General features: G+C 33.6%; 11 protein-coding genes and 2 long non-coding RNA genes across 18 annotated transcripts; 3 read left to right on the top strand and 10 right to left on the bottom strand.

Annotated features, from left to right (window-relative positions):
• Positions 1–3615: 3615 nt before the first annotated feature.
• LOC128166510 (uncharacterized) lies at positions 3616–5625 on the bottom strand. Its single transcript, XM_052831717.1, has 4 exons — positions 5381–5625; positions 4991–5152; positions 4412–4583; positions 3616–4045 (listed from the first exon to the last, which is right to left on the bottom strand). The coding sequence occupies exons 1-4, from the start codon at positions 5508–5510 to the stop codon at positions 3757–3759; spliced, it is 753 nt and encodes a 250-aa protein (XP_052687677.1). The 5' UTR covers positions 5511–5625; the 3' UTR covers positions 3616–3756.
• Positions 5626–7308: 1683 nt separating this feature from the next.
• On the bottom strand, positions 7309–8860 carry LOC128168012 (uncharacterized). The gene is made up of 4 exons (XM_052834061.1): positions 8703–8860; positions 8252–8410; positions 7735–8044; positions 7309–7623 (listed from the first exon to the last, which is right to left on the bottom strand). The coding sequence occupies exons 1-4, from the start codon at positions 8773–8775 to the stop codon at positions 7425–7427; spliced, it is 741 nt and encodes a 246-aa protein (XP_052690021.1). The 5' UTR covers positions 8776–8860; the 3' UTR covers positions 7309–7424.
• An 11383-nt stretch (positions 8861–20243) lies between these two features.
• On the bottom strand, positions 20244–24191 carry LOC128167031 (uncharacterized). The gene is made up of 4 exons (XM_052832527.1): positions 24083–24191; positions 23663–23824; positions 23266–23545; positions 20244–23107 (listed from the first exon to the last, which is right to left on the bottom strand). The coding sequence occupies exons 1-4, from the start codon at positions 24144–24146 to the stop codon at positions 22870–22872; spliced, it is 744 nt and encodes a 247-aa protein (XP_052688487.1). The 5' UTR covers positions 24147–24191; the 3' UTR covers positions 20244–22869.
• A 2025-nt stretch (positions 24192–26216) lies between these two features.
• LOC128166868 (uncharacterized) lies at positions 26217–43659 on the bottom strand. Its single transcript, XM_052832304.1, has 31 exons — positions 43540–43659; positions 42500–42593; positions 42174–42371; positions 41292–41422; positions 41091–41199; positions 40844–41004; positions 40609–40737; positions 39932–40043; positions 39559–39749; positions 39105–39215; positions 38764–38847; positions 38343–38478; positions 38034–38198; positions 37667–37891; positions 37364–37473; positions 33454–33493; positions 33246–33343; positions 31675–31786; positions 31050–31228; positions 30832–30942; positions 30627–30707; positions 30378–30501; positions 30093–30272; positions 29540–29764; positions 28830–28948; positions 28538–28598; positions 28103–28339; positions 27522–27764; positions 27162–27398; positions 26830–26916; positions 26217–26701 (listed from the first exon to the last, which is right to left on the bottom strand). The coding sequence occupies exons 1-31, from the start codon at positions 43543–43545 to the stop codon at positions 26496–26498; spliced, it is 4302 nt and encodes a 1433-aa protein (XP_052688264.1). The 5' UTR covers positions 43546–43659; the 3' UTR covers positions 26217–26495.
• An 86-nt stretch (positions 43660–43745) lies between these two features.
• LOC128166866 (serine-rich adhesin for platelets-like) lies at positions 43746–56347 on the bottom strand. Of its 3 annotated transcripts, XM_052832303.1 has the most exons (22): positions 56079–56328; positions 54808–54968; positions 53595–53691; positions 53074–53228; positions 52470–52660; positions 50990–51191; positions 50305–50752; positions 48741–48981; positions 48448–48505; positions 47507–47763; positions 47129–47186; positions 46740–47008; positions 46541–46619; positions 46257–46462; positions 46096–46144; positions 45746–45990; positions 45574–45640; positions 45226–45461; positions 45078–45141; positions 44819–44993; positions 44520–44611; positions 43746–44411 (listed from the first exon to the last, which is right to left on the bottom strand). In XM_052832303.1, exons 1-22 carry the CDS (start codon positions 56145–56147, stop codon positions 44222–44224), a joined length of 3609 nt encoding a protein of 1202 aa, XP_052688263.1. In that variant the 5' UTR covers positions 56148–56328; the 3' UTR covers positions 43746–44221. The 3 variants fall into 3 exon arrangements, with proteins under 3 accessions (XP_052688263.1, XP_052688261.1, XP_052688262.1); XM_052832301.1 differs by having other exon boundaries at positions 48741–50752; positions 56079–56347; XM_052832302.1 differs by lacking the exons at positions 52470–52660; positions 53074–53228; positions 53595–53691; positions 54808–54968; positions 56079–56328 and adding an exon at positions 51630–51762 and having other exon boundaries at positions 48741–50752.
• On the top strand, positions 46855–54554 carry LOC128166875 (uncharacterized). 3 transcript variants are annotated; one of them, XR_008241182.1, is made up of 4 exons: positions 46855–46983; positions 47248–47300; positions 53641–53790; positions 53918–54554. It is a non-coding gene; the product is annotated as an uncharacterized LOC128166875 (long non-coding RNA). The 3 variants fall into 3 exon arrangements; XR_008241180.1 differs by lacking the exons at positions 46855–46983; positions 47248–47300 and adding an exon at positions 51757–51830; XR_008241181.1 differs by lacking the exons at positions 46855–46983; positions 47248–47300 and adding an exon at positions 52587–52727.
• A 1796-nt stretch (positions 56348–58143) lies between the features above and the next one.
• LOC128166870 (uncharacterized) lies at positions 58144–60653 on the bottom strand. Its single transcript, XM_052832307.1, has 3 exons — positions 60375–60653; positions 59997–60118; positions 58144–59667 (listed from the first exon to the last, which is right to left on the bottom strand). The coding sequence occupies exons 2-3, from the start codon at positions 60094–60096 to the stop codon at positions 58496–58498; spliced, it is 1272 nt and encodes a 423-aa protein (XP_052688267.1). The 5' UTR covers positions 60097–60118; positions 60375–60653; the 3' UTR covers positions 58144–58495.
• Positions 60654–65497: 4844 nt separating this feature from the next.
• Positions 65498–74146, bottom strand: LOC128166874 (uncharacterized). The gene is made up of 7 exons (XR_008241179.1): positions 73780–74146; positions 72591–72677; positions 72141–72260; positions 70856–70891; positions 70262–70457; positions 69281–69344; positions 65498–67452 (listed from the first exon to the last, which is right to left on the bottom strand). It is a non-coding gene; the product is annotated as an uncharacterized LOC128166874 (long non-coding RNA).
• A 2301-nt stretch (positions 74147–76447) lies between these two features.
• On the bottom strand, positions 76448–89726 carry LOC128166873 (mediator of RNA polymerase II transcription subunit 8-B-like). Its single transcript, XM_052832310.1, has 7 exons — positions 89590–89726; positions 89381–89499; positions 77945–78089; positions 77467–77607; positions 77267–77351; positions 76902–77072; positions 76448–76775 (listed from the first exon to the last, which is right to left on the bottom strand). The coding sequence occupies exons 1-7, from the start codon at positions 89593–89595 to the stop codon at positions 76693–76695; spliced, it is 750 nt and encodes a 249-aa protein (XP_052688270.1). The 5' UTR covers positions 89596–89726; the 3' UTR covers positions 76448–76692.
• On the top strand, positions 89713–97020 carry LOC128166871 (nuclear transcription factor Y subunit gamma-like). 2 transcript variants are annotated; one of them, XM_052832308.1, is made up of 10 exons: positions 89713–89852; positions 90176–90314; positions 90491–90562; positions 90852–90965; positions 91144–91239; positions 91358–91592; positions 91817–91878; positions 92007–92162; positions 95612–95761; positions 95936–97020. In XM_052832308.1, the coding sequence occupies exons 2-10, from the start codon at positions 90186–90188 to the stop codon at positions 96023–96025; spliced, it is 1104 nt and encodes a 367-aa protein (XP_052688268.1). In that variant the 5' UTR covers positions 89713–89852; positions 90176–90185; the 3' UTR covers positions 96026–97020. The 2 variants fall into 2 exon arrangements, with proteins under 2 accessions (XP_052688268.1, XP_052688269.1); XM_052832309.1 differs by having other exon boundaries at positions 89717–89856.
• A 138-nt stretch (positions 97021–97158) lies between these two features.
• LOC128166869 (elongator complex protein 3) lies at positions 97159–102959 on the bottom strand. The gene is made up of 17 exons (XM_052832306.1): positions 102823–102959; positions 102468–102576; positions 102257–102347; positions 101981–102028; positions 101786–101856; positions 101544–101607; positions 101335–101403; positions 101083–101237; positions 100863–100943; positions 100647–100727; positions 100319–100445; positions 99619–99691; positions 99398–99518; positions 98762–98918; positions 98203–98430; positions 97871–97952; positions 97159–97700 (listed from the first exon to the last, which is right to left on the bottom strand). Exons 1-17 carry the CDS (start codon positions 102842–102844, stop codon positions 97624–97626), a joined length of 1656 nt encoding a protein of 551 aa, XP_052688266.1. The 5' UTR covers positions 102845–102959; the 3' UTR covers positions 97159–97623.
• A 3082-nt stretch (positions 102960–106041) lies between these two features.
• On the bottom strand, positions 106042–108101 carry LOC128166795 (MRG/MORF4L-binding protein-like). Its single transcript, XM_052832178.1, has 4 exons — positions 107995–108101; positions 107342–107463; positions 106953–107100; positions 106042–106518 (listed from the first exon to the last, which is right to left on the bottom strand). The coding sequence occupies exons 1-4, from the start codon at positions 108074–108076 to the stop codon at positions 106340–106342; spliced, it is 531 nt and encodes a 176-aa protein (XP_052688138.1). The 5' UTR covers positions 108077–108101; the 3' UTR covers positions 106042–106339.
• A 154-nt stretch (positions 108102–108255) lies between these two features.
• LOC128167641 (probable ATP-dependent RNA helicase DDX43) lies at positions 108256–119341 on the top strand. Its single transcript, XM_052833463.1, has 20 exons — positions 108256–108772; positions 110218–110273; positions 110366–110498; positions 111432–111548; positions 111682–111763; positions 112099–112199; positions 112516–112571; positions 112785–112838; positions 113057–113121; positions 113231–113341; positions 114374–114515; positions 114962–115062; positions 115344–115431; positions 115940–115999; positions 116153–116223; positions 116487–116552; positions 117274–117381; positions 117860–117934; positions 118033–118120; positions 118417–119341. The coding sequence occupies exons 1-20, from the start codon at positions 108256–108258 to the stop codon at positions 118573–118575; spliced, it is 2250 nt and encodes a 749-aa protein (XP_052689423.1). The 3' UTR covers positions 118576–119341.
• The last annotated feature ends 1277 nt before the right edge of the window (positions 119342–120618 follow it).

Genomic DNA, 120618 nt, shown 5'->3' with positions numbered 1-120618 from the left:
TACTATGAAATGTCGAAATGAGTAAGCGAAGCGTCGACCAATGACGGCCATATTGCCTAATATTATTTCTCACAGAACAAATATAGAGATATATGAGGCAATCACGTGCTATGTTTAAACCAATGAAAATGTGACATTTCAGTCCAAGGGAAAACAAAATAATATATATTACATCATCATAAAATACAAATTCATGTGATATGATAATATATCATATAAACTAATATCATATTATACAATATCGTATCATACGATATTTTATAATATTAAATATCATATATACAATTTCATTTGATATAATTCTATATTACAGAAACCAATTTCATATTATACAATACTGTATGATACAATATATTAGAATATATAATATTATATCATAGGATGCAATATTATATATTGCAATATCATACGTAATAGTATCATGTGATCAAAAAATTAATTAATAAAACAATATAATATTTTATAATATTGTATCATAATATACAATACTATACAGAACAATATCATGATACAATATCATATCATATCATAAAATATAAAAAAAATGATACAATACTATATCGTATCATATAACTTTTTACAATATAACATATGGTATTATATTGTATCCTATTAAACAATAGTGTTTCATATCATACAATACTATATCATAGGAATCATTTTATATCATTTAACAACAACCACATCTATCTATCAAGCAGGTTTGAGTGAGGTAGGAGATTTCTTTAGCATCCTAGATTATGGAGATCAGGCTCTGCATCTGAAGCAACCTCTGCGTTTCATTTTTAATATAGTTAAATCAACTATGCAAGCTATCATCTATAAAACATGTGACCTGTTCCGAAAAACTAAACCTCATCAAGCAACATAAATCTATGGCTCAGATTCAGCATTCAAGCCTATCAGGTGCATCAGTATCATAAGTCGCACCATCCATGCAAGTTTGGTGAAGTTATATGTAGGACCAGTAATAACTAGGATATTATCATCAGAGGGCACCAGCAATTAAAACCTTTACCTCCTCAAGCATCCCCAACCTATAGCTCTGATTCAGCATTCATGCCTGTCAGGTGCATCTGTATCATAAGACTCACCATCCATTCAGGTTAGGTGAAGTTAGCAAGTTTGGTGAAGATAGGACAAGTAATAGCTTAGATACAGGACCTGCACCAAAAACTTTAACCAGCTCCGGACGCCAACGCCGGGAGTATAGCAAAAGCTCCCCTTGACTTCGTCTCGGTGAGCTAAAAGGCGAAAGCGCGAAGATTCGAAGGCGAGAGTGCGAAGTTGCAAAGGCGAAGAAACGATAGTAGTATCACTTCTTCGCCTTCGCAACTTAGCACTTTCGTCTTCGCATCTTCGCGCTTCGCCGTCGCATCTTTTATATTCTTCATATTGTTCATGAATTATACTTGCATTGAGGATTTCCACTATTACAAACTGCTGGGTATGCAAGTGCATCACGCGGAATTAATGATGAAACCAAAATTATGAAAAGTTTACTCCACTGTTAGGCATTATAACCAAGCTGAAGTTAGTAGGCACTGACAGCACCCATTATGCCAGTAGAGATTAACGGCAAATAAGGAAAATCGTCAAAGTACTGAGAGTACTCGTACAGAAAATATATTTTACTTTATCGTCGGCATACTTTAGTAAGTTTAGTTAATATCAAGATGATTAATACATCAATAGTTTGTATGAGCATTGGTAACTTTGGATACAATAAAGATCGTGTGATCAAAATCAAGGGGGATATAAACCCCTAACATGGGTCCTAACCTCTTATCAACGCTTTTAGAAACAATCTTTTTTCATTATAATCGATAAGTGTTTATTATGTATTTAGATTTACTATAGTCAGGTACTCTTCACACATTTGCTCTAAAAGAATAAAGTCTATTCATGATCACAAATACAACATTACAACAAATGTTTAGAATATTGATGTTCATGTATTACGTAGAAGAAAACAAAACTAACGCAAAATGATTTTTTAAAAATCACTTTCCTCAAGAAATGTAAATATGAAGAATTCATATTCCTACGTTACCTGTCCCCTTAGTCGTTTTCCATAAAGATATATACATGTATCATTCTAAGATTAACAATTCATTCACCAATGAATATTGCTTATATTATTACAACAATAATTCATTCATGATTATTGTTCGTTAATTATCACACAATATCCTCATTGTGTATGAATCTTTCTTTATTTGCGTCATTTCCCGCCGTATATCGATGAGAGAAGTGACGTAACTGTTAACAATCAATTTGTGGCAATGTAAGAGTGTTTTGTGTGTGCCTGCTACGGATATAAAAAAAACTATATACAGCGATTTATCTACAAATTCGGTGTTTATAACATCAAAATCAGTTGAACAGAGTGAAAAATTAAGTAATTTCAAAGTCATATCTTGGATACGGTGTAACCAATTTTTATTCATGTTTATGGGGGGTCATTTTTCTATGGGGGTCATTTTTCTTCATGTTTAACATGAAGAAAAATAACCCTAGGTCTTTTTTCTTCAGAAAAATCCAATTATTCTTCAGCTAGGGGGGTCATTATTCTACGTCGAAAAATGATCCCCGGTCATTATTCTACGGGGGTCATTATTCTTCACTACAACGGCAAATGATGTGATATCTATCATTTTTACCCTATATCCTCTCTTGATCCGCTCTTTATTAGATTTTGGATGTAACGAAGATTAATCAAATGTATATATTACTTCAAATAATTAATGCTATGACGTAGACAATGTCAGAAAAACGAGTGAAATATTCGTAAAATTAAACGTAAACAAAGTTCTAAAAATCCAATTCCACTGGACTTTTTATAATACATCACAAAACAATGTGTTTAAAAAAAACCCAAAACGAAAATAATCTCTTTGAAATCTAATACGTGTACTATATTTGCTTCAACGAATAATTTCGTTTCAGTTTATAAGCAAATCCCATTAGTACTTTCAGTACTTTGATATTTTATCTTTGCTTACATTCCACCTCTAAATCAGCTACATATTTTTTTTATATTTTGCTCTACCAGATATTGATTATTGAATTACCATTGTGTACATACTTCAAAGGATTGTTTACACAAATACCCCACGTGTGTTTTATTCATATGATATCATGTGTCAGTGACGTTTTCTAGATACATGTATGAATATAGAAATCATTATTTTGCAATTTAGTCTTTCTATTCTAATATTTCTGTAGTGAACAAAAATCAATAAGACAACAAGGCATGGCCTTTTCTAGGAATTCTAACAATGTATCTGAAGTTTACATTATTACATGTATGGTTTTCCAGAATATACGGTAACGAAGACGTTGCAAAGTATATTTTGATTGGTAATTTATATAAGTATACACATGCAAAATAATTATATAATACCATATGTCACAATACTCTAGCTTTGCAAAAATGGCAATATTGCAAAGCCTTGTGTGTAAAATATAATTATCCTTTACATGCTGGCTATACCTTCATATTCCATACGGAGAAAAGAACCATTTTATTGATTAAATATATAATCATTCCAGCAGTTATACAGTTTCAGATTAGCAAAATCTTTCATAACACATAGTAAGTCAAGATCAAAGTGTCTTTTCGCAATTATTTTACTCGGTGAACACCATTAAAACACGTTTTTATTATCGACAGATACATGTTTTCAAAAATAATTTCTCAACACAAAAGAAGTATAAGAGTGAAAAAGTGAAAAATATAGACGTGAAAAATAATCAATATCTAATTTTTTCGTCCTGATTTGCAGTTTGTTGGTATTTGGGTGGCGGATCTACGGTATAAGCGGGAGGAGCGGACGGTGCCATGAAGTAGGGAGGGGGTGGAGCAGTGTCCATCCAGGTGTGTGGGGTTTTCTCCTTTTTACAAGGTTTATCCTCGTCTGTTGACTTTGATTTGACGGTATAATCTGAAGCTCGACCTTTCATTCCCCCACTCACTGTATTTAGATCCGTTCGAGAATTTCCTATTTTACTGCGGGCACGTGTACAGAACTTTCGGATAAAACTGTAAAAAAGAATGATATACAATGTAAAAACGATTTAATTTTGTTTCTGACTTAATACAGACAGTTTCATAGAAGCCCATATTTGTTATTGGAAGATGCCTACGTCAACTTTCTCTATACAATTACATTTATTAACCAAACCACTTACAGGTCTGCCCTAAACTTTAAAAAATGACTTTCTTTTTTGGCAATAAACTGTCATATGGTAAAGAAAAATCCAAACATTTTATAACTTAAAATCTGAACATTTTCCCCATATCTTTATAGTTTATTCAAAACTCTCCGTTTGATGGAGGTAAAGATAGCCTATTAATGGCCACGACCATCAATCCCTCATATAAACTACATATAGTTAGAATACTCACGTCAACATAACAATTATAAACAACACAACTATAAGAAAGATGGCTGTTATAATCAGAGGATGGACGTAGGTATGTCGGTGGCACTTTGATTTTCTCTTCTTGTAGTCGGACCCTTTCTCTTCATCGTCACAATCATCATCATCATCGTCGTCATCTTTTTTCGTATATTTGTCTAGTCAAAAAATAACGAGAGGTTCTAAAGATATTTTATGTTTCTGTGTTTTATTAGAGCATATATATTTTAACGTTCATAGTTTAAAAGCACAGTATGATTTTTTTTAATACTTGAAATACATTTACATTCTCTTTTTCAAATAAAAAATTGATTTAATTTAAATTTAGTATTGTATTTAATCGTTAAAATTAGAAGAAGAAAAAAAGAATCACAATGCAACACCTGCATGCAATTAACAGAATCAAAGCATATGGTTTATTTTCTCAAAATATATACAACGATATCAAATATCTATGAATTTACCGGATTCTTAACAATATTAGTTTCTGTACATGATTCTTTGATTCTATATCAAGCTTTATATGACATAACTCAATTCATTCTACAGATATGATTATATGTACCTTGGTCCACAGTGTCGAGACACCGCAGGCCGCTGGGAGTTCCACAACACTTCTCCTCCTGTCCACACTCCCCGTCACTCTGACAAAAGGGGGCTTTGCTAAGTTCATCCGGGTCCATTAGCTGGACCTTGTCCGAGGACGGACATCTCTCTCTATGGCTCGCTGTAAATGTGAGGTAAAAGTAATTGTTATTTGTTCCTTGGACGATAACAAAGAAACGATTGAAAATATGAGTTCATAACATAATAACCAGAGAGAGAGAGAGAGAGAGAGAGAGAGAGAGAGAGAGAGAGAGGGGTGTCAGCTGACTGTAGAATAAAGTATAACCATAAATAAAATGAGGAAATGAACACAAATCTTTGTGTAATTTAAATAGAATATATAGCATACCTTGTACGTTTCCGAAAACGAAAGCCAAAACGCATGAAATCAAGAGGACCTTCATTTCAAAAACATACCCCTCTGAAGCTATTCCTTTCAGAATTATTGGCAGATCATCAACGAAAATAATTAGTTGCATATAAAAAATTAAAGGGAAAAGAGATCGATATTGGCTCAATATATTTTTATTATCCTTGAAATAACCCCGTTTTTATGTGTCAAATCTCGATATGCATGATGTTTCACAATACCTGCAAAAATAAATAAAGTGTCGATGGCATGTTTATATTCAGACAGAATCAATACACTTTAGATTTTTTTAAAGGTACATCATGTGTATTCGCCACTCGCCAAATCGGTAAAACCGAGTGCATTATCTAGAACATTTTCTTGAACATTTTCTTGGCAGTCATCCAAGAAACGTGACGGAGTTGATAAAAAAAATAAGTACTTAAAAACATTGCAATTGTATTGTGAAAGATGCTCTTAAATTATACAAAAGAGGGTTTTGCCCTGTCGTGTTTCAGGCTAGTGTTCTTCAACCATATAAATCGTAACAATATAAATTGCGCTTAAAAGATTTTCATCCTTTGAAAACAACAATCCAACATAATGATAATGACAATGACAATTTCTTAATTCTCTGAACTGTATCAGTTACAGTGTTGAGAAAAATCACAAAAAATTTGAACAATAATACATATAATACATACATTGCATGCATTGGAGTGACAATACAAAAGTGAAAAATAAAGGAAAAGGGAAAAAAAGTCTGTCAGTTATAACTTTAATGAATTTACACAGATTAATCAACAATTTTTTATTGTTGATTATTAAAGAGTTGTTGAAATTTGTAAATATTTGGTTGTGTGTAGAAGTATGAAGGTATGTATAAAACTCTCTTATCTTTAATTCTTATATCTGTACAATGAAATAAATAATAATGAAATTCATCTCCTATCTCAATACAGTTACATATGGTACATATACGGTTTTCACGAGGTATATCATACCATCTACCCCGTTCTATAGGCAATTTAGCATTACTTGTTCTAAAAGTACAAAAAGATTTCTGATATTTGGAAGGCAGATCTAATAAGTATTTTTCCAAGGATAATGTGGTTTTAAAAATTCTATAGTTAATACCTTTTGATGAATTATACATTTCACTATTCCATGACTGCTTGAATTGGTCTAGAAGTATATGAATAACAGTTTTCTTAAGCCACTGGATATTTACAATTTGTTTATACAAAATAAAAGATAGACCACAATCATTCAATATTTTAACAATCAATTTAAACCAGGGTCTGTTAAGGTCATAAATGAATTAATGATGAAAAATGAATTATTTATTGAAAATCTAAATGGGGCTGGGTGGTCGTGGCTAATTTTGGGCTATATAAATTTTAATTTTAGAAGAAGTTTGTATAAAAACATAAGAAATATTCAAATATTAAATATAAATCGATCAGGAATTTTTAATTACTTAATAGTTTATTGCTTAAGAAATCGTGTCTAAAACTAGACGATTAATCTGTTGATCATCAATTCTACTGAAAGTTTAAGGACTAAGTTATTTAGTGATACCCCGGCCAAGATTGATCTCGCATCCAGTATATTCGGATACTATAAATCACTAGAAAATCCTTTAACTCTTTTACTCCAATGTCAAGGTCTTATAAAAAGTGTTGATGTCATGTGTCCTTGACTTGAAAAGGTAACCCGCCTTTTAACACTTACACTTAAATAAAATGTAGACAAAACATATAAACTATGGCACACTTTATTTGTCATTCTGTACACTTGTTTCATTACAAGTACTAGTACTCAAACTACCCTGTCCTGCAGGGTTTAGAGTGCCTGTTCGTGAATGACCCCTAGGGTCTACAAATCCTCATGTTAATCTCAGCTTGAATAAAAAGTAAAAGTACAAGTTCAAGGTTCGATGGTCCAGTTGTAATTAAGACCTTCTTTAATTACTTTCATTAAGTATAAACATACAATTTAAAATCAGAACCGAGAACAGTCAAATCAATGTCAGGTTTTGACATTATATACGATCCTTTTCCTCCTCCAGTTTCTTATAGGGAGGGTCAGACTTTACGAATACTTCAGGGGAGAAGTCGAGCCCCAGAAACCCTTTCATGGTCGATTTGTCGGGAACGGGGGCGAAAGTTCCGGGGGTGTATGTGTTATTCTTGGCAGTTTCTGCTGCTTTTCTCATGCGCTGTCTTCGTCGGCGAATGCAGCTACAAGAAATAATACCAACAAAAAATTATTATTACGTTGTCTCTATTTTTTCATCGAAAATACATTCTTCATCCATAAAAAAAAATTGAATACTTCAGCACTATACATACCAGGCAACAATGGCGACGATTGTGATGAGAACAACCAATCCGACGATAGGAGCAGCGATCTTCATGATTTTGTGGATCCTTTTATGATGATGACACCTCATGCGATGTTTTTTATGATGATTTTTATGATGTTCCTGATCAGCCAAGCGGTCCGTCTCGAATACTTTGTCATCTTTCTCGTGATGGTCATCGTCATCATCATCATCATCGTCATCGTCTTCGCATTCGTAGTCTTCTCCCTCCTTTCCCATGAGCTTCATCTTCATCTCTTCCCAAAATGACTTCTCCTCCTCTGCCGAAAGTTCCTCACCTAAGCAATAACGATAAAAGAAAAAGTTGTTTTGAAATTTTAGATAATAATCAAATCTTTCAATGTTTTGAAATGGCCTTTAGGTCAATCTAGTGAATTTTGATCTTTAGATTTATTTGTTATATTTGTCTCGAGGATTTGGAGTGGGTGTCATTTCATCTCATTTTACGTGATGTAAGAAACACGCCTTTGTTCCAGTCTACTTACCGTCCATTCGTGGCCTGATGCAGAATTTTTTGCCGCTCTTTGGACAAGGACAGCACATCAGCCCCTCCGGACAGTACGGTTTCTCTGCTCTGCATGGCTTAGGTTTTAACATATACTCAAGCATCGAAAATTCTCGAGGACATTTCCCCTTTGAAGGATCTGGAATCAATTAAATAAAAAGAAATAAGAACACATACTGGGTAGATTTTATGTATCGACAACAGTGCCAAATGATATGTCGATAGTATATAAGGACGTCACTCAAATCTTAAATGATAAGACTATCATTCTATAGCGTGTTTTACTGGAAATCGATAAATAAATAAAATACGTAACTTTGTTTTTGTTTATAATTTATATTGTATAATAAAATAATATGAAAATAACACTATTATAAAAAAATATATAAATAATATAATATAAATAATAATAATATAACAAATTTCATTACCTGGAGTTGGATCCTGTGAATAACACAGCCCAACAATGACCACAGCGACGAGGAGCGAGAATGTGTGCTTCATGGCTGTAGAGAGTCGTCTGCTGGATTTAACGATCGGCTGCGGCTTATATTTATATGTAGGTAATGGAATTTACGTACCCGACCTATATCCAGAATGTGCAGCCAGATGGAACAGGAAGCATGTGACTGTGAATCAGCTTACTAGGGTACGGATTCGTGATCTTCACACAATGAGGAACTATTTTTAAAGGGATCCATTCCATAGCGCCGATAAAACGAGGACTGTTTGGGGTTTTGATAAGCTTGTATTTACATTTAACAAAAATGAAATAAGAAGTTAAGTACTAGGGACCCCCCCCCCCCCGGGACCCCCCCCCCCCCCGGTCCCAAGCACGACGAAGCTCATCATCCATGTTATAGATTGTCATACCGAAGTAAGGAAATAAATGTTACTAGATATTTTATTCATTACAAAATGCTTCGTTGGTAATTAGAATGTACGAAAGCCCATTGAGCTCATTTTCGTAGGTAAAAAAAATATTTTTTTTCACGAAATAACGCAAAACTTTCGCGAATAAACTCGTAACTATCGCGATATAACGCGTAACTTTCGCGAATAGACGCGAAAATTACGCGATATAACGCGTTATTTTCGCGAATAAACGCAAAATTTTTGCGAATAAACGCGAAACTTAAATATAAATATTGTTATTTCATAAAAGAACCCCTTTGAAGAATAATTACTGAAAACAAATATGTTAATTTAAATAAAACAAAATGATATTATATAAAGATGTAAATAAATTAGATTTAACCTTATACAAATTAACATAACTTCAAACGTAGGAAATCTTTAAAATCTTAGTACTGATTTTCAAAGGACATAATGCATCGCGCTTCTCACATTCTAATGGGCGCTGTATTATTGAAAATGAGGCAGCAACATATTTTAATCATATAACAATTTTAATTCGAATTAAACGTTTTATTAAGTATCATTCAAGAATTTAAAGGATATCATTGTTTAAAACGTTATAATGTATGTTATATCGCCGCGACATAAATTAACGTCTAGTTTAATATCAGAAAGATAAGTCAAGCTGTGAATTAAAATTTTTAAGCTTTTGTTCAATTCGTCCTCCAAATTTATCACATATGTCATTTAAAAATTAATACTAGGATTTTAAAGGTTTCCGACGGTTGAATTTATATCAATTTTTACATAAAAAAAAAAAAGATAATCAGTTCGAACACAGGGTCGGCAAACAAATGAAAATTGTAATATGATGCTCAAACTTATTATCTATCTTTGACATATAACATATAAAAATATTATAAAGTTTTATCAGATTTATTATTATCTATATGCAAAAAAGATAATTTTTTCTTCATAAATCAACGTAACACGGATATTATAATAATAATGAATAATAAGTATTTTATGATATAAAACTTAAAATGTGTTTGATTTCAATCGTTTTTCTTCATAAGGGTTTTGTATGAAATGGTGATATTTATATAATGGTTTCGCGTTAATTCGCGAAAGTTACGCTTTTATTTGCGAAACTAACGTGTTATATCGCGAAACTAACGCGTTATATCGCGAAAATTTTGCGTTTCTTCGCGCAAGTTTCGCGTTTATTCGCGACACTAACGCGTTATATCGCGAAAGTTTCGCGTTTATCGAAAAAAAAATTAACCTACGAAAATGAGCTCAATGGGCTTTCAATTTTTGATGAAAACCATTCATGTACACTTTATCTATTGTTCCTGGCTTTTAATACTTAAAGTTCCAAGCGTAATTTATTCGTTTGCAATTTGTATGGTGATCCGATAGGGCCATTTGCAAAAGTGTAACAACGCGCTAGCCCTTGATATGTTTGATATGGGAGAATCATATTTTAAAAACATATTTTAACTCAAGTATCGTATTATTAATTCACATTAGTTGATTTAAATTTTTTAGTGCCACTGACATTTTAACAGTCTTTGTGAAAACACTACGAATTGTCTTTGTACATGTAATTTACATTCCAATTAAAGTTTACATGACGTATTGTTGGGTTGCAAGCGGGGTTTGCATAATTAAAAGAAATGAAAATCATCATAAATATATCAATATTCCAATGATTAATTGTACAGTTGCTGAAAAATTATTTAAATATAATAAGGAATCATTCTTTAAAAACTAGTATTATGAGGTGATAATTTGAGTCGAGGCGTGATCAAATCTATCATAAAAACCTTCGAGATTGATTCGATTTGACCACGCCTCGACCAAAATTATCAACTCTTAGTACCCAAAGAATGATTCCTTATTCCTTAATTAATGTTATTTTTCAAAAATGCTAAATAAGCTCATATTGAATTACAAATCGTGATATTTTTCTACGCCAATTTTCTGCCAAAAAATATAGTCTTTGTTAAATTCTAAAATTTGATTTCTATATTTCTATGCCAAATTGTACAATAGTAAGAAAAAAAGGAAAATATGATATTTTTATTTCCTTGCATCTTAATTTAGTGAACATTTGATCAAAGGATGACTGCACGTAACGCCCTGTTTTGGGCCCTTTTCGGTCGCTTCTGGTGCGTGTATTTCTTAACCTAATATCACTTTTGTTAATTTATTTAAAGAGTCTAGTCAATTTGCAATATCTATTATTATATAAGATTTTAGACTGTGATACAAAAAGCTCATTCTACTTTTTTCTCCTTACAACTTTCGAAAAAGGAGAATTTTCGCGTATATGCCCTTGATCAAACATAAGATTGATATTGATATGCATGAGAGGTGGAGCTGACATTATCAGAATTGTACTAAAATTAGACTAGCATTAATGACAATGCCATGTATAAAACATTATGTGATCACTCTTTCACCATAACCCTATCTAGTCTATATGGTACAAGTATACTAATACTATCGCTTCAACAATTAGACCATGCCCATGTAAGTATATAGAAGACTTTAAATCAATGCTTGACAACTTATAGCTGCAGGTCTCACTGGTGTTAAGCCGATATGCGTACCATTTGGTACGCATATCATAAGATGGCGACGACCTCTGCAGGTTCGTAAGTTTACACAACTCTTTTTATTTATTCAGATCGTATTTCAGCGGGTAAAACATCAGTGTTTGAAGGGCTAGCGAGTCTCCACATGTAGCAACCAATAAAATAATCCAAAACTGCATATTAATTGATATTTTCTTCATTAATGAAAATCCCGATGATATGCGTACCTACAAAAACAGATATACGTACCATAAAACAAACAAGAATTATTGGATATGCGTACCATCGGTAAGATATACGTACCACTAATATACAAACTGATTTGTTTTTTTTTTTCTGAAGGGAATTGTATATTTATAACTTATTTAACTGTATTTCGTACAAAAAAATTAAAACGACTTGTTAAATGAAAACTATAAATGAAAAAAAAAAATTATCTAAGAAAGAAATACAGGTGATTTAGATGGCCTGATATATAATCATCATATTACCAAAATCTCACTTAATTTAAGTCCAAATTCAACATTCATGTCCGAATGATACAGATATTTAGAGTCTCTCAATTTCTTTATCAAAAAAAAAATATTCTAAGTATGAAAAATGATTTTGTCTATAAATACAGTCAAACTTCGTTATCTCCAACTAGATGGGACTTTTTATAACTTCGCGATATCCGAGTATTCGAGATTTTGAGGGTACGATACTTCAAAAAATGAATGGTTGTTAATTACAAATCACTTCGACATATCCATTGTATTCGAGATATGGGTGTTCAATATATCGAAGTTAAACTGTATAAAATTACGAACAAATGAAACAATAGACAAATAAAAGACTATTTTGTTCAAAAATTAACCATTTAATGTTGAATTCTGTTTAAATGATAAAGCATGGAACAATTACTACTCGGCATATTTATTATTTTAAAACAATTGACATTAAACAGATAGGATAATTTCTTGACAACTTTTTAAATATTATCTTCTTACATGGGATTCATCCATTATTGTTTCTGAATTCTCCAAAAAGAAAAGGTATTGCCAGAATTGATGTTCAGTATTAAGCGGATATCAAAACCGATTGAACCGACCGACCGAAAACAAGAGATCAACTAGATGCTGTCATTAGACAGTAATACCCGCACCATGTGTTTGCCCCTAAATAACACTGTTTTGTACCAGTTTAATTTAAAATGGGGGCTATATGCAAGCTCCGGTAATACAATTAAAATTTATAATTTTCATATGATAATACACATCGTGACATGAGCAGCACTTTATGTGCAATTTGGGTAGAACTGTTTGCATTGAATTTTCAGTTAATCAATAATCTTAACATTTTATGTCATAGAAAGTATAATGGTCTATATAATTATTACAAACAAAATTGAAAATTAAATTATGCCCCCTCCAAGTGGCGGTTGCCGGTTTTAGATTTGCTTCTATGTGCCTACATGAACATCATCGTGTGCACAGATTTAGAGAAGGGGTGGGAGTGAGGGGTCCAGACCCCCCCCCCCATGAAAATTCATTTATATCAATTGTAAAAGTACCAAAAATACACCTTTGACCCCAATGCTCTTACAGACATGTAAACTCTCAAACCCATTGCGCTTCAATGTTAGGTAACATTATTTGGGGGGTAAATATTTAATCAATATTTGATATACTTTATTGTTTATCTCAATAGAAAGTATACATGTACATCACAATATGCAGGTGTCCTGCACCACCTTAAAGCTGTTATTTACCTAATAAAATAGTGCAAGTGGATTTGAAGAATAGGTCATAAAAATACATGCATGTTACAAATGAATGATCTTTGTCTGAAGTTACGTACACAACACAGGTCTGCATGTCTCATTAGCGGGTACTAGTTTTACCCAGCTCTTCGATTAGATGGGTTCACGTGTATACATACATGGGTGTTGCTAAAACGCGGAACGGAAAACGGAACGGAAAGCGGAACGGAAGGGAAAACGGAAAATCTTATCTAATGTTATTTACCTCATAGATTTGTTAATCATGCTAAAACGATATACTTTATGTACCTTTTTATTATTTTTTTTGAAAGATTAGCAATATTAGATTATTTATTCAAGAATATTTATTACCTCAAAATTAACAGTACATGCATTGACCACTATATTCTGTCCCAAAATATCCTCGATTCACTTTTTGCTGTATATTTATATGTACCTCAGGGTTTAAGCGATTCTCTTTTAGAAGCATTACACATTCTCATTATTCTTTCTTTAAAACGTCCTCTCTAGCTTATCAGCTGGTATAAATACACGGCTAAAAACAAAGAAGTCTACGGGGTTTTGCATTTCAACAGACCCGGATTATAGTGTTGAAAAATTGTGCAAGGTCTTCTGAGTGACTTCCAAATGGAGAAAAGATGTCAATATTTTCCATTATAAATCGTCCAAATGTGCTGCATGAATATTTTGGGATCGACATACTATAGTCCCAATATATAATCTTAAAATCAAATTAGGCAACGTCTAGAGCTCTCTATTCGGATCATATGTATATAGCTGCTGGAATAAACAACTGCTTAGTAATGCAAACGTAAACAAAATTGCATTGCTAAAAATACTAGTTTCACAAATTACTAGTTTCACAAATTACCGGGTATATTTTAATGTTTTCTGTATTTTATTTTTAATGTCGTCAGTCCTACGGGGTTTTTTTTCTTCCATCTCAATTATACTGTATCGTCTGCATGATAAAAGATCGTCTAGAACACCGACAATTCAATTTTGATGTAAGTATATACATGTACATCATCATATTTGAAATATAAAAATACTCAAAACATGCATAAAACGCTTTCACTAACTGCGTACGTTACGCTGATATGCCAGCAATACCATATAAGAAAAATAAGTAAAAAGTTATAGCTAATTTACTCATGTAAATGTTTCACAATTCGTATACATTTGATTTTTCCGTTTCGTACTCAACTAAAGCCGAATGAATACAATGCTATAATTGATAGACATTCATATGAATATTAATAAGATAACAACATGTTGATAATCATTCATTAGATATAAATAAAAGATACAAAGTAAAACGTTTCTGGCCAGTCTATACCCTTTTTAAGCGATAAACGTGATGCTATTTTCCATTCCGTTCCGCTTTCCGTTCCGCTTTTCGTTCCGCGTTTTAGCAACACCCATATACATACATGTCTGTGTTTTCCGTATGCAGAAAAGGATTAGGCCCCTAGTTAAGATCAGCTAAAGGAATTCATTATTGTGTTTTAATTGGATTATCATTATGATGTTGACCAATTTCGGTAAGCATAATACATGTAGTAGCAGTAGCGCAATATAATGAGATGCCAGCATGCATATATAAGTTCTACTTTCACTTTCTAAACGTGATCTCCCTTTGACAGCATACTGTATCATCATCTTTTAATATTTAAATAAGCTTATCATCGTTACCTATCCTACCGCATTTGTAAAGTTTCTGTCATTTTAGTTGCAAAAGTTATTTTTTTCATTTGTCAGACTGCATGATCATGCACTATTGAGTTGACCCCATATTGACCCTGTATAAACAATTTCTTATTAAATTTGTGTATTACATGTAAGTAGGTGTAGACACTTATCATTTTTATATGAGTTATAATAGGAAGGAAGGAGTATTTCTTTCCTAATGTATTATAATGCATCAAATACAATGTAGGTCATGACTTTATGGGACTGTTCTGACCCCACGAAACAGGAAAATACAAAATATCTTCTAATGTCATTATGCATGCATGATGCATCAAATGGTGTAAAGTACATTAATGACCCCCAGGTGTTGTCTTTAACCCCCCAACCCCAATAATAATGTATTTTATCTTATTCATATGTTATACAGTAGTGTTTGATCCATGTGCCGGGTAATTCCTAGCCTAATGATGTCATTGCTTTGTTAAAGAGACTTTACAATTGCCCCAAATAGGCGATTAATACACATGGAAGTGATGCATATAACATTTTGTTTATAAATCTTAAAAATTGAATTAAGCAATTTCCAAAATGTTAATCACAAGAGAAAAAGCAATCAAGAAATGATTTAAAATGTGCTTCTGTACACATGTAAGAATGTATTAAGAGGACTGAATCTTTTTAACCAGATTAGATTGGGGGGGGGGGGGGTGAATGTGGATATAAACATTTATAATTTGAATCATTTATTGTTATTAATTTTAACTTGTCAATGAATACTACTTATTGATCCCAAGGTAGAAATATGACCTCTGATCATATCTCAATAGATCATTTGTCAATTATGCAAGGTGTAATATAATTTTTTTAAGAATAACATTTTTTACCAGTTTATGTAAGTTTTTAAACACCCAAATTATATTTTGATTTTGATAGATCATTCGACAAGGGAGGGGGGGGGGGGGGGGGAGAACAGTTTATATTTGAGTTTGTTTGGGAGTGGGGGTTCCAAGTCATATATTTGACAATTTTTTAATGTACATGTAATTTAAAATAAGACTAAGCCATACTACAGTCATGAACATGAATAGTATAGAACAAAACAAAAACTAATACATATACATGTATATATACATAGGAAGTATTATAAAAGTATATATAAGTTATAAAACAGATGATTGATCTATATCTGTGTTCTTAAATTGATCGATCATAAATCATGTACATATTATATTATTGTTTCTTTGTTCAAGGCATTTAATATGGTATGTAGGTCATGATCCCAAATGCTCTTCCTGAAATTATTAAATATCATAAAAACCATCCCCACCCCCTTAGAATCAGAAATTGTCAATTATCTTTAAATTATTGATGTTTGATGATCCTATCTCTATTTAATCTTTATTATTAAGTCTCCCGAATGAAATTTGAAGACTTATTGTTTTTGTACGGTTCTTAATACATGTATTATTATTCTTCATCTTCTTTTTCTTCTTTCCTGCTCTGAACTTGTTTCTTAGAGATGGCTGAACAGAATTGTACAAAACTCTAGGATATGATAGGCCTGCATATCTAGTTGTGCACCCTGGTTTGATTTTTCTCATTTTGGGTTAGACAACCACTTTTCGGGGAAGGGGGGTGTCAAAAGGGTGTGGGGTCTAACATTGAACCTTGTAGGAAGAATCGTAGACTCTATTGTAAATGGTAACTTGAAAACGGACAAAGATAATAATATAGGGTTTTCATAATCATATATTGGCTGTTACTGGCAATATATAGGGTTTATTAGATCTGACCCCTGGGGTCATCCCCACCCCCCAGGAATTTGAAATTACTATATATCTCAGAAACTGTTATAATCATGACCCCTAAACCATATATATTCATGTTTCTGATGTCAAGGGGCATCAAATGTTATGTAGGTCATGGGCCCTGTGGGTGGTCCTGACCCCCTCAAACAGCAAGTCCCTTAATATCTTCAAAACAGTTGAGATCCCCACCCTTAAACCATATATATTCTTGTTCCTTGTGTCAAGGGGCATCAAACGGTATGTAGGTCATGGGCCCTGGGGGTGGTCATGACCCCCCTTGATCAGGAAGTGCACGAATATCTCAAAAACGGTTGAGATCCCCACCCCTAAACCATATATATTCTTGATCCTTAAAGGGCATCAAAAGGTATGTACCGGTAGGTAATGGGCGTCAGGGTTAAATTTAATATTTCAAAACCGTAATGCACATCTATGGAACAGTTCCTATCATATCCCAAGATATGATGTGTCTATCCATTAAATCATAAAAGGATTTCTAGGATCTATGGTTTTTTTAAGTGATAAACGTCAATTTTCTGCTACTTTTTGACTCCCTGGATGAAATTTAAATTTTTAAAACCTTACTGCACATCTATATAACAGTCCCTATCATATCCCAAGATATGATTGTCTATCCATTAAATCATAAGAGGAGCTCTTGGATCAATGTTTTGTTTTTTAGTAATAAACGTCAATTTTCTGCTACTATTTGACTCCCTGGATGAAATTTAAATTTTTAAAACCTTATTGCACATCTATAGGACAGCCCCAATTATATCCCAAGAGATGACGTAGCTACTCCAAAAGTTGTAAGAGGAGTTCTGGGAACCATATTTTTTTGGCCAAAAAAACGTCTTTTTTTGTTGCCCACTGATCCCCTTAATAAAAAAAAAAATTCTGGAACCTGATCACGCCTCAATATGACAACCCCAATCATATTCTAGAAGATCATTTGGCTACTGCCAAAAAAAAGTGACGTTTTTGAAACCAGTTTTTTTGTAAAAAAAACCGTCATTTTTCAGCCATTAAATGACCCCCAGGACAAAATTGAAAATTCCGAAACCTTATTGCGCATCTATAGGATACCCTAAAACATATTCCAAAAGATGATTTGTCTACTGTTGAAAATGTAGGAGGAGTTCGAGGAAGAAGGTTTTTTGTGAAAAAACGTCATTTTTTACCAATTATTTGACCCCCAGGACTAACAGAGAATTTTTGAAACCTTTTTACAAAACAACATGATACCCCAAATCAAACTCCAAGAGTTCAGTTTGCTGGTTTATAAGATGTAAGAGCAGTTTGAGAAAGTAAAACGTGACAGACGGACGGACGGACGGACAGACGGACGGACGGACGGAACAGGGTAACAACAATATACCCGAACTTTCTTTAGAAAGTGCGGGTATAATTATAGTATGATATATTGAAAATTTGAATGTTTATTTCCCGCTACTTTAAAGAAATGATATGTGTCCATATGTCAAAGTTCTCAACATACTGACGCTGTGGGGATAACGATAATAAAACAATATAATACAAATGCATTCAACGTCTCTAAACCGCACAGTTCAGTGAAAATAAGAAAACACAAAATGTAATAGAAAAGTAGCTGGTACCCATATCATCAAAATATGGTATGTATATCCAAAAACATAAACATGCCGTAGGTACGCATATCATAGGGATTTTCATTAACGAAGAAAATATCAATTAATATGCAGTTTTGGATTATTTCATAGGTTGCTACATGTGAAGACTCGCCAGCCCTTCAAACACTGATGTTTTACCCGCTGAAATACGATCTGAATAAATAAAAAAGAGCTGTGTAAACTTACGAACCTGCAGAGGTCGTCGCCATCTTATGATATGCGTACCAAATGGTACGCATATCGGCTTAACACCAGAGCTCCCGGTCTGAAAAAATTCGGATGGACGACCTTGGAGCTACAGTGCCTCCCACAGTAAAAATCTGCAATTTACGACGCACAAAAATGTTTTAGACTAATTAACCTTATTTTTACACAAATTCTGTGGAAAACATTAGTACCATTAAATTCTTCAGTCAATTTACTACTGATATCGGTACTTTACTTGCCTCAAACTTTCTTTTAAATACGTTAACCGACCTCAGAAATTGAAGAAAGTTAAATTCAAGTCGAGATCGAGAGTCGCCATTTTTACATGTAAACAAACTGCACCACTTCACATTACGGGGTTGGTGAATGGTGATGGTGTTTTAAAGAATATCAAAGGCAAGTAAAGTGACGATATCTTTAGTAAAGTGTCCAAGGAATTTTTTTGGAGTCAAATATCTGTATAGAATGTGTTTGGAAATAAGGTTAATCAGTCCAAAACTAGCGCAAATATTTGTGCGCCGTTAATTGCAGATTTTTAGTATGGAAGGCACTGTAGCTCCCAGGTCGTCCATCCGAATTTTTTCAGACCGGGAGCTACAGACCTGCAGCTAAACGAAGTTAGCACATAACATTCTACCTTACACGTCACGTGATGGAATTTTGTATTCACAAAGTTTCCTGAGGTGAGAAATCACGTGGTGAATTATAATGGGCACGCTTGATTAAGCTTAACTTGGTGTACACCGGTATACACCGGTGTACAAATTTTGTATTGTATATCAAGTCCACTTCAATGGTGTAGTGTACATGGCATAGGGAAGTTAAGAATGAATATGACGGAAAAGGGTGCAGTTTTAACAAAGAATCTGCTATTCTGCGACAATTAATAGTTTTTTGTGATATAAATGCAATAAAATAAACACATTTCAAATGGCTTTCATACAAACCACAACTTTAATGCGACTTCTAATCCGTTACATTACTTTAAAAATCATTTTCCAAGTTTCCATCATAACATTCGTCCGCCATATTGGTTCAGTGAGCTACACCCAACAACACATGCCCCTGACTCGATGTAGAAAAGTGTACACCCGGTGTACACCTAAACGCTACACCTTTACACTTGATTTACAAAAGTGTACACGGTGTACACCTTTTGGTAAAATCAAGCGCGCCCAATGTTCAACATGCATCAGCCCTTGGTTACAAACTTTGATAATGCAAATATACAACTACTGTTAAACGGAGAACAAAAGACAAACATGCGCTGACTATGTATGAAGTCAGTATAAAAGTGGGTGTCCTCATTAATTATCGTATGGAGATAGAAGAAATCGTGATGACCCCCGCCTATGAAGACAAATTCGTTTAATAAAGCTTAAATTGACAAAGATACAAGAAACTTTATTTCATTATAATTCAATTATAATTCAATGGAGTCAAACAATTAATAATAATTATTATCAAATCTAAGATTCTCGCCAAATATTATAAGCCAAGATAAAAAAAAAAAAGGACGTGCATACAAGAACTACTTTAACACCCCTGCGAATGTGTTCGGAATGTTTTCTTTATTGTTGCTAAGTATGTAATAAATCCAGAGGTGCTCGAATGAAAGTTCACGAGACTTCACTGAGATTTGTTCAGTTCCTGTGAAATTTTGACCGAATGTATAAGTGTTCGGATAATATTCTCAAAATACATAAGTACTGATCGATTTTCATATCATATTCTACTTTGATTTATGTTAAAACATCAACATCTTTTAAGATGTATGTCTTATTTCACCATCTAGCGGTTTTTTAAATCAAACGATGATAATCAGAACAGAGTTATCGTTCGTGTTCAACCACGTGTAGAGTGGTTAATGATATAAAAATTAGGTTGCTTAATAAAATCATAGCCATGTTTGATGCTTGTGGTGTGCAATACCAATTTTTTAAAAAAATTAATGGGTGAATGTTTTGCATAAAAATTTATTGTATCGAGCCATTTTCAAGGAACATTCTGCATAAAATAGTACAGTCTGTTTCACTATTATTTCATTACTAGGTCAGGCGCGGATCGAAAATTAATTCTTAGAGGGGATCTCTACTACGCATGTTTATTGTCGCAACAGCAGAGAAAAAAAACTATTTTTTGTATTGTTGTGTTTATTTCTAGAACACATTTTATCCACCAATTAATGAAGATAAAGTTTAAAATCAATAAACCTCTAGAATTTATATTTGACTACAAGTATACCTAGATTCTCTAAAATAGACTATAAACACGAGGCACGATTTTTACTGCGAAACAGAAAGTGTCAAATAAAACCACGTGGTCTAAAATTTAAATGACAATAACATTCGCAGGGGTGTTTAAGGCATGTTATAAAAATCGTTAAGGTTTTCGTGCCGATTCTGACGTACAAAATTGACATTTCACACTTAAGAATTAATTTTAATGTGAAGGTGATAAAAGTTAATCATAAAATTAAACACTTGCACATATTTTTAGTTGATTGTCTAAATTCAATTGTAAAAAACTTTCACAGTGTAAAATTTAATTTTGATAAAATTAATAAATATGACATCGACACCATATCTGTTTATAACGCTACTAACGTACCATGTAATATCGTTAAACTGATAAACACATTGTAAATAGGGGTTTTTTTCTTATCATTAGGTGCAAAGTAAATAAATATTTTCACATGTAGACAAGTTTGAAATATTCCAATTCTAAAAACGGTATTCTTCAAATATTATTTTATCAATCAAAGTACTGAAGTGCTGACGAAAGTTGATTACTGATTATTATTTATGTTATTTTGCATGGAAATAGATTCTCAGCTTGTATTTAAATAATTACGCAATTTTTTCTATTAGAATTCTCGTGCTTTTCCCACAAGAATTCCTAGCTAAGGACGGAAAACTCATAAAAATTGAATCCAAGAAAGTTTGTAACAAACAAATAATAAGTGTTGTCCACGCCAGTACTGCTTTAGGTTGGATAGTCTACCCTTGATTCTAGGCACAACTGCTGTAGAAATAGCGCGTTAGTAATCAATGACAGCGAACCAGTCTTATTTAACTATGGGGTAAGAATATACAACTGTATATGACTACAAAGTACAAACTACAATCAAAGCACTGAAGTACTGTCGGGAGTTGATCTTATTGATAATTATCAATTTTAAAATCAACGATATGTTATTTTGCCTAGCAATTAGTTTCTAATCTGTATTTGAATTACGTTTTACATTTAATTTTTTTTTACATTTTTATAATATGAATTCTCGAACTTTTCCGACAAGAATTTTCAGAAAATCCCGTATGAATCATGTTGTGTAATATTTAAAGATATTAAAGATAAAATTAATTCCATTAAACTGTATCAGTAATTAATGAAATGTTTCTAAAAATTGTACACGTCTGGATCCAAGCAATATTGAGCTCTAGTCTTGTTCAACCAGACGCTCGGCTGTCTCCGTTAATCTCCGACTACCAAGAGAGACTCTCTGCTTGTCGGTGATTTACGGAGACAGCCGAGCGTCTGGTTTTGAACTCTGGCGTAGGAATACATGCAACTACAAAAAACAATTAAATTGTTCGTACTATATAAAATCTGACTATTTTCAAGGTATTTATAAATACGTTTCTTTTGAAAAACAATGGTACAACATACAGTACACCGAATTTATCTATTATTTTCAAGATCTACGTCTTGTCAGCGGTGATGATTTGTGCTTAGGTCCAAACACTGTTTCACTTTCGGTTTGCCAGAGTAACTGCATAGGAGAGTTGATTAAAATCAACTCCCAAAAACTATCCTAATTGTTTATACATGCCTTTTAAAATCCGAGATTGCAGTCATTGAAAGGACATATATTAAAATAAAATTATGATGAACCATATATTGATTACTAATTAGTTAATATGTAATAAATAACTCATTGACTCTCTCTCTCTCACTCTCAGTCTCTCATGATACAACATTATGTAACAAAAAATGGTTAAAACAACACAATATCTATACTAAATTGATGCAGTTCTCTCCCTTTCTTGATCATGCAGTTGCACATTTGTAACGTCACTTGGGCGGTTGCGTGGATTTGCTTGTTTTCCCGCGAGGTCTTCCATATTAAGGAATACTTTCATGCCTTTTCCGACCCTCATTACGTATACAGGATTTTGGTCGTGGACGGCAGTTGCCATATTTTGTTTCCTCAATTTTTTGTTGGGGTTTGATTTAGTATTGCCTTTTTTCTTCTGACTGTTTAAAAAAGAAAAAGAAAGCTTAAAAACGAAAATACACATAAAATTAACTGAAACGTTATTTCGATGCATATTTTTCTTGAAACGAAAAATAAAATCCGTTCAATTAAGAAAATTGCAATGTAAAATCAATCCCTTGGCTGTATAATGACTTACTAAATCATCAGCCCGGCTAAACCAACGACGACACACAATCCACCAGAACAGAATAGGAAAAGTATATGTCTCCACCGGAAACCATTGGAACAGCTCCTTATTTTTCTGCCAATTTTATCAAAACATTTATAACTTGTCCCGGATCGCAACGCCTTCTCCATACGCCCCTTATGCCAGTCCTCACTTTTATTTGTCTGAGAATTCTCCCACTCCGACAAGTTTAAGATTTTTGACAACTTGGATCGTAGGTCCATTGACCGGGGCTCATTTGTCTTTTTATCTGTTAAAAATACATTAAGTGTATTTTAAAAATAGTTTTAAAAACTGTTATAATGTTGGTTTGAGAAGCATAACACTGAATCTTTGACATGTTTGGCATTACCAACGATGTCCTTACCATGCAAATAAATGCACATGTTTCCTCCTAAAATCCCACAGCATTTACCGTTAGGGCAATCGGAATCCTTCTCGCAGAGAAAATCAGTCGTTTTGATTTTACGAGAAAGAGCATGCTTAACAGTACCCGGAAACCCAACTGGGCATGCCTGGTGTTCGGCGCCTGAAAAAACTTGCAACAATGATCAAAGTAGAAGGAACTTGATGGTCACACTCATAATTATCACGCCATTATTATCATCGGCATCAATTCACTCTATATGTAAGAATGTCAATACTATTCTATATTAGATTTTAAATTTATATATTATAGTAATCTTCTTCCTCAAAGACATGGAGTATGAAATTACATAATGAAAACTAATAATATTATGGGGGAAATGCACCTATTAACTTATTTGTGAGAATTATGATATTATACCTGATTCGACTAAAATGATGCAAGCGTTGAGAAAGACTCCAAAAATACAAAAGCTGAGAGACATATCTTCGACAGGCGTTTTCCTTTTCAGTAATACTGGCTTAAGTTTCTATGAAGTATATATCTTAAATACTAAAAATTAGAATCGATATAATTTTTTCTACTTTAACCACACCTCTGTATTAAAAAGTGTTTCACAGGTAAACCCTGCCTATCCTCAGTGGGTCCAAATTCATGTCGCTTACAGATAACAATGTTTTACTTTTCGTTGCCTAGCAATGTATGAAATTCAAAGGCACGCTGGAAATGTGTTAAGTAAGAAGAGACACGATGGTATGAAGTACGACCGATTTTAATTGTATTCTGATTTGATGGTGTGAAACTGTACTGTTTGTTGCGGAGAAAATGGCACAGTATGAAACACTGTTCTGCTTTCATTTAATTCTTTTCTGTCATTTAATTCTTGGAACAAAAATAGATGTTTAAAGGTAGGTTATTAGACCATTTGTGATCAAAATAAACACTTTCAAAAAAAAATGATACTTATTTCTTTAAATCATAATTTTAAGGGAATATGGGGCAAACAAACATATTTTTTTTTAAATCAGCAAATTGATTTATTAGATCTATGAGTGAACGGCAAAAAAAGTCAAGTTTCATGTTTACCACTTTAGTCATGGTTTATTGTATGATATTTCCTTAGAGCATTGTATAATTAAAAAAGATTATTAATTTATGTTAATTGTTATCGCAATTTTTCTGTCTAAATAAAAGAATCCTACAATTGGTGCAATTTATTCATGTACGAAACAAGTCATTGGATGAGAGAAAAGTTATGTATCATGTAACCTCTGTTGATTACGCAGTAATATTAGTTTTATTGAATAGAGTAATATGAAATATATATATTGTATTACTCATCCAAATATTCCAATTGTAATATGCTTAACATATCTGATGGCAAATATCATAAATCTCTGGTAATTCTTTTAGTTCACTGATACTCTTCTAAATCAAAAAATAATTCTATCCTATAAATCTTAAAACGAGGCTGGGGTGGCTGCCATATTAAAGCGTTTTTATCTCTACACAAAAAAGATTTTCACTTTAATGTTCTATAACTCTTACATCGTACTGAAATTGTTTTTGAAAAAAATGGATATGATGGTACTGAAGCATTATTTAAAGAGTCAATTGATGGTAACCAAGGGATACAAGATGCCAAAAAATCATTTTAGCTGTTTTACTATTCAAAGGGAGGTAACTTGTAAAACTCCAAATATTTTGTTCAAATATTTTCTTTCTTTTTATTTTATTTTTTAATTTCACCATCAAAAATCTTTTTTAATGCTCAATCTTTATTACATATGTAATGATTATTATCCTGTTAAAATTTGGAAATAATTTTGTGGCTACTTTTTTTTCTTTACATATTTGCATTTGTGTGTCAAATATATTTTTTGGTAAAATTGTAAAAAATTTCTTTATAACAAATAATGTTAAGTTTTTGTTATTGTGTTTATTTTTAGTGATGTTTTTGGTATCTTTTTTTGGCCTTAAATAATTTTTCATATATTTTTCATATTTTTTTTTTACATAATGTGCAATTGTTTCAGATGCAATAAATGATAAAATTAACGATGATTGTGATGTGGTCTTTCACATTAAAATGTAAATTAAGAGTATATGAGACATTTCTGCAAATTTGGTGAAATTTGGAGACAATTTTTTTGGACCCCCCAGCCTCCTTTAGTAAATTTACGGATACCTTTCGGAATTTTTAGAATCTCTTATGACATAAAAATATCGATCTGTCGAATCGTCAGTGATTCAAAACTTGATTATTATATGCTCATGACTTGTTCCTTTTATCTTACAAGAGGCCTACGGGCTAATTCGCTCAACAGATCGACACTCTACAACTCTTTTTCCATTTTACTTTTATATATTTAACGATTGCTTTTTATTCATAAGTTTTTTCTTATAGTACCACCATTTTATAGTAACACCGGCAATTTGTCGAAATATTCAGAAATTCTGCTCAAGCAAGGACGTCTTATAAAAATAAAAAAATTAAAAAGAACACATACGCAACATTAAAACAAAACAAAGCAAAATTTAAAAAACCAGAAACTCTACTTTATTCAATGAAAAATAACATCACGTTTTACTGTTTAATTTTATAAGTTTCAAAAATGCAAATGTTTATAAAATTGAAAATCGTAAATACAATTCAAGGGCAAAACACACAACTTCTCACACAAAAACACATACTCTCTCTCTCTCTCTCTCTCTCTCTCTCTCTCTCTCTCTCCCACTCTCTCTCTCTCTCTCTCTCTCTCTCTCTCTCTCTCTCTCTCTCTCTCAAATTAAATAACTCTCAAAATTAGCTTGATGCTAGAGTCGGGCTACATCAAGTATTCCTTTCACTGTCTTGCGTGTTTTCGTCATAATTCTCAGACTCTAAATTGTTATAATTCGGATTTTCACCAAATTGTTGAACTAGATCAATGTTATCAGTGGCTTGCCTTTCTTTTCTGTATCTATACAAGTATATGCCGCCCACACCAATCGCCAACCCAACGATAAATAGAGCTATAGATGCTCCGGCCAATGAGCCTAAAGCAAAGAAAATAAAAAAAAAATTAGACAAGGAAATCTTCGGATACTATGAATTTTTTAAGCAAAAAAATTTAAAGAATTATTCTCAAACAGTAAAATTTTGTTCAATAACTGCAGTCTAGTACCTCCGCTATAGCCATTACTAGGTTGGCTTGACCTCCTGCCTTGAATTTTACTTGGTTGAGAATACGATGACGGCTGGTAAAAATTTCCTACAAACAATTAATAAAAGGGGAAAATATTGTATGTTGAGAGCTTGATTCATGTAAAACACCATCCATATCATAAATATTTTTGTTGGAATTCAAAAATTACATGTATCACGTAGAATTAATTATGTGTATGCTCATTACACAGTAATTTACGTGAAGCACAATCATGGCTTTTTGATAACAACAATAAATCATTTTTAAAAATTGCAAAAATCTGAATACAAGTTTTATTTGCAAAACCTTACTTGAATATAAGTCACACATGTCGCTCTTAGAAACAGCGTTTCCAGACTGAAACGGATGAGATGATGTCAGTCTACACAATGACGTCATATTGCAATATGCAAAGCTCCTGCAGGCTGCTCCTTCCTGTTCCACACATAGTTTGGCGCACTGGGAACTGGTGATATTCGAAAATTCCAGAACGTTTGTAAACGATATTGTCATCCTTTTTAACAACTTGAAGTCATAGAAATAGTTCTCTAAAAAATAAAAGAAGAAACATATCGAAGAACTGTCAGACCAAGTTTGGCAATGTGTTTGGTATACATGAGAAGAACACTGAAAAGGCAAGTATAGTCATTTCCTTATCTACATATACTCACTGCTGTAAAAGGAGCATGTAAGACTCTTTGAAGCTGTGTTTCCCACCATATCAAGTTCATGCATCTTCAACAGGAGACAGTTTTTGGTACTTGTACAGTATTCAAAAGATTTGCACTGAAATGCAGTATATTGTGAGCAAAGCTTTGCACAAAGGTTTGCGGATGGCACATTGGGGAGTGTTGCGTCAGCCTTTACTGAATACGTCAAACCAGAGGATTCTGTGTACTGATCAAGAAAATAACCTGTGAAAAGTAAGAAGATCCATTTTATCACGAGCTTGGACTTGGGTAGTTATCAGACAGCAAAGTGACGTAGGTCTGTCTATTTCATTGTTGACTACTCAGCCATAGCTCTTTGAAATCAACAAGATTTGACTGGCTTTTGAGCTTTAACTACGCAATCGGTGCATATTTTGCTTAAACCAGGGTAATTTTATACGAAAATGCCTAAATATAAGATCGTTACGTCCTATCGAAAGTACAAGGCCCTGTTTAAATGGATCTTAATCAAAATCTTAGAAAGTCCAGAGACTTCAATTATTGAATTTTCCAGATGAGGGGATTTGAATAACGTGACTTACGTGAGTACAAATCACAGTATTCCTGACGTTGTACTATTCCAGAGGAGTTGTCCGCATGGACGTGGCTAAGGAAGCAATCACCAAGGTCAAAACAGTAACTAAACGATAGGCACTCGTACTCCATGTTGTTTATACAGCGGCGCGCGCAGTCCTCAACCGACAACCCAGCAATGGAAGTGTCGGTATTGGTAAAAATAAAGTATTGGCGATAGATGTAGAAATGTGTCAGAAGTAGATCTAAAACAGAGGGGAAATACATTTTAATGCTTTTTTTCTAAAGATTTAAACAATTTCACGACAATCTGATCCAGTACATTTTGATTTCACATATCAATTTATATTTTAAGTTTCAGAAATTATCTCCCAAAAGATCTTTTACAACCAATTTGAAAAAGTATGAACACTATCTATGCATCAGTTGTATCAATAAATTACTTGATTCACTTGGTCTTCCGTTTCTTAGAATACGTGTCCTAATATTCGTTGCGTTAAATGTCTGAAATTATAAACAAACAAATTATAACCACTTCTTACCAAAAAATCTGTAGCATGGCATGTTATGAAATGTTCTTCATCAGTTTATGTCATTCTAGGATTTCAGAATACGAAATACTTAGCCAACTTTCTGTTGCAGCTGTCCATATTTCTTGAAGAGAAATACTAATATATGTCCTAGTAGTTGTTTTTACATTTACATGCATTTACAATGTACATGTATATCACTTACGTAAATTGCACTTCCATAATTAACGGGCACTTGTATTAAGCCATCGTAGATTGAATTGGAAATCTTCGATACTATGACGTCAGTTGGTGGTTGCACAGTGGATGTCGAATTTACAGTTCCTGTTCGTAGAAAAGTGGCAATTTTTAAAAGAACAGATAAAGATTCCTAGTGCAACAGATTTTCACTTCATTCGCAATAAGATACAGATTAGGTTTATATTAAAACTGGGTTAAACAAAGCAAAACAAATGTTGTTTTCTTAAAAAAAGAAAAGTATGTATTATCATATAATATGCCTGATGAAATCCGTGCATTGTTTAAAGGGATTTTGCGGCTTTTTTGGATTGCTGGGACGGGGGTTACTGAAATTGCAATCTAGCGCCGACCAAGCTTCAAATACACATAAATGTTCAAGCTTACTCAATATTAATCTTGCGTGTCATGCGTGTCCGCAAATTATGACCCAAAAAGGAACGTATGATTTCAGATTTGTGTACAAACATTACTGAAAATTAAAAAAATATTACTGTGGTTCTAATTTCATTATGTTCACGGTTTTATGATCTTCCTCTGAATTCAAATTATAATTTCCTCAATTATGACAACGTACATCCACCCACGTAAATTAAGCATTCCGTTAAAACTTTAATGTGACTTTTACTTATCTTTATATAAAAACTGGGTTCGCTTTATATAATAAATGCACTGTACTTGAGTAGTGGTCACATAACAATGCACTGTTGGTAGAGGTACTGGAGTCGGCGTGGGTCGGTCTCAATACACAGGTTGACCCAGTGGAACAGTAATAAAAGCCCTGACATGGGAACTTTGAGTTCTGGCGACATTGGCTGGCACACGCTGCCGCTGAGGCAATGCTTGTAAGGGTCAGGGCGCCTTTAGGTGGGTTCATGCCCGTATTTGTTTGTGTAAAATCATCTGCATGGTAAAAAAATCAACTAGTGTTAATATTCCAAGGGCACAATTTAGTAACAGTTCCATGGTTTCTGGTTTTCTTTATAACCAAAGATGAGTACATTTGAAATAGAACTTTTTAACATTTTAACAGTCCACAAAATATACTGGAAAGTATTCATAGAGCAGAATATATTTTAAATGGTCGCTCATTCTGTAATCAAATTAAAAAATAGAAGTCATCACTAGGCTCTCTTGTGTTTCTCATCTATGTAGCAAATTGAATTAAACATACACTCTTAATGACATATAGTATACAATGTTAATACTTTAATTAGACATACATTCTTACCAATAAAAGGGGCGGGGTCGACCAGTGTTCCGATTAGGAATAAGTAGGGGGAGACACTGTCGTAAGTGACCTCTAGTTTCTGGAACCGTAACGGGGACGCCTTAGAGGATTCCGACATCATAACCCTAGCAGCCTTTTCAAAAAACTTCTCATTCGTATTTAAATATGGATGGTAGGAACCTATGACAACAAAATGCCATAACTTTTAATGGCAGTTATGTTATTCAAATATCAATGAAAAGAAGTTTCTATAATATAGAAAATCGTATTTCATACAAAACTGACCATTGAACACGATGACAAAATTCTCTTGTTGATCTGCCGTAAAACATGGCGTTATATCGAAATTCTTTAGATCGGGGTCCTCCTCGTTAAAGTTGTAAAAATTATATGTCAAGGATAGCCCAACCTGAGACATGCAGTAATAAAAATAGTCCATGAAAGCATATAACTACGTGTTATAAAGAAAACTACTTCCATTTGTTGGAGTCAAAAAACTGCTTTTTGCTAACTCGTACGATTTGAAGTACATACCTCTGCTGAGGATATGACCAGTTTGATTGGCTGGGCATTCACAGGGTTTGAGTCTGTATCTGGTGTTTCTGACCAACTGTCCTACAAACAACATAAGCTTCGTTTATTTGCAATCAGAAATAACTTGTAGAACTTACTTTGGATCCAAATCTTTAAAAATATCTAAACGCTGTGGAAGAAAACATTTTACCTTACTGTCACTTACCGACATGAAAAAGAATTGGAGAACGCTTGTGAAAGTCTGGGTTATGGATGGAACCTTGAAATCAGTTGTCGTAGCCTCAAAGACGTCGCAAAGCATTCCTCGCACAGTTCTCTACAAGAAAACACGGATCTTTAGAGAGAAATATTCTAAGCGTTAAACTTGCAGTGATCTTGATTTACATGCATTTGTTTTCGATTCAAACATTAAAGTATTCGAACTTGGCCAGCCCATCGATAGGACTCGTTCATTGAGAAAATGTCCAAAGGTCCTTTCATCTTTATAACATAAGCCCCGTTCTTCATGAGTGCCGTTTTGTCCTGTTGAGTTGCGAAGCTTCCGAGCTGTATGGGGTGTATGGTACAGTTGCCAAGGGAACGGTCAATGCTGTAAGATGTTCCTTGGTTGCAAAAGAGATAGAATTTGAAAAATAAATACATGGTGTGAAATGACTTTTCCAGTTGGCAAGCAAGTTGTGTGCCTTACTTCCCATTTCTTGGTTGCAAAGGGATAGTTTGAGATAGAATTTGAAAATATGAATACATCAAAATAAAGTATAGAGGAGAAAAAGCTTGCCGTGCAATGCAAGACTTTACACAAAAATTGGGGGGGGGGGGGGGGGGATTATGTACATCTCATTCTGGATGAACGGTTTAATCAATTGGCTTACATTCACTAGAATTAACTAGTTTGTTTTAAACCAACACCTTGTGAGTTTCGAATTTGTAAAAATTGCTTTCACTGTTATCAAACTCCTATTTTCACACTTATCAAACTTGTATTTTCACTCTTTTGTTATTTGACAGACGTTTTGATGATTAACTTAAGCATGCTTTTGACATTTACCAGTATTGAAGTCCTCTATCGTTGTGATCGGGTTAGTCGTGTAGAACGGCGGAGATGGACTAGTATTAGTCAGATCGAAGCGCACCAACCCATAAGTCATGTCATACCAAACCTAAGCAAAGAAATCTTATTGTACGTTCTCTTAGAAACTGGTTTCTATGGTGGCATATTTCTGCCCACTAGATGCAAGACAAATTATGTCAACATGCGACTTTTTTAAGTGAACATACAAGATAATTATGTATACATGCAAGATAATTATGTTGACATGTAAATTACAAATCTTTTTAAAAGAAATCTGATTTTTTATGTGGTTAAATCACTTAATTACGCCCGTATCTGACATCACAGATGCAAGATGCCACATAATTATGTTTTAATAAAACATAGTTTTAAACTTGCATGTTCACATAAATAAGTCGCATGTCGACATACTAGTAAATAAGTCGCATGTCTACATAATTAACTTGCATGTTGACATAAATAAATCGCATGTTGTCATAAGTTTGTTGCATCTTGCATCAGAATCTATGTCAGACACGGGCGCTAGTAAGCGATTTTACCCATATAAAAATCAGATTCCCTAATTTGATTTGTAACTTAAAATGTCAACATAATTATATTACATGTAGACATAATCATCTTGCATGTTGACATAGTTTTCTTGCATGTTGACATAATTTATCTTGCATGTAGGGGGCAGAAATATGCCGGTTTCTATGGCATGTAAAACGTTGCAATATTTGATCTGCATGTATATCTTGTATATTGTATAATTTTCTATTTGTATTGAATAATTTTCCATTTGTATTGTATAATTTTCATTTGTATTCTATAACTTTCAATTTGTATTGGATACTTTTCCATTTGTATTCTATTATTTTCGTTTGTATTCTATAATTTTCAATTTGTATTGTATAATCTTTCATTTGTGATGTATAATTATAGAATAAAAATAGAAAATTATACATTACAATCAAAAATTATACAATACAAATGGAAAATTATAGAATACAAATGGAAAGTTATAGAATACAAATTAAAACAAAATATCAAATACAAATGAAATTTATACAATGCAAATGGAAACTTATAGAATACAAACGAATTTAAAATTATATGAATACAAATTGAAAATTATAGAATACAAATAGAAAGTCATACAATACAAATGAATATTTATATGATACAGATAGAAAATCATACAATTCAAATGGAAAATTGTAGAATACAAATTGAAAATTATAGAATAAAAATGGAAAATTATAGAATACAAATGGAAAGTTAAAGATTATAAATGAGATTACACAATACAAATGGAAAATTATACAATACAAATGAAAATTATACAATACACATGGAAAATTATAGAACACAAATTGAAAATTATAGAATACAAATGGAAAAGTATACAATACAAATGAATATTTATACAGTACAAATGGAAAAGATCGAATATTGCAATGTTTGACATGCCATAGGTTTCTGCCCTTAAAAATATTTTCCATGAGTTGAGTACTGATACTAGGTTATATATAAAGTATTGCTTTTTTTCTAAATTTGGATCTTACGTTTGCGGAGATGACGTTCTGGGTTGCTGGATCAACAATCTCCAGTCCGTATGAAAACTGTCCCGCTATGGAAGGTAGTGTTACATTTTCCATCCAACCTGTAAGTGTACACCGGTAACTGTGATTCATGAAATGTCCTAAGGAAACTAGTAAATGATTCCATCCAATTGTATAGATTATATATATCAGTAACTAATAATACACTTACCAAATAGAATTCGAACATCCACCGCATATGAGTCAAAGTCCTGCATGAAAAAAAAAATTGAGGAATAAAATATGCAAACTGTACATGTGATCAATGCAAATAACAATAAAAACAAGAGGCCCATGGGCCACATCGCTCACCTGAGGAACAATAGGTATGATAAAATCAGCTTAATGGAGTCATAATATAAAACTATCTGGACAATGTACAATAATACATGTAGATCCTGTATAAATAAAATCCATTTTCCCCTGGATATTCTTATGTTTATAATCATTAGTCCCTTTTCTAACAAGATGATTTTATAGTCTTATCATATGTTGAGTATTGCAGTTCTCAAAATGATCCTTAACAATAGTTTATATATTAGATATAAACGTACATCAAACTATGAACCTTCTCGGGAGGCCAAAGAATTGTCCTGGGGCCAAAGTCTTAACAATTATAAAGAAACATCTGGCTGAATAGTTTCTGAGAAGATTTTTAAAGATTTACGCTATATATTCCTTTGTTAAATTTTGACCCCCCCATTGTGGCCCCACCCTACCCCTGGGGATCATGATTTTCACAACCATGAATCTACACTACCTGAGGATGCTTTCACACACGTTTCAGCTTTCCTGGCTGATTAGTTTCTGAGAAGAAGATTTTTAAAGATTTACTCTGTTTATTCCTATCTAAAACATCGACCTCCCATTGTGGCCCAAACCTACCCCCAGGGTTATGATTTTCACAAATTTGAATCTACACTACCTGAGGATGCTTCCACACAAGTTTCAGCTTTCCTGGCTAATTAGTTTCTGAGAAGAAGATTTTTAAAGATTTACTCTATTTAATCATATGTTAAACTTCGACCCCCCATTGTGGCCCCATTCTACCCCCAGGGGTTATTATTTTCACAACTTTGAATCAACACTATCTGAGGATGCTTCCAAAGAAGTTTCAGCATTGCCGGCTGATTAGTTTCTGAGAAGAAGATTTTTAAAGATTTACTCTATATATTCCTATGTTTAACTTCGATCCCCCATTGTGGCCCCACCCTTCCCCCAGGGGTCATGATTTTCACAACTATGAATTTACACTACCTGAGGATGCATCCACAAAAGTGTCAGCTTTCCTGGCTGATTAGTTTCTAAGAAGAAGATTTTTAAAGATTTACTCTATATATTCCTATTTTAAACTTCGATCCCCCATTGTGGCCCCACCCTACCCCCGGGGGCCATGATTTTCACAACTATGAATCTACACTACCTGAGGATGCTTTCACACAAGTTTCAGCTTTCCTGGCTGATTAGTTTCTGAGAAGAAGATTTTTAAAGATTTACTCTATATATTCCTATGTTAAACTTCGATCCCCCATTGTGGCCTCACCGTACCCCAGGGGTCATGATTTTCACAACTTTGAATCTACACTACCTGAGGATCCTTCCACACAAGTGTCAGCTTTCCTGGCTGATTAGTTTCTGAGAAGAAGATTTTTAAAGATTTACTCTGTTTATTCCTATCTAAAACATCGACCTCCCATTGTGGCCCAAACCTACCCCCAGGGTTATGATTTTCACAAATTTGAATCTACACTACCTGAGGATGCTTCCACACAAGTTTCAGCTTTCCTGGCTAATTAGTTTCTGAGAAGAAGATTTTTAAAGATTTACTCTATTTAATCATATGTTAAACTTCGACCCCCCCATTGTGGCCCCATTCTACCCCCAGGGGTTATTATTTTCACAACTTTGAATCAACACTACCTGAGGATGCTTCCAAAGAAGTTTCAGCATTGCCGGCTGATTAGTTTCTGAGAAGAAGATTTTTAAAGATTTACTCTATATATTCCTATGTTTAACTTCGATCCCCCATTGTGGCCCCACCCTTCCCCCGGGGGTCATGATTTTCATAACTATGAATTTACACTACCTGAGGATGCATCCACAAAAGTGTCAGCTTTCCTGGCTGATTAGTTTCTAAGAAGAAGATTTTTAAAGATTTACTCTATATATTCCTATGTTAAACTTCGATCCCCCATTGTGGCCCCACCCTACCCCCGGGGGCCATGATTTTCACAACTATGAATCTACACTACCTGAGGATGCTTTCACACAAGTTTCAGCTTTCCTGGCTGATTAGTTTCTGAGAAGAAGATTTTTAAAGATTTACTCTATATATTCCTATGTTAAACTTCGATCCCCCATTGTGGCCTCACCGTACCCCGGGGGTCATGATTTTCACAACTTTGAATCTACACTAACTGAGGATCCTTCCACACATGTGTCAGCTTTCCTGGCCGATTAGTTTCTGAGAAGAAGATTTTTAAAGATTCACTCTATATATTCCTATGTAAAACTTCGATCCTTCATTGTGGCCCAACCCTACCTCCGGGGATCATGATTTTCACAAATTTGTATCTATATTACCTGATGATGCTTTCACACAAGTTTCAGCTTTCCTGGCTGATTAGTTTCTGAGGAGAAGATTTTTAAAGATTTACTCTATATATTCATTTGTTAAACTTCGACCCCCCATTGTGGCCCCACCCTCAGGTGAGCTAAAAAGGTTAAGTTTACAATACAATAAGTTGTTAAAGTTGGTTTCTGGAAGAACAGACTTTGAAAATTTTCTTAATAAATATTGACAAATATTTTACTTTTTTAAGCTTTAGTTTTTAAGATCTGTGTACAAACATAGAATTGTGAGCAAATCGCTGTATCTTGCTTATAATTCGAAGCTTAACACTCAAATATGGTTAGTAAATAGAAATTGTAAACAATTAAACACAAGAAACATGCACTACATGTATAACAAATAAAGAACACAATTTATTTTTTCGAAATGAATCATATATATATACATGTATATACCTACATATTTCCGTCAGCGATATCAAACTCTATTTAAACTGAATAAACTCGAAAAAATGCCGAGCATCTCAACAAAACCTATTGCATTAATCTACATGTACCATTACGCAAAAGATAATGCCGAATTACCGATAGAATGAATTGTATTTCAGTACCCGTCCCCTACATCCGATTTTGCTTAATTTGCGCAGGTAAACAGTTAACTGTTTGATTTACCGAAGTCTCTGTTTGATTTGATACGTAAAAATCACGAAATACAGACGATAGTTTCCAGGTTACAAAGCATAATGAGAACGAAACGAAAATCAGAACAAGCTAACACCAACGTCATGTGTGAAAACTGTCAACGCATTGAAATATTTAGCCTCAATTTACTTCACAAAATCGGCACCAATATATTTTGTATGTTTCAAAATTTCCCTTCATACGCGAACTGTTGCACAACAAGCAAATTCATCATAGTCAGATCGACCCTTTTTCGTATAATGTCATGGCTGCTTTAAACAAAGAACCTCGTTTTAGAAGTATGGAATCATTTTACCGGATGCCGAACCCGAAGCTATTAAACTGATTGAAACACGCATTTCCTTTATTATTATTTTCGTAATAACTCAGATTTGAAACAAAATTTCCACTTAATTTTTGCAATTTATATTTTCCTTCCCATAAGGATAATTTATGCTAAACTATGTTGAATTTGCCTCGGTAGTTCTTGAGAAGAAGATTTTTAAAAATGCACCCCCCTTTTTCTACAGTTTCAAGGTTTTCTCCGCTTTGAATACAGATCAAACTTTTATTTCTGCAATTTATATTCGCCCTCCCATAAGGATGATTTGTGCCAAATTTGGTTGAAATTGGATAAGCGGTTTTAGAGAAGAAGTTCAAAATGTAAAAAGTTTACAGACGGACAGACGGACAGACGGACGGACAGACGGACGACGGACAAAATGTGATCAGAATAGCTCACTTGAGCTTTTAGCTCAGGTGAGCTAAAAACCAATGACGCAAAATTTAACATTTTAACTATTTTTTAATACATTTAGTTGTTCAATCACCTGTTGACCGAAAACCTGCAGCCGGAATTTCTTTTGATACACTGCCGTCTTTAGATTATCATACGCCTGATCTACAGGCGTCTCCTGGACAATGGGACCGTTGATGTTTCCTAAAACAAGTGTTGGTTTTGATATGGAGGGACGTGGTCAAGGATCGAAAATTACTTATTTCAGTTTTTTTATTTTACATTTATTAATGATAAATGGCTTAACTATGATTGCCAACAAATATACTTTGTATGCTTTTTTGTTAATTTGTCAAATATTGGTAAAAGTTCAGGTGTAAAAAAAAGGAAACTTTACTAGAGAAATGATCACATGGGCTGGTGGAGAGAGTAGCACCGTCCCCTATATGTCTTTTGTTCAGTCGACAGTTGTTGGTCCCAGTCGCACAGAAATCAAAACTGTTGCATGTGAAGTCGTAATTGGTGACGCAATATTTTGCACAATCTTCAGGACTCTGTACATTATCATAATGCATGTCTCCTGTTCTGCTTAGCTGTTGTCCGCGGATGTGGGTAAACTGAGCTAGAAATAGGGGCGAATAGTTGATAGGTAGACATTTCAAATAGTAAGAAGAGCAAATGTAAGACGCAGATATTTCAAAGTATAAGAGAGAGAGAGAGAGAGAGAGAGAGAGAGAGAGAGAGAGAGAGAGAGAGAGAGAGACCTGATGCAGGGGACCTGTCCAACAAGGTAGCAGATATGTAGATATTCGAGTTGTCGTAATCTAATCGAAGGTCCTGCACACGAATGGCGGACACATTCAAAGTCTCTACAAATTTCATCTGGGCTTTGATTTTTAGTCGTTCTTCGTCTGCTTTGTGAAATATACCTATTGAAAATGTAACTGCATGTGTTAATCTACCATATTGCGGGGTTATTAAAAAATAAAAATAATTTGCATTTTTTGGAGTTGGAGTAGAAGCATTCCATATAGTTTGTTTATCTATAGCAAAATAAGATCAACAAGTTTAACCTGGCATTTTGACTTGGAATTGTAGATTGGCTGAAGCAGAGTAACAAGAGGACACATCGAATACACTGATGTCTTGGTCCTCGAACCCGTAATCCACAAAGTTATACGTCACGGAGTACTGCGGAGATCCATCAGTCTACGATAATAGGTATGTCCAGAAAATAAAACACTTCTAAGTTGTGTATCTTTAATAACAAAAGGCAAGTACCAATTATCTGAAATAACTTATTTCTTAACTCAAATTCCTTAAAGAGAAGTGCATAGATTTGAGGTAAAATCTCAACTTTGTTGCTGAGAATTTCACCGGGAAAAGTTAGTGACAACGGAAGCTGACCACCTTTTTTCGTTGCATACAGTGTTTAAGTAAGATGTATTTTTTATACCACACATGGTGGTGTAGTACATGTGTATATACACTTACTCCGAGAAGAGTCACCAGTAGCTGGTAAGGAACGTTAGAAGGATCGTAGCCAGAACTGTCGATGGAAATTTCCGAAAATTCGTCCTGTTAATTAAATTGAAAATAACATAAGAATTACAGAGTGTTTAGATGTCTTTGAATTTATATCATGGGAAATTTAAATTCGAAGAAGTAGGTCAAATCAATTAATACTGAAACCAGCGGTTGACTTCAATCTTTTTTTTTTTTCATTAAGCTGTGAATTTTTGGAAAATTATGACAGTTGGCTTCATTGAGTTGAAGTAATTCCACACTGCATCTTTTTAAAGAAAGGTTAAACAGACATTATGATATATGCTTACTGATAAAAAATAATAGTCGAAAGTGGCATTCTTTTTAAATCCATTGGTATCCATGTAATCCGATCGAATACCACTGAAGACATCGCACATAGCGTTACCTCGACAGCGCCTCTGTAAAAAATCATAAAAATCGGATTATAATCAAAACTTTAAAATCAGTTATAGCTTGTGGCACATGGAAGTACGCCATCCAATTTCACGGTTAAGTTATTTCATACCCGTTAACACGTTAATCTTTTTTTTTTCTTGAAACCATAAAAATATGTCATTATATCGTTGAATTAAAGTTCCAAAAAATTGGAATGAATAATGGACTATTTTCAGATTTTAGATCTTGTCGAACACAATCTTAGATATTATTTAAAAACATTACAATGTACAAATTATCGTGTGAGAAAACATTTGCAAGGAAGAAAGACATTGCACCAATTTTTAAATCTTCATGTTTACTCACCTGACCAATATAATCGTAAGTTGTGTCAAGTTTTAAAAATTGAAGGGGGTTTTTCAAGTGAAGTGAATATCCGGATTTTTCAGTTCCGTTGCCATAAAAAGTTTCATGCGATTCCACGCTGTCAATGGAATTGTTACTCAAAGGAAATACGGAACAATTACCCACTACCAAATCCTTGATATAACGAACACCTGAATAGAAAGGATTAGATTAATCTTTAACTTGGTTGTATCAATGTGTGTGTGTAAAAAGTATTTTGAAATAAAGAAAAAATCACGTGATTATAAAAAGGAAAGAAACACATGATAACAAGAGGCAAACGAATTTTTATTGAATTTATTGTTATTCATAATACATTACTAGTACACAATACCAGCATTGAAGTCGTGTATCTCAGACAGGGGATTCTGGGAGTATGTGGGTAGGAGATTGGCCAGGTTCTTGTAGTCATAACGTACAAGTTTGTATTGTTCATTGTAATATATCTACAACAAGTAAGAGGACATTCAAAGGCTTCTTACACTGTCATTATTGTCATTTGGAGCGTGCATTTGGCCATTATAAATGTTACTAAAGGCTATTGGAAGAAAATGAGAAATTTATGAAATAAAAAAAGGTAACAATGTTACATTTTTGGTTGTCTATATGGAAACATTGTGTTAAAGTCTATAGAAAGAAAGATTTGATCTCGCCCCGACATATATGACCAACTTAATTCCGTTCAGTTTGTAACAAAATCAGTAAAGTTGTATTTAAATAATTATATAATAATATTACGTATGTGTATACACGTAAGACGGACCTACTAAGTAAAAAACATCTTGCCAATAAACTTTATCCAACGACAAATATAGTTTGAATGAACATTTACATCTACAAAAGGATTCACTTCGGCAACCCAAAGACGTTTCTTATTAGACATATCTTATTTGGTCATAAATGAATAAAAACAATATGCAGATGAAACCATTTCTGTTACAAAAATTCAATTTATAACTTTTTGTTAGCAGATACGCTGTTAACATGTGGTAAACTGTTATCAAAGCTTACAATGCTGGTTTGCACAGTTCCCTCGTCTTCGGACACTATCTCCGTTCTGTAATGATAAACTTGGGAGTTCACAATATCCGGAATCTTCTTAGTCAGTTTTCGATTCGCGCAATAGACTCCTGGAGGCGTCTGAATAAAGAGAACACACAAACGCAAGGTTCATTTTCAATCATTCTATTTACATCTATAGATGAGAAGATATGAAAAACTTTCTAAAACTCTCGACAGATCCCACCTGAAATATTGTATCTTCAACTGTTAAATCGAACCGGAAGTCATAGTAGTCATAGATATGGTGGAACATTCGTTGAGATGAGTTTGGAAACACCTGAATCCCGAGAGCCTCAGCTCTTAGTGGAATTTGTTGTATTGCCACCGGATTGACCCAATCAGTAGCTACAAAAACAAACAGGTTATTGATACCAGTATATCTCGAAGACCACCGAGAGCAACACTTTCCTTTTCAATTTACCCAACCTTACCAGTAAAGTAATAATCCAAGGTAAAAGTGGCGTTGGGGTTCGGCCATTGCAAACACGTGCTCCAATGATCTGCATTTTTCCCCCTTACTATGGTTTGGCCCTTATATGTCTAAAAACATAAAATTCTTGTACATTTTGATGGTCATAACACACTGTTAAAAAAATCTGACATCCAAATCATGCATTACTCGGTACCCTTACCTGACCGTAGGATTTCATGAAGTGTAAGGCGCCATTTGATGTGAATGTGTGGGCAACACCATTCTGTTGTTTATTTCCAAACAGGTAGTTGTTGGGATCGTGTAAAAGATCATTAGTCTGACATCGACCACCTAGAGAGAAAAAGAAGATTATCATAATCATCATCTAAATAAAATTGCTTGATATTTACTAATAAAAAAAGAACCATGATGAATTTAATGGAAATTGAATTCTTAAACTAATGTTTTAACATAACAATTCATCTGAAAAACTAATCATCCTCTGTTTATTGTAAAAGTACTCATATTTTAGCATTAAAGTGTACATAAAATAATAAAGATCGGTGGAGTATGTCTATTTTCAAAGAATTTTTGGATAATTTTATTCTCCAGTGTTTTTGGTCACTTGCATTATTTTTTGTTTTAAATTACCGTGGTGTCATCAATATTCGTTGAATACTATTTCGTGGATTCAGTTGTGATTTGATCATCGAAATTAGATGTTCATTGAATTGCAATATCTTCTAACAAATTGTGTTGTTTGAATCACTCGCCACGAGTTTCCTTGACACTGTCTTTTTAAAAAATCTGCAAAAATTGATGCCCAGGAATTTTGATGAAACCACACAACAGGGTTTTTGCAACCTCAGGTTTCTTCTCTGTCACTACACAAAGAGCCAATGCTAGCACCTTGTAAGTTTAGATTTGAAACTTCCGTGGCAAAACGGTTGCTTTTCAAAATGTCCCAACGTTTGGGACTTTAGTTACCAGTATGTCGTTTGAGAGAGAGAGAGAGAGAGAGAGAGAGAGATTTATGAAGTAATACAGCATTAACAAGTTTTTCTCGGATTTGCAATTGGTATCTTGTACAAGTAGGGATTACCATGAATATAAAACAGCTGATCGTTGGCGTAGTCATACACCAATGTGTCTGGGGTGTTGCCAGCCGAGGTCATGATGAGAGTGGCCCTGTTATTCCTGTTGTCGAAATATTCCTCCGCGGACACGGTCATTTTCTTATCTACGATGGTGGCCTCCACTCGACTTTGAAAAGTGTCGGGTAATGTTGGGAAAGGTGGTTCTAAAAGAAATCATTAAGTGCCTGCAATGACCATATCTATGGGGACCCGACGAGTGGTTGTTCGTGGTCAGACCAAAATTGAATGTAGGCTTTAAAAATTCTGAATTTTTTTTTTATTGTAGACTCACCCTTTGGACTTGGAGCGCTGGTTGTATTAGGTAAACAGTAAGGATTAGCTTCAGTCTTCAAGATAAGTATTAAAGCGAAAAATGTCCGAAGAGGCTACAGAAAAAATAAGGAAGAAGAAAAGCTGTACGTGTGGAATTCAGTTTTATTTCAGTGCTGTACAAGCATTAGTTTCATACTTTTTAATAAGTTAATTTTCAAATTAGCTTTTCATGGGATAATGCTAAAGTCCAGGATATGTATATATATATGGGTTTATAATTGTACTGTATGATTTTTGTTATAAACTACTTGGTGTACTACGATTGCAGTATGATATGCTTAGGTTTATTTATATGTGTCTGTATAGTCTATCTACGTATCAATGTAAAATGTTTCACGTGGTATTAAGCATGTTAAATTATCTCTAGACAATCGCCCACCTTACCTTTATGATATTTATACACTCATACACTGTATGAATAAAAATCGGGAATGCGGCTTTATCAACATAATATATTAAGTTGATATAATGCGTCTTACTTCTTCTAAGATATTTTCTTTCTCATTGAAAGCTCTTGTGTCTTTTATGTAAAATAGCACTGTTCCCAACGACGTAGTTTCTGAGTTGTGTAAATATTAACTTCTAGTATGCATATGCAAATCTATTAGTAACAACAGCAGTTTAATATATGGTACATAGACGGACAGGCAGATGGTTAAGATGACAGCAAATGTACCAAATTATTTAAACGCAGTTTTACAATTTACCGTTCATTATATCTTATTCCAAATTACTTCATTCTAATTATATTTATGAATTTACTTTGTCATTTCACATTTTAAATACTACAGTAAAATTTCATATTTACATATATGACATTAGAACATGTCATATATAAGTCCAATCAATCGGGCGTCCTTTTAATAGTAAGTTACATTGTTGATGTTTGAATTTTAAATAAGACCTGGCTCATAGGTTTAATATATCCAAGTGCTGACTGTGACTCCCGCATACATCTTTTATTCACAATTAATAAATGAAAAATAGATTTATCCCTACCTTCATTTTAAAGAAATCAATTTCTTATTCCCTGATTAATCCACTGACATAATTTACCCCGGTCACAATCAAGGAGTTTTTTCTGCACGTTGGAGTTAGACCGGGTAATCTTATCAGCCCTGTATCATTGTATTTCATCCCTATGTTATCCTCAAACAAATATTTAAACATAAGTAAACAGATGTGGTCTGGAGGGTTTTTTCTCCTCACGTTTATATCATCACTGTTTAATTGGAAAATTAACATGATTAGATGATGAACTATCACCTTAAGGTAAACGATATTATGAATAATTGATTGTTTTACATAAGATATGTACAATCTTTATTCGTTGAAATGAAATTATGCATGTAATAAGGACTAAAAACTATTTTAAAAGCTTTTTACATGTATGGGTATAATATTATAATATAAAGAAATGAAATAAAAGCATCAATTGACATATACATGTATGTAAAATGTCATAATGATTCTGTATCTATGCACGTGTTCAAATATACCATCAAGCATGCACATCCACACTTCAAAAGCTATTAATACATTTGTAAGAGATCTCTGATCCATTGTCACTTGAAATCTTCTTTCTGGGTACATTTATTGCACGACTGGTTCTTCATCTTTGTTCCAGTGGAGGAATCTTGTTTGACACAGTTATCGCGCTTTGCTCCACTTCCGGTCCTCTTCACTCCTGGTGTGTGTCTGAGAACGCAGTATTTACGATGTATGTGGTCTTAGAATAGTCCGTATCCTCGTCCTCTACAGTATAAAGACCGTTTGAATTTTTCTCCATCACAGGTTCCTTAGAAAAGTGCTCCTTGTCGAACCCATTCACCTGTTTGGGATCCTGTTTCAGCGTTCTTGATTGACGATGACTGGAAATCAAAATTTAGGAAACCATAAGACATAAGACAGAAAATGAATACGTTGAGAAAAATCGTTTTGTTTTGATTGAGAAAAGTTTGATAATCAATAAAGTATACCTTCTTGCTCGCAGAGCCGTGATCAGAAGAGTGAGCAACAGAATCACTAAGGCTAGACACCCGATCCCTATAACTAAGTACACCCACCATTCCTGGGGACAGAAACAAGTTCTATAAACTCAATTTAAATATTTTAAGATTTTCAATACATGTAATCACCTATTAAGACGAAATCATTTATTGCTCCGCTAAAATTTAAGATTTCCACCGCGAATGATTTATAAACACGATATTGTGAAACGTGATCAGACAGAACATATTTGATCAGAATATGTGAAATCGGAAAAGTAAAACCTCACCGTTCCTTTTGGCTCAGATTTTTTTGACGCTGAAGAATAAACACGTGATCCTGGCACTCGCTTTGACAATTCCTGTTCTAATTGAGCGGAAGTGGGCTCGTCCAAATCATCCTCGTCCACTTTCTTCGGTCCAATTCGTGGTTTTATGAAGTATGTGTACATGCGGACATTCTCTCTGCAATGAAAACACTGTATGGCAAACATAATTTTCTAAAAGACACGTTAATTATTGTCTTGTGGATATTATTAATTTACTTACCCGGATCCGGCAACATATCCGGCCTCTGAGTTGATGACGGACGTTGGAATAATTAGACCAAAACCTGAATAAGAAAAAAATGTATTTAAAGAGTTGCTAATAGAAAATATAGACAACAAAATGATCTGTAGAAGTTTGCAATGGCTACCGTCATTTGCCGCGACCCACGCATTCGATACGGATTCTTGAATGACCGTTGAGTTGAATTCCTTCATATCTTTTGTCCACAGCATCCTGACTTTGTAAGCTTTACAGTCGCAGTACTTTATCGGTGAAGACTTCATGGCTTCCTTGATAACACCGCCACTGGGCCGGGACAATGCTGCTACACTAGAGTCTGCGCTCAGGACACTTAAAGTGTACCTTAGTAGTGTGACTGTTGTTCTATAAATTGGAAAACAGCACAGTCATTTTTTTACACTATTCATTATCATCAATAATAGATGTAATGACTCTCTCTGAAAGTAACCATAAGTAAGAAATCATATATTTTTACCCTGTTGGGGAAACATAGTTTGTATTCCATAAGTGAATGGCAGCATTCAAATCCTTTTTAGATACATCTGAAATAGTTTCATATTTATTTAATATTAGAATCGACAAACAAATTGTGTGATATATTGAAAACAAATAGCTACTAGTAATGGAATTAAAATTTGATTTTATACGTTTGTTGGTAGATGACCAAGCCTTCAGAATAAGGTCTAATATCTTGGGCTTCTCTGAGTTTGGTATTATGTCTGTCAGTACAACTTCATGCAGCTCTCTTATCCTATTTACAGCTAGCTTCCGGTTGATGCTTCCCAGAGAGCTGTTGATGCGATCCAACATTCCACTCATATCCGGTCTTGGCCACGAGGTCTTTGTATCGTTAGGACTACTGGGTATGTAATACATTCTTGTCGCAATGGAACTTAAATGACAAAGACATTCAATTATTGTAATGACATGAACATGGAAATATCTTTCTGATGAATCAAGCAAATTTAAAAATATTTAAGAGTTTGATAGATCTTACTTTTTATTTCCTATAAAGGCAGATTTTTCCCAATGATCATCATTCGTTGCTGGAAATAAAAGAAATTAAATCCAATGAACTTTAGAGTGTATATATATATATATACAATGAAAATAAAGAAGATGCTATAGAACAATCGGAAAAAGTAAATTCATACTCACCTTGAATTGCTTTGATTTTATTTTTAATCTTAGTTTCATCTTTGAGCTTTATTCTCCCCGCTACATTAATAAAATGCCGTCTAGTATATTTGCAATTATCACAAATATCGTAATATGCAGACATTCTTGATTTTAGTGCGTCCCACATTGTCGAGTCTGTGTTAAGATTTTGGTTTATTGATGGATAAAAGACAACATCGGCTGACCTGTAAAATGAAATACTTATTAAGTCATTCAAATATTGATAAATAATTTCAAGACAATATCATCTTTATTTTTTTTACCTTTGTTTTGTAGGTGTTAATTCCAGGGGTGAGATCGTCATATCAACATCACAGCCCGACTGAGGACAGATCTTTTTATCTGAACAAAAGAGGAAAACATTATCTAGAATTCATCTACCGTTTTCTTATGGAATTACTGGATAACCGAATTACTGGATAACCGAATTACCGGATACTTATGCCAACGTCACCACTATACCTTTGATGACGTTATTCCACGCCGTCAACGCTTTATCCTGGAGTTCTGCCGCATTCAGGGCAGTTGTTCGCTTCATTTGTTGCAGGGATAGTCGCAATCCGGATTCATATCCGTATCGCGTTTTCCCAGAATACATCAGTATCCGCCCGTCCGGAAATTCTCTGTGAAACTGGTCGTACAATGCTGACTCCTGGGGAATTTTTTCCGTTTTCGGGTGTAACAGTTTCATTCCACTCGTAACCAGGTAAGTAATGTCAGTAATGTATATTCTGAAACGGAAAAGTTTAACTTGTATAGTGGGATTCAAAAGTTAAAACTACTGTAACCGAATTGCAAGATTTAACGTTATGCTCGTTTTTTTAATAATGCCAATATGCGAAAGAAAATACCCGTATTGTCCAATTTGGTATGCAGCATCAACAATAAGAACATCGACTTGCTTGTTTCCTACAATAAATATAAATGTATAAACCGAACATTACTTATGGTTTTTACATAAAACATTTAGGTAAGACTATATGTGAGACAATACAGATGCCGCCGCAGGTAAGACATACAAAGGTAAGAGATATTCAGATACCTCCAATGGAAATACAAAAGTCATACTGTACTTATACCACTACGTGTATTTACATGCATTGACCATACATGTACATAGATACACGTGTTCATTGTGCCTCTGTCGATATAATGTACACAGTTGCTCTTATCGGTAAGTCATCAACAAAGACATCATTGTTAGTTATTGGTAACACTTCAGTAGATACCTGCGTTTGACCAGGTCCTTTTGATAGCATCTTTGATGTGTCTCCTGTCCGTAGCGTACACGTATCCAATCAGTGGAACATCGAAACTCCGTCCAAGCTCCGAGGTTTTTCCTCCATACACACTGTGACCGCCGAGGGACCCCGAGTGAGCCAGCTGACTGCTCAAAGAGTGTGTGAGGTTGGGATTTTTTTGCAAGTTTGACTCATCCGGGCAATCGGAGCTATTGTAGATGATTTTTGTGAAAACCTCGGGTACTCTAAACAAAAAAAAGCAAAACCCAATGAAAAATCAAATTTAAATGTTCACATTTGGGTACAATACCCTTAATGAATTATTACATCTTAATGTGATGACATTTTTTTTTTCAATAAGTAGTAAGCTACATGACAGTTTACCAGAGTTTAAGTTTTAGTAATCCGATGCATATTCATGATTTGTAGAAAGGATAAAGCTAGATGATCACATAATTTTTGAAAAAGCAAGATAAGACTTCTATGTACTGGTTGCAAATTGAAGTAAGTAGGTTTTCTAACATTCCTAAAAAAGATCGTTTATTTATAAGATGAAATTCAAATACTGTAGATGATGGAAGCAATTTGGATAAAATATGAAAAATGTGATTTGCAATCAGTGAACCATAAAATTACGAATGAATTTTCATAACTTTCATATTTTCATTTTATTATTCATATTTATTTTATACCGACGAAGATGCATTAATTGCGAGAACACTAATTATCAGAGACATTGAATCGGTTTTTTAACTGGAACTCATTGAGTTTTGAAAGTGAATAAAGTGAAAATTGCTTATGTAACTGAAGCTCCCTTTCTTTCCACTGTTTTAGGAATTGAAGAACCGGAACCAAGATATTTTTTGGACTTCCTTTTCAATATTTTGGGGAGTATTCCCACCAACCAAGTGATTATAAGATTATCTTGCCTTGATATACTGTATAAATACTCTTTGTCCAAGATGTTCAAGTCTGTGCAGTTTTCACCTGTAGAAAAAAGGGTGTTAGAAATGAAAGGAACATAATGATCTACTAGGTATTAAAGACTTCAGATATGTCATCAGAACTATGATTACATTTCGCCTAAACAATTCAATTTATTTATTTGTATGTCACTTTTGACACTTACGCTGCTTCTATACAACCTGTGTCGTCGTTTTTGGCATCCCTTTAATCTGTTTTGAATTGGCGTGACAGTGTCTAGAAAATTGTAAATGTTTACCTTTAGTCGTGTTTTTGATAGCATTTGTTATCGCTTCTTTCACGGCTGGAATGTCCTTATCGGGAATTTTTCCGCTAAGTGTTACCGAGTTGTTTCCTGTATGAGGGGATTCTGATGTTGTCACAACTGCTGTGGTGGGGGGCGAGGATGGATGGGTGGATCTAGCGGTGCTTTGTGGTAGCTGTGTAGTGGTCGGTATACTGTCTGTTGTCCCAGAGGTGTTCACCAAGGGTGGGGAGGTCTGAAATGACGAGCTTGAACCTACGCTAGATGCGACAGTTGTCGACGGAAAATCTACGAACGTGCAATTAACTATGTAAAAAGAAGCCAAGTCCACTTTCATGCATTTACATTTAGTTCTACCATATGATGTATCGATGCAAGATCTATTAAAAAAGCACTGATAACCTCTACAGCGAGCAAAAAACGAGTCAGTAGAAGCAGTTGTTTCTCTGTCCTGTGTGGTTCCAGGACTGGTGCTCTCGCTTGTGGCACCAATGGATTCTGATGTAACATCTGGGGTGGAGGCCGAAATCATCGATGGACTTGTTGACGCAGTTAATGATGACGTTTCGAGAACAACTGTTGAGATTGAATCAGTTGTCAGCTGCTTTGTTTCTTCTGTTGTTGTTGTTGTCGTCTCATCTGACGTTGGTTGATCAGTTGTAGAAGATTTGGTTGTTGTTGCTGTTGTTGTTGTCTCTTCTGACGATGGTTGATCAGTTGTAGAAGATTCGGTTGTTGTTGCTTTTGTTGTTAATGAAGAAAGTGACGTTGTTTTGGTTGTTGTTGGCAATGTAGATGATACTGTTGAAGTTGTGGAAGATAGTGGCTGTATAAGAGATACATCACATGATCTTCCAGTAAACCCCGCCATGCAGGTACATTCATAGTCGTTGTACAAATTAATGCACGTGGCCCCGTTTTTACATGGACTGCTATCACAGTGCAGAATTTCCTCCTGACAAAACTCGCCTGTGTATCCGGGCCGGCAACAGCACCTGCCATTGAAGCAGTGGCCATCGTTCTTACACACAACCCGTGGACACTCCAGGTCTCGGAGCAAAGAAATAGATTCATTTCTGCAAAGAGGACCGTCCCAGTCTTTCGGACAAACCTCTGTGTTTGTACGATACGAATTGACTATGCATTCGCCACCTTTTAAACATAAAGCAGCTGAATAAGGACGACACCTGTTTTTTGAGTACGTGCAAGTCTTTCCACTAAAACCAGGATTACACATGCAGACTGCAGTTCCATTTTCTAACACAGAACAAGACCCATTGCCACAATACCCGCATGCACTTTTTGTTGGAGAAATGGTACTCTGAGTACCATTTCCAACAGGCTTTTCACATCTAGACCCTACAAAGCCACTAGGACAATCACAAGTATAATTTCCAACATTATCATTACAATAGCCCCCATTCAAACACGAATTTATCTTGCATTCTATATCCTCCCTTTGACAAAGCCGTCCTGAAAACCCAGCCCGACAATGACATGCACCGTTCACGCATTTACCGTTGTGTTTGCATGCATTGACCGGACACTTATAAGATACCTTTCCAGCAAATGGCGTTAGTGTTGATGGTGATGGTGATGAATTCTCAGAAGGAGTCATTGTGTTGAGGACAGAGAAAGTTGTTGATCTAATTTCTGATGTCAAAGAAGGTGTAGTTGGACTCTCTGTCGATTGTGTCATTGGTGTTGTCATGGTCGTCGGGGTTGTGACTTTTGTTGTCGAGGGAGTTGTTCTCGTCGTCACTTTTGTTGTTGTAGTTGGTATTGTTGTGGTTGTTGAAGTTGTAGTTGGTGTTGTTGTTGTACTCGGTGTTGTTGTCGATGTTGTCATAACAGTTGAAGTTGTGACTTCGTTTTCGCAAAACGAACCAGAGAAATTTGGAGGGCATTGACAAGAAAATGTGTCGTTACTGGTTTGGGAACATGACCCGATTCCACATGGATTATCAGCACATGTTGTGGGAGTTTCACAGTTCATACCACGGAACCTTTCCAAAAAATTAAACAAAAATGTCCATATAAAAAAATAGAATGGAAAACGCTTGTAAAGCTGGAGCTGCTCTTCTAAAAATATGGGGGAGCAATAATTACAAAATGCACTGAATTTTTTAGAGAATATTAACTTCTATATTTTTATAAAATATACAGTGCCATACGACGTACGTGGATTTTAGGGGAAATTAAACTATACTCAGAAACGCTTGACTTAAATTTTATCGATGTACCTAGGATGGCATTTACAAATATAACCGCCATTAGTGTTGAAACAGGTTCCGCCATATTGGCATGGGCTCGATTGGCATTCGTTAATGTCTCTGTCGCACTGACTGCCTGTATACCCCTCTGGACAACAGCAAAAGAAATCGCCATCGGTTGTGTTGCTGAACTTATCTACGGAACATGTTCCTCCATTTTGACAAGGATTGGCTGTAAAAAAAATTTCATGTACTTTGTATCTTTCAGCGCTGAGAGTTAAAACACCTCTCATTTGCTTTGCGGCACAGGGGCCAAGCCCGTTTTAACATTAATTTCAATGTAACCAAAAATGAAGAAAGGAGTCGAACTCTGACCCAGATAAAAAAACTACCAGTTAATTTTTGAAACACTCGCAATATGCATGTACCGGGTATTTTTCCAGAAAAGTAATGTCTGAGATACACTCATGCCGAATTTCAAGTTGATGGGTCTTAAAATAGCGGAGATATACGTCATTATTCTCTCGAAGTCGCCAGTTTATTTTTACTCGGACATTTATCGGCCAGGGCTCACGATGGGATTTTACTTATGACAACAGCAGTGTTGCAACAAGTCAAGAAACATTCGCACTAATCTTTTAAAATCTAACATCAAACGTATGCTACTTACATCCTTAAATTCCGATAAAATTCCTTAAATACTCTCCAAACTGAACTTTTATTCTGCAGCTACATCAACTTCTGACCAGACCGGCCATTGTGATAGCTATTCATTGGTTAATATTCCTGATGGTCCAATTAGAATCAGTCTTTCTCGAAGACGTCAAAATGGCTGGCCCTGTCAGAGGTCAATGTGGTTGCAGAATAAAAGGTCAGTAAGGAGAGTATTTAAGGAAGTTTATCGGAGTTTTTGTATGTAAGTAGTATGGTGGCATAGATCTGCCACCACTTGTCAGATAATTATGCCGACTTGTCAAATCTTGATGTCGACTTGTCAGATAATTATGTCGACTTGTCACTTATTCACGTGGTTAAGAATTCAACACTTTAACCTTTCCACGCCCAATTTGTGCCATCCATTTGAAATAATATTTTATATATACGTTTGATGTGAAATTTTAAAAGATTAGTGCGAATGTTTCTCGACTTGTTGCAAAACAGCTGTTGTCATAGGCAAACTCCTATCGTGAGCCCTGGACGGGTAAATGTCCGAGTAAAAATAAACTGGCGACTTCGAGAGAATAATGACGTATATCTCCGCTATTTTAAGACCCATCAACTTGAAATTCGGCATGAGTGTATCTCAGACATTACTTTTTGAAAAATACATGCATATTGCGAGTGTTTTAAAAATTAATTGATTTATTAGGCTTTTGAAGCGAGCTGGTAGTTTTTTATCTGGGTCAGAGTTCGACCCCTTTCTTTATTTATGGTTACATTGAAATTAATGTTAAAACGGGCTTGGCCCCTGTGCTTTGCGGTCAAGAAAAGCTGTAAAGAGCAAACTTACAGATGCAGTTTCCCTCTTTGACTGTGGGTCTGGTGCAGTCCTCACCCTCCCAGCCCTGGTCACAGATTTTGGTCCCCGTCTTCTCGTCACAAGAGTAGTGTCCCTTACAGTCCACCGAGGGGATACAGAATACAGAACACTGGTCCCCGTAATAGTAGGTCTGACACTGTACCCCCATGGACAGTCGCAGCCTGGGTAAATGTCATAATAGAACAATCGAAATTGGAATGTCAAGGAAAGCAAGAGATGTAATCCAAGGTATGGATTATTTTGTCGGTCTTTACTTCATTTATATACTTTGAATTAAATGTTTTAAATGACGACAACTTTAAAAATTTAGAAATATTTATGAATGCGGTTTGACCCAAAAACGATAGTTTGACATGTTGTCGATGTAAAAATAGATTATATATAACTAACTAGAATCATTGCAATGTTAAATAATGTAAACAGATTATAACTATGTAAGAAACTGTGATGCATCAGATGTCATGTAAATTTTGAATTTACTAGGTGGGTGTACATTTGTCATGTTGTACATTTTGTATTTACACCCACCTTGTAAATTCAAAATTTACAACATGAAACAGATCTGATTGGTTACCTTGACGGTCTTACACGTGAACCGTTCAAGACCAGTTCTCTGAACTTGGGTGTTTTTCCTCCCTTTTCAATGTAAAAGAAGGTGAAACTATCGACAAGCTGTTGGGTGTTTGGACCATCTGTGTCACTGATATTAATATCTATTCGTGCACTTCCCTACAATGTGTAATTTTAATCAAAAATAAATAATAAAAAAATATTAATTGTAATAGTTTTAAAAATAACTTTAAAATGTACTAATATACTAGAACGTTAAAGTACACCATATTTAGAAATAACCATTCTAAAAATACGAAATTAACAGTATTTGGCCATGAAATACACTTAAATTTCGTGTGAATATGAAAACTATAAGAAAAAATCCCATGCCAGGCCCGAACTCATAAGATAAAGTATTCTAAGTTGTTCCATACAAAAGCAATGAAAATATACATATTATTTAATTTTAAAGCTGATGTACTTAGTAAATGACTGTCGTTTTATATTTTTGATGACTTAGCAGTGTATCAACAATAAACACACCTTCCATTCTGAAATAACCAGTACATTCTGTCCATTCTCATTGAAGACAAGTTCCGGTGGTTGGTCTACATCTAGTTGCGTGGAATGACACCAGGAGCTACACAACGAAAGAAAAAAGATTTATACTGAGATGAAAATCATGACAGTTTCACTCATTGATCTTTGATGGAATATTCTGACGTCATTGTGGTTATAAGTATTAATCATTTCTTTTTTCAATGAAAGGGAAAAAGTTGATACAAAACGTTAAAATACATGGAACCATATGTATGTTTTTGTGGTAATTTTATCTTAAGAATATAACTATGTTTTCAAATTTTTAGATTAAGACGTATGACACGGTTCTGAAAATCAACTAGCTACTTGCTGTGATTCATTCACTATAATATTCGTCGGTCCCAGTATATTCATTCTTTGAGGATTTTGTTGAAACGAACAGATAAAGACTTCCTTGTCCTGTTTTTGCCAAACAAGGATTGCAATGCGTCATGATTCATAGAAGAAATACAAATTCTGCCAATGTTTTATAAACATCCTGTATCGCCAAATGTCGTGCGAATCAAACAACCATTGTGTTAAAAATTGACCTTTCAAATTCAAAGAGTTGTCACTGCCAAGCAATTTCAAAGATCAAAAACTGTTTTACCAAATGGAGCTATACTTGGAAAATTGTTCATTTTTTCTGTAGTTTATGCCCTGGAAGATCTCTGGTAGAACTTTGGTATTTGGCTATAACTTTCAAACCGTAGTGAGTAACGTCTACAAGTATGGCATGCATATTTTACAATCAACGCTCTTTGAAAAGTATTTATATCAAAGAATTGTGTTCTTCCATTTGTCTTTAACAAGTGTACTGTATTGTTACCGATTGTCATCTTTTGTCCACGATCTTACCTTTCTGTGCAAATAGCAAATCAGACCTGTAATCATTTGAGTTTATAATAAAAATATTATTTTTTTTTTTACATGTTATGTTTTAACCTCTTCGAAAGATTTACAGATCGTCTGTTTTACATCTTAACGCAATTTAGTTAAAGATTATACAGCATACTTTTCTTCAAATTTGGTAGATTATAATAGTTCTTGCTTCTTCTAATTACGGTATAACTGTACGAAACATTTATGTCCATTGCCAAGAATCATGCAATATATAAGAATACAATATGCTTACAAATACCCAATGGTAGATTTACAATAAACATGGAAAATTTACCCGTTCCCATTGGTGGTCACGCATATGTTGATATCGTAATCACATCTGTCTGAGCTACACTTCCTGGAGGGCGGGCCGTCACAGCACTGTCCATTATACAGCTCACTGTTAGTGTTGTTGTACTCCTTCAGGGTGATAAACAAAGTCGCCCGGGGGCTCTCCTGTGAAACAACATCACAAAATGGCACACTTGTAGAAAGATATGTATTGTTTATACAGAAAATAAAAGTTTGGGCAACACAGCTCATCGGTGTATGATAATAATGATACCAAGTATTTTAACAATCTCGATATTCAAACTCCTTTAAGTCTTAAAAAAGTTGGGTTGGGGGGGGGGGGGGGGGGCGATCAAATGTTCCAGTTTCACATACAATGTATTGTAACCGTTCAGTCGTTTAATTTGAAAAATCAATAAACAAGTGATGAAACAAAGATAAGTCGGTTTTTGTGTGTGTGATGAAGGTGGATTTTTTAAATCTTCACAAACCTAATTACAAAGGTTATGTATATGTATAACATGTAATATTCTTGTTTATAAAGTAAAGAAACCTATAAATACATGCAACATTATTTTTTATTATAATAAATATTATTTAAAATGAGTATAATTTTGATTTCTTTCGCTGCGCATTAGAAATCGACATCATTCATATCAAAATCCTTCAAATATTTTGACATCATTAATATCAAAATATCTGTTTAAATTTTTCAACCAAGCAAACACTGTCAGAACATTTACTATAATATGTCTGAGTTTGAATATTTACTCGACAATAATTAAGGTATACTCTCATTTTTTAATACAAAAGTTGGTACGGTTAACATGCCGCATACTTCGGTTTCTAAATAAATCTCTTTATTTCGCCGACTTTTCCGAAATTAAGACGAGACCGTCGGACATTCAAATATCTCTGAATATCTTCCACAATTTACGATCTCCTAGTTACAGAGTCATATGTATGTTATTTGGCATTTTTGTGATTTACATTGCTCAAAGTAAAGAATTAAAAGAAAATTAACTTATTTTTTTATGTTTGTTTAAATGCTTTTTTCCAAACGCAGTGTACTAAAATATTGTTTTATAGCATTTTGAAATTTTAGTTCAAGATTTATCCCCTTCCCCCTCTCTCGTTTATTGAATAACATTCTTAAATGTTATTTAATTTTAAAAAAAAAACTTCTTTATATAAATAAAAATCAAAGGAATTAAAATGATTGAAACATACATGTATTTTTACAAAATTAATGATAAAAATAATAAGATATCTTACCTGAGCTGAAATTCTAGAAACAATGCAAAGAAGAATAAGAAATTCCAAAGCCATCCGCATGGCATCCATTTTCTTCACAAACAAACAAAGTTCTAATATGATAACAGTTCCAATATTTATAATCGGTGGTGAATTTATTTTACTTAAGCTCTGCTGCGACCATATTCTGGGGGAGGCGACCGACGCCTAGCAATACAGACACGAACTTTATCAGAGCCACCCCTTGTACAGCATAAACAAATGTAAATAATGGACCAAACCCGCTTAAATTCTTTTAAACAATGAGTTTAGACCTCCGTAATATCTGAGACTTCTGTTGCAAAAGTGCTGAAGGCCCCGATAAGATGGTTGGCTTTGCGCTGTGGACAGAGTCTGAGAAAGGGGGTCCGTTATCCCGTTATCAGGGGTTTGAATGACGATGTGTCATTGTCGACGTAAGACCGTCATTAAGGGTGACACAATTAAAAACCAAACAAATAAAAACCAAACTATTTTGTTTAGATATGGTGACTCGATAAACATGTTGTCATTTTTTTAAGCCAACTCTGCGTCCCAAACAGTTCTTGATTAAAAATTATTTTGCAGTCAAACAATTCAGAATATTATATGCATTAATTGTGATAACAATGAATACAACTTTAACTTTAATAAGATATACATATACATTGTAACTTTCATACACAATCTTTAAAGCGGTTTTTTTTTCATTTTATGATTAAGTTTTCGTTGCTTTGGTATTTTCAGGTGGTATGGCGATATAAATGTAGATAAAAATTCATAAAAATCAAGATACATTCATCATTCCAGAGTTTTAAAATTTTACAATATTTAACCAAAAAATTTATTTCAAAAATTTTTGGATGTTAAAATTATAAAAGCCCTGGCGGGATTCGAGCTCATAACTTGCAGATTCGAATTTAACGCTCTAACTCATTGCGCTTTGCAGTTAGGTGTCAATTAGGAGAAAGAAAAATTATGAAATTATACTTTAAAATTTTACTGTTTATTTCAGTTGGAAGTACGTCGCAATTTAGAGGTGTCCCATACCACCTTAAAATCTGAAATGGTAAAAAAAGTTGATTATGTAACGTGTTTTGTTTTCTTTTCAAAGCCTAAATTTTTAAAGAATTTTTGATTTGCAATATAGAAAAAAATGTTGCAACACTCACTTCCTAATCAAATAATAATCGATTATAAACCAATTTGTGCTACAAGCGATGAGTCCCTTAACGTGAGGATGATCGATGGGGTGTGACTAGGTGGATTTGTACACACCCAAGTCTTCTATGATATTCTGCCTAATCTGTATAGAGAATGGGTGCGATATCAAATTGACATACAGGTAAGTTCACAAATATGCGGATTTTTATCTTCACATTACACTGTTTGAGGGGATGGAATTATAAATTGACTACTCCAGATTAAGTGAAAGCTTTTTCTTTCCACGCCACTGTTTACAAACATTTCGAAAATACATAGATAACGAATTTATTCATTCAGACTTTGATTTCAAACACACGGACATATAAGCGTGTTATATTTAATTTATTGAGTACATGTATAGGCTAATAAAATCCATTCATATTAAAGTTGAAAAATATATACCCCAAAAAAAAAATAGATTTCAAGATTAAACCAAGTGATACTCTTTGATATACACGGTAACATGAAAACTACTTCACCTCACTGTTATAGATATTATAAAAGAAAAATCGCACTATCAGACAACAAAATTTGAAAAATCACGTGTACATAAAGACCTAAACCAAATAATTCAACATCAAACATTTTAACATCTACATTCACATATTATATACAACCATATCTACATGTATCTTATTTTTGGCTTTTTGCATTTAGATAAAGTATAGTTTCCCAACAAGACACGAGACAGATACCAAACTTCAACTTATATGATAAAGTTTTGGTTTACTAAAACGTCTGCCGGTCTGGATTTTATCATATTCTAAAACACACACATTAAATATATATATATATATATATATATATATATATATATATATATATATATATATATATATATATATATATATATATTGGGGGGGGGTCAAATGATTATCGTGCGGCGCATGTCCGATTCCCTGTGACACCGACAAAGGGTCCTCGCATCGTCGTAAAATCATGACCAATATCATTATGTGCAATCCTCTTCCATCTGAGAAAATTATTCGGAGTCCGGGCCATGGCTTGTGAAACGAGCTGTAACTGCGGTCTCCAAATCTTTATAGTTAATGGCATGATGACAAACTACACTGTTTGATGGTTTTGCAGGTCTTTTGAACCATACCACGAGTCAATGACCTTGCGTTGCATTGGATGCTGGAATTTTTATAAATAAAGTTTTTATTGAAATACAATTTGATTGTCCGGTGCACGTCACGATGAAATCGTCACAATCATACCCCTGATTCACTCGATGCAACGGAAGAACCATGCGAGTTGGAGAAGAACTGTTGCCAGATATCCTTTTTTGTTGGAACTTTCTTGTGTTGCTTTCCAGCCTGCTCAGGTGGAGATGCGTTTCCATCATCATCATAGCACGGGTTCTTGAATGTGACGTCGGGTGTGGGTGTGTCCGCTTGGTGTGTAGCTAGTATTTTATGTAGATGGTTGGGAGGTTTCAACAATTGTTCCTTGTCAGGCTCCACGGTCAGACTCGGTGTCGTTTTCTCCGCTGGTGTCTCATTTTTGTCATAATCAAAGTAAGCGCTTGACATTTTTTTTCCGTAATCGTCCTCCGCAGTAATCACAATGTCGGGATTTTTTCGCTGATGGGACAATGCTGCTCCATTGTCTGTTGGTGTAAGGAAAGGTCTTTCTATTTGTCTGTGCTGAGCATGCGCCTCATTAAAGGGTTCAGTGGCAGTTGAACAAGAAGCACATTTCCGTGTGATTTCAGAGCTTGCGTTACTTATGGAATGCAGTCTCCTAAGAGAAAGATCTTCATACAACTCACACGTACAGTCCCACGAAGTAGGACCTTGACAACGGATACTTTCTGCGATGTCAATGTAATTCTTCTCTAGGATATCTTGCATTATTTCGGCCACATTGATTTTGTTTCTTTGAAGCAGTTTTAGATTTTCAAACACATACTTCCATACCTTGCTTCCCTTAAATTCTGATTGTGGATCGATGTATTTTCTTAACGCCGTGGCCCCTATAATCCCCCGTGAAAACAGTTCATCGATGACTTCCTCCGGCTGGACTCTTCTACTGATTTGACATCGTACACACGTCACTTCTAACTTATCGTCCTCAAACAAACTAACATCCTCCTCTTTGGCATTCCTCAAACATTGCTCCAGTTCTTCTACCAAATGGCCGTGAGATTCTTTTAGAACTACAAGAAAAGCATTGAATTTTTGGGCGTCATAGGATCCAAGTTTTAGCAGAAATATTCGCAACTGATTCGTTCTGCTCTTGTGGCTGTTTATTTCGTCCAAAGTTTCACGGTTTATGACGTCATATTGAATGAGTTTGTCAATTTCTGATTCCAGATGAAAATCTTGCAGCAGTTTTCTGTGGGCTTTCCTGAGGGCAATCTTGTGTGGGGCCACAGGGTAATCTAAAACAGAAACAATCAATTAATACAGAAAAATGTACATGTAATTTCAAATAATACACGAAAAATGTTATTTCAAATAATACACAAAATTGTAATTCTAAATAATACACGAAAATGTGTAGCCCGAAGGGCTTTATGATAGATTTGATCACGCCCCGACCGAAATTATCACCTCATAATATTTAAAGAATGATTCCTTATTACTTATATTTATACAATATTAAGCCATTTTAAGCCGTTATCACGGGCAAAGATACTGGAAAATGTTAATATTTGTTGATAAATTGCGATGTCGAGAACACAAAAGGAGAACTGTTGCAATAACATACCGTGCGCTCTGTGTAGTTGTATCCCGATGGTCCGCTGCTCAAGGATATTATCAAGTTTGGCTTCTATTCTCTGAAGTCTGTCCTCAAGCGCAGAGATCATCTCGTGTCTGGTTGTACTGTAACTAGATAGACAAACCAACAAGGTTTTATGCAGTGTCCGCGTGTATTTCAAAACACACACCTTGATATTTTCATTTCAGACAATTTAAGTGTTGCAGTTTGATGTCTCGGCCATGCGGCACATGATGAACAAAACAATTTACAGTGGCCAAACTACATTCAACTGAATAAATAAGTATACTATGTGCATATTTTTCGTTTATAAATTTTTGACGGTTTATCCTATTAAAGAATCTTTAAAATATCTACCTAACTTACTTTTCATCAGCGACTTCCGTTTTAATTTTTAGGACCTCAATGGATAATTTTTGTCAACCTATATTTGATCGCATCTACTTTGTATCCGTGGATTTAAAAATCAAATAGAGTTATCAGTTTTTCAGTGTAATCTTAACGTTCTGAATAATCTATAACAGATAATGAGATATGTGGCTTTATCAAATATGGTCATCTAAGGTCACATTACCCCCCTCTCCACTGTGCATAGAAGAGGTCTATGTATCATTTCAAGCTTGAATTTATTTCCAAATATTTACATCTACCAAGTATTATTCCTTCTATTTCTTACGGAAACTTATAGTTCATAGCTCTATAGAAACAGCCAGACTGAAATCTACACGCCCCGTTTATCGATTGGTCAAAATCTACAGCGGCTGAAACTGACAATAAGCTGACAGGACAGATATCGACCTGCCTTGTTTATCGACTGGCTCAAACCTACAGCGACCTAGGAAAAATCACGGACTGCACGAAATAATCATGACAATGTCAGACTCATATACAGATTACGATTTGGCTATTTCTTTTAGCTAACGTACTTACATACATTAACAGTAATTTATTAAAGTTTACTTACTTTTCATAATCAATTTATCAATTAGCTGAAAGAAAGATGTTAATATAAAAAACAAAATGCTCTCTTTGATGATTCATTCGGGTTATGAAGGTAGCGATCCTTGCAGAAAAAAAATTATATAACCCGCGGGTTATGTATTTTTTCTGCAATGTCGCTACCTTCATATGAATGTATATATTAGAATAGAAAGCATTTTATTGTTTAAATAATTACATCTACCAGTATTGTTCCCTCTATTTCTTACGGAAACTTATAGTTAACTCATAGCTCTATAGAAACAGACAGACTGAAATCTACACTTCCCGTTTATTGATTGGTCGAAAGCTACAGCGGCTGAAACTGACAAGACACGCCCTGTTTATCGATTGGTTGAAACTTACAGCGACCTAAGAAAAATCACGGACTGCACGATGTCAGACTCCAGTTCTCACAGGAGACGATTGGACCATTTCTTTTAGCTAACGTGCTTATCTACGTTAACAGTAATTTAGTGAATTTTACTTTCTTTTCATAATCAATTTATTAATTAGTTAAAAGAAAGAAGTTAATACATGTATAAACAATAAAATGCTTTCTTTAATGATTCATGCGGGTTATGAAGGTGGCGATCATTGCAGAAAAAAAATTACATAACCCGCTAACGCGGGCCATGTATTTTTTCTGCATTGTCGCTACATTCATATCCCAATGAATCACCAAAGAAAACATTTTATTGTTTAATTGAAATTTGAATAAATGACAACTCATATGCAGACCAGACAAAAAGATTCCCCTTTTATATTTAGATGCTATTAGATTATATTGTTATACTTTCATGTTAAATACTGAAATCTGATTGGTTAAGACGCAGTTGATAATATTTACTATTACCCTCAGCGTTAGCAACGCACTTGGCAACGGGTAACATTAAAAATGTTACATGCGCGAAAATTATGCGCGTACGGTTCGCTGTAGAATTCACGTTATTCCTATATAAAAGCAGTAAAATTTTCTTAAAAATTTTAAAAAAGACATTCAGTATAACAAAATAAATAGTGCCTGTTTGGGAGGATAACAGTTGAAATTGACACCCCTCGAAAACCATTGTCAACCTCCGCTTCGCGTCGGTTGACAATGGTTTTCTCGGGGTGTCAATTTCAACTGTTACCCTCCCAAACAGGCACTATTTATATACTAATAATAAATGTAAAAATAAATACTACCATCACCCCCTCCTACCCAAAAATGTATTTTACCATGTGTGTAACTAGCTGTAACAAGATATCTGTGAGCCAGTGCTCACTAGTGATACCCCCGCTCTGACGTGAATATGCAACATAAGCAAAGTCGACGTTTAACAGAAAGCAGGCATCCGATCGGTACAGAAATATATCCCACAATATGACATGCCTAAACAAATACTGTGTAAAGAATTCCAAGTATCTGCGATAAATAGCTGCTGAGAAATCTTTGACAAAAATTTGTTTGAAAATTTTGGCTAAAAATAAACAAAGTACTCATTAAACAGGAAGTTGACGTCTGATTGGTACAAAAATGCATCCCGCGATATAGCATGCCTATACAAATACTGTGTAAAAATTTCAAGCATCTGCGATTAACAGTTGCTGAGAATTCTTTGACGAAAATTTGTTTGAAAAAGTTGGCTAAAAATAAACAAAGTCGTCATTTAACAGAAATTTGAAGTCTGATTGGTACTATATAAATAGTGCCTGTTTGGGAGGGTAACAGTTGAAATTGACACCCCGAGAAAACCATTGTCAACCGACGCGAAGCGGAGGTTGACAATGGTTTTCAAGGGGTGTCAATTTCAACTGTTATCCTCCCAAACAGGCACTATTTATTTTGTTATACTGAATGTCTTTTTTAAAATTTTTAAGAAAATTTTACTGCTTTTATATAGGAATAACGTGAATTCTACAGCGAACCGTACGCGCATAATTTTCGCGCATGTAACATTTTTTATTGTTATACTTTCATGTTAAATACTGAAATCTGATTGGTTAAGACGCAGTTAATAATATTTACTATTACCCTCATGGTTAGCAACGCACTTGGCAACGGGTAACATTAGAAAATGTTACATGCGCGAAAATTATGCGCGTACGGTTCGCTGTAGAATTCACGTTATTCCTATATAAAAGCAGTAAAATTTTCTTAAAAATTTTAAAAAGACATTCAGTATAACAAAATAAATAGTGCCTGTTTGGGAGGATAACAGTTGAAATTAACACCCCTCGAAAACCATTGTCAACCTCCGCTTCGCGTCGGTTGACAATGGTTTTCTCGGGGTGTCAATTTCAACTGTTACCCTCCCAAACAGGCACTATTTATATAATGTTACCCGTTGCCAGGTGCGTTGCTAACGCTGAGGGTAATAGTAAATATTATTAACTGCGTCTTAACCAATCAGATTTCAGTATTTAACATGAAAGTATAACAAAAAAATATATCCCACGATATGACATGCCTATACAAATACTGTGAAAAAATTTCAAGCATCTGCGATAAAAAGCTGCTGAGAATTCTTTGACGAAAATTTGTTTGAAAATTTTGGCTAAAAATAAACAGTCATTTTTTAACAGGAAGTTGACGTCCGATCGGTACAAAGATAAATCCCACAATATGGCATGCCAAAACAAAAAGTGTGTTAAAATTTTAAGCATCTGCAATAAATAGTTGCTGAGAAATCTTTGACGAAAATTTGTTTGAAAATGTTGGCTAAAAATTTAAAAAGTCGTCATTTAACAGGAAGTTGACGTATGATTGGTCCAAAAAATCCCACGATATGGCATGCCTATACAAATACTGTGTAAAGAATTCCAAGTATCTGCGATTAACAGTTGCTGAGAATTCTTTGACAAAATTTGTTTGAAAATTTTGGCTAAAAATAAACAAAGTCGTCATCTAACAGGAAGTTGAAGTTCGATTGGTACAAAAATATATCCCACGATATGGCATGCCTATACAAATATTGTCCATAAAGTTCAAGCATCTGCGATTAATAGTTGCTGAGAAATCTTTGACGAAAATTTGTTTGAAAATTTTGGTTAAAAATAAGCAAAGTCGTCATTTAACAGGAAGTTGACGTATGATTGGTCCAAAAAATCCCACGATATGGCATGCCTATACAAATACTGTGTAAAAATTTCAAGCATCTGCGATTAACAGTTGCTGAGAATTCTTTGACGAAAATTTGTTTGAAAATTTTGGCTAAAAATAAACAAAGTCGTCATTTAACAGGAAGTTGCAGTTCGATTGGTACAAAAATATATCCCACGATATGGCATGGCTATACAAATATTGTCCATAAAGTTCAAGCATCTGCAATTAATAGTTAATGAGAAATCTTTGACGAAAATTTGTTTGAAAATTTTGGTTAAAAAATAAGCAAAGTCGTCATTTAACAAGAAGTTGACGTCCGATTGGTACAAAAATATATCCCAGGATATGGCATGCCTTATTAAACACTGTGTAAAAATTTCAAGCATCTGCGATAAATAGTTGCCGTGATAAATGCGACAGAAATTTTTGTTACGGACGGACAGACAGACAGACAGACACACATTTAGACATATATTGGGTACTTAGTGTCCAAAACTTTATTGGGTATCATTATTGGGTACATGATATGGTTTCACACGAGAATACATTTATTGGGTTAAATTTCTTTGCAGATGTATTGGGTATCAACAAATGTCCATCAACTTCTTGGGTACATAATTCTAGATATTACCATGCATTTTTGATATAGAATTATTAAAATAATTATTTTTATTTAATTCATGAAATTTTTTAAATAATTCACAAAGCATTAAATAGTAATGCTTTGTTCTTTAAGTCTATTATAACAGTACCCCAACAAAGCATGTGTTACAAGATTAGATAAAGTAATACTCAACAGAAAACGAACAGGCCTGTGACCTACTTTGTTTTAATCTAGTATAGGAATTTATTTGATTAGGAACATTAAAGAAAGGGGGGGCTACTAGGTCATAGATATGGGGATTACCATATAAAGTGACCTATAGGGTATTACCCAAGTAAGCATTGATCATTGTCCAAGTTTTGTTGGGTAATACCCTATAAGTCACAGACTTGTCCAAGTTTTGTTGGGTAATACCCTATAAGTCACAGACCTGTCCATGTTTTGTTGGGTAATACCCTACAAGTCACAGACCTGTCCAAGTTTTGTTGGGTAATACCCTATAAGTCACAGACTTGTCCAAGTTTTGTTTGGTAATACCCTATAAGTCACAGACTTGTCCATTTTTTGTTGGGTAATACCCTATAAGTCACAGACCTGTCCATGTTTTGTTGGGTAATACCCTATAAGTCACAGACTTGTCCAAGTTTTGTTGGGTAATACCCTATAAGTCACAGACTTGTCCATGTTTTGTTGGGTAATACCCTATAAGTAGCAGACTTGCCCATGCTTTGTTGGGTAATACCCTATAAGTCACAGACGTGTCCATTATTTGTTTGGTTATACCTTATAAGTCTTACACTTCTCCATGCTTTCCTGGGTATTGTTCTTATAATAACCGAATAAGTAATCAGTAAGTAAAACACTGTCACTGTTTTTGGGGGTTAATACCTATACTAGTATCCATTGCCCATTAAGTCAGAGACTTGTCCATGCTTTTTTGGGTTTATTCCTTACAACATTTACCCAATAAAGCATGGAAAAGTCTGTGGCTTACTGGGTAATACAGAAATGTGCAATTTTAGCCAACAAAGTAATTCAGGGACTATACTGTGAAATCATTAAAATTCGTGGATTGCTAAAATTTTACAAGTTTGCGGGGACGTAATTTATAACCCTTAATTATTTATCCATGGAGGATGTTAATTTGTGGATAAGAGGCACCCATAAATTCAACGAAAATTGAGCATCATTATTAAGGAAAGTGAAAAACAACAACTTAAAGGAACTTTAAACAACAATTTATGATCATAAACTCAAAATTGATCAATTTACATAACTATCATAAACTTTGACAATCTCAACATTATCAACAATTTCAACAATTATTATCAAATATGAAATATACACAAATGCATATGCATGTACACGAATTTATCAAATCTTATAGAAAGATTGTCAGACATCTTACATGTTTGGTTAAGAAGATCAAACAGACCATTCCATAGACCTTTAAACTGGCATAATATTCAGCTCGCATACAAAATTGCAGTGAAAGTTTAAATATTCAACAGTTATTGGCTGACTCATAAAAAATACACATCCAAAAATATTCAAAAAATGTTCATATCCACATTCTGGTACAATTTGGTTTTTTTCTTAAAACAGTGACAAAGATTTTTGTATGTGTGGAATTACAATTCACATACTGTAACTTTGAAAATCTTAACATGATCAACAACTTCAATACGATATTTACTGGTATTACAATGCATATGCATGATGTTCTTTTCTATGAGCACACACATATATTATTAACAATTTCATCAAAGTTATATGATTGTATACTAAGACATAACTCAATCAAAAGTGCAAATCTTAGCAAATTTATTATTTTTTAACTCTTTTAAGGTCATTCCATATTTTTTCTTTATGGTCTCCCATATATCCTTTTCCACAATATTCTTCCGCACTTTTAGTTACATTCTGTAAGTCTTGGGCACATTTTCATTCATGGGAGTGTATTTGATGTGCAATAGTCTGAAAAATATTACCTTACTTCCTTGTTTGACCAGTTTACTCTTGTTGCTATATATAATATAAAAATATCAAATTTTTTTCCTGTATCAACATTCTGTATTGAAGAAAATTGTAAATGTTTATCTTCATAACCACCCTCTAAGGTCATGACCTACACAATGAACAAGAACATTCATTGTTTAGGGGTGGAGATCCCATTTGTTTTTAAGATATTTGGTCATCATTTCAAGTTTGTGGGGGTTGAGATTGTACAATTAATCTACAAAATTAAGATATACCTATCTTCAAAACTGTTGGGAGGAGTTATTTGCACAAAAGATGTACCCTATAAGCAAATGACTAGTTCAAAAGTGGGTATTTTTTGCAAAAATTTACAAAAGTGAAAATCCTAGCAATAATGCATATCTCGATTATATATACAATTGATCTGCAGAACAAAAAACCTTTATATTTTGAAAACTGTGTGAGTTGTCCAGACAAAGGGGGTACCCTTTTGGCAGCCGCCGGTCATTTCACCACTTCAAATACCAGATTTTTCTGATGGTAAACCCCATTAAATGCTTTCTAGGGTAACACTAGCTGTGTATTTTTCCTGCAATGCTCGCTACCTTCGTATCCACATAAAACGCCTGAGTATAGTCCACTGATGCATTTTCCATAGGCGGTAATGTAAACGTTCCGGTTCATAGCTCCGGCCCTATTTTTCGTTCAGCAACGAAGGACCTCTTGAATAAAAGCTCATCAAATTGCCTCTTTCCTGTTAAAATTTTATGGTGTGAAGTCTGTACTGAAAAACTCTAAAAATGAAAGTAAAAGTAGGGAATTTTACAGTTTTGGAAAGGGTGTACATCAAATAATTTCAATTCTTTCCTTCAAATGATAATTTAATTATGACACTTGCTTTTAAAATTGCAAATCCTTTTTTCTAACATGTGTCAAGCATTCTGATATCAAATGTCCCAATAAATGTATATACACTCTGCAATTTAGCAACTATTTTGCTTAAAGAGGTTCGCTCCTTAGGTTTCGGGGAAGCCATTTTGCGTCACCTCTAGGCTGAAATTTCTGCATCACATATTAATTCTAGTAGTATATTCATATTTTACAACGCCAAAAACACTTTATTGAATAAAATTGTTTTACCAAAATTACATTTTTACAGAGTTTAGTAAGGGACTATATTTTGTGGCAGAGGGTTTTCAAGAAGGAAATGAACATTTTTCATAACTCACTAGTTTTAGAGTACTGTTACTTTAGCTTCCTAATTTTCAGCGCAGACCAAACTTCTAGATAGTTTGTGTATTACGATATATTCATAATGTTCTAAAAACATATTTAAACAATATTTTGATATTTCTATCGGTATATTTTAGCATATTTAGCTTATATTTCATAGAAGTTAAGAAAAAATTAACTCCAATTTTGGCCTAAAATTAGCATATTTCATGCTTAATCTCAAATTTTTGAGATGTGACCCCTACATGTTTTACTTTTAAATGAGACATTAAATGTATGTCTATTTGTATGCAAAGTTTTCGAAAGATGACAATTTACTATAATTTTTTACTTTGCGTTATAAATGATTACTCCAAAATTTTGTAACATCTGTTGTTGTGTTCATTATGTACTGGCCTTTGAAGCCACCAGTAAAGCAAGAATTTTTAAACTTTGACTTAGAGTTTACTTTTATAGTCACTACATGTGTTCAACTTCATACTGTATTAAAATCATAGCTAGATAATAGTTCAAACTATAAATATTTGTTTGATTTCTTCAAAATATCAATTTCCATGTCAAATTTTAGCAAAAATTTCAGGAAAATGATCATTTCTGTTTGGGGCCCTATATTTAAAAAAAAAAATGGCATGTGACATGGATCACAAATAAAATAAAAGAACATTTTAGGTCCCCATCTTTATATCCAAGTGGTTTTCGGATGATTGACATTACTATTATTTCAGGTGCCAACCTCCTTAAAGGCACTACTTTCTTGTCCTACCGATTCTAAAAATAGTTAGAGGTATACACCCAATATGAAACAGTCATTGTGGTTATTAACAATTTTAAGCTTATACATATTCATTCCACACACCATACAGAACCGTGATTCCAAATTGGGAAAAATTTAATACATAATTATGGATTTTGCAGCATTGATACACATGCATTAAATCTGAAGAAACTGTCCAGTCAAAATTTAATGAAACAACATATAGTTCATTAGCATTTGATGTTCTTAAAAAACATATATTGTAATATTTGCTGAACTTTATTTAACCCTAGTTTCAGAAGAAATGCACCGTTACTTAACCCATTAAAGATATGTCATAAGGAAAAGGAACTTGCTAATAAGGAGGTTTCTTTTACTCTTCTTTATGATAACCATGGTAACATTTATATAAAAACATATCCTATGGAAAAGAGTCAGTTAACTAGAGTTTAAAATCTAAAAGAATAAAAAATACCCACTAAGTCTGTGAAATACGTATAATCAATATAAAGTTTCCCAGTAATTATCTGCATGTCAAATACTGAATATATAGTTTTTACAGGTTCCTTCTTTCAAACTTGGACAAGTGTAATTACCCGGTAGACATTATTGTTACAAAAATAAATTTTACTTACATCTAGTGTGTCTCATTGTTGTGTTTTAATCTTTAATGAAGTTCCAATTCAATTTACAAGGTATCTTAAATGTTTTGAATTTAATTCTACATGTATCAAACACTATCCCCAACATTTGCATTTTCATATCACAATCAGCCATATATATTTAAAACTCAGAGAAAGAGAGAGAGAACAGCTAGACAACAAACAACTACTGTAACATCTCCATGCACAACACATTTGTACAACCTAAAGACCAACACCAACACCCCCCCCCCCCTTTCAAACATTCAATATCAACCCCCACCCCCAAAAACTAATCTATTGTTTCAAAAGTATGAATAGATAAATACAGGTAATTATCTACATAAAATGATTACAGATAATTTCATTCAATATTTTGATTATGATTAACAAGGATAGGTTTTATGGATTTAGTACTAAGCAACATGGTAGGCTTTCACATATTAAAGTGTGCATACGTACATCTACATAGTCATGTCACATACATGGCAGATTTGTTTACGCAAATTTAATGCAAATCTATAATCATAAACATAGAATTGGAACCTATCAGGCATTAAATGCAACTCCCTTACAATGCAAACTAATATTACATGTAGATAGCTAGACACTGCTTAAATGAAGTATTTTCCTTCACTGGAAACTTTCTACTTATCTACGTTCACTTTTACTCGCTTGAAATGATTGCACTAAAAACCAAATGCGATATTTTTTAATTTTTTTAATATACAAACTCAAAATAAATTACATTCAAGTCAAAATCAGAATTTCTTTAATTCATTAAATTGGTTTTCAAAAGGGATTGGGTGGGGGGTGGGGTGGGGGTTGTGATGGATTTTTTCTAATAGAATGAGAAAATTATTTATATGATTGAACTTGTTGGAAATTTAAGTTGTTCACATAATTGAGAAGATGTACAACAGACAAATGCACGTTTATCATAATAATTGCAAATAAACAAGGAATATACCTTACCAGCATGGAGCTCAATATTGGTATAGTCCACTAATGCATTTCCATAGGCGGTAATGTTAACGTTCAGGTTCATAGCTCCAAAGCCTTAATTTTCGTTCAGCAACGAGGGACCTCTTGAACGAAAGCTCATAAAATTGCCTCTCTCTTGGTAAAATTTCATAATGTGAAGTCAGATTCGTTTTCCGGCAAAATGTGTCTGTATTGAAAATGCAATGTAGTGAATTTCACAGTTTTGGAAAGGGTGCAGTACATCAATTTCAATTCTTTCCTTCAAATGATAATTTAATTATGACACTTGCTTTTTAAATTGCTAATCGTCTTTTCTGACACGTATCAAGCATTCTGATTTAAAATGTCCCAATAAATGCTTATACACTCTGCAAGTATAGGAACTATTTTGCTTAAAGGCACTACTTTGTTGTCCTACCGATTCTAAAAATAGTTGGAAGGATATACTGACCTAAGAAAGCATTTCAATGTTAAAATATAACCTCACTAGGCAAGAAAGACTGTATTTTTATCTCTATATTTTTTTTCCTTATATCAAACATGTCAAATATCATGATCAATATATAGTTTAAAAAATTAACTAACGTTTCTCATGTAGGTCAGGTAGACTGCTTGCCATTTCTGCAATTGATAAAAAAATATATTGATTAAATATTGATATCAAATTTAACTTCTTTTTAAATAACATAGATCATATCCTGCACAAGCACGGGAATTTGTACATTAATATGATACAATGCTTCATGTACATTGACCTTTATTTATTCATTACAAATTGTTTTATATATATTTCATATCAAATCAGGGAGTGGATGTATACTGTAGTGCATCGTATCTCTCTCTTTTCTATTTTTTTTTGGTCAATTTTCACTTTAAGTATTATCACTGTCCCAAATAAGAATTTTCAGATAATTCAACCTCCTTGTTTTATGCATACATCATCTAATTATTCAGACAGAGAATTGTTAACACAATCTGTTCATGGTTCACAAATTAACGTACAAGCTTAGAGTACAAATACTACCGATAAGTAGTGGTATAAAAATGTATGTAATTTAAAACTTATTTATATACATACATAATTATTTATTTGCATATCTTAATTCCAAATTTTCAGATCCAAGGTAACTGCCCGATGATTAACCCTAATAATATATATCATAAATCAAATTCATAGGGCCTATCAAAAAAAAAATTGTTTGTTTCCGCTTTCATGCTGAAAAAAGTAGGATCTGTCAGTCGGAATTTTTTTTTATTATTTTCAAATATTTTTTTTTTTTAATATTGCAGTATCCATACATGCCGGTTAGATACTGACACTGCTGAATGGTTTAAAATGAGAAATACTTTTAATATCATTCCCGACTATTAAGCTGGTCTTAAGAAAACACAAAAATGATATTATATATCAGATACTTCCTCTGACAACGATGAGAGCATTATTAAAATATATAACACATGGAAACATACAGCCATTTTGAAACAAAACGTTTGAGTTACACTGATTTGAGAAGAGTAACTGCTTCAAGCGTTTTTGTGACCAAACTTTTGAGTAATTTTTTTCCAAATCAGAAAAATATGACAATAAACGATTTTCCATCAAAAATCCTTAAAAGCAGTTTTGAGTCGGGGGGGGGGGGGGGGGGGGGGGGGGGGGGGGGGGTAAAAGCAAGGGTCGGTCGGGAAAGCGGACACAAACAATTTTTTTTTAGGCCTAGGATAAACCTTTGCCCTTCTGAAAGTTAACAAAAACTTGACTGAATGGCATAGCTTTGCCAGAAACCTTTCTGAACCTTTCAGTTTACAAATAGCAGTTTTCTCTTATGATTATTTTTACACATAGGAACCCATACATATTTAATGCACATACCTTGCCCCTGGCCTCAACAAGGTCTTGGGTGTCCAAGGTTTCTTTTCCAGAGTTGAAAGGTCTGCATGCAGTGATTTTTCTATGCTGCTAACCTAAATTCTGTTCACAAAAACTTTCAATCTACAAATTAGAATTAATATTTATGTGTGTGTGTTTCATATGACTGCTAGCAATTTCTTTTATCATTGTGTACAGCTGACACTTCACAATGAATTAGAAAATTTGTCTTTTTCTCCAAAAGAAATAATGCAATATAATAAGTTAACAAATTACAATAAAAAAAAAATTTTAAAGAATGTATTTAGGTATGTTTAGAAAATTATTATTTATATTATCCAAGGCTCAACTCTTTTTTCTACAGAATCAAAAAAAAAAACTTAAATTGTTTGACAGGTACAAGATAATATAATTATATACAAACATAATTAATTATACAAGTGTTGTACATACCTTTAAACTGTGAATCCAGGGCTCCACTTTTGCTCTTTGTCCAGATGTCAGTATAGCTCTGATCATCATCATCATCATCATGTGATTCTATACAACAACAAAGAAATATTTCAGATTTTTTATAAAGTTATAACACAGGCACTTGACCTTATATAATTTTCTTGTAATACAAAAATACTCTAATAATACACAATTAAGGTACACCTCGCCACCATTTTGGATTTTCCTAGGACAGTCATACCTGCAGGAATTTCGGTGGAAATTCATTGATAAAGTTAATTTGCAATACTCTCCATCTTCAAATGGTCGTTCGACATCTACATAAGCTTCAACTAATTCAACCAAATCAATGCATTTCATCTGTTAACAATGAAAATGACCCCTCATCCTGCATCTACTGCTTTTGATATGGGATGAATGGTTAAACAGAGGACAGAAGTTGACATTTTAATGTCATACTTAGGGTAATCCCTTCCAAATAAAGCAATGATACAGATACCAACAATTCAAGGCTTACTTATTTACTAGACCCCCGATATGTTCCGAAGAAAAAAAGGAACACTACAAAAACCAAAGTCTTATTGGTCAACACTTTATGATTAACCAATGAAAATCAATGAAACATAACATTACGGCGGGGAAATTGATGTCAATCATGATCTCACTGAATAAAACATAAAATCTCTCCCGAACCGAATATATTATAACCAATATAATTATAATTATTTAAGGTAGTTAATGTGAATTTAATAACAACAAAGAGGTTCATGCTGAAAGGAACGCTGATCCAGAACATGATATAAATGGTAGTCGCAATAAAGAAACAGAGAAAACTTGGAAAGGTCTTAGTGACGGCACTTAGCCTGTCTCTTAGTATGGTCATTTAGAAATTGAGTTTAATTAAATGTATATGAAAGACTGCAAAACCAAGAGGATCAAAAATAGTTTTATGATTGAGTTTCAGGCTTAAAATCGGACTGCAGTGTTTGTTTTAAATAAATTAATGCAAGCTATTAGATGGCAGCGATGTGTACCTTGTGTATTTTTAGGTATAGGGTATACATTTTTATTGTGAAAAAGATATATTACATCATGCAGGTGCCTGGTACAATCATACTAAATATACATCATAAAACATGTACATGCATTACACAAATGTTGTACATACATCGTGCATGTGTTGACTTACCATTAAAAAGCTCATCCAGGCTTGACTTCTACTTCCAGGTGCTAAATCAAAATGGTCATCATCACATGATTCTGCTAAATCAAAAGGGTCATCATCACATGATTCTACAAAAAACAAAGAAAAAGTATATGTATATGACATAGTTAGCTTATTTGTTCATTTTGGGGACCAAAGAGGTTCATACAACTTTCCTACTGCACCCAATATATACATGTACATATAGCCATTAGGTTTCTAAAGATCCCATACCAATGAATCTTATCACAGGTAAATATCGGTAGCTCGAACAAGAGATATCTCGAATACCCTGCTTATGTTGAAGTCTACCGCCGGTCCCGACCGTTCAATCTCTATATAAATGTAATGATTTTAAAAAACTCCTGATATCTCGAATATGCATGGTACATATTTTCGAATACTCTTATGTAAAAGTATATTGAAGGGCTGAAACGCTAATTTTTCCTGATTTATCTAAAAGTGGCCGGAGTCCTTTTTTTATAACAGCTGAACATAATTGCATGGTATCATTACTTCACACGTCTGCCCATGGCAATATTTACACCTTTCAAAACTATTGTTACCTCAATCATGCGAGACATAGTTTATTAATATGGCAGCTTGCTTGTTTTGGGCATGTAAGGTGGTGTGGGGCACATCTAATATTTCAAAAGCTTTTTTGTGGGTTAAATATTGTAAAATTTGAATTCTAAACCGGTGAAAGTATTCTAATTATAATTAATAAATGTACTTGAATCCACAATAATATCGACAGATGTCCCATCCCATACCACCTTAATACATATCTATAAAATTTAGATAAAACACAGCCATGATTATCGCAAATGTATTTAATAAAACACACTGTATACCGACATATTAAATACACAGCTTGTGAAGTGACTATGGTTTATCATACATGTGAAACGTTTTTACTTTTCAATATAATTACTAGATATGATGACTGATGAGCGCAATAAATTAATATAAAATACATTAGCTTCACAAACACAAAAAATACAAAAATATACTGTGTGCATTAGCTAGATAATAAATACCGTATGTGTTATTTGGTAAATTTCAAACCATATTTTTCATTTCATACGTGATAAATTTCAGTAATTACATGGTAAGTGCTTCATCCCTTGCAAGTTGCAAACCGTCGAGTGACAAAAATTTTAAGTCATATTTGAAACGAAACATTGATTTAATAATCTAATTTTTGTACCAATATTGATATGTATTTCATATACGTATATACACAGTCCCAGCAAATGAGGGGTTAAGGATCCCAACAGTTGAGTTCATCAAAGTTTATATTAGTCATTTATGAGTATAGTAGAAGAATTTGGAATAGACGGGTACTGAAACACGTGTAAATATAAGAATGCAATTAATCAGAAAGCCATTTCAGATATCTTGTACCCCTGGATATCTCGAAATTTTGTTGAAGTCACCTCAAGCTCAAGATACCGATGTTTACCTGTATTTTCAATCTATTACCATTTACAATTTTCCCGAAATGTTTCTATGTTAGACCCCAAGAAGTGATTATAGTTGATTTGGAATCGCTAAAAAAATTTAATCATTGAAACAATGTCAATTTTTAAGACAAAAAGTTAACTAAACAATCAGTATGAATAAAGTATTAAAGGGACATGGTGACGATTTTAGTAAAAAATTATTTTGCTATTTTGAATGCACAAATAAGGCATTTAAAATGATTAATCAAAATGATTGTCAGTTGTTAAGTTTTATGCAAGATAAAGAGTTCACTGTGACACAAGGCTTTGTAATGTAAACAAGGATTGTGCAATGATTTTGTTTACATACATAAAAAGACCAGTTTTAAATTACTGAAATCAATGTGTAAAACAATTAGAAATGAAAATTTATGCCAAAAACAAACTAGCAGATAGAAAAAATCTTCTTGAAAGAAAGTTTTACAATAAAACTTCTTTATAACAAACACAAAAAACATTGACAAACTTGTTGGGTACTTTGACTAATTCTTCCATATAAGTAGTGTTGTTTAGGATTAAAATAGAGTATGTCAATATCTTTAAAGATATGAAAAGAAAAGAAATAAATAAGACTTAAAAATAACTTACATTCTTATCCAGATAGCAATAAGGCCTTGAATGGGTTTTCTCTAGTTCCAGGTGATATGTTCATCTAGCATCTGTTTCAGTAGCCATTGCTACTTTCTGATTGGATAATCTTATCACATGTCATAGTTGTTTGGAACTCTTCTGAATTCTTCATTGTTGATGATAAAACCAAAGGCATCCCGAAAGAATTTGATTTCAACAAACAGTAAAGTCCATAAGATGGACTAGATTTCATAGACAAATCTCAGACAAACATTTATTGGGTTTGTGTTATCCAATACCCAGTAAGTGTCTCTGGAACACAATGAAAGCAATTGGATTATTGGGTATACCCAATAAGTCAAAAGTACCCAATAAGTGTTCCAATGACATAAATTGAACCCAATAAATATTCTCTCGTGAACACAGACAGACAGACAGACAGACAGACAGAAGGACAGACTGACAGACAGACAGACACACAAGGGTAAAACAGTATACCCCCTCACCTTTGGAGCGGGGGTATAAAAATATTTTTCAAAATTACAGAATATTACATAACATAAAAACAACAACATCCATTATACAGTAAACAAAATCTTTTTTATGTGTCATTTCATTTCAAATTGTACAAATTGTAATATACGATCGATGAAAATGCATTAACTTTATTTCATCCTTTTTTCACTAATTCCCATTCATGGTCACTGGCATTATCTACATGTAACAAAGCACTTCTTTATGATAAACAATCACAGTCACACATTGTTTGTACTCTGTTTTACAGTGTTCCATTTCATATTGGCCAATATTAAACCACAACATTTCAGTTTCTTTGGTAAGGATGAGTACTGGATCCCTGTTTGATATTTGTTTTAATAGAACTCTGTACTTTTCCATGGGCATTTCCTTTAAAATTAAAACAATAAGCCATAAATAAACTATAAATCTGTATAAAGTATGTAACATGAATATCAATAGCAAACACTTGTAAACAATAAGTAACAAATACTAGTAAACAGTGAGTACAAGCACCTTGTTGTTTTTGTTGCGCTGCCTGTTGCTGAGCCTGCATGTTGCTCTGCTGTTGTGCCATGTCCGTCCTTCTCATGCCGCTGGATTTGAAACCTTTCCCTGTTAAAACCGCAGACAACAGTGTGTTGGTGTCAGCCTGAGAAGACGTCTGAGAGAGGGATGATTTCTGATCTGAAAAATTAGGGTAAACAATCAATTGAAAGTGCATCTTTACATGTTGCAAAACCACTGTCAGAGAGTAACTAACATTCACAAAATAAAAGAAGAGGAAAAATTAGTACCATTAAGATCTGAATTTTATCACTCATACAAAAGAAACTTTAAATCAATGTTACATGTATATATATAAACTAAACTAGACTTACTGGCTTCTTTTTCCATGGTTTCTTGGTGAGATTTGATGATATCCACAATGTTACTGGTCATTTTATTCATAGCATTTATCTGCTTCTGAAAAACAAAATGTTACCTTTCTGTCATATAAAGTCTACTGAAAGTTGAAAGCTGAGAAAAATATGACAAAAACGATCATGTAGAATGCTGAAACACATAATCCTATCAATACCTGAGCCGCCTCTGGGGTCAGTGAGGAGGCCCTGTTTAGAACAGGCTGAAGTCGCTCCTCTACCTCTGGTTCTGGCTTTGTTCTGAGATAATGGGGTACCACATCAGCATTGAAGGCGATAACTCTCCTCTCTGTTACTTTCTATCATAAATTTGACAAAATTCTCATAAAATTGATTGTTTTGCTTACAATCAAATCAGTGATATGGGATTTTCATTGATGAAGTTTATACTGTTATCGTATTATAATTAACAAATCCTGACAAAATACAGGGATCAACCACCGAACAAAACAATTTAGTGAAAAGCACATTGCTACCATTACATGTACTACTGGTAGGTACAGTATTTACCTCTTTCAAGGAGAGATAACTGTTAGATAAATTTACAAACTTTCGATTTCTGTCAAATTTTGCTCCACAAGATATGTTGAAATTGTGTGCATTTCCGTGCATCAAAATTAAATAAAAACGTTTTACCTCCAATTCTGGATCTCTGTCCCCCGATAGAGCAATTGGCAGTAATATAGAATTGCGTAATGGTGGTACTTTTTCATTTCTGAGAAGTTTTCCAAGAGTGTTCAGCTGTCCAGATAACAGGGCAAAATTGTCCAGCATTGATGGCCTAAAATTCATAAAAGTAAGATAATGACTCAATTCAAAATGGGAAAAATAGTGTACATCATCATGTATGTCTATACATATACATGCATTTCTTTTTCCATCAAATATTGTGCCTGTAAAAGATAAAGATGACTGAATATCAATACCAAGATCGAAACACAGTTTCTTGAAACCCATTTTTAAGGTCTTCCGTTTCCAACGGAAGACCTTTCTATTATTGTGCGGGAAAAATTATTTTTCTTTTTTTTTTTTTTCTTCCTAGACGCGAACTTTGAGGCTTCATATCTTGCTTATTTCTGAACGGTTTTTGCTCAAATTTTCAGGGCTAATGTACTTTACAAAACACTATCTTAAGCAATTCATAAAATTTAGAATTCCCCTTCCGTTAAAGAGTTATTCCCCTTTTAAAAATTTTTAGGGCCTTTTGTTTCCAGACAAAGGCTCTGAGACTATGATAGCAGGGAATGGGAATCCAACGAATTTGAATAACAGAGACATTGTAGTTGTGCACATCTGTTTTTGTTTTAAGATTACGTTTTTTATTTAGGAAAAGGTAGGGGATCAAAAAACAGGATTAAAAAAAGTGCGAAAATTTAGACATATTTTCCTTTATATCTTTTAAACGAAAAATATTTTGTTAAGACATGTAGAATAAAAGTTGTGCAAAATATAGAGGGCTTTCATTTGACACCAATAAAAAAGGGCTGGCCCCTTAAATTAAGGGCCAATGGCCCCTAAAAAATTTTGCTTAATAACTCAAAAACGGTTAGGATTTTGATATCGCTGTCGCTGGAGAAGTTGTTTGTTGGGATCTCATAAAGGTCGTTACAATGTTATTTTGTATGTGATTTGTGTAGTATGAGTGTAAAAAGCTTTACATGTTGACATGTACATGTTTTCATTTGACAAGTTAACGAAAGTCTTTGTGCGTACAACTGGCTTAAAGTTGCCGCAGAAAGTATGCTGGTTTATACAGGAGGCATTAATTCATAAGAATTTTTGTTGTTGTTGGAGTATACGCTTTTCCTATAGGAGTTAAAATTATTGTTGTTAAGTTCTTGTAGTGCACAATCATTAAAAACGGCAATTGTAAAACAAAACATTCTTTTTCTTTTCTAGTAAACCACAAAATATGGAATTAAAAAACTCTATGCATTACATTTTAGTTATTAACTCCATGCATTTAAAATCTACCTTGAATCAGAGCTGCATGTGTGTGTGTACCATTACGTAAGCTCTCCCTTGCCCGCGGCCGAGAAAATCGGTTACCATGCTCGCGGCTGGACTACCTAGCGGTCAGCGGTTATCTAATACACGGGAGTTGCGTCTCTCATATATGAGTTTATGTAGCCGCGAACTCAAGAATTGTTTTAGTTTTGATTACACAAAATCTTTTGTGGATTAAACGATTGGATGTCAAGTAAGAAATAGTTCATTTAATTAATAAAAGCAATGTCATTCTCTAAAGCAATAATAGACATAGATCAATTGTGGGGTTTAAGTTTAAAATATATAACTTCTATTTGATAGAGTAAGGTCATTATACTGCAAACTTTTCAAATCTTCCTTGGTTCTGAGCTGTGCGATTCTGTGCTTTGTACCTTTACGTAATCTATTCCTCGCCCACGGCCGAGGAGATCAGCCACGGATGCATTACCTAGCGGTAAGCGGTTATTTAATACACAAGATTCGCACACCGCGACTTTCACTTACATGCATATGAACGTGTTTGAGTTAATATAGCCGTATATACAAGAACTGTTTTAATTTTATGTTATAAAAGTTTGTCCTACTTGTATATATATTTAATTAAATATTTGAGTGTAAATGAATATTAATGAATGATATTACTCCAAATCGGAAAAATCGTTAGAATAAACTAATGTTTCGTTTGTTTAAGTAAAGTACTTTAAAAACTGTACAATTAATGTTTTAAATCAACACCCCCCCCCCTCAAATATTAAACCTTTAAATGATGATCATCCCTCGCACATGGCTGAGGAGATCCGGCGCGAGTGGATAAGTGATCCGCCGTCGGTTCGTGTTCTTCTACATGTACCTTATGACGCGTTTATGTTTCATATTTTGCACGGACACAACTATATTTTATTATGTTTTCAACTATTATATTGGTTTAAGATGAAAAGATAAATTTATTTTACTTGTACAGTTGATTAAGCATTGGTGTATACGATAGCGTACAAGGTAGTTTAAAAATCAAATCAAATTATAATCAAAGTTCCATGTTACATGTTTGCGGTAGGTGCTAGCACGATAAAAGAATGTCCTGAGTTGAGGCATTCGATGATTATTTAAAAGAATATTCACATGAGTTTTAAACAACTTTAGATTAGATTCTATCGGTCACATATTAATCACTTCTGTAGTTTTTCTACATGTTCGTTTCATTATGGAAGCGAACTCATTGCTGCCCCCCCCCCCCCCGCCCCCTCCTCCCGCCCCGCTGACAGGAGCTCGCGCTGTAATTTTTATTTTTTTTGGCGAAACGATATCAAGATCTGTCGAAAATCATTTTTGGTGGCTACATTTTGTTTCACTTTCCCAACCGTTTGTTTATTCGGTCAGTCTGTGTTAATTCAATCGCCACGTGCGACCGAGAATCTTGTGTCGCTTCAGCGCACACAGCTCAGAACATATATAGCCCCGGGTCATCAATTGTTATGTAATTGAGTAACAGTTGGAATGGTGCTTTTACTACATAAAATATAAATAAAAAATCATCCAGAAAAAATGTTAGCGTAACTCAATAGTCAATACCAAAAATAAAAATCCGTATGATTACAAACTGAAATCGGTTTTTCAGTATTCGGCGGGATTTGATTTTTCTTCTAACATTAGTATTTTTATTGGTTTCAGAGAATACGATGTAAAAATACAAACAGGAAATAAATCTGATATTATTTACATTGATAATGTTGAAAAATATTTAAAATTAAATTAGTCACATTCGTTAGAAAACAATGTTATACAAACATCCGATAATTTTTTCCCTATGTCGTATCATTCGCGTAAATAAATATGTTCTGTACATATCCATGTACCTCAGAAAAAATTCAAATGATTAAACAAAAAAGAAAGTTGTAATTACTATTTCGGATTTTTTTCAAAGTAATTTAACATTGTATTGAAAAGAACAAGAAATAAAAATGATTTAAATTTTTGACTCAACCTTCGTATATATTACCGGCGCTCCTTACATGTATAACGGCGTACAGTGTATATAGCTTATCATGATCTATTTGAATTATAAGTTCCATTCGTAAAGATTCCCATAATAATTAATCGCATGACTGTGTACATTGTAGGCAAATCCCTGTGCGTTTATTACGTCTTGTTTTCCGTTAACAGTGGTTTAAGTAATTAAAATAATTACTTGTAAAAATATCTGTAATCGGGATTCCAAAGAACTTCCCGCAATTCATAGAAATGATCAGTATGTTTTCTTTCTATGTTTAAATTTAATTTTGTTCAAATAATTAATAAATTTTCTATCATTTAAATTGTGTGCTTCATCAAATACTGATTCCAATTACCTTGAAGTCATTAATTTTTCCATTGGCTATTGACAAAAAAAGAGACGCTTGACCATCCAATGAAAACAAATACACAGAGTTTGATTGACAGGTTCAGCCAGGTGCAGGTCTCACCCGATGTCCGAGGTTATGTGTGTCGCGAGTGGTCTCAATAAGAGTTATCAAGTTCAAGTTCAGTTTATTCACTCAGACCAAATAATTTGGTATAAGAGGAACATATATATAATACATACAAATACAAATCGTCAGAGGTGCAGACAAACAGGTACATTTTCATACAGGGAAAAAATATAAATAAAAAAAGAACAGACTATAGAATCACTACTTATATTAGATTTTAGTATAAAGGATCATAATAGGAAAACAACTAAGAGGAGCAGACAGCATCAAAAATTTTTGAAATAAATACACATAATTCTCTTAGCGATTTACAATTGCAATTAGTCATGAGTTCAGAAAACTTAAAAAAATTTGGTCTTTTCCAATATTTTGTGTTTATGTATTTTTTCCTTATTTCTTCTAGTGCCGAACATTCTAAAATATAATGAAATTCATCTCCAATAAGACCTTTATTACACAAAAGACATAACCTCTCATTCAAAGGAATGTTATACCATCTGCCTGTCTCTACAGGAAAACGATGGTTTGATGTACGAAATTTAATGAATTTTTTTCTTAGTTTTACAGGTAAAATATCAAGATACTTCTCAAAGCCAAAATATGGTTTTAAAATTTTATACACTTGGCCTCTGGAAGAACAATTTATATCATATGACCATATTTGCATAAATTGGTCTTTTAATCTTTGGTTTACAGTAGCAGATAACCATTCTATATTGACAAAATTATGGTTCTGCCAGACATATTGTAGCCCGCACATGTTCAAAATTCTTTGAATACAATCAATCCATCGGCTTTTACAATCGCTATTAAAATGTTGTGAAAATAAGTATCTGTACACTGTATATACAATTTTGTTCTCGGGGCTTATTAGCATTTTCCCCCAATATGTAATTATTCTTGTATAAACATTAATATACAACGGGTAGCGCCCTGTTTCTCCATATATCATAAAATTCGGTGTTGTGCTTCTTAAATTAAGTACTGTTTTCAAAAATTTCAGATGTACACGTTCAATAATATCTAGATTTTCAAAGCCCCAAATTTCGCAGCCGTACAATAAAACTGGTAAAACAACCTTATCAAACAAATCAAATTGACAATTTACTGGTAAATTAAAATTTCTAATTTTTCTTATAACACCATACATAGCCTTTTGAGCCTGTTCACACAAATGCTTTCTTGCTTTAATAAATGAACCAGTTCTTGACAGAACGATACCCAGGTATTTGAATTCTTTAACATTTTCAATAACTTCTCCTTTATAATAAAAAAGCTTTTTCGATGTTGGACCTTTGGAGAAAACCATTATTTTTGATTTATTAACATTGACATTAAGTTTCCATTGAGTACAATAACTATAAAATTCGTTGAGGGCGTTTTGAAGGTCTTCTGTCGATTCCGCCATTATGACGGTATCGTCAGCGTAAAATAAAATAAGTAGTTTCAAATGTAATAATAACTCGTTTTCGATTTCATTACTAATGCTTTGTAAACCAACAATATTTTTTTCCAAAAGAAAGTTTTCTAAGTCATTAATGTACAAAGAAAATAAGAAAGGGGAAAGGTTTTCTCCTTGTCTAACACCTACATTACATTCAAAAAAATTAGAAGCAATACCATTTAATTTTACTAGTGACTTTATACCCATGTACATGTTTTTAATATATCTCAAGCATTTCCCGTTAATTCCATTCAAAATAAGTTTACTCCACAGACCGGTCCTCCATACAGTATCAAACGCCTGTTTAAAATCGATGAAAGCACAAAATAATTTCTTTTTTCTTTTCATGAAAATATCACAGAGAAATTGTAATGTCAAAATATGATCTAAAGTTGAGTAGTTTTTTTTTTTATCGATGTAAATAAATTAAAAAAGATACATGCTTATCAAAACATGCTCGTGTAAGTTAAAGTTGATTAAGGCTTGTTCCAACAGAAATCATATTTTGCTAACTGTATTTAATATTTTTTATGTATAGCGAATTTTAATATTGTACAGTCATTTTACCGGTAACGAATCAGTATGCGGTTTCTCGTGCATGCAACTATTATTATCGGAATTCCAAATGTTTTTATTTTTTGTTTAAATCGCGTTTCTTTGTCCTTCTAAACTGTATCAAACCCGAAAAAATAAAGGATGAATTACGGAGACAGTAATTTCAACACCCCCTCCAGTTTCCTAGTTTTGAATTCGTTTCCCAGTATCGAATTAAGCGCCCTTTATCACTTCTGACCGAATATTTTGAGGCGAATTAATTTCAAAAATATACTAGAGGTACATGTTAATGGACTTATAAATGAACAAGGAAAAACAATTGTGGGAATATGTCATTTAAACAAATTATATGATCGTTATTTTTATCATACCGTTTTCCGGTCAAATTGAAACTGGACTTGAACAGTTTTCATTTCCGTTACTTTATAATATTGAATTTTCATACAAACACTTTATAGTAGTAATTGATGATAAGTAGTTGCCATTTTCCTTTGTTTTTCCCGTATATCTATCAATTTTTGCAGCCAAATAATACTTCTGTCGCAATGAACCGTAACTAGGAAAACTACACGTGGTTCTATTTGAAGTCGTAATTTCATTCAAAGCTCCATTATTATTTGATATGATGTATTATCTTTTTAAATGAATTATATTTACTAATTATTCACTAAATAGGGATCAATAACAAACTTATTTTCATAGTTAGGCTTAATTGTTTTCACACTTTCGTTTTTTCTGCTTTGAACATCCGGCAGCCCATATCTGGGGCACATTTTTAATTTGTAAACAATTTGGTAAATAATCGTGCAAATGGCAAACACTGATATAATATTTATTTCTATGTTATAATCACCTAGCTAGAATTTTTTAAAACCTCAACTTTGTCTTCCACCAATAATTTTTCTAAAAATTATTCGATACTGGCAAATATTCGTTACCGGTAAAACTGTACCAGTACTGAAACATCGTATAAAACGTTATATATACATGTACTCTGTAACAAGTCGTCTTTTAATACATATACCTTTCTTTTGTTTGTTAAAAATAAATTCAATTTTGTAAAAAGATAAGTATATCATTTCTTCTAGATTTTTTTTTCATGAAAATACCTACAAGAGAGTTTTGCCAATCACAAACAGTTTAAAGTACATGTAATGTAAAACACGGGCTCCATTTTGAAACAAATTGTCAGAGAGTTCCGAATGAAATCTGATAAACGTTTCACATGGTTCTCGCACGCTTTGCTCGAAACGATTTAAACGCATTGTCCGAAATTCTGCACGCTTTGTCCGAAACGCTAAACGGTTTACACGAAACGCTTCACGATTCACACGAAACGCTAAACGGTTAATACGAAACGTTTTTCGCACGTAAGTCGCACGTTTTTTTTTGTTGTACGAGGGTTGTCCCAAAATAGCGTAGACAAGTGACGTTATTCAGTTAATCGAAGACAAAGGAAGATGAAATTTGTGCCACAAAGGGTACAAGAAATTTGCATTCAAATAATGTTTTAAAATCGAATATTGTTTGAGATTAAATTATTGAAATGAAAGCATGTTAGATCAGAAATTCGACATGCGGCGCAATGTCAAAAACAAAAAGTTAAAATCAACATAATGAATTGAAAATTGGGCGGAAAAGTACTTTCCGAATGAAAAAAATTCAAATAAAACATACACTGATATTTGATAATAGTTCTATTATTTACTCAGAAAATGTTTTGGCTATAACAAAACTTTTAAATATTTTATAGCGCGTTTTGTGAGAAGTTGAAAAGTTAACTAGTAATAAAATGACGTTGTCAGCGTTTAAGGCGGCGCAGCATTAACTGATACAATTTTGTAAAGACCATGAAATAAATCCTAAGCGGCTTTGGAAGTAAATGAAATTAACAAAATCTATGAGAAATGCGTTTTATGAATAAGTAGTTAAACAACTTTTAAAATATTTGAACAAGTATGATGACAATATGTGGAAAAAAGAAACCCCGAACGATATCAATGGACGTCAAAATGTTGAACGACACATTTCGGTAAGACGGAAGTAAGACAACAAGTAATACAGGACAAGTTTGGAGCCGACAGATAGTTTGTACTTAAAAAATATTAAAAAAAAAAACAAACTAGAAATATATATTGAATGTACATGCTGGGTACATGTTTAAAGATATTATTTTTTCTAAGACATTTTCGGAAATAAAACGTAAATGTTATCGTAAATGATGTGGAGGGTTTAGGAACAACGTAAAACTGGAAATTTTCGACGTCGCACATTGCGCCGCCTGACAAAACTTGTTGTTACTAATTATTCATTTTCTCAAGAAATAAATAACGTACAGATTTGAAATTTTCAGCATTGTTTGCCAAAGGGTCATTGAAGAAAACATAGAAGTCTAATGAAATTGCAGTGAACAGATTATAAATTATGTGTCTTGTCTACATTATTTTGGGACAACCCTCGTAGTAGTACGTTTCAGGGTCTGTAAATTTTGTCAGCACGCAACAATTCTAAATTGCACATTGTCTTCAAAAATTTACAAATATTTAAATAAAGAAGTTATCTTAGAGAAAAGGTTACGTGTTTTGTAAACGGGTTCGGTTTAAAATAAAAAAAAAACCACAATTCCTGACATGACACATGAGTACATACTGTTTATTACAATGCTTGCTACCCTCTGAAAATTTAACTCGCCATTAAATATCTCATTTTTTAAATAATGTTTGTTACGATTACATAAACTGTATGCGACAAATAGTTTTCCTAAAACATTTTCTTATTTTCTTTTTCAAAACACGTTTTATATGCAGGCTTTCAATCACAACACGTTTTTATAACAAAAGCAGAACTGAAAGTTTAGTAATTATAATCGTTTGACACCATATCACATATATTTTCAACTCGCAGCAACAACGGAAGACCTACTCGTGGCTTTGCCACGAGCTCTGCTCTAGTTCCCTTAATAATTAAGTTTGAAGATTTTCTCACATAAAAGAATAAAATATAAAACTGCACTGAAAACTTCTCTTCATTTTCAACACAGTGAAGCACCTCATTTTCCAACTGAAAAGGTTTATAATTGGTAAATTTAGGGATGTCATTGAGTACTTGGGTACTTATTTTTGCTTGGTCCTAATAAGGTGGTATGGGACATCTGTCGATATAAAAATTAAAATAATTTCACCAGTTTAGAATTTTAAAATTTTGCAAAATTTAACCAAAAAATATGTTTAAAAATTGTTGGAAAGGTAAGAATTTTAAAATCCCCAATATTCGAACTCATGACCTAAAGATTTGTAGTGAACACTCTAACCCACTGTATCACACTGTTACATAGGCGTCGGAACCGGGGGGGGGGGCTAGGGGGTGGCTTAATCCCCCCCCCCCCCACTTTTTTTTGCAAAGTTAGACCTAACCATTTGGCACATAGCATCAGAGAGGGTTCAGCCCCCCCCCACTTTTTTGTAGCAGGAAACATAATTGTTCCTAAAATTACCTTGAAAGGATTGAAATATATTACCCCCCCCCCCCCCCCCCCCCCCCCCCGGATTAGGATTTTCATGATTTTGGGAATTAGGTTTTTTTTTGCTTGTTAAGAATTCTGAGGATTAGTCTAGCCCCCCCCCCCCCCCCCCCCACTTTCAATTTGCTTCCGACGCCAGTGTGTTAAGTGACAACTTTGGGGAAAAAACTACATGTATTTATAAAATTACTTGTATACTTGATTTTATTGTTTATTTCAATAAATAGTACGTCACAACATGGAAATGTCCTATACCACCTTAAAAGAGATGAATAAACATCCTTAATACAAAGATACTACCCGGTACTAAACCTGGAAAGAACTACGAACGCTAACGCCCGTTTCCCGCCTACATTTTACATCCAAATATTTCGGAATTTCTGTCAGATATTCAAAAACTAAGTTTTCTACTAAAAAGTATAATCAAATCCGAATCAATTTATATCAAAATAAAATTATTAATCAAAATATTTATTTTGAAACAAAAGTTTTGCTAACACGGGGTCTAAAAATAATTCATTGAAATTGGTCTCTATGAGTGAGGAAAATATTATTTAGCGGCCAATATGTGCATAAAAACTTAATAATAATATATTTATGATATATATTAAAACAAAATTTCAATTTCATTCATATCTGTTAATTAGTTTTCGAAAATTTACAAAGCAAAATTCGTTTTTTGGAATGTATTTCGGTCTGTAGACATATGTTCCCCCCCCGTGAAACAACAAACCCCTCAAAAGGAATTTTTGTTTCACGGGGGGGAAAGATGTTTTAAAAAACATTTCCGTTTTCCGCTATTTTCTATTATGAAATGAGCTATTTTAACCCAAAATACAAAGTTATCTCTCTTTGTTTGACCAAATCATTTATATTTAATGAAAATATAAATAAATGTTTACATTATTGTAAAAAATTAACTTTAATTAGACAACTTTCAAAAAATGACTTCTAGTTAGGCGGCTAGACAATGCTATCGTTCGCAGTCCTTCGACTGTTGATCAGAATTGTAATAGTGAAAGCTAGTACATTCTCTATGTAGCCCTGACCCAGGGGTCATGAACTTTATAGTTTACATAAAGAACTTCATGGACATCATAACAAAGCATTCAGTTTTCTAGGATTAAATACATTTACACTAAAAGGTCATAATGACCCAACCCATGGGCCTGAACCCCTAACATATGGACCATGAATTTCATAATTTTGATTGAGAGCTTTATGGTTATCATAACCATGCATTCAGTTTATCTCCCCATGCAGTGATTTATCACATTTACACTATATGGTCAAAATGACCCAACCCATAGACTAAGGGCAATGAATTTCACAATTTTGATTGAGGGCTTCATGAACATCATATTAGCATGCACTCAGTTTATCTACCCACGGAGTGGAAATAGAGAAGCGGATTTTCTCCAAGATTGAATACTTTTTTATTATAAGGCCATATTTGCTCTGATTAAGAGCCTGAACTCCTGACCCAGGGACAATAAATTTCATAACTTTGGTAAACGGCTTCATGAACGTAATGCACCCAGTTTACCACCTACAACTGTGGAAGTAAAGAACCAGATTTTTTAGGGAAAAGGATTTTCTAAGATTTAACACATGTTAACTATAGGGCCATATTGGTCCTGTCCTATGGCCTGCACCCCAACCCAGGGGCCAGAAATTCACAATTTTGGTAGATGGTTTCATGGACATCATAACAAAGCATTTAGCTTTTTCCTACATGGGTGAGATTAGAGATTGAAGATGAATCCTAAAACTTTCTTCTATTTTGAATTTTTTGCTCTGTCTATGAGGTCCTGGGGTGGAATGGTAATCAATTTCTCAATTCAGATCCCTCTTATCCTAGAGATGTTTGAAACAAAAAATGGTAACAATATTGGCCAGGTAATACTCAAAAAAATGTTAAATGTCATAATTTACAATGGACAAATAGGCTTATACATTTTGTTGAACAGAAAAATGTTATGCCTTTTTTGTTTTCCCACGGAACAACTAAACAATAAGGACTTATAAATCTATTGAAACAACACACCTTTGATCATCATTGTTTGTATCAATTTATAATGAACACGAGAGGACTTTACCATTGTAGAATATTGTATTCATTTTCCAGCTTTACCAAAAGATTGGCAATGGAATTCTTTATATCCTGAACTCTCTGAATGAGAGATTCGAGAGTATGTTCAAGCTGTTTTTCTTCTTTCTGAAATTAAAAAATACAAAAATCAAAAGCAACAAAAAACTCAACAATGATTGTCAAAAATGTCAAAAGAAACAAAAACATTTATTTTACCTGCATGATTAAAATACCGGAAGCGGCAACTTCTGTTTATGTTTCAAACGCATGCGCAGTTTTGCTCCAATCAGATTCCGCCATTTTTTCTTCCCATAAAGAAGGAAACAAATCTATTCTTTGTAATATTTTGGATAATAAGGCAAATATTTTCACAATAATCTTCTCTTTCAGTGAAGTTTTTGTCTTCTACAAGAAAGAGTTTCTTCTTTCCTTGGGTTCGCGCACCTGCATTTGGACTGGATTGTACTTCGTTCTCATTGGTGGGTAGGTCATTGGTTCATGTGTTGATTGGGTATGTAAATTCTGACCAAATTATTGGTCCAATTGCCACAATCAATCGTATCGTAGATGGCCAGCCAGTAGTTTAGTGTGTTACACTTTACAAACATTAAAATGTCACGAAATGATATTTCATTTAACTTCTTTGTAAACAGAACCGGTATATATAAAAATGTCATTTCTTTTCAACACTACATTATTATGATTATCGTCGCGTTGTCGACGTACATAATATGCAGTACGCGCTTATTAATCTAGTAAATTGGTATGTTTGGTTACAAATTTATCAATTTCTTCCTTGAAGGCTCTGAAGAATGTCTGATCCCAACTATACACCCGGTGGGTCTTCTCCCACTGGAGGGGTTACCATTAGTGGGGAGGCTAACATGATGCTCCAACAGTTCTGGCCAAAGACCATCAGCAACATTAGATCTCTGAAACAGGTTAATTTGTTTTTTGGGATAGATTTTATTATAATTAATGATTTAATTACATGAATTTTAAATATAAATAAATAAAACCAACAATTAAATTGATTATGGTTCTAGAGGTGTATTAAATTAACATAATTAAGAGTGTGGTTGAGAAATGCATAATTTTTATGAAATACATTTTTCAGGATGACTTTAAGCAACAAGAACTACCGTTGGCAAGAATTAAAAAGATAATGAAACTTGATGAAGATGTGAAGGTTTGTACACATCTTTTATGCATGTCAATGTTTTTTAAAGCTTTCTTTTGAATTCAGTAACCAAGCTTTTATTTATGATAATTCATACTTTTATTTATGATAATACATATACATGTGCATATGCTCATATTACCATTTTATAAATAAAAATTCACAGATTTTCTATATTCAGTAACCTATCATTTTATTCATATTGTTTATCTTTGAAAATGGATTTCGGGATTTGTAATATTTTAACAGCTCTAATTGGATTTTTTATTGATACTGTATAATGTGATTGTGATTTTAGATGATCAGTGCAGAAGCTCCTGTATTGTTTGCTAAGGCTGCAGAGATTTTCATTAGTGAGCTCTCACTTCGTGCCTGGATCCACACAGAAGATAACAAGAGAAGAACACTACAGGTGAATACTTAATTCATTATTATGATATTATACTGTTTAAGGAAAATCATCACAAATATTTAAATTCTTAAAACTTTTCAGAGTATGAATCAAACTTGTATTGCTAAGTCTAAGATAAAGCAAAATGGCAAGTACCAGTACATTATTTATAATGGAGTGTATATGTATTTTTTGGCAGAGAAATGATATTGCCATGGCAATTACAAAGTTTGACCAGTTTGATTTCCTCATTGACATAGTTCCTAGAGATGAACTCAAGCCTGCAAAAAGACAAGTAAATATAAATCCATATTGGTTTAGTCAGATTTATTTTTAATTTTTCAGTATTTTTAGTTATGCTACGCTAGTGTGATTGCATTTTTAAATTCTTTTTGTTTTGTTTACAAAAACAGGATGATTCTACAAGAAATACCTCAATGCTGCCAGATCAAATACAGTATTACCTACAACTTGCCAATCAACAAGCTCAGCAACAGCAACAACAACAGCAGCAGCAACAACAACAACAGCAACAACAACAGACACAAGTGCAGCAGACACCCCCACAGCAAATTGTGCAACAGGCACAACCTGTCCAGACTCAAATAACACAACAGCAACCTCAGACAACACAGATACAGCTTCCTGGTACTTATCTTAATATTCTTTTATTCTCATGTCTTTTCCTAGACTGATATAGACTCTGTCATAAATTTTATCCAGGTAAAACAGAGTAAATCACAAAATAAAGTTGTGGTGAATAAAAGTTGGTATGCTGTATTGTTTATGAAAGAAGCACTCTAAAGTTTGAAAAGTTGAGCATGTGGTTACACATATTAATAGGACTTAAATGTTTCAATGCCTGTTTTCAGGGGGACAGATTATACAACAACCTTTCCAGATCCATCAAGCTGCCTCAGCTCAGAACTCTGTGGTAAGTCAACCTCACATTTATGTTTTATTCAATGAAATGAGATCATAATGTGCTTATTGATATTACATCAGCTACTTGTTTACAATAGTACCGGTAATTTTATGAATTTTCTTTCACTCTTTATTCAGGTAGCACAGCCTCAGGTGATCCAGATACAAGCCCCTCATCAACAAACAATACAGACAAGCCAAGCTCCAGTGCAACAAGTTCAAATTCAACAACCTCAGCAACAGACACAAGTTTATCAACAAGTCGTTACTCCAGCCGGAGTCCAAAACGTCCCTGTAAGTTTACTCTATCCAAGGAGGTACTGATTAGTTTTGTAGATTAATGGTCAGAGCAGGTCCCATACTGCCAAACAAGTTCCTGGTACACAGAAGCTTGACTCCAAAGATCACAGCATATCTGATCATTCACTGACAAAGGAATAAGATTGAGGAAGAGAACAATTTCCTCACATTGTTTGATATGGTGCATATAAAAATATCAAAACATCTTGTAGAAATCTTGGATATCAAACATACAAGAAATACTGTCTACTTAGAGTCATTTTAACAAGAGCTTGGACTTTCAGTGGGATGTAACTATCTAGTTTGCTCAAAACATGCTGTCAAATATTGAGAACCTTCTCTCTGATTTGCCAAGAGAAGCTCTTCATTACCGATATTCATAGACTGTCAAAATCTTAATTTTTTTTCAAGATTTGCTCTGTTATGTGAAATTGAAATATACAGTCCATGATGAAGGCGGACAGGTGTCATAGTGTTCAACAAATTCATATCTATCAGCCAATGACTGGACAGTTAACCATGAGTAGACCCTGCCTTAATCAGATAGGAGTTTGACAAGTACTGCTCAAAGTCCATGCTCTTATTAAAACAGCTCTAAATCTTTCTTGTGCTTAAGAATAGAAAACATATGCTTGGTTGTTTGGCTTTTGTCAAAGCAGATAGTACCATACAAGTAGATGACTAGATTCCATATTTAGCCTTCGAGCAGGATGAAGTTTACATATACAGTCAAACCTTATAATCTGGAACTTAGTGAGGTTGGATAAAAAATGAAAATAAATATTAAAAAACAGTGGGAGGGACTACCAACTCACTTTGACAAATCAGTTGTCGCTAACAGATGAATTTGTGATAAAAGGTGTGTTAATAAAGTATAAACTGTTAAAATTGATTTAATAACACATACAATTTTAAGACAAACTTGTTGTGTTCATTTCCACAGAATTCAAGAAAACTATTGCTATTTTATTATAACGTAGTATACATTGAGTCACAACAACAATGAAGATGTGTATTTAATCTGGATTGTATTTAATCTGGATTTGACAAGAATTATAATTAAGTTGTTTATAGCACTATACTTGATGATTTTTTTCTCAGTTACATGTCTTTTTTCTACAAGAGCTTGAGTTTAATGCAGATATAGAAACACATTGTACTGTACAAGAGAATGCAAAATAAAAATAAAAATCAACAAATTTTCTACATTGATTGCATGAGGAATAAGTTTAAAATTTGATCAACAAATGAACCCTTGTTGTTTGCCTAGAATTTATCACATATTGTACATGTATGAACATAGTTTACTGGTATCAATAATTGTGTACATAAACATTGCAGTGCAGAGTGCATAATTATATTTAAATATGCAGTTTTTTTTTTCTGAACACTTATATTGAAGACTATTATCAAAACAAGAAAAATATCATCATGATAAAAAAACATCATGCTGATGAATACCTGAGAATATTTAAATTATCTATAGATGCGAGATGTACCCCGGTAAGAAGGGTTCCCATGGTGTGGGGAAGACAAAAAATATAATTGCTAGTAAAATTTGAAAGCTTTATACCGGTATAAGGAACCCATACAAAATATGAAAACTTATTATAACATTAATGATATGTTTACAAATATCATAGTTTCTTCAGATGTTTTTCGGATTCGAATTGAAATCAGAAGAAAACTTACTACCAGTATACATGTATTTATATAACATTTATAATCATCAATGACATTGGGTTCGATCATAGTTTTACCATTGGTACCATATTTCAAGATACCAATTTGCACTTGGATGACAATGGTATCAGTTGTACCAGTAACTTGAAAAGTTTTTGCATACTTTTTGTTATTTTTACCAATGGGAGCTTAATGGAAATGTTGGTGATGTTGCTTACAGTTTAGTAAAGATGTCAAACAACAAACATTATTTTGCTTCCCTAATTTTTCTAAAACAACATTTTCATCATATATTGCACCTCAATTCTATAGTTAGAGGAAAAATCGCTTTCCCAAAGCCGAGATCAGATGTCTTCATTTTCATTGCCATATCTATAATGAGTTGTGACATCACTGACCAATATTTCCCACACTCTAGATTGTCTACAGAAAAATATACCATGGGCAAAAAACTGTAACCGGATGGGAGAAATAATGACGGACCAGACCAGGTTTCGAACCCGGCCCCCTGAATCTCTAGTCAGGTGCTCTACCAACTGAGCTATCTGGCGCCGGTATTCGAACCAGTCTGACCGTCACATTCCTCCCCCCTTAAATGAGCTTTGTCCCCGAAGATCACCCCAGGCTCTTCCCCTGGCAGGAGTTCACCTGTCAGTTCCAGGGGTTGGTCATGGCACCAAATGTAACGGGATGGGAGAAATAATGACGGACCAGACCGGGTTTCGAACCCGGGCCCCCCAATTCTCTAGTCAGGTGCTCTACCAACTGAGCTATCTGGCGCCGGTATTCAAACCGGTTTTACCTTCACAAAACATTGGGGTACACTGACATGCCAATCATAGTTAATTTTACCAACAGCAATTTTTGTCAACCAACAGATGAACACACCCTTTGGATCATTGGAATTTAAGGAAACGATGATATATCATGTCTGAAGAATGTGGGCTTGATCCTTTGGTTCACATTGCAATAGTTTTGCACAAATCCCTACAGCAATTCATTGTAAAAAGTTTATAGTTAAAATGATCTTGAATATAATGAATAATGGTCTATATATTTAGTGAATGAATTAAATGACTCATAAAGGAGCAAATAAAATTGTCATCTTTTTTCGTTGAATTGTTTTACATGTATATTTTTATATTGGTATATATATATATATAGTCTATTAAAGTTCACAATATTTGAATAATTTTTTGTATTTATCTCCACGTACATTGTAAACCCTTCCATAGTATATGCAATCCAATAATTTAGGGTTTCCAAAGTGCAAGTCTGTTTATTTATTACTTCAGTGAACAAATTTGGGTGTCATTGAGAAGGACACAAAACTGTTCATGTTCATATTACCGTGGTTTCATCAATTTCATGGGATTCAATTTTCATAAAAATGACAGTTTCAAGGATTAGACATATTAAAGTTGCCTGTGATTCTATTCATAAAATACATGAATGTCATTAGATATTGCTGATCTTCAATGAACATATAATTTCATTACTCATCCTTGAAAATTGGTAGTCAACAAATATTGATGAAAGCATAGCATTAATTCTTTTCATGAAATCAAATTAATCTTACGTGCTCTCTGCTAGAGGATACTTCTTTCTACGATAATCGCAAAAAGCTAACAATATATCTACTTCTGTTGTACAATGCATTTCTCACAGACACATCAATTCTCAATTTTCAAAATAAACTAAGTTAAAACTACATGTTACAAACTTGTAATGGAATAACTGCATTGATACCTGTATTGCAGATTCAGCTGACCCCAGCCCAACTACAGGCCATTCAGATGCAGCTACAAGGAAAACAGGGTAATCAGCCAATCATCATTCAATCCTCAGAGCAGCCCGCAGTCCAAACGATACAGACAGTCACACAGGCCGACCAGTCACAGTTTGGACAGGTACGTAATGCAGATCCTAACTTGTGTACGGTAGTTCTTAGTGTCATTCTCGGAATTCAAACCAACATTCATGCAATCAGTTTACCCATACTTGCTCATTTATGAACTTTAAATGAATTTTAAATATTGATAAACAGTGAACTAATGTTATGAACTTATGATTTGATTTACCAGGGTGTGTATCAGATACAACAGTTACCTAATGGACAGCAAGTGTACATACAACAGACCGAGGTCGACCACAGTGAACAGGATGGCTCTTAGCACTAGCAAACTGATAGGATCTTCTCCTTGTTTTAGCACGACTTCTTTATGATGTGTGACGGTCTTATATTGTATTTTATTGCATGATCAAATCCTGTTTTTTAGCACACCCAATGGTGTGTGTGAGGTTGTTTTGTATGTCCATGCCTGATCAATTATATCTACAACAGCAGCAAGTTTATTTCTGTTCATTTAGTGCTGTTTTCTTACATTTTACAGTACACCTTTTTAATATACCAAATGCTTTGATCTCCAGTAAAAAGAGAATTTTGCACACCATACTCAATGTTTCTGGAAGTACATCAATACTGAAAACTTAAATTACATGTGTTTCACACAAATATGTTTATATGTACTATTTGTACAGGTATAAATTTTCTACATTTCGTGGTTGATGTTGGTCTATGTATGAAAATTAAAGGATTCCAAAGTTTAATGAAAATTGTGTACACACTCAATAGTACCATTATTTGCAATATTATGATCTTACATTCATGGGTAAATGGATGAAGCTGTATTACATCGTACAATGTGTATGTAGCTCGTGTGTATAGGATCAGCAACATTTGTAGTACTTTTCACTGGTATATTCTTGTTGTTACATTTGTACATGCATCTTGAAAGGTTGTTCATGTCTACATATATTGTATTCTCTACTGAATACTGAGTTCTTGTAAGTGATACAATACCGAATTAACTCGCTACAAATACAGTACACCTTGTTCCCTTATCATAATAGTTTCTTTCATCCATGGACTGGTTAAAAGGGATGTCAATGTGTCATATTCACAACTGCAGAACTAATGGTACATGTGTTTTTTTTTCTTTATTTGCATCTAAAGACTCAATATTCTGCATTTATCTATGTATGTGCATCAGATGGAAAAACAATGTTAACTTTTGTACATTTACAATGCATTTTACATGAAACAATATGCAGCAGAATCATGAATATTATTTATTGTAAAATCAATAAAGATCTTTGCAAATCTTTCTTTCTGTTTTATGAACAAAAAAGTCCTTAGTTTTTTCCCTTATACATGTATTACATATTTATGGAGCACTTACAACCATGATCAGTAACCATAAGATTATGGTTGGCGGGTTGCCAATTCAAATCTTAATGTAGGCACTTGATTTTGTGTCCTGATGATACAAAGGTGCATGTTTATTGTATCCGACCCAGCTTAAATTTAATGAGTGCCTGTTTTCACTGATGAGAGTTTTTTGACAAACTGGCATCCCATGCAGAGGGACTCATCAGCTAAATCATACATACATGTTTTTCGGTTTTACTGCAGTATCATAAATTGATGTTTTATTCTTATGATGCTTGTGAAGGATTCTGTTAATTTTTGGATAGTCCACGTGAGTTCTTGATTTGAGTTCCAATTCCTTGTATATGTGCAGTAACTAGGTACATATACTACCGGTAATGCACTGATGAAATTGACCGACATTGGCAGGGCCAGAAAAAGAAGTGATTTTAACTTTCTCTTTATCATTTTCCTCTTCATACATGGATGTCAAAATCCATTTTATGATGTTGTTAGTGTGATTAAATATTGCACAGTTTCTTTAAAAATGCCACAGTTTATTTAAACAAGCGACTTTGACATGTAAGGCCCATCTAGCTCATATCCAATTTTCCTATAGTAATTTCTTGTGCCAACACCTACAATAAAATAATAAAGGTATGTAAAACCAGTAACTAATTCATGACTTTCAATCATTTTAAATAGATCTTATTTTTAAAAATTTACTGTTCTGTTAGATTTACTAAATTTATTAAGTCACATAATATATGAGTAAAATATGATAGTTGTGTAACAGTACCCAACACACCTGATATAACGGCTATTTTAGAGGACCCATGTTCCTCTCTAGCTATCCTCTCTGCTTCCTCCATCAACAGCATACCAAAGCCCTGAAAATAAAATAAAATCACTAATTCATCAAACTAATAAGCATGGCCACACTTCAAAGTGAACAATCTACAGGTTACCATGGTGATCAATTTTGAACTTGAAAAATGACCTTGACCTCAGTATGGTAGAACTGAAGTGTTATTTCAAATGTAGCTGAATTACAGTGTTACTTGGATATGTACAAAATTAACAAAAGCAGCTGAATTACAGTATTATTTGGACAACAATAAAATCCTATCCATTTCTGACCTGATGCTGGAACTTGGTGGGGTCCCTAGCATGGACTGGCACCACACTGCCATACACGTGGAGCTCCCTGACGATGGAGCAGCCTGACCGTAGCTCTGGCCGGAAGGTGTCGGGTGAGCACTTCCGTAACCTGAGTAAACCAATCAAAATGTCCTGTTCTGGGTCTTCGTATGACAAAAACGTCTCCCAACCTCCATTAGCACAGTAGTCCCTTCTGATTAACTCGGCCTAAAATTTGAAAAGTTTAAAGCTGACTTTTTTGTCATGGTGCAGATATTACTCTTCAACGTGTTGTGTTGTGCCTTTTTCTTACAAACATACAGGTACTAAAACCCATGTATTAGATATCTTGGAACATCTCACTGAAGACTAACTTTACACATCAAATTAAACATAAGTTACATGTAACTATGCAAACTAAATATCCATACATGTGATTCATAAATCTAGGATCATATCAGATAATTTTAAACACATTGAGTAATTGAAAAACATACCAGTATAACCTGGAAATTTTTATGACTGATTTAAAACATATCACTTGGCCTTCCCATCTCACCTCGTAAGGCTTGACTTTGTTGTGAATTTCCTGAATCCCCACTTCTCTTGTTCTGACATCTCGACACTGTGTACCCAGGTCCTTCATTCTGGCCAGAGCTAATTCTCGTAAATTTCCATGTTCCACTCCTGAGCTCACTAAAGGCATGGGGATATCTCTAGAAAAAATCATAGCCTTTGAAGTGAAACAATACATGTACTAATATATATACATATTAAATATCAGCAAAGTTGGAAACCACTCCAAATAGTGTGACAAAATGTTTTAACACTGTGGTTTAGTGTCACACAGCTGCAAATGAAGTTTTCCTTTATGTTTATAATGTACAAAGTACAATAATATTTAAGTTAAAGAAAACGACATGATTAATGTATTGGGGGAGAGGTGTTACATATTAAATGGTTGTGGTACATATTAGAAAGACTGCCTCTGGGTTGTCTAATTCTGATATGTACGAGTCTTGAGATAAATCATAGAATATTGTTTAAATTTGAACACTCTCTGTTATTGCTACATGTACATATTCAATTTATTTTCTTCTATTTTTTTAAAGTTTTATTTTCCTTCATAAAGCCACTTTCAGTCGAGGGAAATTTGCTTCAAATGTTGATAGAAACTTTCCCTTTATGAACTGACCTCTGAACTCTGTAAACTCTGGTCCATGGTGGGACAAGCGCTAAAATTCTGGCAATCAAGTCAATGAGACCACTGGGGGGATAACTCTTGTACCGACCAGTCTTCCATAATTCATATAACCCTAAAAATGAAATTAGAACAAGTTTGATATGATTTCCATGTACTAAAAATTCATTCTTACATTTTTAAAACAACATAATTCCATAGAAAAAAAAACATACCAGTTCCTCTTATGACCAGAGTTGGGTAAATCTTTAAACCATCTGCTCTAAATGCTGGATTTTCAAAAAATTCCTAAAAAGCATTTAACATTTCATACATGTAAGAACATATTCTTGTGCTTTGTTAACATGTACAGTTGCTCTTATCAACTTACTATTTTGTTTCTAGCATGCTATTTGAATGGCTAAGTGAATTATCTTATCCCTATGTCACAATGTCAATCCATTAGAGTTTTCATACATCTTTGTTACTAAGGAGCATAATTCTTCTTGTAATTATTGATAAAAAAAATGAACTATAATGAATTTTATAATCTATGAAATCTATAGGTATATAATCTGGGTTGAAACATTTTACAACCTTTTATAAACCCCCTGATGGCATTAAAAGCACAGACTGTCCAAATCCAGTTTATATAATATATACCAGTACATGTACATTTAATATTCACACAAATCTAGTAGTTAAAGAATACTCTCCTTTAAATACAAGCACATGTACTTTTACTATACAATTTTTTGATAATCACTGAATAATGAAATAGACAATCTTTCAAATTTTGGAACCTCTGATTTTACAATCTATATTGCTAACTCTTTAAATTCAAATTCAAAGGCAAAGTACCAGCATCAATAAAATGGAAAATGAGTTCACAAACATGTATTTAGTAGAATTATCTCCCTTTACGGTGTCACTTACAATAAACTGTTCCACATCCCTCTCCCAGCCAACATTGGGGAGGTCTGGCATCATGTGAGCCACCACCTTAAACCCAGCATCCTTGGCCATCTGGAAAGACTCTGTTACTGCCTTTACTGTATGCCCTCTGAACAAATAAAATATTGATTGGTTAATTCTAAAATGTGCAGATCATTAGATTACAAATAAACTTAATACTTGGTTATGACCACATGTCTCAAATATAAATTTTAAAATACAGTCAAATCTCAATACATGTACATGTATTATGAACTTGATGTGATTCAAAAATCTTTAAAATATTCAAGAATTCAAGCTCTGCATTTACCTGTTTGTGTCCCGAGCCACATCTTCATAAACACTCTGAACTCCTATCTCCAGTCTAGTGCAGCCGTACCGAAGCATATCACTGCAATATGAATTTTCAGTCAAAATAAAATTTTTAGAATTTGGACTTTTTAGTCATAATAAAATTTATGGAAGATCTTGCATTGTGAAAATAACTGCTTATTAGCTAACAAAAATGGAAGATCATCATAATTACCTGATGTGCTTACGGAGACAGTAATCTGGACGTGTTTCTATTGTAATTCCAATACATTTTGTCATACTTTTTTCTGAATATCTGAAAAAGGAGTAAAATAAAATTCTGAAACAATTTATATTCAAAATATTAACAGCACAATTTTTTTCATTACAAGAACAGTGCAATAATTGTGTTTACATAATGTAAAGCTGAGGAACAATAACTTTTCTGTACTTACTTGACTGCTTCATCCACACCACTACTGGTGTGTCCTGACAATGCATCATGTAAGTTCCTAATAAAGTAGTCCCTGTATTCATCTGCCAGACTCATAAATGTTCCACCCATCACAATAAATTCCACCTTATCAACACTGTGACCCAGCTGCTTTAACTGCAACAATTAAAGTACAGTGTAATCTACTTTTCTTATGTAGTTTGCTCTTACATTCCTCCCCCTCTTCCAATTACAATGTAATACATGTACCCACCTGTTCCACCCTGTGTCTTGTCTGTAAATATGGGTTGTACCTGGCTCTGATTGCTCGCATGGAAGTTGGCTGCAATGTAATATACATGTCTCTCTCAAATAACTATTCATTTCAAAAGAGTACAATCTTTTTTATTAATTTTGAATACTTTGAAGTGTGAAAAAGAAGTACTAAGGTATCTTCAAGTACAACACCCATTATGGCCATACCTCATATCCTGTGTAGGACTGGGTTGAGTATTCAAAGTCTGAATCAGGGCCCCCAGGACAATATCTGTAATATATTAATGCAGTTAATTTAAATGCAGTCCTGGGCAATGCTGTCCTGGGTAAATTCATGAAAAGGTAGTTACGGTATATTAAAATAAAATAGGAAAGTTTTAACAATTACAATTTTTTTTTGGTATAGACTAATATCTCAAGAACCCATGTACTCGAACACATGTACTCACACACAGATATTGCCTGTCATGGCAATGTGGGGACATCGGTGAGGTTTACACATCACAGCTACAACAGCAATCTACAAGTAAAGGACAATAGTTGAATGTTTTTCACTTTTTTGAGCATGATAATCCTAATTACTGTATATACATGTTTGAAGAATAGATTATCCAAATCTTAATAAAATTCAGTATTTTACTTACTCCACTAGCAGTGCGGACAGGTTTTGCTTTTAACTTTGGCAACAAAATCTGTATTTCAAATAAACAAAAAGTTAAAAATTCTGCAATGTTCAGTTTCAAAAATTTTAGAGAAGCATAGCAAAAATATTTAAAATTGAATATTCAGTGTATTATCATGCCATTCTTGACACTTCTTATTTTCACAAATATTTCAATATGCTGAATATGAAAAAAATGAGAGAAAAGCTTGTAAATAAAGTTAACATCAAAGAGAAGTGCTGTAATTGTTCTGATTACCTTTTTGTACTCTTGTGGAACTGCTGCTATAATATCAACAAGTCTTGGCTGACTTGAAAGGCCATACTTGCTCGAAATTTTGCTTTTGATTCTGGAAAAAAAATATTGAGAAGTATTAATTTGTTTTATAGGCTAAAAATCCAACGGACCTCTCTCTCTCTCTCTCTCTCTCTCTCTCTCTCTCTCTCTCTCTCTCTCTGTCTCCTCTTACCTGTTAAGATTGACATCTTTTCCTTGCTGGTGTGCTTGAATTAACTGATTCACAATCTCTGTTACTGTCATGACCATCAGCTCCTCTCGAGATGAGCCAGGTACAATAGCTGGATACATGAAAAGAAGCATGCACAGGTTAGTTATTATGTTAAACTTATTTAATAAAACATTTCAACTGAAGTAGAGCATTTTATAATAAAATCTATTTAAAAGGCTAATATAAATCTGATAATATGCTATTAATATAGAGCTGTCAATTATATTCATATATACAAACTGAACTGAAAGCTACAGAGTACCGTACAGTATCACCAACCCTAACTTACTTGTACGTGTACATTAACCTTACTTACTTTTCACTTTATTTTTTCCCATCTTTGTCGCCCCCTGTGTTTAACTCAGTTATAGTCAGTGTATTTCACCATGTTACAGGCACAACATGTTGAATAGTTTTGTTGACCTTCACCTTTGTGTTTCAAGTAAAGCTACAGCCTTCGGGTAAGTTTCGATTAATTTGTCTAACACGGTATTTTTATCATATTGTCTAGCTAATACTTGTATTTTAAGCTTAATTTGAAGAAAAAATAGATTTCACAATATTGTAATAATTTGATTTGAATTTCAAATACGAAAATTTTTCATACGGTCCATTGTCAATTCATAGACAAGGTAAATATGATCAAAAGATTTACTTGACCAAAGTGTTCGTGGTGGTATTTATGTCATTCATTGGGTAAATTTTCAATAAAAAATATTTTTGTGATAAAAATGGATAGACTTATCATACCTAATAAAATTTTTGGGGGATACAACGAAATTACAAAAGTTGAACTTTTGCAAACACCTTACATCGTGGAACAAGAATTAGAGGAACCTATCTAAAACCGAAAGTAAGATTCACAACTGGAAAGTTGTTTACAACTGTTTGCGAATTTGACCACTCTTTGGTCATCACATTGCTCCCGTAAAACCTGGTTTTTAACCCAAATACACGTCGATACAAACGAAAGAGTGTTATTGCTATACAGGAACAGAGAAAACATTACTTTTTGTTTGGAATTTTGTCCAGCTGTGAGGATTTAACTTGCTGCGTAAATTTCGTCAACATGACAATATTATTTGTCACTTAAAAAGAAAACTAATCGTCCAGCACAATGTATTGCCTTCAGTGGTTGATTCCGGTTCTTCTCATCCCTAAACCCCTTAATCCTGCCTTGCTTCACAACCATGCCATGTTCCTCGTGTTGTACCTGACTGGGTTTTTCCTGGAGAGGAAGCCATGCACTATATGCAGCATCGTCTTCATTGCTGCTGTGTTTCTTGTGTGTTACAACTGTGTGGGAAACTGCATCTTTTGGGGATGTCCAGACGAAGAGTGTTCAGACTCCTTGTGCAGTAATGTGGGACTGTAGGACAAATAGAAGCCTACAAACATTTATCTACATAAGCAATGCAGATGAATGCACAGATTATTTTTCCATATGGGATATGTAACAACAATGATTCATAGTTATTTTCCTCCATAAAATTTCACTGTGATGCATCTTTAAGTTTATAAAAATATCAGATATCAAATATGCAATGTTTGGGGAGGGCTTTTTGTGTTTAAAGTTTTAGAGTTATTCTTTAATTGTTTTCATATTGAACACAACAACTATATTGGTATGTAGAATCACCAAATTTCCATATCCCTTGGTAGTATGTTTAACATTAACATAAGCCTATCTCAAAATTAATGTCTTGGTGTAAACCATTTTAAAATATAAGTTAACATGGATTGTTGCCTTAAATGGTAGTTGTGTGATATGATATATCATTGGCAAGTTTGATATGCTTTATTTCAAAATGCAAATTATGACCTAGCCTGTTTATTTAAGTTGAAGATTCAAAGAGTTGTTGTTACATTGACAAAGTGAATGTAGTTACATAGTTGTTACAATAAGCTCATTCACTTAATTACAGATGCTTTATAAATCTAACTGCTTTATGTGGATTGTACATGGATTGAAGTTTTGGGGCCTTGCTTTTTAAGGGTTGCTTTGGTTGCACTGTTATATGTTCCATGATGTTTTGTTGATTACATTTTGTTAATACCTGTATATATATATATATCCTTAATTCTATCATGTCTATGGACTTCTGATTTTTCTTATTTAAATAATTCAAATAAATAATTATTTATTGTTCAATGTTTTTGTTTTATTTCAACATATCGCATATGAAATTCTTTTCAAGTTTGTGAAATGTTTGGAGGGAGGAATTAGCAGATGAATATGTGGCTGGACAAGAAATTGAAGACACATGCATCAACAAATAAGTTTATATATATTTCTGTTGCTATGGTATACAAAAGCAAAGTACTGGTACTTCATTATTCCTAATGTTTGAATTAATTAATCATTCTGATTCAAATTTCTTTTTCATCAAAATGAAAACTTGTGCACAAGAGCAATTCAGCGGTATCATAATTTTCTGACCTTGTTAGGTATCCGACCCATATTAGGACCTAATTATTCCAACCTTGGTTATCAATCATATATTAAATACTTTTATATCAATTCAAAGCATTTTAGAGGAGAAAAAGATTAACCGATAAAAATTAAAAAAAATATCATGAACTAAGCAGTAATTAATTAATGAAGATTGCATTAATGTCTATGGGGATAAGCACATTTTTTGAAATAAAAAAGTAAATACTAAGAGTATCAATAAATACTCTGCTGGGAAGATGCATTCAATCATTAGGAATAGGAAAACTATTAAAATCAAATTTTATACCGTATAGATTTTGTTAGAATTGAATTTTATATATCAAAAGCAAAGGGGGGGGGGGCAACTCTTCAATAACAGGAAAAGGTCAATTATTAGGACACATTCCACATTTACATACTGATACTTAAACATTAAAAGTACCGGTATGTCCAAGAATATTGAGATTTAAGCCCATACATATATGCCATGTGTCCCCATTCAGTGAAAAAGAGCTATTGTGGATCGGATACCGGTACCTTAAATCCATCTATGACTTGACCACAAGGTTTCAGACATTTTCAATATTTTTTTCATAAAACTTCAAATAGTATTACATTTTGTAGAGAGCAATTTCACTTTCTAGTAACTTTTTCGCCTTTCCTGTGACATTGACTTCACATCTTTATAAGGAATCATTGAAATGGTCACCATCATTATGCTAACCTGTAATGGAATAAACAATGACTGCCTAGACTGGGATTCAATCCCAGGCCCTCTGAATCCCTAGTCAGGTGCTCTACCAATTGAGCTATCTGATGCTGGTATTTGAACCGGTCTGACCCTCACATTCCTCCCCCATAAATGATCTTCACCCTCAAAGATCACCCTAGGCCTTTTCCTGGCAGGAGTTAACCTGTAAGTTTCATGGGTTTGCACAGCACCAAATGTTACAGGATTGGAGAAATAAGGACACTCCAGACTGGGATTCAAACCTCTGAATCTCTAGTCATAGTGCTCTACCAATCGAGCTATCTGGTGCTGGTATTCAAACCCATCTGACCATCACGTAGCTAAGAACAAGAGATTGACACAAAAACATATCACCTTTGCCATTTTAATTTTCCACTGACATGAGAAAATGTTAAATATGATATACAGGTTACTAAAATTGACAATGTCATACCAGTACCCTTCATGGCCAAAAGTGACAACATTGATATCTTTTATCTGGATCTTTCTCTTTCAATTAACAATGGTATCTAAGGCAATAATCACACATTAATGGTTAATTCCCTACAGTTGAAACAGCTTCTCCTTGTAGGCATATCAAATCTGAACACATGTATCTGTAACACAGAAAAATCCCTCAAAACAGCTATATGATAATAGGTTCTGGGATCATCTTCTTCGTTTGGGAGGGGGGACATCTGGTGTGGCCGGACTGGCAGAGCTGGCAGTGTTTCTTGTTCTTTTCCGTTTTGGAGAATTTTCAGGTGTGTTTGCATGAAGAACATTGCTTGTGTGTTTGTTTTCTATTTGCTTGCTTTCATTTTTTTCTGACTTTCCATGTTTTGTACCTGTGCATGAAATATAAATCATGGACTTCATTACCAAAATAGAATTACATGTTCATAGGCAACAGGGTAAGCAAGAACTTTAAACATTGTGCAGCACATTGTATCAGGAAGTTGTGTTTTTGAATTTTGACAATGAGATGATAGTGATAAGAGAAAATTGTTTCAAAATTACATGTTAACTTAAAAAGTCTTTATGCATAAAGGTCAGTTGACTTTTTTTCATCATCAGACCAATAAAATGAAATTGAAAGGTGTGCTGACAATACAATCGTGACTGCATAAGAATAGTTTGTTCCTTAGAAAGTTGATTAGATTGATGATTTGAGACAAAGAGTAGACCAAAAAGGCCAATGATTGTTTATGTTTGGTGCAGCTGTCAATTTTAAAAGATGCTTACAAAAAGTTACACTTGAAAAGAAGTATCGGTATAATACCTGTATCTGATTTTACTTCTGATTTATCCTCTTGTGCAGAATCATTTGATATTCGAGGGTATTCCTTGGTAATGATATCCTTAAAATCTTCTCCAGAGAGTTCAAACTCGACCTCTTTGTTAGGAAATGGTATTATTTCAGATTCATTCTGAGAAGAAATTAAAAAAACATTTACATGTAAATGTGCAAGTACATGTCAATATCATCTTGTTATTTTTATCAACATTTTTCAACCTGACATATTAAACAAGGAGTTTCAAAGGCGAAAACTTGAATAACAAATTCAAATAATTAAGCAAAATTTGATGCTTAATCATCTTTGGACAGGGTATATTTATAACTGACTTATTTATCACTCCAAACAACAAGCAGGTCTGAATTAGTATTACCAGAGCTTGGAGGTCGTACATGGAGTTCAGATGATCCCAGATGTCTTTGGCAGCAATTTTTCGGCTGGATGAACTGTTTATCTTTTCATGAATGAATAACATTTGGAAATGCTTGTTCACACCTGAATTTTAAAATACAAGAAAAACACACTGAATAACATGGCTTTAAAAAACATAAAAACCTTCCAAAAATTGTCAAAAGCATTAAGAATTTTAAAAATCCCAATTTTGCAAAGTAAAAGCACCCCCCTGAAAAAAAGAAGAATTTTCTGAAACCAAATCTATCGACATCTTGAGGATAAGAAATATTACATATGCAATTTCAACTGTATATATACATACATCCCTTAAAACTTAGAAGGTAGAAACTAAGTGAAAACTTCTTATTTTAGCTAAGTTCAAGGGTTATAACTCTGTCATAAATCATTAGACCTTGGCCAAACTCGTACATGACATGCGTATTCCTATGACGTATCCATAAAAAAAATTGAGTTGAATTTCTCTCTCTCTCTCTCTCTCTCTCTCTCTCTCTCTCTCTCTCTCTCTCTCAGAGCAGTAAAGTTTCATGCATTTGTCTTGAATCTGTATATGCAAATGAAACTTACTTTCATTTATCTAACCTCACATCATCAAATATCATCCTTAACACATACCTGCAGGTTTATGTCCCCTCATGGCATGAAAAAGACTAACTTCAGTGTCAACTGGCCAGTTTCCTTTCTCTAGTTCAACCATTTTTAAAACCAATAGTTTCGGAGAAATCACTAAAACGAAAGTAAAAGAAAATCTCACTAAAACCCTTAAATATTCTAAATGAAATTTTATTCTTACAAATATGAAAAAAAAAACCCACATTACTTCACATTTGTTATTATGCGAATAAACGATATATGAAGGATTATTTACGAAACTTAATGCTTGTTATAGCTTTACATCAACTGCATGTGGCAGATTTCCCTCGAAATTTCAACTTCAAGTTAATAAGTTATTCATATTTTCTTAATATGACTGAAGAAGAAGACTGGGATGCTGAGTTAGAGGGCGGCGGAACAACATCAACTGTAACCGCAAAGCCCGTATACGATGCATGGAATAATTCAGAATGTCAAAATTCGTATGTCGCTGAAAATCAACGTTCGCCGCAGAAAAGTGTAAATGGGTTTGCACGGTCACGGGGGAGAGGTGAATGGGGCTCAGGTCGGTCTGATAGAAACAACTGGCGTGATCGAGATGAAAATGGTGGTCAGGGTGGTGGATTCGGGAGAGGGAATCGAGGGAGAGGATTTGGTAGAGATGAAGGGAGACGCGGCGGAGGAAGGGGAGGATCATTCGGTGGTGGATGGTCATCTAGAAATGAAAACAATGAAGAACACGGCACCGAGAACCAATCAACTATGTATGTTGAGTCTTCATCTGTTGGAAGAATTATTGGTAAGCAAAAGTGTAGGAAATGCTTACTGGGTCAATTTTTGTAGCATTAAGTTTTGAATTATTTCATGAATCACTTGAACTTTAAATCTTAAATGAAACATTTATCTTAACATATCATTATAGCAAAAGAGCTATTGTTTATTGATCTAATGTTAAAGTAAGCTGTCACATGCGCGGATCCAGAAAATTTTTCCAGGGGGGGTCCGAAGGATAATTGGTTTTGCCAGGGGGGGTCCGAGGCATTTTCGCGATAATTTTACTATGTAAATTTAATAAATTTTCATTTTCCAGGGGGGGGTCGGGACCCCCCCGACCCCCCCTCTAGATCCGCGCATGCGTCAAATGTAAAAGAAGTATGATTAGAATCAAACCTTCCATAAGCTCCTTAATTGCATGTGATGGTTGGATGGAAGTAAGGTCTGAAGAAGCTGAGTTGGGGTTCACATGTGAGTGACCTTCAATCATCTTATATGCAACCACCAAAATATAGGAGCTAGTGGAAGGTTTGTTTTTAATTAGACTGCTGTTAAAGTCCACAGTTCTTACAATGTGTAAAGCACCATATAAAGTCATCCTTTTAGTCTTATATTTGTTATTTCATCTTGCGTTCATTTTCTACAACCACTGTCAGAAGAAATGATAATAATCTCAGATTTCTTCAGGGTTCATACATGCATAGTTATATCAGATGTTTGCAAGTAGCTTTAAAACACTTTTGAAGAATGGCAGGCTAAATAAGTAAATATTTAAATTAGGGATGGGACGATCCACCGATGCACCGGTGCATCACGATATTTATTTTGACGATATTTGGATCGATACATTTACCATTAATACAACGATACCTAAGCGAACTTTTTTTTATTTTCCAAAAATATCCGAGCTTCAAATATCGGCTATTTTTAGTCCGCGCGCCTAAATATGAAAGTACAAAGATGACGGAAAACCTCGTAAAGTTGTCAAAACTGTTAGGAAGCTAAATCTGGAGTGTGGACAACTTTTGGATTACTTGTTTATGAAAAGGTAGAGTAGATGAGACTAAAGTAATTTGTAAATTGTGCAACGCTCATTTTAAATATATCAAAATAACTTTGGACATGCGGTAATACATCGACAGATTGAATAAATTTTTAACCCTTATTCATGTTTTCATTTAGTTGCAATGTATCGTGATATGTATCGTATCGCATATCATGTATCGTGATACGTACCGAATCGGCTAAGTACAGTATCGTCCCAGCCCTAATTTAAATGAATTATTTTGTGGTAGCAAATCATTGGAAATCAATGCAGTATCAATTATATAAAAATTTCAAACTGCTTTGGTGAGATGCAGATGAATACAAGCAGATTCATCTTAAGTGTTAAACACAAGAATGGTATAGCTTTCAGTATAGTGTAAATGTAGTTTCTCAAATTTTATATAAAAATCTTTGATATACTAGGTAAAGGTGGCGCCAAAATTAGAGAGCTACAAGACAACAGTGGAGCAAGAATAAAGGTGAGATATATGTTTAATATTATGTATGTTTGAATAATTAAGATTGATAAGATTATGAGAGTATGCTTTACATTCTGATTTAATATTGAAAGGTAACCAGGGAAGAAAATGACAATGGAGAGACAAAGATTGAAATAACAGGATCACCAGAGGTTGTAGCTAAAGCCAAAGAACTGATAACAGAAACAGTCAACCCCGTGGACAGAATGGGAAGGTCATTTGGACGTAAGTAATGTGTGCCATTAGTTTGTATAAAGTCATTGCTTTGGTGGACAAAAAAAGTAATCCACTTTGTGTATAGCTCTGAGGCAAATATGGTAACCGGTATATACAGTAATTCACTGGATTCAGAAACGTCATGTATATTTTGTCAAATTCTAAAAGAAGTTTGTATAAAATGTTTGATAACAAGTAGCATTACATTATCATCAGAAATACAAAATTATGCATCTCTTAAAATCTGCAAATGTGAGTGTGTCTGTTAGACCATATATTGTTTGAACAATATCTTGAGTTCAATGTCTTGATTTTATATAGTTTTACAAACAAGTAGTTGAGATTTTCTGTTTCACTGTAAAGGTCATCAAGTTTATAGCAAAACATAGTTTGTATATTACTATATTTCCTGGCCATATGCTAAAGAGCTCTAGGCTTGACAATTATAAAACTTCAAACATAGTTGACAATGACAAGCAGATGGCTATAATTCTATGCTTTAATAAGTAATGTCAGACCAGCTTATTGGGAACTGTTGGTTTTGCAATCATCCTGCTTTCAACACAGCTGACCTTGACCAGAAGGCTCTTTGCTTTTCAGAACGAAGTCACACATTGAAAGTATATGCATTCAAATACTATCAGATCAGTGACTCGACAGTCCTTAAAAGTCTTCAGTTATCCAACTGCATTATCTGACTGTAAAATTTACCATTAAGATTGAGTAGCCTGGCTCATAATTTTTCAAATTCCACTAGTCTAGAATGTTAGTAAGGAGCATGAAAAATCAAATTACACACATTTATCATCTTGTAAAATTTAAAAGAGATGCATTGCTCCTTTGTGTAGTGATAAGTACCATAAAACTGTAAATATTGAGTGTAGATACTGAAATCTAAGTGTAAATATTTGTTACTAATATCTTGTATACATTGTTTTACAGGAATGTCTACAAATGAAGCAAGTTCAAACTCCACAAGTGACAGTAGTCCGGCACCAGTAATCAACTGGGCTATGATTCGAGCCAACAAGGATGCTAATGAGAAGTTGAAATTCAAAGGTAGCCATTCAGTTGTCAAAAATATACTGCTTATTTTATTTATTATTTAGAGGCAATGACTTTAATTTATTTTGAATTATACCAAATTCTATATGAAGGTAATGTACAAGTTTGTTGTCCTCTTCTATTATAGATCTCCCCGAGATTAGGAAGAACTTTTACATAGAGGATCCCAGAGTTGCTAATATGCATCCAGAGGAAATTGCCCATATAAGGTATATTTTTTGCAACAGAAATGGCCTTATATCAGATCATATTCATTTTATGGAGATAGCTCTTGTTCTTGATGCTATTTATTTTGCACAATGAAAGAAAGAAAGTATATTACAATTAAGTCATAAGCTGATTAAGACATCCAGTTATAGAATGTGTGAAGATGTTTCATTTTCAAAGATGTATGCTGTTTTGTTTGAGAAGATGTTTAACTTACCAATATTTTTTTCTTCAAATTTTTCATTTCTCAGTTGTAAATCTTAAAACAAGCTTGTCATGATATTTTAGTGTCCAAGAAACTTAATCTGTATATTATATTCTCAAATTTAAATTTCAGAAAGACCAATAATGACATCATTGTGAAAGACCTCAGTAAAGACGGGGACAAGAGGATCCCTAACCCAGTCAGAACGTTTGAAGAGGCTTTCCAGCATTATCGTAATTTTCTTTTGTATTCTATGTTTGTCACACCAATGACTCAGATGAACTTATTTGTGCAATCTATTTTTAATGCCAGTCTTTAATATTTGGCTATAAAAGTTGTAAATTTGTATAGACAACAGGGTTTAATCCAGGTACAAGTACATGTAAAAATGATGTCCCTCAGAAAAGTAAAACTTCCATTATTTAAGACATACAGATAATCAGTGAAACTTGTGTCTTTCCCACACAATAACATACATGTAAAATTATTAACTATTGTAGATTTAAAAATTTCCAAGGTATATCCTTTTATGGACTTTTGTCATTACAGCTGAAATTTTGGATACCATTTATGCCCAGAGTTTCAAAGTTCCTTCACCAATTCAGGTTTGTATAAGCTCTATTTTTCATAATAAAATATACAGTATAGTGTGTTATTAAAGACTAATAATCTTAAATAAGAACTACACTTTAAAAGTTTGTAAAGTTTATGCTTGATTTTGCTAGTGAAAAATAGAATAAATTATTTTAGATTAAACCAATGATATAAGTAGACCTGCATTTAATATATGTGTATGAAACTTATTTTTTTCTCCACAGAAACAAGCATGGCCAGTACTTTTACAAGGGGATGACTTAATAGGAATTGCGCAGGTTAGTCAAAATATGTTGTTTTAAGAATGTATTTGCATATTAATTTTATATTTTGCATGTAAAACTTAGTATTAGACTTTGAGGCATGTTTTAGTATTTTCAATGGATGTTAGTTATGTCAAGGATTTAGTTTAATTGTTTTTTAAAGAATAAAGTTCTGACAAAAGCATTTTACAGTATAGAGTTAACTAGATACATGTATGCCTTTATTTTTCCAGACTGGTACAGGAAAAACTCTGGCATTTTTGTTGCCAGCCTTCATACATATTGATCAGCAACCAGTGTAAGTTTTATATGTTTGTATTTTTATTTAAATCACACCCATACCCGGTACAGTACTTAAAATGCTGCGATTAAAAGTTGAATTTGAAGCCATTGCTTTGATGTTATAGACCCAGGGAAGAGAGAGGTGGTCCCAATGTTCTGGTGTTATCACCGACCAGAGAGCTCGCATTACAGATAGAGGCTGAAGTCAAGAAGTTCCATTACAGGGGTATAAAGAGGTAAATACAGACAGTTTATATACTAAACATGATCAGTAAAGAAAAGAAAACCTTTCCCCACATTATTTTCATACTTTTAAAAAACCTTTTTTCTTTCAATTTCTTACCTTGTTTTCCATGTTTACAGTACCCGCAACGTTATTTTTTGCAATCCTATCCTATCGTATCGTGTATCAATCCTATCGTATCGTGCTTGTATACTGTTAATCCTATCAGGTTTATCTTTCAATTTTAACAGTTTTTCTGTTTATCCTATCGTGTTAATCATTTCGTGCCTTTTCATAATCAAGTAAATTAATATATTTATTTCAAAGCTGCAATTCGCTCAGTGCGCCGTATACGAAAATTTATTGAACAAGAATTGTAAAATCCTTTCCAGCATTCTATTATGATACTAATTTCTAATTTCTTAATTTGTTAGATCAAAATTAACCAATATTACATGTAAATCATATCTGTAAGCATTAAAAATGAAAACTTAATGTAAACTATCGAAGTTCTTAGGAACAAGGTAACTTATTTACCTGTATATCGAATATACTAAATTGTACGCGAGTGTATACTTGCGTAAACATTAACTTTTGTCCAATATAATGTGTGTTTTATGCAACATGTTTTACAGAAACAAAAGTTTTTATGATCTAATTTATATTTAATTAAAACCAGAGTTGAACCCGTTATTTTCTGTGTGGTAGTTGATTTTGGGCTGAAATGTTCTCTGCAATTGGCTAGGGTGTGTGGTAATGAAAACAATGTTAGCAAATCGTACGCAGAATGTGAACCTGCGGAAATATTTATTTAACTTGTATGTTATATAATTCGTTTTTAATGCATCATTTTTTTACACAGAAAGAAATGTATTTATGACAGATTTACTTAAACAAGAGTTTGATTTTTATAATTGAACCCGCTATTTCCCGTGTAATTGTACCAATGATTAAATTTCAACTTAAACTTTGATGGTCATCTTATTCTTTGTTAGATCATTTGACATACATGATGTGTGAAGGAATAGTATAATTTTCTTTTCAGTGTTTGTGTTTATGGTGGAGGCAACAGGAGGGAGCAAATTAATGTGGTGACCAAGGGGGTGGAGATTATTGTGGCTACCCCAGGACGTCTGAATGATCTTGTTATGAACAAGATAGTGAATGTCAAATCTGTTACCTACTTGGTATGTAGACTGGTTGATCCATTAGAATTGGGATGTCATAGTCAAAATTGCATTGACATTTAGCCGACAAGTATAAAATTATATACATGTATATTTGTAAGAGAGCTCTTTTGAAAAGGACGTATATCTGCCTCTGAAAACTTTATTTTCCTTAAGAAATGAAACAAAATTAAGGATGTGAATGAATCTAAAAGGTGTGTGAGATTAAAAAAAGGTCAATGTTGAAGATGGCTTCATGATTTGGTCAAAGAATTATGCAACATCCATAGTTTTGATAGTAAAAGGCTTACTAGTATGTGTAGCAATATGCCGTGAGGAATATTCAAGTTTTTCAATCGTTTATTTTATCCATTGATTCATTGAATTAAAACATATTGGTATGATTAATGTAGCATACAAGAAAGTTATTTGAAATGAAAGTCAGGATTGTCTTTTGGTTTTTAAAGGTGCTAGATGAAGCAGACAGAATGTTAGATATGGGATTTGAGCCAGAAATCAAGAAGATTTTGTTAGATATCCGTCCAGATAGACAGACTGTGATGACCAGGTATGATGCTGTACAATCTGCCATAGTGACTCTGTATTTATGTGATTATCCAAGGGACTAACAAAAAAAGTCACATAACACAGGGAGTCACTGTACTCAGTTCAAGTCAAAGACCAATTTCAGGGGCTGAAGATTTATAATATAATATCTCCTGTCTATAAATTAGCTTTTAATTGATTGATATTTTAACTTCATTGCCTTTAGAAAAAATTACATTAAAATAGATTAATGAAAGTGTATTAAAAAAAAACCTCATTATGGTTGACTTGTTTGAATTTTAGTGCCACCTGGCCACCTGGAGTCCGACGTTTAGGGGAGAGCTACCTTAAGGACCCAATACAGGTGTTTGTGGGCTCTCTGGATTTGGCTGTAAGTGACACATTTGTTCATAATTTGCATGAAAGGTTTTGTTTAAAATTGTTTGCATGTGGACTGTAACTTATTGTGTGTAAACTTAAAGGTCCTCCACACACATTGGAAAAGTTCTGCATAGAAGCCCATTCTTTTAAATTACTTAAAGATATGGATTTTTAGTGTGTTTGACTTGAAACTTAACGAAAAAAATTTCAATTGGAGGGGGGGGGGGGGATCAGCTTTTAAAAATTTTACCGCTCTTCATGAAAATAAAAGTCCCTGCAGTATTCGAACTCGGGACCTGCAGGTTGGTAGACTGAAGCTAAACCCATTGTGCCACAGAGGTAGACACCAAATTTTTGCAATATAAACTATGCATTGTGACGTACTGTTATAAAAGGTAGAAGTCACAGGTGTTGAGGATTCTTAATTGAAATGAGTAAACAATAGGTTCAAGCTTTTCTCAAGCCTAGAAATAATCTGTAATTTGACAGGACAGTCATGTATATGCTAATTTTTACAGACATGCCACTCCGTGACCCAATATATAGAAATCATTGAACAAGAAGAAAAGAAAGAAAGGGTAATTGTTTTATGTTTGTATCCCCATGTAAGATAAGTACATGAAGGTACAATAAACAGAGAGAACCTGCATTACATGCTTTGATTTGTTTTATTGAAGTTTACAGATAATATTTGTATAAAGATAATTAAATGTGATGAATTCTTATTTTAGCTCATCACATTCATCACAGAGGAAATGGATGCAGATGACAAAGTTTTGGTATTTGTAGGGAAGAAATTAACGTAAGTAAAATGATTTTTTGTTCAATGAATTAACAAGTTGATGTATTGAAAAACTATTTTGTACTCAAGATTGTTTTTAATCTTTTACTTAGTAAGAACTTAACTTTTTATAGATCATGTATTGAAGAAGAGGGCATATTGTTTATATTTGAAAAGATGCAGTACACCTGTACATGTTTTATACTGAAGGAGAGATATTTCCACTTTGTATTTAAGAAACTTCATGCACATGTGCCTTATTAAGAGAACACCTCTATTTTCAGTGCAGATGATTTATCCAGTGATCTGTCCCTTAATATGATCAACTGCCAGTGTATTCATGGAGACAGGTAAGCACCTGGAGTGAGAGATTTTGATTGTTTTGGGAAAACAAAAACCAATTTACTGGTATTAGCAATTGCACAATTATAGCAAAATACATTGTACTTGTAAACAGATTGGATGCGTACATTTAAGAAATAAACATCGTTATTTAGTGAACATGGTGTTATGAATAGCAATTGCTCTGTTGGCATATTCCATGATGCGCGCTAGCGCATCATGGAAAATATGCCAGCAGAGCAGTTGCTATTCATAACGCCATGTTCACTAAATAATCGTTGTTTATTACTTATATTTGCATTTTACCACTCGCAAATACCCTATATTAGCCTAGACCCGACATTTAGCTATTACATCAAAAGTAAACATTCAGACTGTAATGTATCTTTTTAATTCACATAGATTTGTTAACAGAATCAATGATATGTTATAACAGTAATTCCTTTAAAATGTTATCTAAAACATGTTTTGATATTACATGTAAATACGTCAATTTTAATCGACTTGGAGAAAAACACATGATGTATCGTATAGTGGTTTAAATCTATAACGTCATGGAAAAGTATATATAACGTTACACCTTTATGACGTCATAGTATACTGACAGAGCAATTGCGATTATAGAGAAATAATTGCAGCTCCTCCGTATGGGCTTACCGGTACAGTGGGAAAGAACAATGGAAATGCAAATATATAAAAATGTGTTAAAGAATAATATTTTCATTGCAGGGAGCAGTGTGATAGAGAGCAAGCCTTGGAAGACTTCAAAGAGGGACACACTAGAATACTGGTGGCCACTGATGTTGCTTCTCGGGGGCTCGATGTCAAAGATATTACGTAAGTGCAACATACATATTAAAAAAAATAGGCTTTTCTTTGCAGTACTTCACACACTGGGGGAAGTTTACTTCGAGAAAGACTCTCCAGTCAATGATAATGCATTTGGTTAAAATAAATAGGTAGTTGCGTTTTCCAGTTTCCTGACTGACCTTAGAATAAATTCTATAGAATAGAATATATACATGTGTGTCTACCCTAAAATTATTATTTGGCAGATTTTTTCCCCCAAAAAATCAGTTTTGGTTTCACATTAAATAAATTTTAGTACCTACATGTATTGTTGGTCTTTTCTGCATTTAAGTACTGGTAAATGCATTCATCAGAAAGAAACAGTAATTTCAGAGTTTAGTATATTTGCAATGAGTAATGAGGGAGACAGACCAAGTTTATTGCGGGAGACCTCTATCACAAAAAAAAATAACCAAAACCTAAGGGTGGTTCTGTTATTCATGGAATTTCTTATTTACGTTACCAGGCATGTTTTCAACTATGACTTTCCAAGGAATATGGAGGAGTATGTTCACCGAGTGGGGAGAACCGGGAGAGCAGGGTAAGTAGTGGTACACCAAACTCTTTCAGATACATACTATACTTTGTTTGGAGCCCTCTGTGTGTATGAATAGTTATAGGATGGAACTTCTATTTTAGGAAGACGGGAAAATCCATCACACTGATTACTAGGTCAGATTGGAGGTCGGCTGCCCACCTAATCGAGATTTTAGAGGAGGCAAACCAGGTAAAAGCTCAGAACACTACAATGTCGATTGGGAATGGTAGAATTGCATGTGAATTCATTTTATACATTTCTTTCTGTTCCAATAGTTATGGGTTACTGCAATAAAAAAAATTGTCGATCAATTTAAGTGAAAATTCTTTTTAAAATACATATAATGGTGAAGTGAATCTTTAAATATATTAAATATTTAAAGATTTTTTTTATAAAACTTGAGAGCAAATTTAAAGAGATATGTTATGTACCTGTTTTTAATTTAAATGTATGAAACCAGTAAATAAGAGTGACTTTTTCTACAGATTGTGCCTGATGAGCTACTAAGCATGGCACGGCGGTACGAAGCCCACAAACAGAAGATGCAGGAGGAGCGTGCTAACGGTACATACCGCCCCAGGGGTGGGGGGCGGGGCAGACGCAGAGAGGAGGGGGTCTACCTCTGCATGGATGGGGTGCCCTGATGTCAAAGTCAGGGAAGTTAAAAGGGCCAGTTCATAGCACCAGTTTGGTGCCAAAAAAACCAAGACCACTGATGTAGTTTACTACGAAGGAGATTTTAATCAACCTGACAGTGCAATACAGAGTAGTCTAAAAGTTGTCCGCACTAAACGACAACTTGTACATTATTTTTTTTATGTGACTTGAAAGAATCAAGAAAATTTTGTATTTTGATTGTGCTTTCATTAAATATATGTGAATGTACTGAATAATTACATTTTAATGACATTAAAAAAAAATACATGTACAGCAAATGGGTAAAATATGAGCTTAATCTTGACAAGTTTAAACTCTGCATTTTTGTCGAAAAATTTTCGTCATATAATTTGATGAAAATACCAAAAGCTCACAAACTCTGAGGTATAGTTTTTAAATAGGTAATAGAAGCAACAGCTCAGTTAGATATTGTGATAATTCAGTTTCAATATGTATTTTACAGTTACATGTAAATGTGTTGCTGTTTAATAAATGTATCAGAATGTATTTGAAACCAGAGACAAAAGCTTGTCACTGAAACATTATTATAGTATGAACCTGTGCAAATGATGTTAAGCTAAATATTCTGTAAAGTCCAAAAGTCTTGTTCAAAATGCCTAGCATGTCCATAAAGTGTCTCCACATGAAAAATTTTGTTGATGAATGTAATCAAATGTTTAATTAGATACTGGTTGTGTATATTGTTCAGTCTTGTTTTGTTATAAGTTCTTCATTAAAGTTTCTAATATTCAACATTTTAGTTTTTATAAATGAAATATGAATCTAGGTAAAGCAATGCAGAAGCATTTTCTTCTTGCCAACCTAACCTATCCAGTATGGTGTAACAGCAAAATCTTTAACCCCCAAATTTACTTTTTTAACAGGCATTGTCACGATTTTAGCTGAAAAACTTTAAACTATTTTGTTGTTATTGATGTTTACAATGCATCATTAAGATATTTTTAATGATCAGCCAAAATCTGAGTGTCAAATGTCTCTTTATAAGTGAGATATAGATACATATATCGTACCAAGTTGTTCGTTGTAAGTAATGGTTCTCAAGTTCTCAAGTTATTAGTTGAACAACATTTGATCTACCTGCTAAAATCTGCAATGTAATGTGCATTTCCTTTCAAAAAATATAAAAGTCATATTTATGTCAATATTTAAAAAAATCTTTTGATTAGCCTGCATAAGATCGGTGTTTAATATCAACATTTTCTGTGGTGCGTGGCTGATGAGAGTCACACGTCCATAGTTAGTTGATTACAAGTATTAGCAAAGTACCTAAATGTCCCAAATACAGCTGGGTAATAAAGTTCCTTTTCCAACAACATTACATCAAGTGACTTAAACCAACAACCTTTTAGTTACTGGCCTAATACCTATGATCCATGTGCTCCTGATTTCATTGAGGTGGTTACTATATTATGGTGGCATAGTTCTGCCACCACTTGTCAGATAAATATGTCAACTTGTCAGATCTTGATGTTAACTTGTCAGATAATGTTGACTAAATCATGTGCTTAATAATTCAACACTAAAACAGTTCAATTGGTGCCACCAGTTGATGTAATATTTTCTGACAAGTCAACATAAGGATCTAATCATCTTTTAAGTCAATGTAATTATCTGACAAGTTGACATAATTATTTTGACAAGTAAAATCATTCTTTTACAAGTCGACTTATAATAAGAATGATAATTTTCTTCATGTAGTAGCCATTTTGTTTTTTTGTCGGATAATTGTGCTAACTTGTAAGATCTTTATATGTCGACTTGCCAGATAATTATGTTAACTTGTTTGTTCTTTATGTCGAATTGTCATATATCATGATGACGAGTAAAAGGCAGTTACTGGCACTAGCACACTTTGACAACAAAATATTGAATTACTAGTCAATACTATTATTCTATGACAAGTCAACATGAAGATCTGACAAGCCAACATATTCATTTGACAAGTTGACATAACTATCTGACAAAAGTGGTGGAAGATCTATACCACCATTCTATATATCTGTGAATTC

The sequence above is a fragment of the Crassostrea angulata genome, chromosome 10, assembly GCF_025612915.1.
Source record: "Crassostrea angulata isolate pt1a10 chromosome 10, ASM2561291v2, whole genome shotgun sequence".
Taxonomy (NCBI): Eukaryota; Metazoa; Mollusca; class Bivalvia; order Ostreida; family Ostreidae; genus Magallana; species Magallana angulata.
Note: the sequence above shows the minus strand (reverse complement) of the source record. Positions and strands in the feature narration are given on the sequence as shown.

What these genes read in the sequence shown, in the direction of transcription:
- LOC128166510 (XM_052831717.1), bottom strand. Translation starts at nt 5,510, where the DNA reads ATGCAACTAATTATTTTCGTTGATGATCTGCCAATAATTCTGAAAGGA. An exon ending in TCTCGACACTGTGGACCAAG is followed by an intron (nt 4,584 to 4,990) that starts GTACATATAATC and finishes TTTTTTGACTAG; the next exon opens with ACAAATATACGAAAAAAGAT. An exon ending in TTTATAATTGTTATGTTGAC is followed by an intron (nt 4,046 to 4,411) that starts GTGAGTATTCTA and finishes TCTTTTTTACAG; the next exon opens with TTTTATCCGAAAGTTCTGTA.
- LOC128168012 (XM_052834061.1), bottom strand. Translation starts at nt 8,775, where the DNA reads ATGAAGCACACATTCTCGCTCCTCGTCGCTGTGGTCATTGTTGGGCTG. An exon ending in CATCAGGCCACGAATGGACG is followed by an intron (nt 8,045 to 8,251) that starts GTAAGTAGACTG and finishes GTTATTGCTTAG; the next exon opens with GTGAGGAACTTTCGGCAGAG. An exon ending in ATCGTCGCCATTGTTGCCTG is followed by an intron (nt 7,624 to 7,734) that starts GTATGTATAGTG and finishes TATTTCTTGTAG; the next exon opens with CTGCATTCGCCGACGAAGAC.
- LOC128167031 (XM_052832527.1), bottom strand. Translation starts at nt 24,146, where the DNA reads ATGTCTCTCAGCTTTTGTATTTTTGGAGTCTTTCTCAACGCTTGCATC. An exon ending in CATCATTTTAGTCGAATCAG is followed by an intron (nt 23,825 to 24,082) that starts GTATAATATCAT and finishes AAGTTTTTTCAG; the next exon opens with GCGCCGAACACCAGGCATGC. An exon ending in CATGTGCATTTATTTGCATG is followed by an intron (nt 23,546 to 23,662) that starts GTAAGGACATCG and finishes TATTTTTAACAG; the next exon opens with ATAAAAAGACAAATGAGCCC.
- LOC128166868 (XM_052832304.1), bottom strand. An exon ending in CTTACGATTATATTGGTCAG is followed by an intron (nt 39,216 to 39,558) that starts GTGAGTAAACAT and finishes GATTTTTTACAG; the next exon opens with AGGCGCTGTCGAGGTAACGC. An exon ending in TAGTAATGGCTATAGCGGAG is followed by an intron (nt 26,702 to 26,829) that starts GTACTAGACTGC and finishes TCTTTGCTTTAG; the next exon opens with GCTCATTGGCCGGAGCATCT.
- LOC128166866 (XM_052832301.1), bottom strand. Translation starts at nt 56,147, where the DNA reads ATGGATGCCATGCGGATGGCTTTGGAATTTCTTATTCTTCTTTGCATT. An exon ending in TTTCTAGAATTTCAGCTCAG is followed by an intron (nt 54,969 to 56,078) that starts GTAAGATATCTT and finishes GTTGTTTCACAG; the next exon opens with GAGAGCCCCCGGGCGACTTT. An exon ending in GTGACCACCAATGGGAACGG is followed by an intron (nt 53,692 to 54,807) that starts GTAAATTTTCCA and finishes TTCGTTGTGTAG; the next exon opens with CTCCTGGTGTCATTCCACGC.
- LOC128166870 (XM_052832307.1), bottom strand. Translation starts at nt 60,096, where the DNA reads ATGATCTCTGCGCTTGAGGACAGACTTCAGAGAATAGAAGCCAAACTT. An exon ending in ACAACTACACAGAGCGCACG is followed by an intron (nt 59,668 to 59,996) that starts GTATGTTATTGC and finishes TTTCTGTTTTAG; the next exon opens with ATTACCCTGTGGCCCCACAC.
- LOC128166873 (XM_052832310.1), bottom strand. An exon ending in TGACCCCAGAGGCGGCTCAG is followed by an intron (nt 77,352 to 77,466) that starts GTATTGATAGGA and finishes TTTGTTTTTCAG; the next exon opens with AAGCAGATAAATGCTATGAA. An exon ending in AACCATGGAAAAAGAAGCCA is followed by an intron (nt 77,073 to 77,266) that starts GTAAGTCTAGTT and finishes CTAATTTTTCAG; the next exon opens with ATCAGAAATCATCCCTCTCT.
- LOC128166871 (XM_052832308.1), top strand. Translation starts at nt 90,186, where the DNA reads ATGTCTGATCCCAACTATACACCCGGTGGGTCTTCTCCCACTGGAGGG. An exon ending in TCAAGCCTGCAAAAAGACAA is followed by an intron (nt 91,240 to 91,357) that starts GTAAATATAAAT and finishes TTACAAAAACAG; the next exon opens with GATGATTCTACAAGAAATAC. An exon ending in CCGGAGTCCAAAACGTCCCT is followed by an intron (nt 92,163 to 95,611) that starts GTAAGTTTACTC and finishes CCTGTATTGCAG; the next exon opens with ATTCAGCTGACCCCAGCCCA.
- LOC128166869 (XM_052832306.1), bottom strand. Translation starts at nt 102,844, where the DNA reads ATGGGAAAAAATAAAGTGAAAA. An exon ending in AGTCCTACACAGGATATGAG is followed by an intron (nt 101,404 to 101,543) that starts GTATGGCCATAA and finishes ATTACATTGCAG; the next exon opens with CCAACTTCCATGCGAGCAAT. An exon ending in TGTCTCCGTAAGCACATCAG is followed by an intron (nt 100,728 to 100,862) that starts GTAATTATGATG and finishes TTCATATTGCAG; the next exon opens with TGATATGCTTCGGTACGGCT.
- LOC128166795 (XM_052832178.1), bottom strand. Translation starts at nt 108,076, where the DNA reads ATGGTTGAACTAGAGAAAGGAAACTGGCCAGTTGACACTGAAGTTAGT. An exon ending in GAGGGGACATAAACCTGCAG is followed by an intron (nt 107,464 to 107,994) that starts GTATGTGTTAAG and finishes TTTAAAATTCAG; the next exon opens with GTGTGAACAAGCATTTCCAA. An exon ending in TGTACGACCTCCAAGCTCTG is followed by an intron (nt 107,101 to 107,341) that starts GTAATACTAATT and finishes ATTTCTTCTCAG; the next exon opens with AATGAATCTGAAATAATACC.
- LOC128167641 (XM_052833463.1), top strand. Translation starts at nt 108,256, where the DNA reads ATGCTTGTTATAGCTTTACATCAACTGCATGTGGCAGATTTCCCTCGA. An exon ending in GAGGAAATTGCCCATATAAG is followed by an intron (nt 111,764 to 112,098) that starts GTATATTTTTTG and finishes TTTAAATTTCAG; the next exon opens with AAAGACCAATAATGACATCA. An exon ending in AAGAAGAAAAGAAAGAAAGG is followed by an intron (nt 116,000 to 116,152) that starts GTAATTGTTTTA and finishes TTCTTATTTTAG; the next exon opens with CTCATCACATTCATCACAGA.